At 39.2% G+C, this 121,896-nt stretch overlaps 3 protein-coding genes and 1 long non-coding RNA gene across 8 annotated transcripts; 1 reads left to right on the plus strand and 3 right to left on the minus strand.

Annotated features, from left to right (window-relative positions):
- Positions 1-745: 745 nt before the first annotated feature.
- On the minus strand, positions 746-21,496 carry LOC108893723 (protocadherin alpha-C2). 2 transcript variants are annotated; one of them, XM_018691993.2, is made up of 4 exons: positions 18,680-21,495; positions 15,977-16,035; positions 12,210-12,295; positions 746-5,207 (listed from the first exon to the last, which is right to left on the minus strand). In XM_018691993.2, exons 1-4 carry the CDS (start codon positions 21,218-21,220, stop codon positions 4,894-4,896), a joined length of 3,000 nt encoding a protein of 999 aa, XP_018547509.1. In that variant the 5' UTR covers positions 21,221-21,495; the 3' UTR covers positions 746-4,893. The 2 variants fall into 2 exon arrangements, with proteins under 2 accessions (XP_018547509.1, XP_050934428.1); XM_051078471.1 differs by lacking the exon at positions 15,977-16,035 and having other exon boundaries at positions 5,061-5,207; positions 18,680-21,496.
- A 7,376-nt stretch (positions 21,497-28,872) lies between these two features.
- Positions 28,873-37,069, minus strand: LOC108893928 (protocadherin alpha-C2). 4 transcript variants are annotated; one of them, XM_018692407.2, is made up of 3 exons: positions 34,472-37,069; positions 32,989-33,025; positions 28,873-32,007 (listed from the first exon to the last, which is right to left on the minus strand). In XM_018692407.2, exons 1-2 carry the CDS (start codon positions 36,905-36,907, stop codon positions 33,014-33,016), a joined length of 2,448 nt encoding a protein of 815 aa, XP_018547923.1. In that variant the 5' UTR covers positions 36,908-37,069; the 3' UTR covers positions 28,873-32,007; positions 32,989-33,013. The 4 variants fall into 4 exon arrangements, with proteins under 4 accessions (XP_018547923.1, XP_018547922.1, XP_018547921.1 ...); XM_018692406.2 differs by having other exon boundaries at positions 28,873-32,010; XM_018692405.2 differs by lacking the exon at positions 32,989-33,025.
- Positions 37,070-41,814: 4,745 nt separating this feature from the next.
- LOC108894062 (protocadherin-10) lies at positions 41,815-46,967 on the minus strand. Its single transcript, XM_018692626.2, has 4 exons — positions 44,319-46,967; positions 43,213-43,274; positions 43,015-43,127; positions 41,815-42,699 (listed from the first exon to the last, which is right to left on the minus strand). The coding sequence occupies exons 1-4, from the start codon at positions 46,848-46,850 to the stop codon at positions 42,428-42,430; spliced, it is 2,979 nt and encodes a 992-aa protein (XP_018548142.1). The 5' UTR covers positions 46,851-46,967; the 3' UTR covers positions 41,815-42,427.
- Positions 46,968-53,293: 6,326 nt separating this feature from the next.
- LOC108893255 (uncharacterized) lies at positions 53,294-119,359 on the plus strand. Its single transcript, XR_001962630.2, has 3 exons — positions 53,294-53,379; positions 53,601-53,742; positions 119,241-119,359. It is a non-coding gene; the product is annotated as an uncharacterized LOC108893255 (long non-coding RNA).
- Positions 119,360-121,896: the final 2,537 nt, after the last annotated feature.

Below are 121,896 nucleotides of genomic sequence, written 5' to 3' on the forward strand. Positions count from 1 at the left end.
TTGAATTCTTGCCAACTTTGAATGTGCTATGCTGTTGACGCTTCACCTGGAGCATGGTGGAGAGTTCCATGCACCAGAGGGCTTATAAGTCAGATTTTTGTTTTGCTCTTTGTTCCATTTACTTATTTTTTTTCTCAGTCATAGGGTCAGCTGCATGAATAGACAATCCACTTCCTAAACGTTTTACCACATGTTTTCCATCAAGTTAATCTCTCACGGTGTTTCCTTTGGCAGTGTTCACTCCTGCCAGTAAACAAAGGTGTTTATGACCTGGCGGCGCTGAACTTGAGTGGTCTGGGAGGCGATTGAGTAACACTGTTTTTCAAATTTCCCAGCAGTGCAAGAACAAAATGTTTGATTTCTGGGAACACTTGTAAGACTAATAATGTCTGACTGGAATGCATTTTTAATGCATGGAGAAGTCCTACAGTTCCTGTTACTGATTTCTTAAATAGTGGACTGTTTCCACACATTTCTGCAATATTTCTAAAATATTTAATGGAATCATACTACGATAACAATTGTTTTGACAATAAATACTACACTCTGTCATCCATTTATGTTTCATTAACAGTGGTAGTAAAATGGCCCTAGATAATGCCATAGAAAGCTGTTATACAAACACTGTCTTTGGTTAATTACACCTTATTCCTTCAAACTGAGAAAACCTTCCCAGGAAGTGGACAGGCCCTGAGGTTAACCCAATGCTCACAACTTTTTGAATGAAATCAACTCATTACACAGGTTAAGATATTTAAGAAAAACTTTATTTGTGACTTATAAACAAAACACATTACCAGATTGATTAAATCATAAGAATCACTATTATCACCTTTACAATGATAAGCAGGTGTACAAAAAAAGTTATTAACAGATCTGCACTGTCACAGTCGACTGGTATGTGTCACTCGCTGCCACACCCAGCGACTGAGGAACATTCACTATACACAAGCAGAGAATACATCAACTTTATTATTTTTTTAAACCATTTTATATATTTTAAAATTTTTTCCTTCTTTTTCTGCTTTTTTCTCTACTGGGCAAGGAATAGATATGGAGGGTGAGTAAATGACTTTTATTTCACAACAGTGTTTGTTTGATCATCATTTCAAAGCTTAACACAAGTTTTAAGAATCGTTTTTCTTATCTATGAAAATCATATGGGTAAAAACAGAAAAAAGGCATTTCTTAGCATAACACAATAGCATTATGTATATCTAGAAGATTAAATTCATTTTCAACAGGATAAAAAATGTGATTCTTTCAGGTTTTTCCACAAATTACTGTTCGCAATAGAGTATATGTTTGTATGTATTTATGTGTGTATGGGATGAGTGTGGGTCTTTCATTGTGTGTATTGTCTTTGAGAATGTGTATCAGAGGTATATGTATTCCAATACGCATTTCCCAGTGGAAAAACATATCTATGTATATATAGTATCTATATAGTATCTGTTTCCTTTGCTTATAACATGCAAACAGCCACTTGGTGATCTGACAGCACAGAAGTACACCTGAAGGACGGGACGGGGCTGGGGGGGGGGGCGACACATGTGCATGGGAGGGATTGAGCCTGATAGCAGCACCTATATACCCCTACTGTGACTGGTAATACGATGGGCTAAAAAAAGGAACACTGAGGTGAGATTTTATGACACTTCATCACGTTGATGCTGTTCCAGTATTCACTGCTTGCAGAAACCTTCCTCTACCATGCCAGATCTGGGTTTCATAACATCAGGGCCAAATGAAGTTGATCAGTTCACCCTGGGGTCACTGCAGCTTGTAGAAGTTTCTTCAATATGGCACTTCCCAGCAGTCTTGTTTCTGATGTTGATGTGCAGCAACTAGGCAACTGTATAATTTAAAGGTCTTGGGAGCTATGATTTTGGCTTGCTTTCTGGGTTCGCCTTTCATGTTGTTACCTCTCAATAGTGCACCATAAACAATGTTAAGAGTGTGTTTCTCCTCCATTAACTCATGAGATCCCCCCCCCCCAAAGTCAATCATCAACATCTTTCCACTGCTGCTGAACTGCACTGCACATATTTTTTTTTAAGTGGTTTTAATTGACCCAAGTTGCTCAGTTCGTACTAATGGCTGACACAGGAATAACTAGAATACCACTGTTTGTACAAAACAGGAATGACTTGCCCAATCTATGTTGGAGCTGCACACTACACTACAATGCCTGCTTTTTTCTGGCTTTTTCTGACTCCTCTTTTGCCCTCTTAATCTTGTCTTATTATGATCCACTACAACATATTTCTCACTTTTTGCTAACCTGTCAGATGTCCTCACAATGTGACGCATAGAACGGATGCAAGGGATGACAGAGCTGTCGACAATGAGCAATCAGAAGAGACACTCTGGCTGAAGCAGCCTAAGCTCAGCTGAAGTTGAACCTAACAAAAAATGTGTGTGTGTGTGTGTAGTGTATGTGTATGTGTATGTGCATGTGCATGTGTCTGTGTGTGTGTGTGTGTCTGTGCATGAATATGCAAATACACAAAAGTTGCTGCATTACAACAACTGTACAGTTCACTGAAGGAGAGTGACTTGGAAGATGTGGTCCAACCATGTTGATCTGGAGTAACAGGAGTAGAGGGGGGAAAACAGGCAGCGGGCAAGCAAATCCTACAAGCACTGAAGCAGTTGAGGCAGTGGTGCAGGGCTTGAAGAACAACTATTTAACATTCAAAGACAGAAGTAGAGGGATCAGGCTTGAACAGAAATGAAGCAACAAGCAACGTTCCTGTGTCCTAGCCATATAATACACTCCCATATTAAGGGTGGCATTGGCCTTCAGTCTTAGATTTGGAGATTCCAGAAAGAGAATGTTTGTGTATTCTTTAGGATAACTTTGTCATATATGTACTGTATGTGTGTAAGAGAGGAAGGAAATATTGTGTGTTTGCTTGTGTGTATGTATAAGAGGCAGAGAAAGTCATTGTTTTGTGTACAGTTATGTGTGTCAGACTGGGTGTGCTGATACACAGTGGGAATAAGACCCCCATTGACCTGTGCCTAATTCCAAGTGAGGATGCAAAGGTGTCAGGGGCCGGTTGCATCAGCTGCACGTAGGTTCCCTAGTTATATCCGAAGTAGCCACTAATCTCCAATTCACACACTGCTAAAATATAAGCTGCAGCATCACAAAAATCTGTTACAACATAACAGTAACAACTAAGTAGTTAAGCAAGCAATAAAGCAGGTGCAAATGATACAAAGTCACACAATTGCACTCACTAACAGTAAAGCAGGACATTTTTTTCTTTTTTCTGCACACAGTGTTTTTTTTCTTTAGTAATCCCATGCCATTTTGCAACTTAAAGGACTATAGCAGTGATTTTGAATGTTTCTGTCCATTTTCTACACATTACTGAGAACTATTTTCCTCTTCTCTTTTTACATTTTTCCATGTGTCAATCCCATTCAGTTTTACACAGTATAAAAATCAACATGCTGAGACTTGCTTGACATGTGTAATCCATTGTCTCTGTTTCACAAATATTGTGATTAGTGCAGGGCAGTTTTTAATTTAAGCTGCACTTGAGCTACATTATCATGTGATAAAAATGTAATTTTAACAACAATAAAACCAGATGCTGCTCTCACTTTGATGGATTTCTTATTGCACAATAGTTTACAGTCTCAGCTAAATTAATATTTATGCTATGGTAAAATAAATAAAGACACAATGGCTGCCTGGAAGGCTGGAGAAACACACTGAAATTCCCAAAACACAATGGTGTGCTTTGGAAAATGGTTAGAAGTGATGTTAGTTATGACATGATTTGTAGCAAATGGACTAAAACATGCAAAAACTATATTGTCCTTTAAGAGTCAAATATGGATTCTATTTACCAATCATAATTTTGATGCCAATCTAGTCAACTACAAATCAAAGAGATTCATGGCCATCAGCAAGGTAGTACTCTTACTGACTGGCTACTCAAATCTCTCATGTTATAACTAGCTATAGCCATAGAATTCCCCCCTTTGTACCCATTATACAGTTGAATTTAGTAACTTGCTAATTGCAAATGAACTAGCAGTTATGAAGCCACTACTTTATACCATAACCTGGGAACAAACTTGCGCATAGTTGGTGCAACCCAGTCCAGGTCCTCAGCCTCTGCGATGTGCTATGTTACACTGAAACAGAGCTCTTTATTCGAGTGTGGTCCTGTTTATCTCAGCCACCTCATTTGTGTAAAGGTGCTAATCTCATGGTACATATACTATATGTTGTCAGTTTTTCATTTTATATTATTTATTTATTTTTTATAAAAGACCACATTTTCTGAATTTCTACAAGGCCTCCATAATACTGAAGACAAAAGCCTCGGTTTCATTTTTTTTTTTTTTTAGTTTGGCTTCAACTTCACCTCCAACTAGGTGAGTCAAAAAGGAATGGGGCTGCATAAAGACAGAGATGCCAACATGGGCAGCCTGAGCTGACAATGGTCAGATACAAATAGTACACCTTTTCAGGTGTTTTTGTTCTTCGTCATACAAAGTGGTGGTGGGGGGTGGGGGCAGCAAATCACAGAAAGGCTAATCTAATCCAATAAATTACTTTCTGTTTTAATTTGGTCCAGCCTTTAGATGAAGTCTAGCTACTAAGAGCATTTGTTTGCCGTAAACCTTGGCCAAAGTTATGGGCCAAATGAGTCAAGAAAGAGAGGGAGACATTTGTTTTACCGAGTGTGCATGATGTGTGGAGCCAGGCCTGGTCTAATGAGGGTTTGGCCACTGTACAGTGTCTATGCAAATATGGTGCAAGGAAGCTCCCTCGGTTCTACAATATGCATTTAGCTTTTTTTCTCTGGCTCTGACATTAGGATGATAGTTTGTTGGTAGCTCTGTTTTCAAGTCACCCCTTCTCCTCTATTCTTCACCGCCCTCATCCTTTCCTTTCTCCTTCTTGTCCTTCTTGTCCTTCTTCTTCTTTTTCTTCTTCTTGGCCTCCTCCTTTTTGCCGAAGCTTATGAAGTCACCTTTGTCATCCACAGGGCCTGGGTCATGGCGGATAGAAATGATGGCTGGGGATCCAGGGATGATGAAGGCTTCAGGAGGAATCTCTCCAGGCTTCAGGGGCTGAGGAGGGCCATAGCCTTGTCCCGCACCATATCTGAAGTGCCAGCTGTTGCTGTTGACTCCAGCGCCTACTGGGGGTGAAAGCTCTCCACCACCTTCTCCATCTACACAGGTAAGAAGGAAAAAAATGAAAACACATCATGTCAAACCTGGCTAATCCTTAGATTACTTCAATTATCATTATAACCACATAGCTCCCTTAAAAGTTTGACATTTCAATTTTCTGTGGGATGGGGAAATCTCAAGTCTATAGTAAAATATGACCCTTGTCTAGCTTAGCTTAGCATGAAGATTGGTAGGTGGCTTGGAATGCGATTCAAGTTGGATTTCTACAGATGTGTCTCAGTTTGAATGATCTTGCTGCTCAAATTGAACTTGTCTTTGTATCACTCACAACACAACACACAACATCATCAAATCCAGAGTGATGGTGGCTGTTTAGTTACTGGCACCTGTATCGTTCCTACAGCAACCCATGCAGAATAGGTTGGTGATGTGTGGACACACAAATCCAATCTGATCACTTAAAAATAACCATGCAGACTGCCTGTCCGCAAGATCTGATCTGACACATATTTTTAGGTCTACATGTGCAAAACAGTTGAGAAAGAATAATAAAGAAACAACTACTCCACTTACAAGGGAATTATCATTATATATTTTTAAGATAAATAAATATGCTATCCCATAGAGCTATACATGGACTGTCAGTAGCAGATAAACTAAGTACAGACATCTACTTCAATTATCACTTTGATCACGGACAGAGCAGAAACTGAAAGTCTGTTCACTAATTCATCTGCACTATTTGTGTTGACAAGACATCAGCCTGATATCTGCAAACAGCTGTTAGCTAGTGTTAGCTAACCGGTGGGGACAGACTGAATAAAGTAGAATCCACACACTGTTCCCTTGACTTCCACGGCATCATAGTCAGTCCTGCGAAATTGCAGCAGGTTCGCACACTGTAACTATTCATGCTACAGTTTATGAGACTGTCAGGACCCAAGGTGGCTAATGTTACTTTTTGGCTTAAAATAACCTTTTTGTGCAGGTTAACTTGATTTCCCTAAAGCAGGCACTTTACACATGATGCAGGCCTAACTACAACAAGTAGCTACTGCATACCCATAATATTTAACATAGATATACATGTTTATTGATAAAAAGCACAAATCCAAAGATCGATCTCAAGACTTTAAGAATTGGTACTGGATCATTTGAAGAAAAATCGTGATTAATCAGATTTTTTTTTTCTCCAGCCCTTGCACATCCCCTTATAGCTTTGGCATCATTTTGCAATAGCTGCCCTATTTGTTCCTTCTGTAGACTATATTCTTTTGTCTTTCTTTCCTGTATGTCATGTCTATACATTTCAAGCTTTTCACATATTAACGCTGTTTGATCCTGTGTGTCATTTCATGCTGTTTTGGTTAGGATTACTCAGTAGAGAAAATGGCACGCGAAAAGCAAAAACTGCATTGTGATAACATGTGAAATGACTTCAAGAAATGGGCGTGTTATTCATATGCCATTTGGTGATACAAGACTGGACACATAATCAAAATCAAGCAACAACGAGCAGAAAAATAGTCTGACATTGGAGCAATAGCCACAGGGAGCGGATATTTTTGGGACAGCAATTCAGCCGAGACCACAGGAGGGAACACTGGAGGGGACTAACCTTTAAACTACGGGAATGCTTAACTTGGCAATGGGATTTGTATTTGTATTTGGATGTTGGCAGCAGTATAATCCTACTACCTCACAGGAAGCCAGAGACAGGGATTCAACCTTTAGTGCTCAAGCATGGATGTGACAGAGAAAGGAGCCTAGATAGCAAATCAGAGAAACAAACAGGATAAGATAGAGGATAGGATCTATATATAGAAAAAATATGATGTAAAGTGAAAATAAGACAGCTGTTAAGGTCAAAAGGTTAAAGAGGATGTTAGATGAGATGAAGAGTGAGAGAGAAACACACACACACACACAGAAAGAAAGCGAGCGAGAGAGGGAGAGAGAGAGAGAGAGATACTAAGAAAGATGGGGGTGGGCGGGTTTTGCAGACACGGTGCTCTCAGGCCCACACCAGTTCCCTCTGCACTGACCTACTTTCAGTCTGGATTTTATTTAGATCAAACACAGGCCCTTGCATGAAGATTCTGTTTGATTTTTCTTTATAGGCTATTTATGACATTGCTGGAGTGCTGAAATGGTTTCAACCACTGTCCCATAGGGAAGTACACTAATTTGAAAATACACACTCTCCATACACATAGTGTCCCACTGAGTCCCCACAGTGGGTTCATCGAGTATGAGAATACATTACATGTATGGGCTGTAATAAGAGTTGATGTAATGGACACTACCACACTTGTCAATAGATAGCCCTGCATTATTGCAGCCATACAGTATATTGACCACAACGAGCACTGGACACCTTTAAGCACTGTTATAAATTATTAAGCCGTGACTCACTACAAATTGATCATATACAGTATTAACTCATGTAAATATGACGCAGTAAAGGATTTATGTTTTCAATATAGCAGGAGAGGTACGATCCAATATTGTGGCATAGTAACATAGCAGCAACATACTACTGTGACAGGACCATGAGAACAAAGACACATAAATAATTTGTTTTGTACTTGCAAGAATAGAACTATTCATTTTTAACTTGCATTAAAAAATCAGCATATGAAGGACCAGGATAAGACTAAAATCAACATGCTAGAACTCAGGTCATTGCTTCTAAGGAAAATCCAAAGTTTGTCTCTTTTTTTTTTACATACATTCTTTGAAAAGAAAAAAAGACAGCCAATTGACAGCTAATTGACTTATGTAATTTTGCTTGCTCAGCGATTACTTGTATCAGATACTATTACCATATATTACCATTAGTGGAGTTAGTGGCATAATCTGAATCTGTAGTCTGTTTCTGAGGATTATGACATTTGATGGTATGGTCTGTCTGTATTTAATCTGGGTATTAAACTCAGGCAGAGGTTCCAGTATTTGAAATAAGTCCCTTTCAATTGCTATCAATGGTTAGGCAAGGGAGATTGCTTCTCATGTGGAGGAGGACAAACGCTTAAAATAAACTGAAGAGAGAGCCGGTGAGTTAAAGGAGATGTGCAGAACACTATGAAGCAGAATGTGGATGAGCTTATTGAGCCAGTAATGCATTGCATTGCACTGCTGTAAACAATGCACCTCCATTTTATATAACTGACATATCATTTCCTGTTACCTGATGCTGCTGGTGATCTGATGCTCAGTCACTCTGCCTGTTAGTTTATGGAATATTTTGTGTTAAATTTTTAAACGGTTGGATTCATTCTCTGTAACAAACAAATATTAACTTATTTTATAGATTTTATAGAAATTTGGCCAGTAATTACCCTGATTTGATCATTATAATAACATACCGTCTTAAACTATGGTTATTGGGTCATCTAATGGTGTTGGCCAAACCATTACAGGTGGGCTATGACCTGCTTAATTGAGCATTTGACAACTTATTGTGGTAGAGTAAACATAACCTAAGATATGGTTAAACATTCTATTTAAAATTGTTCCTTACATTAATATAAATTCTTTACCAAAGCTTTCTAAGAGAGTGGGAACTGTGTGTAAGATTACTGGACTGGTAGTAATGCTGTAAAATGCCCTATAATTATTGTGTTGCTGCAGTGAAGAGAATTGTAAACTATCACAGCAGTACATTTTTTGTCTTAAGTACACTTGAGCTGTCATATGGTTGTGTCTAATCAAGTGAATATTGTCTTGTTGTGTTGGGACATCCCAGGCTTTTCTGCCCTTTCTGTGACAAATCCAAACCCCTAATATTGTTAATTAGAATCCTGGCCCAGGTATTAGTCTGAGTGTGTATGTGTACATGCAAGTGAAAAATTAATTCATAACGAGCAGGTCATGTCACAGCTTGGAGGAGTTGGTACAACTACGACGAGCTTTGCTTCCTCTCTGACATGGAGGATTATTTGTAACTCTGCCATCACTTCACATTAGCCAGTATTTCACAGCAAATGCGTGTCTGAAACGGATTATGGTGTAACTGCTGGTAAGCAGGAAAGTATAGCTCCTTGTGAGGAGGTTGCCATGACACCTGATGTAGATATGTGGGTGTTTAAAGCCTCATTTCGTGTAACCTGGTGTCCTACATTTTAAAATAGGCTTCGTTATTTTCTGTCTAGTACAAGATACGGATCCATCTAAAATGAATCCCTCTGGTGGTTTGTAGCACATGCACACATCTGACAGTCGTGTAGTGCCTGTGCAAATGTATGCAGTGCATCACATGTATTCTGCATGAGAAACATCGACCTATAAACCAGTCTTTTTAACAGTATTTCCTCTAAATGACTGCGTGCCCTCTTTTTCTTCTTAATACCGGCCCTTGCCGAGTCCCCTTCCCTTTTCTGCTCCCTACTCCTTCCTTTTTTCCGTCTCTAAATCTTCCATTCAGAGATATGACCGGTTGCCATGGAAACTGCCTTCGCCCACTCCCTGCTGATGGAGGGTGCGGCTGCTGCAGCAATCTCTCAGTTAGACAGTGTTGCCAGGCAACAGGTCACATGGCGTTCCCTAGCAACAACACTACTGCAGGAACCTGCCAATCCTCTTAACCTTTCTCTTTCTCCATCCCCCCACACCTTGCTTTTTTCCCTCCATTCCCTTGCACATTTCCTCTGCTCTTCCCTTCCAAAATTGCTTTTAATGTTACTGGATCTCTCTCTCTCTTTTTTTTTTCATCATGGCACTCTTTTATTACTGATAACAGCCTCTCCCCCTCTGGCATTAGACAAATGTCTCCTCATCTGCACCATGGGTCACTTACATAAACACAGTTTTGAGGGTGCCGCATTTAGATGCATCACAGCAGATCAGACAACTTCATCATGATAACAATTCACTGCAGACATGAAAATGTGTCACAGAAAAGACCTCATGATGCATACTAAAGAGGATCAACCTGCATTTCAGTGCATGTCTATGCCTTAATACTCAACCACTCCTAACAAATTATTTCCTAATGCAACAATGCTCCCCTGATGCATCTTCAGTATGCTGTTCTCGAAGACAATATTTGAGTCTTAACATGACCAGAGAGGCAGATTTCCCCCCCAAAAAGCACATTTCTTTGCAGCAAACTGACACAGAAACTGGGAACTGGAACAGTGTGTTTCTTGAACAATCCCCCAGCTCTCTTTTCCACAGAGAGAAAAACATTCCCATATATATTTTCACTGAAAGACAGTAAGACATATTCTGTCACTGACTTGTCGAGTGATTGACTGTGATGCTACACTTCAAGTATCTATGTATGTTCTAATTCCTGCAGCTAGACAGAAAATCAATGAATGGTAGCTAGGCTAAGGAAAGGAGGGAATCACAATGTACCAACACAAAATCCTAGTTACTAAAGTCTTCCAATCAAACAATGCATGTAGTACTCCCAAATTTTCTTAGTCATTACCTTTGAGCCAGTGTTTCTGTGAATGATGATGCACAGGTCATCTTCAAGGCCAGCTCTATTTACACTTACGTTCTGCTGCTACACATTTTCAGTGTTGCCACCCACTCAGGACAACTCATTTCTTATTAAGAAACAGTTGCCTTTTTTTCTGTCTGTCTGTGGCTCTCCATGCTGCTAGCTGCTTTTATGGGAGGATGCAGTTGTTTATCTGTGGTTCTGCACAAGGGCCTGAGGCTTTTGGCATCTCAGCTCAGCTCTGTATGAATATCACACTGGAATTCAAGATCATGAAGATATTCAATTCTGTCAAATCCCCAGTTTTACCATATTGTTTGAACCAAAGTAAAAACAGAAATGAATTCAGTGTAATCACTGTCATCATTGTATTAGACGGGTGCCGCGTTTAAGCTAGGCTAACCAGCTGCCGGCTCTACCCACCCATTAATTATGTTTTTTAGCACAAACAACCAAGGTACCAGCTGCCCCCAATACCAGTACAGAGGACTGAACCCCAGGTGGGGGTGAGTGAGAATTTTACTCCAAACTTTATTCAGTACTATATTTGGAAGAATGCCTACTGTAAAGCAGCACTGCATTTAGCCCAATAGCAACGGTTTCTCAAATTTTTACTTAGAAATGTCATCCCGCCTTCATCATGTAACAGTAGACATTTTCAAACTGGAGGCACTTTTTCATAGTTCAAAGAACAATTGGAAGACCCTCCTCTTTTTGTTGTGTCTGTACTGTAAGCATCAGAAATGATCATAGTTTGAGGGACTTTTTAGCCCCTACCTCAGAGTAGGTAGTCTCTAGCACAAGAGGAACTGAGTGATACAAGTATACAGTGATTGCTCCAAACTTAAATGTATGCTGATTGGGCAAACATGAGCTAGTGCAGCACCAGTAACCGCCATTTTCAAAAAACCCATATAAAATGTTAGCTGTGTAAACAACCGCTTGTTTCAGTTTGTACAAAATGGAACAAGATGTAGACAGATGGACTAACAGTGAAGTCCAGAGTTTGAGTGTATATGCAGGAGGAGTAAATTCATTGCTATACCAACCGCTGGCCAGCTTACTTTAGGGTTTCTATTGGCGGTGCAAATGCGAACAGAAAAAAAATCCTTTAAGGTGTGTAGCTCTTGGGGGAGCTCTCCAGCAGGCAGTTCCTCTCAGGGCGTCCCCAGAACTGTTTGGTCCTAAAATGCCTAATGTTGCTGAGTACATGTATCCAGTGACCTTAATATTTGTCCTGTCGTGTTTTCTTTTTTTGTCATTTACTAAACTGCATCATGTACAAGAATATACAGTGTGATTGATATACTAATAAAAAGCAACAGAGATACAAGCTTTAACAAGCTTTTTAACAGCCAGCTTTTAGGGCATATTACATAAAGATATTTTAGTACACCTGATATTAAATATTAGTAAATATTCTATACTTTTGATATATTTTGAAAAACAAATTTTCTACTGTTTAAATGTTTGCAGGTGATCTTGACAAAATCAGTTACCTTTAATTTACATATTTTTAGTCACCATTGCCCCAAAGAATCAAAGAAGCTTTTTTGCCCTACATTCTGACTTCTACTCATCCACTCACCTGCAGCACTAGAAACAGTGGGCCAGTTCTGGACAAGCATCCCCTGGGCTCCCTGCATCACAGACGACTCCTCCATGTGGACCGAACTGAAAGAAAGGACACATTCAGCAAAGGCAGGAGATACATAAAAACAAATATTTACTTATTATTCAGTGACCTGACCTCTAGCTAATAATTATTCCTTCTTATGGAAGTTTGTTTTCCTTGATAGTCTAGGTATTTTTAAACCTCAACTGAAATGGTAATCTAATACAAAAAATTGCTTACAGTGTCAAATCTTCAAGCACTATTAAGTCACTGCCTCAAGCCTCAACAGCCTAGTTGCCAGGGGCGACCAGTTTTGCACTACTGTCACACTTGTTTCGTGTGGACACGTTGCCCCTGGCAGCTGATTCCCACTTGTCTTATTTAAAAAAAAAAAAAAAACATCCCAAACTGGAGCTGCTGAATTAACTTCAGCCATCATTCATTTTATTATTCACCCCTGTGCTTTGTCCTTCATACAACAAATATGAACCTTTGTTGTGATGCCGGAGCTGTGTTCTGTTAATGCAGTCTGCAGCTGCTTCACAGGGAAAGTTTTCAGTGACCAACTGATTTATGTCAATTTCTACAGTAAATTTGGACCTTTCATTCTTTTGGTAACTGGATTGGGTTTGAGTATTGCAGATTGGAAAAGGAAAAAGCATGTAATGCAGGTACGAAGTGAAGGTTCTGTTTCTGTGCCATAGTTACATATAGAAAAGTGGTCATTGTCGTACCCATGGCACTCACAGCATGGCACGGTACAGAACAGGTATCCACCCTAATGGTTAAAACCACATATGTAAAGACAATGCTCTGTTTTCTGAATTACCAAGTAAGGTTTTAACTCCAGTATTTATCTAAATGGCAATCAACATATATACAGTGCATATGTGTTATTATACCTCCTAAATGTTCATCTCATATTGGGATACATAAATATTTAATGTTGTTAATTGCATGCTGATCTTGCTGCATATATTTTATTATATGATAATCATGTATAAAAATGAGGACACAATGTTAAAAAGAATTCACACTACAGTCTAAACATAGATACTTGCCATGGAACCGAAGTGGAGTTCTTGTCTTGAAGTTTCAGATGTTTTTTTTTTGTTGTTTGTTTGTTTTTTTTTTTTTCCTTCTTTTCACCAATGTGAAAACCCAGAGGGTGTACTTTTCTGAGCTCTACTTTTTTCATTCAATACAGCTGGTGGGCAGACAGTACTCTGAGAGAAGGCAATGCAGAAACAGTTCCTGCTTTCACTGTTAATGTTCACTTTCACAATGTGATGACACTTACTTGCATGCTTGAATTGAAGAAGTTTATTTTCATTTCATATGAAAATGAAAATTGTCATTTATACATCCCTGGCAGTGCATAATATTCTTAGTAGTGTAATGAATAAACAAAGTGTTCTGCAGTAAGTATTTTGTAACTTCAATTTCTTGAAACTGTCTGTAAAAGTGACAGTGAGCAGTTAGCTTAGCTTAGCATAAAGAAACAGCTGGCCTGGCTCTGTCCCAAGATAACAAAATCATTAACTTCTTGGTGCCTTGTCATCTCGTGAGCAGACACACTTAACCCCCACCTAAAATCATAAACTTTATATTTTTACACTTTTTGTATAAAAAAGTGCAAAGGTCTGTATGTTGACAGGTTTTTTTTGGTTGTTGAAAAGGAGGAATAATTTGACACTAAATACAGTCAGTCCCTTTCTTAACTAGAGTTAGATGAGAGGACTGATACCACTCTTGTGTCTACTCACATAATGCGAGCTGGTTAGTTTAGCCAAGCATAAAGACTGGAATCAGAAACAGCTAGCCTGGTTGTGTCCAATGTGACACACAAAATCCAATTACCAGCACCTCTCAGACTGTTTGTTCAATCCATACAGTGCAAAAAAATGACAAGCTGTTGGTTATTGAGTAGTTAATGTCCATTTACTAAGGGTGTTATCTTGTTGCCTTGTTGTAAGGCTGTAATGGACATACAAAGCCAAGTACTTGCATGCAGTTTCCAACATAGGCTGTGATTTTTCCCCCCTCATACAATCATAATGAATATAGAGTTTACTGTATAGCAGGACCTACTGACTGGGGCATCTGCAATGCAGCACACCGAGTACCTATCTCAAACTGCAACTCACTTGTTATGTTGAATAGGGATTTGTCATGAATATAAAATGGCCATGTATATCCTGAGCAGTGTGAGTTTCAAGCTTTTACATAAGCAGAGGTGCAGTTCTAATGTGAGAGAATATGACACAGATAGGACTGGTGTTCTCTACAGTGACTGACTACACCAGGAATGTGGGTCAGTAATGTTGGTGCTACAAGATGCGTGTAGTGTGAGACATTACAGCGTGCGTGTGTTAGGGTTAAGTGTTAATGTGAGCCGTCTCTGTGTCTGTGTGTGTTACAGGCACTGCCATTTTAGAGATGGCAGCGGCAAATTGCAGTGATGATTTATGTTAAGCCATGTCATGTTACAGTGGCTTGATGACATGATGCACATTATGATACCCTACGCACCATAGAAATTAACACTAATATCCAATTAAATCAAACTTAGACGGAGCAGAAGACTGCACGACCGAGCAGTAAGCATTGTTAGCATGAAATTATGAAAATTCGGTACAAGGGATAGACGTGGAGGAAAAACTCATTAGTCCCTGACGTTCCAGCTGTCGTCCTATCAAATTAGCAAAACACTTCATTACAGATGAAAAAAAAAAAACTAACACAATTCTGTTCCAATTGTTGTTAAATCTTTTTTTTTCGTTTCAGTATTCTGTGATTTGTAGTTGGCTTTACTTACTCACATAATTAGGAACACTTATATTCTAAGCAAATGGAAAACACAGTTTTCTATATTTGAAATAATACCCCACATAAGCTTGCAACCCAAATTTCAAGAACCTGCTCATTATTATTGCTGGGAGTTGACAGTTTTAGGTGAAGTTCTACATCATGTGTAGAAACCATTTACACATGGTTCTAAAAGCTTAATTAAGTCTTTCAGTTTCAGTGCAATATTTAGTATATATGTTTTATGTATTTTTAGACCTATCTGTAAATGGGATTTTAAGATCTTATGAAGCCATAGCTGGAAAAACTGAGTGCATGCAAGTATGTCCTATGAATTAACAAGTATGACCAGAGTCTAAACTGTCTGACTTCACAATTTCTCCCCTAATCTCTAGACAAAAATATATAAATACACAGAACTGCACACAGGCAGTGCAGACACTGATGATGATGATGTGTGCGTCTGATAATCTGAGAAAGGTCATAGTCGGCTCATTTGTCCTTCATGCTTCATGCTGAAAGACTGGAACTGGGGGAAGTAACGCTGAGAATATAGATGGCCTATATAGTGTTACACTGCAGAGGAGGAGTGCTTTGCATCCACTGATGGGAGCTGCACATGGATTTTCCCAAAGGAGGAGGATGGGGTTGAGGTTCAAACAGATGCTTAGGGTTGACTAGCCCCGTTTTCTGATAATGACAGATACTTAGCTGCAGTGTTATGCTGCAATGTTTTTTTCCCCTTTCAGTAGAGGTCATTTTGAGGAGCAGGTAACAGTAGAAAGTCTAATTTATCACCATACATTGCAGAGCAAGATGAAGGGTCACTGTAGTGGTAGCACAGACACTAGACCATATGAGGAGAATGAATAGGTGTAACTTTTTCTAGATGATCAAAAGTTGCAAAAGAGTTAAAGATGGAAAGTGCTTACCTCTGCACCCCTGCCCTCAAAGATGCAGAATATCGCCAGTCAGCATTCGGAGCTTTTGGCTGAGCGAGCAAGAGGTAGAGAGAGAGAGAGGAGAGGGGAAAAAAAGAGTAGAGAGAGAAGAGAAAGATGGAGAGACAGAGAGAGAGAGAGAAGGAAGAGGGTGAGTTTAGTTTGATCTCATACAGCGCAGAGCCAGGCTGAGCCATGGTCTCATCAATTAATCATGATACACATCCCAGCTCTGGACGTGGTAGGAACACTGCAGTCGTGTCCCCCTTTGCAAGCACACTCACATACACACACACACATACGTATTGACATCCATGCAAGGACTTTAAAAAGGGCAGTGACTGAAAAGCCATATTGATGAGTTTTTGGACAGTCTCACTCTATGGCTCTATAAATGCGAGAGCTGGGAGAGTTATGCCCTTTCCCTGCCTGCTGGGGTGTTTGTACAGACTGATGTATATGTTTTTGTAACTGGAGTCAATCTGTGCGCTCCTGATGAACCTTGGCTGAGTGCTTGAAACTCCTAACCACTCTCTGGTAAATGTATGCCTTTAAAAACCAGTAAGCAAGAGCTATCATCGCTAGGACAACCACATCCTATACACACGGCCTATATTAGCCCACTGAATAGTTATAATTATATCCAAATATCTTTTATAAAATATTTTTCCATATATCTTGCCTTGGAGATTTATTGATTCTGATGGCTGTCTCTCACCAAAACCTTGCCATCATTACATTGAAACTACTCTATAGACACATTTTTTAAAGGAATATGTTCCCATTAAAAACCTTATAAACAGTTAGATATTTGTATGTTTCTAAGAGCACAGAAAGTATAGAATATTGGCTAAATTAAAATACACTATCTAGACAAAGATTTTTTTGGCTAAATATTTTACATGAATTTTAAATTACCCTATTTTAGTTTAATGACTTTTGACTGGACTGAACCCCCACTCATTTACCTTTGATAATGGCCAGACTGCTAATGATAATGCATTTAAGTTCAAAGAACCATATGAACCTAATGGAGGGAAAAGTTCATATTTTTAATGAGCCAATCTTTCATGGCCATTAATTATTCCTGACCCTTTCATAATTTTTTTCCCCCATGAGAACTGTGCACATGCACTACATGAAAAGACATTTTTATTACATTTGTATTAAAGCTAATGCTAAAATCTGTCAGCATCATGTGGGTTGCAGCCATAGATCTCAAGAACACCGAATAAGAAAAGCTGTGTTTCAGACACAAACCTGCTCAGGCAGTGGCAAATGTCCCAGATAAAGATGGCACATCATGTTCCTCAGTTCAATTCAGAGTGGAGTATTTTTTGCTGGTAGACCCAGCCTCTTTGAGTAAATCTAATTTGCAGGGCTGAGGAACACAGGCTGGAGGTTAATTTAATTTACACTGCTACACTTGTCTCAGTAAGAGATTTTCTCATTGTATTACTAATGTACCAGAGACTGGTACCTGATAATTAAGACGATGCATCCAAAGGCAAATTCCTAACCTTAGGGAGCCCTTGCTGCAATAATCTGGCAATAAAAACTATATTATTCCAATATTTGAACTGTCAATCTCTCCTTTCTCTCAGGCATAAAAGCAGAATATACCTTTGCTAGAGTGAAACCCAGACTCCTTAAAGGTAAAACTAACAGACATGAGGATTTCAATATCTAAGGACTGCACAAGTGATGCATGTATGGCTTGAAAAGCAGGTATCAGACTTTTCAATAGTAATCATGCCAACTACAGTCATATTATTTAATTTCTACCTCAATATTAACAGTATTTTAGGTATGACTATAGGTATTTTTTAATATACCTAAATCAGTTGTTGGTGTGTGTGAAACTAAATCATTAGTAGTATGGATATTGCCTAGCAGGTTTCACTCATCTAGAACTCACATGCGAAGTTAGGAAAACTGTATCACGCAAGTGTAATACTTTTAGATCAGGAGAAAACAATTAGGGTGAAATGACAAAATCTAAAACAATATCTAGTCTCCTCACAGTATCAGCACTAGTCATAGGTATGCATATCTCTCCCATAGTCAGAGGCACACAGGCAAACCAAGGGTGCCTGACTCAAGTCCTCTTCAACAACTAGTCTTGTGGTGGTCTTGATCAAGTCAATTAACCCCAGCTGCTCCAGCGCTCAGTTTTACTCACTCACTCACACTAACTCACACTCACACAAGGCAAACCCACATGCACAAAGAGCGAGCAAGCAGTGAAGACAGCATGACCTGTTCTTGGTGTAGATGTGATGACAACCTCAAACTGAAACACAAATCTCTGAATCATCAGAAATAACACAGGAACCTTGAAAGGCATCAGGACTGACACTAATGCAGTGTGAGCGCTGAGCTGAGCTGGGCCGAGTGACTGCACGGTGCAAGTGGGAACTGAACAAAGAGAATGAGCACTGCAAGGATTCAATTCATTGCCAGAGGGGATCAAACTTGACATGCAGGAATATCACCCTGCACACAAAAATGATGACAACAATGCATACTGTAGCAATAACCTTAATGAAAAGTCATGTTTGGTATGTAGTTAAAGGGTTTTATATTGTTTGCAACTAAATAAAATTTCATCAGAAAGTGACTAATATGTAAACACATTGATTCATGGGCTTCCAGATATGGCACAAAGATAAACATAAAAAATTAATGACACACCTCTGGGCAGATTTGCAGCGAGGCATCAGGCATACTGAGTCTGCGTACAAATCCACTTCCACTGGTGAAGAAGCGGTCAGCACCACTGCCCCAGGTGCCACTGATGGGACGTCCTGTGTTGTAGAACATGAAAGTGTCACTGCCAGAGGTGGCTGTCAGGCAGGTCTTGTAGCAGTAAGTCTTTGTTAGGGAGCCATTCCCACGCACTTCGATGTAATGAGGCTCCACTTTAAGGTCTCTGCGAAGCACCACATTGTTATTAGGTTGTGCCCCGGCTCCACCGCTGCCTCCCCCACCTGCACTTACACTGCTGCTCCCGCCATCTGGAGGGGGCTTCTGTGACACACAGCAAGGGGAGCAGGACCCAGGCTGGGTGCAGTAGGCGTGACAGCGGACAATGGCCAGCACCACCACAGTGACCAGGAAAACAAAGGTGGTGGCGCTCAGTGCCACAATCAAGTACAGTGTCACGTTGGAGAAGACCAGTGGGCTGTGAGGTCTCATGATCCTCTTGGGGTCAGGGACCACTTTGGGTGGCACTTCCATGACTGCCACGTTAATGGTGGCGGTGGAGGACAGGGCAGGCTGCCCATGGTCCTTCACTAGGACGGTTAGAGCAAAGGAAGTGGAGTTGTCCTCCAGGATCCTCCGAGTGGTTCTGATCTCACCGGTGTGTTCGTGCACCTTGAACAAGTCCAGGTCAGTGGCTGTCTCCAGCACGTACACCAACCAGGCATTTGGACCAGCATCTGCATCATATGCCACCACTTTGGTCACCAAGGCACCAGGCTCTGCATTCTTTTGTACTGTCTCCAAGGAGCGTGTGCCATTGCCGGGAGGGTTGACTATCAGCGGTGCATGGTCATTCTGATCCATTATGTAGATGTAGACAGTGGCGACGCGGCTTAGAGGAGGAATGCCCCCATCTTGGGCTTTGACCTGGAAGTGAAACTCTCTCAGTGACTCATAGTCAAAGGCTCGCAGGGCATAAGCCTCCCCTGTATCGGCCTTAACAGACACATACGAGGTGACAGGGATGCCATGGTTGTTGTCATTGAGCACTGTGTAGGTGATGCGTGCATTCTCTTTGATGTCTGCGTCTTGAGCTTTCACCGTACACAAAGAGGCCCCGGGGGCATTGTTCTCAGCCACATAGACTGTATATGAAGTCTGCTCAAATCGCGGTGGGTTGTCATTAACATCAGCCACATCCACCTGTATGGTCTTCTGGGAGGAGAGGGGAGGATTGCCTCCGTCTGTGGCACTCAAAGTGACATTGTAGGCATCGGTGGTCTCACGGTCCAGGAAGGCTGAGGTAACCAGAGTGTAGTAATTTCTGAATGACTTGATCTTGAAAGGAAGGCCTGCTGGGATCTCTAGGCTCACCTGCTTGTTCGCGCCAGAGTCTCGATCAGTAACGCTAATGAGGGCCACGACTGTGTCTGCGCGGGCGTCCTCCCTCACTGGGCTCGACAGGGATGACAGCACTATCTGAGGGACGTTGTCATTCACATCCACCACCTCCACCACTACCTTGCAGTGCGCTGCCACGGCCCCAGGTCCCTTGTCCATCGCCTGGATGTACATCTCATAGGAGTTGGTCTCTTCATAGTCAACATTGCTCCTCACTCTTATTTCTCCTGTATTAGTGTCCATGCTGAACATCTGCCTCACTCTCTCTGGAGTGTAGCTGCTGAAGGAGTAATAAACCTCTCCATTTGTGCCCTCATCCAGATCCGTTGCATTCAGTTTAATTACCAGGGTGTCTTTGGGTGAATTTTCCAACAGCTTCACCTTGTACACTGAGCTGTCGAACAAGGGAACATTGTCATTTGAGTCCAGGACCCGGACGTTGATTTTAGCAGTGCCCGTTTTCTCTGGTGTCCCACCATCCACAGCACTTATAATTAATTGGTGGTAAGGCGTCTGTTCACGATCAAGGGGCTTTTTGAGCACAAGCTCGATGTGCTTTGTATTTAGGGAGGGTTTGTTAGATACCAGCGCGAAATGGTCGTTTGTGCTGAGCTGATACATACGAACTGAATTGGACCCTATGTCTGGGTCCTGAGCGTTTTCAATCGGGTAACGAGACCCCGGTAAAGCAGATTCTGTGATTTCCAGTTGATACTCGTCTCTGGGGAACTGCGGCGCATTATCATTGGCATCCACGATCTCCACCTCGACATGGTGCACCTCAGTGGGGTTTTCGACCAGCACCTCCAGATTAATGAGGCAGGTGCTGGATAAATCGCACAGTGCTTCCCTGTCGATCCTTTCATTGACAAGTAATTTCCCATTTTTGGGGTTGACAATCACGTAGCGTTTACCGCTGTTGGAGGTTACCTTAATTTTTCGGGTGGCGAGCTTTCGAATATCCAGCCCCAAGTCATGCGCCAGATCACCGACCAGTGCCCCATTTTCTAGTTCTTCCGTAATAGAATATCGTAATTGTCCACACGAAAGGCCACAAAATAAGGAAAATATCACAAAATAAAAAGGCACATTATTCCCTAGCCAGTTGCATATCCCCGCCACAGCCATTGCAAGCTCATAGGATCCGCAGACGGATTAAACGCAGCCTTCCGCCTTTTTAGCTTGCAGTATCTTGCATCCCAGCACCTCATTAAGGTGGGCTAATTGGTCTCCCGGTAAACGAAACAGAAGCGGCTCATCCATTGTGTGTCCCGGCTGAGGTGAATCCTCTCCAGCGCACCCATATTTCCTTTGTCCGTGATGCGCTTTTTTGTCTCCAATGCGCGCTGCTGACGGGTGTGTTTCCCTGCCGCTGGAGCTGTGAGATCCGTCAAGGCTGTCGAAATTCGCCCCTAAGAAACCGGAAAAGAAAAACACACTTTTCAAAATAAAGCGATAAAAGTGCCACTTTTTCCCCTCAACTGTAAGTTTAGCTGTCGTATGCGTGGACTTAAACCGGAGGGGTCCGACTAGTTTATTATGTTATGTACTGAAACACATGGTTGTGAGTCATAGTTTGGCGGGGGTTTCATTAAATTTCGAATCACAACGTTTTAAATCAAGTATTAAATCGTTTCGTCCATAGGCTTTCTAGAATGAATAAACCCTTGTTTTTGATATACGATACTGCTCTTAATTTGCTTTAAATGGCCGTAAACAATGCTCTGTGTTAATGAAATGTGTTTTATTAATATTTTTAGAGCACGGTTTGCGAGCTCGATTACCGCGGGATTATTTTGAAAAACAGTAACCGGATATTATTTAATCCAATGTGGTTGACTTGATCTTGGAAGGACCGTATCCCACCCTAGCGCGCACTCAGACTCCAGCTCTCTCCTCTCCACTGTGGCGCAGCTCCCCTCCTCCCTCCCCACCCATTTCTCTCCTTTTATCCCTCCATTGCGACGTCGGTGTATGGTCTGGGGAGCTAATAAGCGACCGACACATTAAAGCATCCCCAGAATAAAGAAAGGCGACCCCACAAAAACGGCTATAGCCTTTAAGTGTGTGTGCAAGATTCAGTGACACAAGTCATTCATTTCATGAATCAGAATTTCTGTGCAGGACACGACTGAAAAAAATTATGGTTTGATTACTTAAATTGGGAATATAACCCGAAGATTTGGCTCATGCGTTTTAATTTACCGGATTTACTGTTGCTCATAAAGGCAAGGTCAGGGCTGATCTACAGAGTATTCCACATCACCACCCTCCCTCAAAAATGAAAGACATAAGGGGAAAAACGTGGTCACAAACACAGACACATGTTTGGGGACTCGCGTATGTTTGTCTTCCTTTGTCTGTGTTGGAGTCGTAAGGATGGTTCATTTGCCGGTAGCGATTCTGCGGCGCAGCTCACCGCATGGCGAGCGTTTGGGCAGCATTGAAAGCATCGCACTGACAATCACAACCTTCCCTCCACATGGATCACTGTCAGTGGTAGACTTCAGACTGTCAGGTCACATAATCGTATTTCAGATGCCTGTGGTGGACCCCATAAAGCAGAAGTCTCGTTTCCTCTCTCTAGAATATACCCCGAGGAGAAACATGATATAGGGTCCTATATGGACACGGAAATAAGACGGCTGATGGTGTGCTGAAGACATCCTAATATCAAATAAATAAACACTGTGGCTGTATTACACACTATAGCCTACAGGTCATGGAGTAGGCTATTTGCCTTTGTCATATAGAGTGAAAATCCCACAGACTGCAATTAAAAGGTTCATTCTTATGTTTCCATTCCTCAAGAAACATCCTATTTTCACTGACTCTGTAAAATGAACTTCTAGGAATTAGTCCACAAATCCTAGAGCTGGTAGCCTAAACTACTAAAACTAAACTTATGTTACTACATGTTCACCCTCTTGATTAACTGGAGGATCTCAATGATCCATACATGTGATTGTCTGTGTGTTACAAGATGATTGATAACATAGTTAAAGTCTAGTTAACCCTGCAGAGAGATAATAAGAACCACTCAATACAAAGCAGTTCTAAGGCATTGCAGTGTTAATGGCAGTTTGCAGTTCTCAAAGGTGTTGTCATCCACAGGATGTGAGTGCTCCCTAAATGGTTTGATGGACACAAAACTGATCTAAACCACATACCACTGCTCTCCACCTATCCAGCCTACAAGACAGCATTTCCCAGTGCTTTCTTTAAAATGTAACTTGATTGTCTTCCAGTGTGACTATGGTACCGCGTCTTGATAACTCATTGCTAAGGTGGATTCAGACTGAACAATTTGTGGTCAGACTGCCATTTTTTTTGCACTTTTAGCCTTTTGCTTTGATCTCACACAAACCTCTCTCTCAAACTGGAAAATAATGGAAGTTATAAAGAATGCACAGGAGCTGGAGGTCACGTATCAACAGAATATTAGTTATATACATTGCTTTGTGTTTGTGTATATGTGTATGAATTTTGTGTCAGAAAATCAGCCTTGATCTCAGGGCTGGTCTGTCATAACGTTAATTAAAATTCTCTGACAGGCCATATTTTTCAACTGTTGAGTATTTATTATAGGAATGTGTGGCAAAGGAAAGGAAATCACTTAAGCACCAGGGACAGTTCCTCAGGCTCGGGCTCACTTTGGACCTGGAAAAATCTGAGCACATCTGTATAATGACTGGCTATGTTGGCGATGTTGGGATCTTCAGATAAGCTAAGTTAAGCTCATAATAGAATTAAGATAGATGTAATGAAGATGTATAACTTATGTTAATAGTAATTAGATTTGTTATTTACAAAGCCAGACGTGATGGTCATTTGTATCACAATCTCTATTTACTGAAGATTAAAATGTAATCACTGGGTATGTTAATAAGAAAAAATGATATATTAGATTATGTATATATACATACACCATAAACAATATGATTAGAATACCCACTAGCAGGTGTAACAGCAGTCCTTACAGTATTTGTATTGATGTGAATGTATTTTCTATGTATGTTTACCACTTAAATAGGTACTGTTATGGAGACATATTGAAGGAGCAAGTGAGTCATAAAAAATGGGACTAAACAGGGATTGCTAGGTCAGTAACCACAGCTCTCTTGTGTAAAATTTGGGGTAGAGCCTAGAGATAACAGCAATCAGACAGTGAATGAATTAGCAGCCATGGCTACGTGTACCAAAAAGGAAACTGGAGGGATGTCACTGAATATGGAGCACACAGCTTTTAGCTGAGTAACAATGAATGTCTTGGTACAAGCAATATATTAATTGAAAATAAAGAGTCAGATCCAACATTTCATTGTGAAAGCGGAGCTACGTTATTTTAGGCTGAAGCTAAGATGTGGGAAATCTGTCCAAAGCAGACAAGCAAAGTCGGTCACAACAGCTGGCAGGGCAAGGCTGTCCTGATAGCCTTAAGCAGAATAGATCACTGGCTGAATGCTTCCAATGGAAGAGGGCCATAATGGCTCTTTTGAATAATCTATGCAGAGTCAGCTGGACCACTGTAAGATGTTGCCATAAGAACATAAGTTTTATCAAATGTTTTTTTTTTTAATTAATTAATACAACAATATCTATAATATAAATTACAACAAAAGTCAAAACAAGAGCAGGGAAATATAAGAAAATAAAGAGAAGCAGGTGGAATCTAGCCTGGATTTTTTACACTGAGAATTGCACTGAATTTTTCAAGCTGCCCATGGGATTTACACTGTATGTGTTTAGGCTAATCAAGCAGCATAGTTCTGCAAACTGTGTCTAGGTTTGCTGATTATTTATTATTCTGCTGTGTTGATGGGAACAGGAAACACTCATCTTATGCAATCAGGGCAAAATTGTAAGTTCATTGTACTTTAGTTTAAAAAAAAAAAAAAAAACAACTATGAACCTTGTAGTGTTGGAGTTTGACTTCTAAATTAACTGGAAACACACTCATCCACACACTGGCTGCACAACAGATTAGCAAAACATATGTGTTATATTCATGGAATTTGAATTGATAGAAAATGCATTTACATTCAAATATGCACTTCTGATTGTTCACCTGCCTGGTTATAGGAGCCATTTTGGATTTTTTTGCATAAGACTCAGAAAATATTGTTTCCATAGCAACAGCAATTTGATGAATGTTTCAGAGCCAGTTGTGATCAACACTCAAAATTAGATGTACTGTCCCCACACAAAACTATGCTGATTTACATGCCAATATAATGGGAAGTCTATGGAAGCAACGTTAGGCACACCAAAAAAGGAATATTATGACATTCCTTTGCAATTTACATTATTTATCCAAATATGCATTTTAATAAGAGCTGAATTACTGGGCAGCAGAATGGAGTTGTGGTTGTAGAGACAGCTGCAGTGTCCTTGAGCAAGTCTGTGTTTGTCTGATCATCTGAAAATTGAATGTGATGCAAATTGTCTAAAAGATTCAGGTTTACCTATAAGACCTTTGCAGTGTGAAAGAATATAATGATCCATCTTTGTGTAAGTTTTTAGACAGATGTGGTTGTTTTGCCAAAATATGCAGTGCAGTTCATGTGCTGGATTCCAGCTCATATGCAGTCAGTTAAAAAAAACAAAAAAACAAACAAACAAAAAAAAAAAACAATAACCAGCACAGAATGGCCACCAAAGTCTACTGCAGCAGTGGTCCCATGGCAAGGGCAGCCACACACATAAATAACCTGCCACAGGCGTCACTTAAGATGGAGCCTAAATCACACTGCACTCGACTCCATCACAGCACTCCATCAGCCTGGCCTCCAGATCAGCATAGACTGCTTTAGTTGCTGTTTCCCCTGTGATTGTGAAGCCTGTTCCTTATTAATGCCTACACTTATTTGCATAAATACTGCAATAATCAAGCTATAAATTCTCTCTAATCTACAGCAGCATTTATCTCATCAAAACAAACTCTTACTGATGTAATATACAGGCAACAAGACAGATAAAATCACAGACTTTACAGATGCAGTAATAGATTTATATTTCTGTCTAGTCCGCCGTGTGTCTCTAAATCAGAGTGTCAACCTGTTCGTATCTATTTCTGCTGCAATGCAATAACTGTTTTATCATCTCTCGAAGCGCAGTCACGAAACAAAACAAATGACACATCACTCCTCCCTCTGACCTCTGTTAGAGCAGCACATTACTGGACACTTCCTCTTCACTTTTATCCCTCCAACTGTCGTGCGAGTCAAAGCTCTAGGTGATAAGACTCATGACCCCATTGTGCATGGGCTCCAGCCAGGGTATCCTCCCTGCTGATCTGACTCACTCATACAAATGGGTCACCCACAGCCCATCTCACACTTTGACTGATATTGCTGCAACCTCTAATAGCAACACTGGATTATAAATAAAACAACATCCATAGGTAAAAGTGATGATTTATTGACTTACCATCGACCTCTACTGTTCTGAACTGATAAATTTCTCATTTCTGTTCTAGTCGTGTCATTGGCTTTGGTCATAATCTCTGTAAATTCATTTATGACTTAAATGACTTGTACATTTGCACACGGCTGCACTGATAAACTTGTCTAGCCGGTAAAGGTGTTCTGACGTGGCCTAATTATATCAGTGCTATAGAATCTATTTTTAATGATAATAACTGTGGTTTGCACTGATTATAACAGTAATCACCTCACCCACCTTTTATCACACAGGATGACACATCACTAACCCCCACATTCATATTTCAGGCCTACCAACACAGACAGAGGGCACCAGAGAACACCTCCTTCTTAACAGCAACTGCATGCCAAAGTATGAATTGACTGTTGCCATCTGCAGTCTTAAGCAGGGAACTGGTCTCCTAATACTGAGGACTACTATTTAGGACAAAAACATTACCTGCCTTTTATATAAAAAAAATGAGATCAGATGCTTGTCAGAAAGTATATGCACATGCACATACACATTTTGAGACAGATCTGAAATGGACTTCCTTGGATTTTATAGCAACCAAATGTAGACAACACTGAGCAAATCCATATAATCTGGTTAAAATATGCTTAAGCAGCTTGCGCCAATCTCTCAGAATATCCATTTTTAATATTCTAATCCAGTACTCAGCAGAGAAACACACTTACTGGATCAATACACTGCTGTCTACTAGTCTAACTCAATGCAAACAAAAGCAGGGACAAGTAATTTATGATGACGCTCAAAGACTATGAAATAAAAGCACTGCACAAAGAATCTGTGATGATGTATAATGGGGTGCTTAATTGCATATCTCATCAAGACCAGAAGTCATCATCTGAATAAGGTTGTGCTGCTACTTAACTGTGGAGAGGAGAAAGTTTTTCAGTGAGTGATGAGAGCACTGTGAAAGATTCCAAGGCTACAAGAGCTCTTATTGGCACCTAACAAAGATGCTGGTGGTCAAGAAACTCCTAACCTCCTCAGCCTATACTGTACTGTACATATATAGACAATTCTAACAATGTGCACAGTCAATTCATTGATTTTCTGGTCTGGCCTGTGTTTGTTCAGAGTCATGCTGGGACTAGATGCACTGTTGTCACCAGTTCATCGCAGGGCCAGTCAGTACACCTTACCTGCATGTTTTTGGACTGTAAGAGCAAACCTTAGCATGATAGCCATTTAACATCACTTCTTTCGTGCTATTTGAATCATTGAACAAATATGTCTGTGGCTTTTCACACCTGCCCCCACACACTACATTTACCTACAATACTGTACAGAGAAAGAAATGAAATACATAAATAAAAAAAATTACAGGGTGTCCTGCAGAGCAAATTGTTTAACTGTAAAATTTCCAATTTTACCTTCAAGCAAACAGTGTAATAAAGAAATTACACTATTGCACACCAGTGTCCATGTTTATCACAGCTGCGTTGCACAACACTTTCAGAACTATGAGCAACACCAGTTCTAAGCATGTGGCTTACCGGGGAGAAGAATTGATGGCCAAGTATTACAGCGATACTCAGCACACATGAATGTAGCCACAGGTGCACTGCTTATTTCCACTGACCTACTTCTGATTCTTTTAAAGCACAAGTAACCAGAGGACCTTAAGGCTTTTTACTATAGTATTACTAGTTTTGCAAAGTGCCTGAGTGGTAAAGTGAGTAGGGATCATTGCTGTACCACCTATCCAACATAACATATAACTGTATGGAATTTCATATTCCAAATGTGCCAGATTACCACTTCATTAGATTACTGTTTTATTCTATATGGTAATTTCAGTTAAGCTTGAAACTCAACTTGAAGTTTTATTGATATCCTGGAACTATAAGATGTACACTATCTATCCAAATACGCTGGATGTGAGCAAATGTGCTTGCATTTCTAATTAGTAATAATAAGTTAATCCATTTCAAAGGCAGACAGCAAAGGGAAACTTGCAGGCATCCACTATGATGGGAATTGCTTCCTGTCATACAAATTCATGGGGCCCTTACACATGAGTCTCCTGCAGGACTACAGACTGAAAGCCCTGTGTGGTCACAGTGAAGAGCAGACTATGCAATTTGGCTTTAGGCCTTTACTAATCCTGACAAAGCTATTATTTGTCTGCTTCTGCAATGTGAACTGCAGGCGCATCGCCTTTATTTAGTTTTCAATTTCCAAGAATTAGTACAGAGTGTTATACAGAGAAACTGGGTCAAAATGTGTGTATGTGTGTGAGAGAGAGGGAGAGAGATGCATGTGTGTCACATTCCAGAACCCACTTTTGATAACTTCAGTTTCATTTTTCATCACAGACACAACAGAAAGACAGATTAAAAAGCTTTATTCAAACTAGCATGATCAGGCAGAACATTTAAGCCAAATAGGCAACATCAAAATCTGACAATTAACTAGACTTGAAAATAAAGCAAGGCCATTCTCTCCCATACTATCTTTGATCCACTAAGTGGGATGGAGCTGGATTACGTTTGATGCAACTCTCAAAGCATACTGTACAATCTGACTGGCAAATCAGCAGAGGAAAAAAACTGAGCTATGTACACAAATTAGAAATAACACATTTTTACTTTACCAAGCACAAGCACCTCCTGTGCCATTCAATCACAGTGAATACAGAAGATATCAAAAAAGTCTACTGTATAAAAAACACAAAGTATAAAGCAGTTCCATTTACAATAAATGCATCTACTGGTTCTAAGTAGAACACCTGTTCTGAAACCAAAAGGCTGAGTCCCTATTCAACAACTCCTCAACAATTTAAGGTGGTATTTTCTCATGGGGATTACTGTAATTTGTAATACTGTATAAAATGCCATTATTTCATTCAACAACAGTCACCTATATCTTTTACAATGTGGAAGGCACGCAAGGAGCTCATCATATGTCTAATTTATTCTTTCTTTAAACACTGTTGGAATCAGCCAGTTCAGGCAATGACTGCACATAGAACATGTACTCCACAGCAAGAGATCCCTCATTAAGTGACATCTTTGGTCTGACAGACAGACAGCCAGCTGTGTTTGTGTCTGAGCAGCCTGGTGTGACAGTGAGAGAGGAAAAGAGAGGTTAGATTTCACCAACTCAGAATATGTTAACTTGATACATCCGAATACTGCGATCACATTTAGATTCAGTGCATATTTCAAAGTGCTGTCATCTGCTCAATACCTTTTATGCACTCCCTATGTGATCAGCAGTGTTTTTTTTTTTAACTTGCAGAGTCAGCACTAGAATACTGTAACTATATATAACACCATGTTCCCCCTCTCGCAATCCAATATCTTTTCTCTAACCAATTAGATTTAATAATTTAGCACCCTAATGAGTGCTCCTAATAAGCTCCTTGTTTTTAAGAAATCAAAGTCCTGGGCTTCACAGTAGTGCAACAGCGCTACCTTTGAGGTCAAGAAAAGTACTTTTGTTTCAGGTTAACTCATATGTACACTATCAAAACAACATCATATGCACTAAACTACAAATATGCAACACAAAATGCCTTTAAAGAAGCTCACAAAAGCAGCATTAAAAGTTAATACATAAAATATCTATAAAAACATGAATATTCATCAAACAACACCTTGCCGTATATTCCCTTGTACCATGGCAAAGCTAAATACATTTTAATATTCTTGCTCTTTTCAATAAACAGAGTATTTATCATTACAAAATATTTTTTTTTTATTTCCACTGTAATTGTATTTTTTTAAATTGATGAATATAATTTGCACTGAATAAATGCAGTTAAAGGAGCTATTTGTAAGTTTTCTCTGCCACCAAATATGTTTTTGAGGGGTGCTTCTGGTGGTGATGGTCACTTGCCAAGAGCTCCAGCCATTGTTGCGTTTACAGCACAAGAGGTTAGAATACACCCTCTGAGTAGTGCTAGTTCTTCAAGGCAGTCTGGACACTGCAGTGAAGCAACATCAGAAAGTGATGGGCTGGCCTAGCCAGGGCTAGCTGGTTAGCATGCTAACTTCAGTCGAAGAAAACACTGGCATTGCTTTCCACAGCTGGAGATAGTTCTTTTAGAGTAAAGAAATTAAATTTGATACTGAACCCCCACAATGTTTTCTTCTAGATTGGTGAGTTAACAGCTGTTACTGCTAACATTAGCTATGTTGCAATAGCAAAACTTACATATAGCACCTTTAATATTTGAATTACCAGTTTTATCAGCCTGGGAAAAGTCAGTTACAATTAAGTTGAGAAGATAATAGCTTATATTTGTGATAAGCAAAAACTTGTCACAAAGAGAGGTGACTTGTCATTTGACCCTGTTTTTGAAAAATATGGTTTATCTTGTTTAAATGTTTTACCTGGTGCCCATCCTGGCCCCACCACAGTTTGTGATGTCAGAGTGCCACTGAATAAAAATTTGACCTGAGGACACACCTCCCTCATGCACCCTCGCTCACTCAATCCAACAAGAACAGACAGCCTGATACAGTTAAGACATATGTTTTTTTCCCTTGGTGGGGGGGGGATCAATATTGCAGTGTTGTTGTGTCTCCCTAATACTGCCAGATAATTATGTATGTGCCCAGTCAGATACTTTACGACAGCACAGATGTGTATAAAGTATAAACTGCACACCTGATGTTGTGATGAAGGTGTCAAAAACCTACACAGTATCTACAATCGAATAAAGAGAGAAATGGTGTCTCCTATGTTTGTATATTTGCTTGTTTTTTTTCATTTTCCATTTTTCTTTTCTTTCATTCTCTTTTTGTCATTTTCACACATTCATCACTGTTGAGTACAACAAACATTGTAAAAAAAAATCAAAAATTCAGTCATTTTCATTTGAGAGTTACTAGTTGACAGTAGAAATGTTCTATTTTAAAAGAAGAAAAAAAAAGAAAAACACCTAGTGCAAAGCCAGAATCAATGACATAACCAGCTACAGTTCATTATTTATGGAAGAATATATTCACCCTGATTCATGTGTGTATTTATAATTAGACGTGTTTTGAATGTTTGCTTGAGAAATGTTGCATGATGGCAACTTAGTATATGGTGATCTACTGATGGTTTCTAGAACGACAGCACACAGCGTAAACCCTGGAGAGAAGGCAAATTTGTCCACTGAGGAGCTTCAAAGCATTAAGGAGGAGGGGATGATTTACTATATGAGGCCACTCTAGCAATGTCCAAGATATTCTGCCATAAATGATTTCAATTCTACGTCCAAGTATTTTTGAACATGTTGTAGAATCATGCAGATTCATGCTTAAAAGAGAAAAAAGGTAGAAAGCTGAGGTGATTAGTGGTTTGATGTTTGTTATGGGGGGATTGGAGGAGCTAGAGAGAGAGAAGAGTTGGAGCAGAGCGACTGAGGGAGGACAGTTGTTTTACATCTTCTTTGTGAGTCACAGGGAAGAATTTCAGGCAGAGACTCCCACGAAGAGATGATTATATCATGGCAGTTCTCTTCTGGGTTCCTGCTGAGAGACGGAGCATAAAATTAGCAACAGCGGAAATTCTACCTAAATATAAACTTATAGAAAGTCCCCACTCATGCAACAGTGGATCGTGACTGGTTACTGCCACCATCGTTGACATGTCATTGGGCTTCAGGGACATTTAAATACAAGGGTAAATCAACACCTTGTTCCTATATTGTGTGTATATTAGGTGAAGTTTTGCTGTTTTTTCAAATCAGTGTTTTTGAGTATTCACAGTTTTCAGCAAATCATCCATAGAAATCAGTCAGACTAACATTCAGAGCTAAAATAAAATATGACATAGCCATAGACTACTACTGGGAAGCAGAAGGTGTAAATAAAGCATGCACAAGCAGGCATCACAAAGTGCTATTTGGTATTTGGTGGGCCAATATTACAGCTAAAGAGGGGAAAAGGAATAGGCTCCATATTATTGTAGGGCATTGCCCACAGATTTGGTGTAGCTTGTGTGCAGGGATGTGGACTCAGTTGATGCATTCACCGCTCACAGGTACCTTACACACTGACAGCCTATTCAGGACAATTCACTCTTTAATCCCTTTTTTGTCTATTTGTGCCATCACTTTGCCCTGAATGTCTGCCAAGCTAGCCAGATGTGCACACCACAAATCTGACCAGCAGCCAGTTTTATTCTAATCTCAGCTCTCAGTATAAGCTGATAGGTTTTCTCACTTGAGAGACTGGCCAATTTAAATTTTAGTGCTCACAATAGTATTGCATTGGAGCAGTGTGTTGGATTTGTGAGGGACAGAACCTGACTGGAAATATCTGATTCTGCTCTGTTTTATCAGGAAAATGTGTTTACTAGGATTACACTAAAAATTTGCATTGGGAACTGTGACAAGTTTATCAAACCATTTTTTTAGCCAAACCAAACATGTATACCAAATAGAAAAATATAGAAAATGTCTACACAAGTATAGTGGCTCTACAGAATGTAGTTAGCAACCAGCATACCTCCAGTTGTAGAATGGACTTCCTTTCATTTTGAGTACTTAAGAACAGAAAAAAGAGACAAGTTCAGTGGTACGTGTGAAACTCAAACTCACTCTTGCAATAGAAACACATACACACGCCTCACTCTCTCCATATGCACCTGTGCATTTATGCATACTCATAATGTTTAATCTCTCAGAGCATCACTTGTTTCAGTTTAGTCTGCAGGTCCAGCTGTACAAAAAATAAACAAACAACATCTGGATCAGTATCAGCACTTCTACACTGATTACACTCTACTGTGTGCAGGAGCACTGCCAGTAATTATACAGACCCCCAGCACTATGCATCTCATTTAGCACAGCGATACGTCTTGTCCTTGAAGAGAACCCCTCCATGTCTGGGCTTCTTTGATGTACTCCCCCCACTCTTACCCCTACTAGTTATGCTCTGCTTGTGTGTTATGCATCTGCTATAAATGACCTACATACTACATAAGACATCGAACAGTGGCACATTTTCAGTTTGGGGTGGGTGGTATTTGTTTGGCCTAATTATGCATTGAAAGTGCTGATAGCTTGCTCTGGAAATACACAGATAATGAACATCAGCATGACTATGTTCTTGTCTTAGTTGTGACTAACTGACCAGATGTTTTTTTTCTGTTGCCTTTGAAAACAGGTGCATGACTGTCAATTATATATTTTAATTTATAAGTGTAGTATGTCAAGGAAATAATTTGACCCAATTCAGTATTTTTACTCACAAAAAAAACAAAAACAAAACAGTGAGCTTTCTGTACAGTTCAGTAGTTTACTCCAGTGGTTCCCAGCTGAGGAGTCAGGTGTTTTTTGTGTAAAATGTCAATCTAAAAAGTAAGTAGTGACTATAACTGTCAGATAAATACAGTGGAGTGAAATGTACAATATTTCCATCTGAAATGAAAAGTAGAAAGCTGCAAAAAATGAAAGGACTCAAGTGAAAGTACTTTAGTGCAGTATTTGACCAGGAACCAGTCATAACTGTACTTAGGTGCAGTACTTCAGTAGATGTACTTAGTTACTCTCCTCCGCTGTAAAATTAAAAGCGCACAGATATCTACCAAAGACATTCAACTTGAAGATAATCTCTTTACAAGTAACTGCCCAAAACTGATTAACAATGATTAAAAATGATTAATAAAATCTGTATAAAATAACCAGGAACATGATATTTATCTACCAACAGAATTGCCTTTCTAATGTTACATATACCTATTTCAAATGAATGTATAACGATAAGTGATTTATAACAAACTTGCATTCACAGAAAATACAACAAAATATATGTTGGGTTTCTTGGGGGGGTGGGGTTGGCACTGTGTGCTCAAAGTATAGCAAATCATTTTTCAGGTCCATGGCAATGGCAAAAGCTGTCATTTAAAATAATGTATCGTATATTCATCAGTCATGACTAATTACACTGAATCGCAACCAGACCTAGCTACCATTTCATTTATACATACCTCCAGTGTTGATGCTCTGGAGTCTGAGGTCTCACTTATCCCTGTGCTTCTGGGTATACTGGACACAAAATACCCAGCTCCTTTAGGGATTATGGGCTGTCTCACCACCACTTTGCCTTTCCTTGTCTCTGCGAGGAACAAACTGTACCAGTAGGCATCGCTGGAGATCAGGGTGGAATCTGCAATGGTGGAGCTTCTCTGGCTGATCACGCTGTTCCTGCTGACTACGCTGTTCCTGTTGGCTGGGGGGATCTTGATGGCCTTTGGCTTTGGTTTTTGACACTTCAGCACGATAATAACCAAGATGGTTATCAGTAGCAGAAATGACACAGCTCCTAAACCAATTACTAAGTACAAGTTTAGGTCTGTGAAGACGTCATAGTCTAGTGGCACCTCTGTAGTCTCTAAAAAGGGCATGACATGCTCTACTGTTGATATTTTGATGGTGACAGTGGCTGACAGAGCAGGTTCACCATTGTCTTTGGCAACAATCACGAGCCTTTGTTGTCTTGGGTCTCTGTAACTGAACATTCTTGTTGTCCGGATCTCTCCATTATACTGATCCAGGCTGAAGAGGGATGCGTCACTGATCTGGAGGAGTTGGTATGTGACCCTGGAGTTCTGCTCAGAATCTGCATCAATGGCAATCACTTTGGCGACCAAGTGCCCCTTATCTGTGGACCTCGGTATCACCTCCTCTACAACAGAGCCCTGCGCCCGCCAAGGTGACACTATGAGAGGAGTGTTGTCATTTTGGTCCAGAATGATGATGTGAACTGTCACATTGCTGCTCAGTGGGGGGACACCAGAGTCTCTAGCCTCGATGTGAAAAAGGAAATCCCTCTCTCTCTCATAGTCAAAGGTCTTCAGGGCATAAAGATCGCCGTTCTCAGGGTTGATGGAGAACAGCATTGACATAGACGTGTTAACAATCTCCTTCTCCATTATGAAATAAACCAAGTACTGGTTCTCATTGAGATCTGGGTCAAACGCACTCAGAGATGTCAATAACGCCCCTGGTACATTATTCTCCACAACATGGATTGTGTAGAAGGACTGAGGGAATGTGGGTGCATTGTCATTGATATCCAGAATCTCTAAAGTGATGGTCTCGTTTTCAGTTAAGGGTGGCGAGCCTTTGTCTGTCACCCTTAGCGTGATGTCATATTTGCTTATTATCTCTCTGTCTAGTGGCTTTGAAACCAGCAGCTCAAAGTAACCCTCTGAGGATCTGTTGAGCATGAATGGTAAGGTTTGTTGCTGATTCAAGGTGAGCTCCACTTCCCCATTGACTCCAGAGTCCCTGTCGCTGACGCTGACCACTGCGATCAGTGTCCCTACAGAGACATTCTCAGTCACTAAACTTTTCAGAGACTTGACGGTCACCTCAGGGTAGTTGTCGTTCAGATCTGTGACGAACACCGTCACTTTGCAGTGTCCTGACAGTGGGTTCGCCCCTCTGTCCTGAGCCTGTATGTGCATTTCAAAACTCTGACTCTCTTCGTAATCGATTACCCCTTTTACCTTGATCTCGCCTGAGTTTGGATCAAGTGAGAAGAGCTCTTGTGTCTTCTCTGAGGTGTACAGAGTATATGAGTATATTAACTGGGCGTTTGTGCCTTCATCCAAGTCTGATGCGTTTAAGGTCATGACCACTGTCCCTGCAGCCGAGTTCTCTGAAACGTTGACTGCAAACACCGGCTGACTGAACAGGGGGGCGTTGTCATTGATATCCAGAACGTTAATAATGATGCTGGCTGTGCCGGAGCGAGGAGGCACCCCTCCATCCACAGCGGTTAAAATCAAATTATGAACTGCATGCTCCTCTCGGTCCAAATTACCATTGAGGACTAAATCGACATATTTGGAACCATCGCTGCCAGTCTGTATATCGATGATAAAGTATTTGCTCTCACTGAGATAGTAGGTCTTGATTGAATTCGCCCCCACATCCGCATCCACGGCGTTTGTCAATGAAAATCTCTCACCGGGAGGGGTTGCCTCCGAAATGTCCAAGGGCATTGTCTTTCTGCGAAACACAGGAGCGTTGTCATTTATGTCCATGATTTCTAGCTCGATATTAAAAATGCGAATGGGGTTTTCAAGAATGACATCCATTTTCAGAAAACACGAGGTTGTTTTAGTCATGCATATGCTCTCCCTGTCTATCTTCTCGCGGATTATCAGCTCCCCTGTCTCTTTGTTGATGTCAAGGTAGTTTTTGCTGTGAATGACATCGAGCTTTGCTCTGCGCTGCACCAAACTGCGAACATCCAGACCCAAATCTGTGGCCAGATTGGCAACAAAGGAGCCCTCTTCCATCTCCTCCGGAATAGAGTAACGAGTGATGGAAAGCGCAAATCCCCATAGTGCAGTGAATGAAAAAACAGCTACGATCAATCGTGTCCGTAAAGGTGCCATGATAATCGCCATCATTATGGTATTTTTAAAGATAGAAAATGAATCAGATCCGCCCTTACGATCAGGTTGTCTTGATGATGGGGGGCGCCGGTGTCATTCTTGCTTCCACGAGTTGTAGCTGTAGCTGCAGTAGGCCATACACAGTACAGTACCGCTGGAGGAGCGGGGCTCTCACAGCAATGCTCCGCAGGGGCGTACGCAGCATCTGTGTAGCCCGAGTGCCCGGGTGGCCTCACTGAAATTAAGGGGTGCGCATATGGAAAGTCTGGCACGTGAATTTCCAAAATAGAAAAATAGATGTTTTGATCCATCACTTTGTGCAGTAACTTGCAACTATAAGACTACCATTATAGGTAGCAGATATGACATAAATCATTATTCATTCATTATCTGTACTGCTTATCCTTAGAGGTCATGGGGGTACTGGAGCCAATCCCAGCCAACATTCTGTGATAAACAGGGTACACCCTGGACAGGTCGCCAGTCCATAGCAACATATATAGACAAACAAGCATTCACACTCACATTCACGCTTATTTAGAGTCATCAATTAACCTAACCTGCATGTGTTTGGATTGTGGGTTCTCTCTGGGTAATCCGACACACAGACACAAAGAGAACATGCAAACTCCACACAGAAAAGCCTGGGCAAACTCGGGTTTGAACTCTGAACCTTTTTGGGGGGGTGGGGGGGGTGATATATTCATGTCTTTCTACTGCAAAAGACTCTTGTTATATGGCTGATAATGATATGACTTAGAATAATTAGCAAAATAATACCACTATGTATGTAATTTGGTATTTAAAATATGGTCTTTATCTACATGTATTAAGAAATTTACATACACCAAAAGTTCAATTTTCATTTTTCACCTCCATCTTGTAAGCTATTCCTCACTCACTCCTTAAATCTTATCAAAGAAAAAGACAGCCATGGAGTTTTAAGATGCACCTGAATGTATCCTCAGCAATAATAAGAAACTGTATTAATTTTTTGTGTTGCAGTGACCAAAACTAAAGAACCTACCATGGCCGTGCAGACTGTTGTGGCCTGTGCCATAACCTAAGCAGCCTTACTCCCTGTCATTAGCTGTGGCTGCTGAACAAATTTTAATATGCTTGGTTTGCCAAACTAAAGGGATTGTGAAGTAACATGAGGTGAGGACAATCCTCAACATTCCTATGCTTTAGCTCCATCTGGTGACAACTCAGGGAAGTACAGGAAGCCCTGGACTTCATTCACCATACTCAACACACACACACACACACACACACACACACAGAGAATATCAGTTGAAAATACATAAATAAACACAATATAAAAGTTATAAAATGTTGCACATTTTATTGAGTGAAATAAGTATTTTATCCCCAACAACGCACCCAGAATTCTGGATCCCACAGATTGGCTGGTGCCCATGTGGCACACAGCTGTGCACAATCAATCAATTACCAATACTCCTGATCTTAACTCATCATGCATATAAAGCACACCTGCTCTAGGAATCAGTTTCTTACATTCCAATCTCTATAGCACCATGGCCAAGACCAAAGAGCTGTCAGCAGTTGTAGACCTGCACAAGGCTGGAATGGGTTACAAAACCATCAGCAAAAGGCTTGGTGAGAAGGTGACAACTATTGGCACCATTATTCGAAAGTGGAAGACACACAAAATGACCATCAACTGCCCTCGGTCTGGAGCTCCACGGAAGATGAGTGAGGATGATGATGAGAAAAGTGAGGGAGCAGCCTAAAACTACACGTCAGGAGCTTGTTAATGATCTAAAGGCAATTGGGACGTCAGTCACCAAGAAAGCAGTTGGTAACACACTGCACCGTAATGGACTGAAATCTTGCAGTGCCCGCAAGGTCCCCCTGCTCAAGAAGGCACATGTACAGTTCCGCCCTAAGTTTGCCAGTGAACATCTAAATGACTCAGAGAAGGCTTGGGAGAAAGTGCTGCGATCAGATGAAACCAAAGTTAAGGTATTTTGCATCAACTCGACCCACTGTGTTTGAAGCAGGGGATCAAATAATTATGTGTGTTTATATATATATATATATATATATATATATATATATATATATATATATATATATATATATATATATATAAATTTTTGCTGTTTTTGAATGGCAAAGAAGTAATATCTAACCCTGCTAAGATGTCAACAGCTCAAGGAGTTGAAATTGCAATAGTCTAACCAAGTAAGTATTTAGGTATGACTATTGATCAGAACTTGCCATTCAGATCAAACATTGAAAACATTGTTTCCAAGCTGAAATTAGAACTAAGTCTCTTTTTTTGGATTAAATTCTGTATCTCCCTTCAGGCAAGAAAACACTTGATTTTGGCAATGTTTTTACATTTATTGAATTACCCAGAAGCCCTGTGATAGACTGGCGACCTGTCCAGGCAGTGCCATGCCTCTCGCCCAATGTCAGCTGGGACAGGTTCCAGCCCCCCCACGACCCTTAAGGATAAGCAGTATAGATAAGGAATAGATAGACGGTGCCCGGTACCTATTGAAGTTAGATACTGTGTACCATTATGCTTTATGTTTTATGGCTGGCTGTGGAAATCTTGCACACCACTTTATCCCATATGCTGCTGCTAAGTGGCCAACTCTGTATGGTTGATTTTTATATATAAATATCTATGTACATACTTGTGTAAAAACAATAATCAGTATGGCTGCTTTCACAATATTCTAACAATATTGGTCCTCCAATTTAGAACAGAATTTGCCTTTAAAGCCTTTAAATATACTACCCCTTCTTCCTGCCCAGAAGGACCTGAAACAGTCAGTGCTGATTACTGTGGGGGAATTTACATCAATTTTGAAGGATTAAGGAAATTACTCTTGGTCAATGTGACCCCTAAGCTTTCACTGAAATATTGAAAATATTTACCTGTTTATGCATCATAACTGTATCTTTGTTTCTTGGCCAGGTCACTCTTGAAAAAGAGAATTTAATCTAAATGAGACCTTTACCTGGTTAAATAAAGCATTATAATAAAATAGATCAAAAGTAATGAGATGCAGAATTACAATACAACAAATATTATGTAGGACTACTATAGGGATGCAAATGGAGAATTCCAACACTCATACAGTGTACACATACTATATGGGGGATGGTCAGTTTCCACAGAAGAGTTTATCTGTGAGGGAAATGCTCCCTCTAGTGGAAATAAAAGGGAAACTCTTCTGTTCGACTGGACTTGGGGAGGCTTTGAATTGTTGGGTGAAAAAAGAGAGAGATGAAGAGAAATAAAGCAACACAAATTGGACTCTGAACCGATTCTACATGGCACAGAAGCAGGACATATGCTGTGCGTCTCTGCTTATAGCACAAGGGACATATTATGTTGGCTAAGCTGTGCTATTTTTGGTACTGGTTGTGATACAGTCAAAGATAAATCTTGGCTTGATTATCTGTAATTATTGGCAGGATGAGACCTAGTGGGTATATCTGGATTTGTTTATTTAGTCCTGTCAGTCTCTAAATAGAAATAAATAACTTTATTTATTTTTGCTTAAATCCACCTAACTCCATCTTCAGAGAGTTCAAAATAAATCCCAAACTGGCTCATGGTGTAGTTCTTTTAACATGAAGTAGTTCACTGAGGCAGTCAGGCACAAGGCCAAGATTAACCCACTGGTCTGCAATAGCTCAGTTAGAGGCAATGGATCTTGGGGATAATCTCCACAGTAGTAGTTTAAAACCAAGGGTTTACTGACTAGAATTTCAAGAGAAAAGGTTAAATGACTCACTGAGCCATAAGTCATAACACGACAATAATAACAGCTTCTTCTCCACCATAAGCTTCATATACAAAGGCGCCCGTGTCATGGAGTGAGGATATGACTGGGCTCTTGCCTTCGACTTCTAGATTTAGAGAGGCTCAGATTGGGCAGTGAGATTGATAGGTGGCTTCCCCAAATATGACTCCATGCCTTACACCTCTGACCCCCATGGAGTCAGATCTAAGAGACAGCATCATAGCACAAGTACGGCTGTTCTGTCCAAAAAAAAAAAAAAAAGAAAGAAACAACTGCAATTGCAGAGTTACAGACAGATTTATTGATATTATAACTATTAATAGACTATATACAGAGTGATTAGTAGATTAACTATGTAGGTCATCCAATGATACAAATATGAAATGTGTATTACCAGTCATTGAAATATGGCTCTTTACACTGCAGATGTTGGTGATCAAACAATCTGATGGGCCAAGAAGTGTGTGCTGTGTTGCAGTAACATCACAGGGGCAACATCATTTCACCTGTGTAATTGCCCTTCTGAATGTCATCAAGTTTGATCTGATGTGTCAGTCCAAAGGGCTACTGCACAAGTAGTAGCAGTATAATCACACCTGTGATAGTATTCCCTATCAAGCTCCCCAAAGGAACCAAGATGCACAAATTGCATGGTTACACCCTTTATTTTAATGTTCTACCTCTCTATTTCCTTCATACACAGACTCCCGTCCCAAAGTCAGTTGGGATTGGCTCCAGCCCCTCCGTGACTCTTAAGGATAAAGATAAGCAGTATCCCTGCTATCCAAGCAAGCTATGGATGGATGGATGGATAAATAACCTAAATGCACCCATGCATGACTGGATGATAGAAGATTAACTGATAAGATAACTGCACCTGTAGCACAGCTTGATCATCCAACCAAGATCTGCTTGTGAGTAACAACACCCACAAAGATTTTGAGTGTTGATTCATTCATTCATTCATTATCTACATCGCTTATCTGTTAAGGGTTGCATGGTGACTGGGGCCTATTCCAGCTGACATTGGGCGAGAGGTGGGGTACACCCTGTACAGATTGCCAGTCCACTGCAGGGCCATTTTTGAGTGCTGATATTTTTTTAAAATGCGGCAGATCTGGATAGAAACATCTGTTTTGAAGGCTATAAAATGTAAAGTTTATTGCTAGCATAGTCAGTTGATTCACAGCTTTGACATACAGCAGTGCGTTCGGAATAGCTGTCCCAACACAACAAAAAGGTGTGTTGACATAAAAGTGACTGGTATATGGACAACCTTTGCGTAATAGACTTTAAACTGCAGAAATCATTAACCTTTTAAGAGTTGTTCACTCACCATAACCTTACTGAGAGCCAGTAGCCTCAGACGAACAGATCAAATCACGTTTACCTGAGTTTGCTGCTGCCTGGAAAGAAAAACCTTTTTCCAAGTGTTCCACTTCACTGCCTTCAAACTAGACCACTTTGCTCTATAGTCTTAAAAGGCTTGACTTCATGATGCCCATCTTTGCCACTTGGAGAACCCACTATAACTCAAAGTAGACCTATTTTATTTCAGTGTTTACAGAAATGAAAATACACTTGTTGCAGTGAGTGGTTTTAAATTCTGCAGTGAAAAGGAGAAATATAGTCTGTCAGCCTCCAAGAGCAAATATTCCAATGAAGAAGAAATTTATAGTTATTATTGTTATTAGAACTAGTTAATGGCATATGTATCATACACAGAATATGCAGCAGACTTGGTGTATTATTTAAACATAGCGTTGCTTATGAGACCATCATCTTTGTCAAAAGATTGTTCATAGTTTGAGATGAATCTCTTTTTCTTCCCAAACGTAGAAAAGGTGTTATACACATCCAGCTCTCCTCTGGGTGCCAGCTTCAGAGTGCTGTAGCCAGACGTGGTGCCTGGGATGTATACATTGTGCTGGTAGTCTGGTGGTTCAGAATGAGGCTGGGTGTATTTAGGGGTCCATGAGTAGTCAGGAACTGCTCCCTCTTGAAGAGACATCTTGCAGCCTGTAAAATGCGCATAAATTACAGTTTGTATCATAAGATTATTTCTGCAAAGACCTCTTATTTGCATACAGTATACTTGATCTGAATAAGGTGGTTTTAAAGGCATCTTCTTTATTTCAGCTTTTTCGCAAAAAAAGCAAAATAACTCTTGCAGGGGCTTAAGTAATCCTCATGTTGATGCATTAAAATCCCCCAAATTTTGGGGCCTGGTGGTTATCTGCTTAAGCACAGACACACACTGAGGATCCCCACCCCCCCACCCCCTCTTTCTTGTGAACAATAATAAACCCAAATTGCAGAGCTGCCACCACCTACCCTTCATATGGTTTCCCCAGGTCCAGTACTGTGGTGCAACAGAGCAGGAAAATCCGTCAGCATCATAGTTTTGTTGGCGTGAAAGAGTGCCCTCCATATTTGCCGAGCTATATCTAGAAAGATAAAGAGGCTCCATAAGTATATACATTTTTGCATGTGTGTGTGAATGCAAAGTAATTGTCCAAACTATGTCTTCACCTCTTGTATGCTGAATTGCGTTGGTTCTTGGTCCATGTCCAATCCTTGTTTGAATACCTAAGCTGCACAATTGAAACATAAAAAGCCCTTAGTGATCAGCCTAAGTAGAACAACTGCAATTTCATTCCTGTCTATATGAAGTCATGTGTATATATAATGGCAAGGTTAAAGGTATAAGATATGGGAGGCAATGTATAGCCAAAATCAGGTTGACTGAAATGCCTTTCTGTCAGTGGTTCCTATCAAAGGCCGACAGAGAATAAGTTCCATAGAGAGTCCAGATAAGTCCAACAAAGCAAAGGTTTAGTGAGAGCTGGGAAACCTGATGGGTAGCTTATGAATGCAGTTTTTACGAGACCGTTTTTTAAAAAAAGGACTGTCTACGTATTTTGTACACTGACAAATTACATAATAGGCTCACTAATGGAACATTATAACAGCTGAGGAGATACCACATCTCCTAAAAATTGCAAAATGACTCAGGAACTAATCTACTTATGGGACTAATGTGAGTTTTAACATTGATGGATAAATATACTGATGCTGTTGACTGGAGCACAAACACAGCTGTAGCAGAGTTAAGATCAAGAGACTGCTTCAAGTCTGTGAAGTCTTTTATCCCTGAAACACCCTTTATGCCTGCATCACACACCTTGACACACTGTAATAATCTGTCTAGAATGCAGGTATGCTGTCACAACATGTGGCTTGATTGAAGCTGTATTTTCCATTTGATTACTCATAGAAACTGCAAACCCATTCCTTTATCCTACAGAGGGCAAACCAGTGTTGAAGTAGTTGCATTATCATGTCTGTGATGTTCATCTGATTATTCCTCACTCACTGAATTATTATAACATTTTAACATTCCTTCTTACAAAATCCAAATTTATTAAAGAGTAAGATACAATAAATCGTAATTGTGCGACCCCTAGTGTGTAAATTTGTCCTGTAATGAGCCCTTCTGTCATTTCTAATTGAAGTGAGAGAGCAAGACGACTAGCCATAGACATTCGTGAGTGTAGTTTTGGGATAAGTGTTGTTATTAAAGTGGGTGGTGAGGTAAATAATGGGTCTGTTCTGGTGATATGTGTGTGATATTTCACCTCGTTTGGGGTTGACGCTCTGTTGTTGGTCAGCTCATTACGGTCCAGCGCGCTCCAGCCAGAGGTCAGGTAGTCTGTGCTCTTGGCGTTATTCTGTTTTACTGACATTACCGGGCTGCATGGCTTGAGGAACATGAAGTCGCTTTTGGATGATTCCGGCGTGAGGCACATTTTATAGCAATAGACCTGCGGGAGCGCGCCGTTGCTGTTTGTCTCTGCGCAACCGGACGCGCCCGTGGACATCCGAACATTTAGGTTGGACTTTTTAAAGACCTCTGTGGTGGTGGATGTCTCTGAGCGAGACCAGCAGCAGCAGCAGCACCCGCTGATGGAGGGGAGGTTGGACTCTCTGTTGGACGGTCTGCCCTTCAGTCTGCGCACTGCAACCAGGACGATGATAGCCACCAGAAATGTGAAGGAGATTGCGCCCAGAGACACGATTAAGTACAGGGTGAAGTTGGAGCTGTGATGTGGGCTTAGTGACAGGTCACCCAAATCGGGCTGCGAATCTGGCAGGCTGTCAACTACTGACAGGATGATGGAAACTGTGGCCGAGAGGGGCGGCTGACCATTGTCCTTCACCAGGATGACCAGTCTGTGCCTCGTGGGATCCTTCTCCATCAACTGGCGGATCGTCCTGATTTCGCCCGTGTACAGAGCAATGCTGAACAAGCTCGAGTCAGTTGCTTGGAGCATTTGGTAAAACAGACGCGAGTTTTGACCCGCATCTGCGTCCACCGCGCTGATTTTGGTGACAAGGTAACCGGGGTCAACCGATCTGGGCACCGCTTCGCTGGGCGCCGTGCCGTTTTGCGGAACCGGTGACACAATCACAGGTGCATTGTCGTTCTGATCCAGAATAAAGATGTTAACCGAGACGTTGTTGTTCAGAGGCGGGAAACCGGCGTCTTGAGCTTGAACCGTGATCTGAAAGTTTTTAAGTTGCTCGTGGTCGAAGGATCGCAGTGCGTAAATGTTCCCATTGTCTGAGTTAATGGACACGTATGTGGACACCGGCATTCCCTTAATGTCACCTTCCAGTATAGAATAGGAGAGGTATGCGTTTTGACCAGAATCTGGGTCCAGTGCGGTTACCGAGCAAATGGATGCTCCCGGTGCGTTATTCTCAGTCAGATACACAGTGTATGAGGGCTGTTTGAACTGAGGCGCGTTATCATTCACATCAGACACCTGGACTAAAATAGTTTTCCGGGTGAATAAAGGAGGAGAGCCCATATCTCGGGCGGTAAGGGTGATGTTATACTCTGCGACTGTCTCTCTGTCCAGAAAATCACAAGTTACTAATGTGTAGTAGTTCTTAAAGGAGGAGTGGAGTTGAAATGGAATCTGATGGGGGATCTCACAATCCACATTCCCGTTCTCACCCGAGTCCTTGTCCATCACACTGATGACTGCTATCACCGTTCCCGGGGGCGCGTCTTCCTGCACAGGTGTGGACACCGACGTCAAGATCACCTCTGGGAGATTGTCGTTTTTATCCAAAACGTTCACCAGTACTTTACAGTGAACTGCCACAGCGGAGGGCCCTTTGTCTTTAGCCTGAACATAGATTTCGTGCATCCTGGCTTTTTCATAATCTATCACTCCTTTGACTTTGATTTCTCCCGTGCGCGAGTCCACGCTGAAAAGCTGGCGCACTTTGATGGGAGCGTGGCCACTGAAAGAATAGGTGATATCAGCATTGGGACCTTCGTCTAAATCGGACGCGTTGAGTTTTATGACAACCGTGCCTTTAGGTGCATTTTCAGCCAGTCTCACTCTGTAAAACGACTGATCAAACACGGGTGCGTTATCATTTGCGTCCAAAACGGTGATATCAATTTGCGCAGTGCCAGATCTCTCCGGCGCGCCTCCATCCACCGCTGTCAGGACCATCTGATGCGCACTTTGCTGCTCTCTGTCCAGCGGGTTTTGAAGGACTAGCTCCGCAAATTTACTGCCATCGCTGCGCGTCTGTATGTCCAAAAGGAAATGCTCGTTTACACTCAGCAGATAGGTGCGGAGCGAGTTGGATCCGACGTCCAAGTCCTGTGCGCTCTCAAGCGGGAAACGAGATCCTGGCGCAGCGGACTCCGATATGTCCAGATTAAACTCGGTCCACGGGAAGCTAGGAGAGTTATCATTCACGTCCAGTATTTCCATTTCTACTCTGTAAAGCTCCAGAGGGTTTTCTATGACTACTTGCAAGTGGAAAGAACAGGACAAACTCTGCTCGCACAGTTCCTCACGATCAATTCTTTCATTGACGAATAAAACTCCATTTTCTAAATTTACCTCCACGTATTGCTTCTTGGCACCTGACACTATTCGGAATCTGCGCGCAGAGAGCTTGTCCAAATCCAAACCCAGGTCCTCTGCAATATTGCCAACAAAAGCTCCATGCTCCAGTTCCTCTGGGATTGAGTAGCGAATCTGTCCCCAGACTGCGTCCAAGAAACAAGTGAACAGCGCGAAAAGGCACACTACATGCCATTTCCCATACAGTGTTTTCCTTTCTCCTTGTGTGTCCATGTCTAGGCTGAAGCAATGCCGCAACTCACACCAAGGACTATGTCGCCTTGTGTACTCACATGGAATGATTAAAGCAGAACTGTGAAAAAATACAGTCTGGAAAAAAAAAAAAGTTGACTTTGGTGGGACTGCAACAGCGACTGTCTGCCTGAGAGAAAAGAGAGGAGAGAGAAAGGGATGTGCAAGGGCTACTAGCCTATCTCAGATTAGTGTGCGTTTTGTGTGTCTGTGTGTGCGCGTGTGTTTATTATTGGCCCTACTACTCCAATAGAGGGGAAACGACATCTGCTGGGATAATCTTTCCTGCCTACTAGCCCGATCAAATTCATGTCACAGTCTCTAGGCTTTGACCGCAGGTCAAACATCCGTGATTCAGTTTCTTATAAGCGTGTTTCATCACTTTGAATTTATACACTGTACTTCAGCATAATCGCATATGCACAAACCTTCCTGCAGCATATTCACTCTAAAAAAGTTAGTCTTTTAATTCTTAATCAAGCTGGTTTTATTTAAAACTGCGCTGCTGATTTGGAATGAAAGGATTAGAAACCTTTCAATAAAGTCATTGCCATAACTGGAACAGCGAGAGGAAATCAATGTGAAAATCAATTAATTTATGTTATTAGAGGAAATGAGAATTTCAGTTGAACCTTTATTGAATCAGAGAAGGAGAGTAAGCCTCAACAGAAATCAGCTTGAAGGACCTTACCTACTGAAATAGGAGTTATAGTAGAAGAATACAGGGACTACATTTGAGAATTCTCATGTAAAAATATTAAATTCTATGTATCTTTTGTAGAAGTAGTTACAAATAACCGTGTAGTCTCTAAATAATGACTCTGTGTACAGTATGGGTTTGAAGTCTGCAAGTTGTGAAGTAGTCCTGAGGAACCAGCTCATATTCCCAGACATGATTGCACTACCCTGGCAGGGATTGCTCCTGTTTAAAGCAGCCCTTTCAGCATATTTCAGTGCATTAATACTCAAATAGAGCAGTTGTATTTGTTTACCATCCACCTCAATGCATGCTCCACCCGTTTGATCTAAAAAACCCAGTTCCCTGGTTAAAAACCGAAAACACAATCTGTCTGCAGGAATGAAACTGCAGCAGATGGTGAGGTTTTCCACGGGCTCATGCTCTTTTTAATTAATGGAATGGAGATTAGAGGGCATTTTCCCTGGATCATTAGTGAACAGAGGAATTAAGACATTTTGTGAGGAATAATCCCAAGGCTATCCATGTGATGCACATGTGGTTTTCTCTCAGTGGTCATATTGACCTGCTTTTCACAGCCCTAAGTGCATGGCATCACTTACGCACTGCAGAAACTAAGTAGCTGGGATAAGGGGACACACACCCACCACATTTAGGGATCAAAAATACAAAAGAGATTATCTCTCTGTCACTCCCCCCTCGCTCTCTGTCACACACACACACACACACACACACACACACACACACACACACACACACACACTCTCTGTCTCTCTCTCCCTCCCTCTTTCTCTCACTCAAGGGCAAAAGTAGAATATCAATCCCTTTGTCTTTAACTACTTTCAGCTTTAAAACTGTAGGATTAGAGTAGGTTAGCCTATATTCCACAGCTTTTAACACTTAAGCGGTTTTAGTTGGAAACAGTGTTGTGCATTCCACTTAAATGGTAAAATGCCTGTCATGTAACATGGTCTGAGTGCAACTAATTACTCAAAATTTTATTCAACCTCCTGCAAAACATTGCAGATGTTCTGCACCACCTGGCATGAAGCGCCAAAAGCAAACTGAGATGACTGTTCACATGATTGACTGCTATTGTTATGAGGGAAATACTAACAACTATTCTCCAATTTGTCTTGCCACTTGCAGTAGTATACAAATACCTCTTGTAAGTTCCTGTTCTATCAGTGACAGAGATGTTACAGAAATGATGTCCTAATACAGACATGAAATAGTATGGGAACTGTTACACACAGTGTGAATTTTGGTTGTGAATAAGATGCAGGCCTGGTGTGAGAATAAAGTGCATTTTCACATGAAGTGTGGTCTGAGAAAAAGTGATGGTTTGAGTCCATCAAATGCACTCAGTAGAAATAGTAACATTACCAGGAGTGAGGAGTTTTGGCTCCAGTTTGTATATTATATCTGTAAACATAGATTTTCATTAATAAATTAAGCAATTCAATAGTCTGCAAAAATCCATTTGGATATTTCCTCATGCGCTCGGTTGATTGTGTTTGTTATTAAAGTCTCTGTTGCACCAAGAAAATGTTGTTCTGTTTTCCTTCGGAGTACAGAGAAATCACTGAATGAAAAAATGTCTCCAGAAATGGTCATAGAATCAGTATTTTGGCTTTAATCATCATATGAACATTATGGTCACAGTTATTACCACTGGACATAAAACTCAGGTTGCATCTATGCTCTCTATAAAGTAGCTTCACCATTTTATGTGTATCTACCCTTCCCCCTGCCTGCTGTAAATGTGGCAGCACATGGGTTTTCATGAGGTCATTGCCTGCATTATTAAACTACTAGGCCCAGTGTATTTGTTGGAAACTTGACATGAATGTCAGTGGAAAGAGGGACAGGTGAGCGCAGAGTTGTTATTGGAGTTGTCATATGGAAACCTCTGGAATCATCAGCACTAAATTTGTGTCTGGGCAAGCCACAGTCACAGGAAAGTGAAGAGCAGTGCAGGGGAACCTGTTCAAAAACATATTTTTCTCCACTTACTTATGGCATATAATATGATGTGAACTTTATATAGTTGCTATCAGCTGTTAACAGTCTTGTCATACGCGACATCCACAGAAGGGGGCCGGTGGTAACATATGGGAATGTCATGATTTATAGCATTTCAAATTTCTCCATTCCAATGTGACAGAATGCGTAATGTTGTCCTTACTAATATTGTCTCTGCTAAGGCTTCAAAAGTAAGCTACCACTTAAAGGCTTTAAAAATAATGGCACAAATGAAGAAAACTTACCTTCAGCAAAGCTTATATTTTGCAGGACTGCCAGAACAAAATCAATTTATTAACAAATGTTAACATTTACAGTTCAGGCTAAGGATTTTCTAAAATACTGGAAGAAATGTTATTAATAATTTGTTAACCTTCGCTTTTGCAGATGACTCAAAGTGACAAACCTGTGACCCTTAACTGACATTTTTATCATTAGTAACTGCAGAATTGATGGTTTATTAAAAAGTTACTCTTTATTAATGATTTACCAACATCTATAACTGCTGAGCTGATGGTTTATCATAAAGTGGGAATCTCATGATCCTCTATTAATGCCATACTAGCATTTATAACTGATGACTCATGGATTTCTCTGTGTCTAAGAAGCTACAATGTCAGCAGTTACATTGTTGTTAGTGTGAGTCATAAATAAAGGCTAATGGCCCTAATTCATAACAATTCGTCAATTTTGCAGTCACAAATGTTAATAATGTCAGTAATAAAGGGTCCCAGGTTTCTTACTTTCAGCCATCTGCAATTAAAATGTAATAAATAATTAATGAAGGGTCCTTTCAGTAATCCATCACATCTGCAGCTGTAAATGTTAATTAAGCTGTTAATAAATGGATTCTGGTCCAGATGTCCTGAGGCCCTTGTTCCAGAGGGTAAGTGGTCAAACAGTCCTGATTAATTAAAGAGATAGCTAAAAATACAAAGCAAGTGTCATGTTGGAGGATCTTCTATAACCTGACAATCCAAAAGTTTGTCCTAATTAATAATTCTAATTGATTATAACTGATCTTTAAAGCATTACTTAATGTTATATTGATTGTTAATAGAGGCATTAATCTCATCTTATAAACCCTTTATGAGGGATACTTACTTAAAAACTGTTATTAGTATTCACAAAGATGCACCAATAGGCTATGAATTGTGAATCTTTCTTTCTTCTTATTATTGTGTCAATCATGTATCATGAGAGATAATTGATAAGTATATGGCCTATAAAGTAGAAATATGTGCAGTTCAACTCTTTGATTTGATTATGCAGAAAGTTAATAGTGTTGAAATTTAATAAGTTACTAACTTTTGTGGTAGTTTTGTTTTAGGTAATTAGACATTGCAATCCAGCACTGTCTGAGAAAATGGTCCACAGCGATGACATCGTCATCACTGTCAAAATGGCGAACACTGAACTCCTACTTCATCTTGGGGAAGAGGTAGAAGGTGGAAGGTGTCAAATGAGGTGAACAGGATGGGCGTTGGACGAGTTTAAATCCACATTCGGCACATGACTGCACGAAAGCCGATACTGTGGACCATTCCCTCAGACAGTGCCGACTTGCAGTTTTCAATTATCTGAAACACCACAAAAATTATTTAAGTTTTCTGCATAATCACTTCTACCCAAAGCCACAAACTTATCAACTCAGGACATTCTGGTATATGGAGAGACTAAACAATTACCCCACCAACAATAACACGTCTCTGTGCTACAACATGCCAACACTACTCATCAACAGAAAGACTGCTCAGTCTGTGTAGCATGATCTTCTTTCCCAAGAGGACAGACTGGTGGACAGCCAATTTGAGAGGCTTCTCCTCTCTTGCTATGATCATTACTTTTGCAGGAAAGGAGAGGCAAACTTCAGACAGGAGTGGAGACTGCTCTTGGCTGACTTTGAAGTGCTGTGCTGACCTATCATAAAGGCTTGGCATTTATATTTTAGGACTAACAGCTATCATTTTTGAAGCTTTCCAAAATGTTATTTATGACATTTTTACTTTATCATTACAAAAATGTAACATGAAAGGTTTCAAGAAAATTACTTATAGGAAATAATATCATAGTACGGTCTATGATAAAAACAGGTTAAGTCAGATTCACGCTGTGTTCCAAATCCAATGAATGATGAACAAATTGATATTAAATCTATCTAGTTATGCCAGCTACATGGGCTGCAATTTGAAGACAGTCTATGTGGACACTAGTTATTGAAGTTCTTGGCAATAAATTTTCTGTCGATCAACAAACTGATTAATTTCAGCAAAAGATTTAGGTCTAAGAGGAACCCCTGGAAAACCCTGACAGGTGATTTGAATTATTTTGGCTGATTAGACAATTTATCAGGCTTGTGCTTGTGAAGGACACCAGTTTGTACAGGACAGCAAATTACATCTTTATCAATCTTTACTGGTCTTAACAAATGAAGTCCAATGATCTCAACCAGTTCCACCCACCTCCAACCTTAGCAAAGGACACATCAGACATAGATACTAAAAAACACCTGTGCTGGTGTGCACTGTGTTGGATCTTTAAATAGAAGTAGCAACAGACTTTTTCACAGTTGACATTTGACATGTTACAGAAGGAAAAACATGGGTGTGAGTAATAAAATTAACAGTGAATTCCATTTAGCTGCTTCACTTGCAGAGTCTTGGTATTATGCATGCTGGCTCACTGTCACACGTTCCATTAAAATTATTAGTAACTTGTACCCATACAAGAGTGAAGAAGTGCTGAAGTGAGACCCCTGTATTCACAAGTACTACTCAAACATATCAACTGTTGAAGGACTCATTATGCAGGAAAACATGAATATTCAAATGCTGTATTTATGACTTATCATTCCTGTTGTATTCATGTATCAGTGGCATTTTATTGTTGGAATTTGCAAATGAAAGTTTAATTTCTACCATTTCATGAACTCTTAGGAGTAGGTACTTTATTTTATTGCATTGTTATAGATTTTATCTACGTACTGTAAAGGGATTTTGTAGATTACCTCATCTTTTTAAGTTTATATATAAGTTTATATATAAGTTGCTATAATTTAATGAATGGTACAGCACCATACTCTATTCTATTCCTTCATTTGGATCAGGGACTGTACAATATTGTGCACCTTGCTTGTAGGGTTAGTGATGGTTAAAGCTGGCAGAGTGACATGTAAAAGTGGACAGAGTTACACAAACGGAAGTAGTCACCACACACTTGCCGTGCCCACGACCCGAAAGTCAGAATCAAGTTTATAGTTAACACCTAAGAGTGTCCAGCATTACAGTATATTTTGCATATAAAACCTTTATTAGAAAAATAAGCAGTGCACTGACTGCACACGAGCCCTCAAGGTCTTAAATCGACGCATTTTAAATGTGGCTGAAAACACCCGAGTAACATAAACTGACCAGTGCAGCTAGGTTAAAGTAAAGGCTCGGCTAATTATTACGACATCATTTGACACCACCATGCACGCGAAATGTAGCTTGCTAATATTGCAATGATCAGGTGTTTTCTATGTGACACAAAGTTTACACCAGCATTACTGAAACGAGCTGCAGCAGCACCCAGGTAAGATGGAGAAAATAAGGAAAACCAGCCAAGTTCAGAGACAGACAACGGTAGCGAAGCTAGCGTCTCGCTTGCCGGCTAATTTAAACCAGGTTAGGTTTTACCGGTTAATCACTCTCCTACATGTCCACAGGCAGACCCTGCAACTCTACCAAAAGGAACGTGGGTCATATTGGACTTGAAAAACCAGACTAAGTCTGTTTGCGACATCAGCCAGTAAGTTCCACACTACTTTAAAACGGGCGTCATTTAGGAGAATGTTATCAGGACACTTGATCCTGCATGTAGATAGTTCTCTTACTGTCATCTCCTTTCTGCTGGAGAAGCAGTAGTGGACCTACCCTTCATTGTAATTTATCCAAAACTGCTGTGACTGTGTTGGCACGTGTGACAGCTTTTTTCCCCCCATGCTTTTCCCTCATTTTCACTGAACACAGGCGAGTCTTGCTTCATGCATGGAAGGCCCATTTTGTGCCTCCAGAGAAACCTAACCCCCAGCTGTACTAATGAATGGAGGGATATTAAAGATATTATCCTGAGACCATCCACAGCATGCTATGGCCTTCAGTTATTTTAATGGTGAGTAAAGTATTTTCTCTCTTTTTTTTTGACCCAGTAGTGTGTTGGGTATGCAGAGGTTGTTTGTACTTGTTTATTCTGTTTTGGTCACAATGCATTTGATAGAAGAGCAGTCTGATAATTGCTCCCTGTTCAACAGCATCTAAGCTCACCTATATATCTTTTCTAAACTTTTAACTCTAACTCTATTTGTGGAAATACATTCAGTTGCCAATTAGATACATCTTGCTAAAACCATTGCAATCTAATATAATAACCATGAAAACAATATACTACAGCCTACTATGCGATACAGTACTGAGAGGTATTTAGTCTACTCCCATTTATATAAATGGATTGGGCAAAATTGTAGAAACACTTCTCAGTACAAGGCAACCGCACCGGGAACAACAGCTAATGGCCATAAAAATGAGTCAACATCTCTAATTTAAAAAAAACTGAACATTATAACATTGATGAAAATAGAATTCTTTTCAAGGCTGCTGTATTACTGTTACCTGGGTGCACATAATAAACTGGCAACTGAGTTAAAATCTGAGACCTGCCCATCACATTTGCTCTGGCTCAGACAGTGCAAACAGCACCCTTTACTGTGAGGAGAGAAAAATAGATTTGCCCCTTGGTGGTGAATTTTATATCCCTAGGTCCAGTATTTGAATATATGTCTATATTCTTTATGTTTGTGACTTTTAATTTACTTGCGTACTATACAGTAAATGTCTGTAATGTAGGCCATTTACACAAGGGTACACATCGGCTCTGCTTTTCTTGATTGCTCTATGTACCTTCCTGGTTCTCGTTATATACTGATTTGTTCTCAGCATTTAAATTTTACTTGCATCTCAATATTTTATTCACATTTTAATACAGCAGCCTGTTTTTTTCCATTGCTCGCTCCCTCAGTCTCTCCTCTCATCCTCTATCAACCCAAACCTATTATTATGTCAGCACTCTGCAGAGTGCACTCCTCTTATGTCAGACAATCAATATATGGCAATTATTAACCAAGCATGCCTAAGTAAAGTCTTTTTCTTCTTGGCTTAGTTTTGGTTCTGCAGAGTGTTATCATCCTTTTAGCAACATATTTCTCATGTCTCTGAAGTGTGACTTGCCACTCTGACTCTGGTTAGTTGGATTGATAACACACACAAACACATGCGCATTTATAAAAACTGGTACTGCACTAGCTTTCATGAACTACATATAAATGGAATCATGGTTACTTTCCAGCCATTGGTAATTGATTATAACAAAAGGAACTGTCTGGACTTTTAATTTAGGCATCCCACACATGGCATGTTTTTCTCACTAGATAACTAAGTACTGTATATGCGTGCCCCCTCCCCCATTATCCTGGTGAACAGTATGAAACACACAAAAAACCAACACCTTGTATTGTATTCAGTGTTGTCTTGAGCAAGCCCTTGGATACCCAATGTAAAATAATAAGCAAAACAATGTGTTTTTGACCCTTGCTTTTATTGATGATTCAGTTAGCACTGGTGATAAGAGGGGAAACATCTGTGGGTTTTGAAGAAAATTGCATTCTGTGAGATGCCCTGGCTGCGATAAAAATGCTATATTTCCATGCAACAGAACAACAAGCTGATAAACCCTATCCTGAAACATGACAAGAAGTTCAAGTTTGCAGACAAGCTTTACTGTAAAAATGCACAATTTGTTGTAAATATGCTGCATAATAAAGACATTCAACATTCACAAAATTAAACAAATGAGAAATAAAAAATGAAAACATACATTACAAGAACAATAGAATATTAAAATAACCACAATGTATGGACCAATATCAGTAAATATGAAAAAAAAAATCTACTGTGTGACATTAGACAGTGCATTATTAGGCTTTTATCATAATGATAACCAATTCAGTATTTGTGCTGTGTCTCTGGAAAAATATAGCAGAATGTATATCTCACTGCACAAATATTGCAGGGTATATATCTCTATGCATGGAACTAACTGGGACGATATTTATATAAGGTAACATGAAGCCTGTGTTGCAGTGGCACTGAAAACTGAGTGGGCAACCTGCCTTGACTGAATGAAAGTAACTCTTAAACACTGACTCCTCAACAATGTTGAGGAAGAAACTGGAATTTATTGTGGATCGGTCATATCTGGTTGATTGCCAATATGCTTAATAAGGTCAGTATCAGCCCCATTAGAGAGTCACTGCACCCCTGTTAATTTTTCCTTGTTCCTGTGTTTACGCTTCTAAGAATTACTGTCCAAACATTTTGCTGTTCTCTAAAATGTCACTCCTATTAGTAAGGTATACTGAATTTTCACTTACTGTTCTGTCAACTTGACTCTAATGGCTTTTGTTATGAGCATTGCATTTAATGGTGTGTTGATCTGGAATTATGTAATCTTTTCAAAATATAACATGCTAAAATGAATTGTTTGTTTAAGTGTTTTAGTAGCATTTACTGTAACATGTAGTCTCACTCCAGCTTCATTATTGCCCCTTGGAATTAGTGATTCATTTTCACTAGTAGATGACGATTATGATATACAATATATATCGTAGTGTGCATAATAAGATGTATGGGTTATATTATAGTACATGGCTTTCTAATAGCTGATAGTGTTTCACCCAAAACATCCTCTGTTGCCACCTTTGGATGTCCTCTTGACTTATTGTCCTGTATTCCATTGTGTTGGGAAATGTCTAACCATTTTTATTTATAAAGTCATGTCCGTGTGACAGGGTGGTCATTTCTATCAACTGTTTGGGGACCCATATGTCTTCCTACATGAGGTTGCACACTCTGTAGATGTTCTGTTCTAAAATTAAACTTGGGCAGGTAGTAGTGAACAGAATAAAGGCCCAATAGCACAGAGTCCGTCAGCAATCAGAGTTATATCAAATAGTTTCAGCATCAGTGCATTTTGATTTGATTTATGTAAACACGGTTTGCGTAAATCTTACACTTCAAGAATTAAGTGACCGCTGCCATTTTTGTAGTGCAAAAGGTCCTTGCCTAAGATATGCAACCCAAACTGCTCCTGTGGACTTTATTTTAGAGGCTTGGCAGCAGTAAAAAAGTACAAGCCTAGTCTGTCAACTTTCCCCAAATAAATAAGGTTTAGAAGTCTGTGCAGTGAAACATCATTATATACTGCTCAGTTGACCAGTAAGCCGCAAGTTGCAGCCTGAGCGGACCTCGTGAATGAGACCCCTGTGTCTGTCTTTAGCTCATGTGCCACTCACCATAAATGCTTGTTGCACCAGCATGGCTTTTCCCTCTGCCTGACACTCACTTGTACTCAGTCTACCCTCAATTGCTGTCACTTGTGTCCTAAAGGCTGTCATCTCCACTTTGTGCTCCATTGCCACCATGTCTTCTCCGCTGCTCTATTTTCCTCAGTTCAGTCAGGCTTGTGGCTGTTTGTCAGTAGAGGCTGATAGCCCAGTTATTTGGTTTAGCTTTCTGCCTCCCTGTTGCTCTGCCACTACATTTTGGCTCCAGTGAGACATTTCATTATCTATCAGTGCCTCAGCAAGACCACATTCCTTACAGTACCTCATGTTCATCATTTGCTCAATTGTGTCCTCCTATCTTGAAATATCTATACAGTATATGCAGACATGCATGCCTACAAGCATTGCTCAGTAAAATTTGCTTGTTTGTATGTTGTAAATAATTACAGTTCATTTTTTTATTTGAATAAAAGCCCCTCAATGTCCTCTGTAATTTGAAGTGATTTCTGTCAAGAATGCAAGGCAAAATCATACCTGTAGAGGTCAGCATCTGTCTAATCTTTTTTATAATGTAATATGGATATTATGTGGACAGATGTGCTTATGATTCAGCAATCCTGTTTTAGGTTGTTATTTAGAAGAAAAAAATGTTTTTTTGGCACAGAATAATGTTGTTATTGTTTCAGTCAGCAATTCAGTTAACATACTTAGTGGAATTAGAAACATTGATCACATAGCACTTTGTTAACATAGGCTATTTAAACAATAGTTGGACATATGAACAGCTTGAGGAAAATCTTAAAACCAAGTTGGAAATAGATTTTTTTTTCTTTCATATTTTTTGCAGCTGCATACCAAAGTAATTAATATTTATGCGTCAGTTCTTGTTAGTGTCCATGTCATTACCAGTTCCATTTTCCAACACAGTGATTCAAAAGGCTTCACAGTTATTAGCCAGAACTCGTCAAAACTAAAACTGCCCTCTGGCAGTTGGCATTTCTCAGTATAACATTTCCTGATTAGTCATTAAAATGTGTGTCATTTAGATATTTCAAAACACTTTTTAGTGTATATGTACAAGGTGTACCATTCTACTGTATATGATATACATCTCTTTCATTTTCTTCTGCCTCATCTAACAAGTTATAATTAGCTGAAATCCCTCAATGTCAAAACATGCCAAAATGGATTAATATCTAAATTTGTAAATGTTCAATGCCTCAGGTAAAGCCTGTAACATAGAAATTAATTACCACTCTTTGCTATTTAATTTGCAAATTAATTTGCACCAAAAAAGTGGCACATGTTCATGGCTGAATGCCAGCCTAGTGCATTTTTCAGATGGAGGCCTAGATGAACATTACATCGTCTAATCTACTCTGAGTAATGGGAACATCCCTTGTAGATACATACACAAATAGCCCATTTGACACACGTGTTTAATTGGAAAGGTCAGTGTGCTGCCTCTACTGCTGCACTGCCGGAGCAGTTTTGGCTTCAGTGTCATGTTCAAAGGGACGTCACAGTGGTGCCGTGTGATGTAGATGTAATATCAGTCACCCTTTAGTCCCAGCATAGTACACCTACAGGTTTCTGCTACCAGAAATCAAAACAGCAGCCTTTCATTCATCAGTCAGCAGCCGTACCTCTGGGCCAACCTGCTGCCCCAGGAGAGTTTGCGTTGCCAGTTGTCAGCAGGACTTTGGTTTTGAAGTGTTGGTGAATAAAATGATAAACTCCTCTACCACTGTGTGATAAAGTGCATATGTATTGCATGAACTTCCAGTGAAAGCTGACACAAGGATTTTATTGTTTATCTGCTGAACTAGAATATCGGTATTTACACTAGGCTCCTAGTTTAACAACAGTGTCTTATTTTTGGAAACTGAAACTTTAGTGGAGCGGTTGGCCATGCTCAAGAACAAGTCAGTATTTCTAGAGGGATAGAAAATCATCCCTATTCCTTCATCTGTCCATCCTAATTTAATGTCCAGGAATTCAATTAAGACATATTGACAATCTCCCCATCTACAATTGTACAATCTACAACTGTATTATAGTTTTGCTAATATAAAAGGGTTTGATAGTTACTTTTTCCCTCTCATCAGTAGGATTACAAATTGGTGTGGGGTTGAGGTACCTCTTTTGTTCACTAATTGTCTCAGTTACCAATGATAGGTTGACTACAGAGGACACGCCTCCCACTGACTTGAGTTAAGGCACAACTGTAAATCCCTGTTGAAGAGGACGCTGGATTAATAGCAACACCAGAAGGAAAAAAGCTATTAAGACAACCCCAGGATCACTGTGTTTTGTATGAAAACATCATAAAACAGTTGTGACAGCATCCACTTCTACATAATTTTTGCTGTAAAATAACATCCAGCTAAAATAAATAGAAATGAACACATTGGTACTTGATAGCTGCTGTTAGTGTAGGGTACTTGAGCTCATCTGACAGTGTTGTGGGAGTACGTCAGACAAAATAGGTTATGAACTGCTGGAGTAGATGATACAGAAACCTATAAGGTGACAAAAATATGTAAGAGAGACAGACTTTGGACTTGAGCCTTTAGATAAAAAGAAATAACTGGACTAAGTTAAACTGGATCCATAATCTCACTGAAACTGTAGGAGCTTTCTGGAAAGGTGACATACTGTAGATCAAAACATGGTAGTGCAACTACCCTGGGTGGATAAACAGAAAAGATCATTCAGCACGTTGGGTTTGTATGGAGGCAGTCAGTTGAGAGATGTAGTTCAGGTTGGAGGGCTAGCTGAGTAGGCGGACAGGTATTGGGAAGAGGCTGCAGAAGCGGCAGGCAGAGCTAGTGGAGATGGACTAATTCCACCTCCCACAAATCCTCCAACAGTTGATTGCCTGGGTGGGCAGTGTCGGAGGCAATCCTCCCTGCCCTCCTCTTTGCTCTGGCATTAGGCGACTGCTCAGTGGAGAGCAACTGGCAAGCAATGACCCTCTCAGCTGGATGACACACTGCAGGTTTTTCCCCTGGAGCAAGAAGAAATGGAGCTGTGGCAGACTGCAGAGGATATCAGGACAGTCTTGATTGTCAGTCTTTATCCCTGGATAGGATATGTTTATCTTCCTTATTTGTGATAGAGAAAAACATTTTTGGCACTCTATTTAAGAAACCTGCAAACTTTTTATTTGAGCAAACTGGAAATGTTGGTTAGTAATATATATTTAGGTTTTTCACTAAACACCTGCAGGATAATATTGCCGTGCAGATACAAAAGTCAGATGTTGTTTCTGCTCTTTGATGTGCTGATTGTAAATATGTTTTCAGCACACAATAGTGCTCATTAGTGTGTTTACATGCTAACTGATATTCAAAATATGACCCATCTTGTTCAGAAGTAAGTTTAGGTGAGTCTGTTTTTAATCTTTTATATGCTTGTGATTTCAAACTTGCTTTAAAGGCTAGAATATATTGGTTAATATCAGCATGTCCAAACTAGAGAGTTCATGTCGTCCCAGTTTATGAAAACCCAAGCATTTACTGCACATATGCCAATTTACAGGCAATATATGTGTCTGTGCAGACACTCACTGAGCCATCTGTTGTTATGTTTATGTATGTATAGGCATATAATAAATGGCTGTAAACATGGAGCAAGTTTGCACAAAAAAAACTTTTTCAGTATTTGGCAAACAAATGAGCTTCAGTGCTTTGACAGATGTTCAGAATCCAGGGTCTTCGATTTTTCATGAACTGACGTATAGAGGATTATCTACAGGCTCTTGATGAGATTATAATTCAACTTATTCGTAACAGTCCTCATTCCAAATTACTCATTCGTATTTGGGTTCGTTTTTAGCATTTCAAGCCTTAATACTTAATATCAGAGACGGATGAGTGCAACTCATAAATCTCATACATCAAGCGCACATCTAAATGCCACACTTCGAAAAACTGAGGCAATTTCTGGTTCCTTTTTTCATACACACACACACACACACGCATGCACGCACGCACGCACATACACACAATCCAGTCAAGGAGCAACCTGTATCAACAAGCAAAAAACAAATGGTAGTTATCAAGATGAAGCACGCTGATAATAGGTTCACCTTCTCTGTTGACCTAATGGGGGAAATCAAAAGTGGGGGTTGAAACAGATTGCTGAATCGATATAAAGCACTTATCCTGATTGGACACTACTACGGGGACAACAGTGTTAAAGCTGGTAAGGTGGTTAGCTCACTTTTATTCCGCGCCTTTCCGTTGTCTGCCTTTGGACAAGGAGTGTGATCCCTGTTAAAAAAATGCATTCATGCACACTCAAGTAAAATCCTTTGAAGAATGGAGAATGGATTGTTATGAGGATCTGAGGTATTAATCTTATAATACAACACACATCATACAGTAATGGACAACATGTGCTAACACAAAATTAGCGTTGATGCAGCTGTCAGGTATGATACAGTGCACACACCACTATCCCTCTGCTCTCTAAATGGAACATGGCCCCTAGCCTCAAACATGTTATCAGCTACAAGGGTCCATCTGCCAAATGCTGAGCATTTGACAGTTCATCAATAGTGATGCTATTAATAACTTGTTTCCAACATAACAGCCCAGGGACTGGGATAGATAAGAAAACATTAATCTCCTCAACAAGTCAAACTGTTGAGCAGCATAAAAAACACAATTGCAATTAACAGACGAGGTACTCGATCAACTGCCATTTCAGCAGCCATTCCACAATTATCACATAAAACAATGTGTACTTAATGAGGTAATGCCCGTGTATAGACTGTCATTAAAATAAATTATCTATATACTTGTAAGATAAATTAAAAAGTGAAATTTTCATTGAGTAATGACTCAAGCAATTATTAGTTACTTGCTGGATGTGTTTCAGTAGTGACACATCTGAACCTGAACTCCAACAACTGTTGTAATGGACTGGAGAACAGCAGCTTTTCACAATTTCTTGGTCAGGGTTATCAAGTACATATTGTTTGTTGAGCTAATTAATTTTTATAGCTGCTAGTCAGGAACATGTCCATGTCAGGTCCAGACCTTGCCAGTTTGAAAGACCAAACAGCTTGATGCATCCCAGAGCTCTTTACTTGATGTCCTCAAACAACAAGCTACACCCACTCAGTGAAGTTTTGGCAAGTGGAAGCTGCCCTTTTAACAGCTAATGTATGCACAAAGCGACACTGGGTGCTGTCCAATAAAATCAACGAGCATTTTAATGGATGCAGGTCAATTTGTCCAATAATGTTATTTAAGTCTCTTACAGTAATTCAAGGCTAATTAAACCAGGTAATTTAACTCACTCCCCTACTCCAGACACATTGAACCAGATATAAAACACATAGTATCACACAGGCAAGCATCACTTATAAATTAGTTGTGGACCAAAAAAAAAGATATATACTTCTAATTTAAAATCAGCATCAGTAAATGTGCTGACCTGACCATTTAGCACAAGGATTCAAGCTCCCTGCGCAACAATGAATTGTTCATGGGATTATTTAATGGTTGGAAAAGATGGCCTGTTTGGGATCTGGTTCATTACACTTGTTTGGGAGATAGCTGGGTTGGAACTGCAGAAGCTAAATTGCTGGCATTTGTAATGGTCATATTAATTCATTTCACTTTCAAGTGAACTTAATGTTAGATGCTCTGTTAAAGAGGACAGCGTGAACAGTTAATAGCCGTGCACATTAAAACCTTCCATGTGGGACCAGGCCATGGCAACGCTAAATCACACACCCATTCCTTCAACATTTAAGTGACCACAGCTCTCTTTAAGGATCAGATAACAGGGCAGTGTCATTTTGCTCAGTCAACAGTCAACACTATACATTAACCATAATAGGGGAAAAATCCTTAGGAGAACTATACTGCTTATGTGATTTTCTCTGTTGTTTATCAAAGATCTTGATGTGTTTTGTGTTGTTTATTCGGTCTAATTTGTCATTTATTGGTTTTTATAGCCCCACATTTACTAATGGTAAAAGCGCAGTGAGAATCTCTGCTACCTATGTGCTGATGACATGTCTCAGTAATACAAGCTACATTCATTCCTGCTCTTTTAATAGTGCCTCTCCATGCCAACCTATCTGATGACATCACTGAGTAATGCAATTCTCTCCCTTGTTTTGCCTGGGTGTAAGAATTAAATTCTCATGTGATGCAATTCATAGCAATGAGTTTTATACTATAAAGAAATAAAGTAATTACAAGAATACAAAAATTATGTCAGGTGTACACCAGTTTGTTGTATAAAACTAGATTTATATTCCCAAATCTGAGCCATTTGGTATTTTTTTATATTATATATCATTTTACCCTTACAGTGGTGAAGTTAATAAAATGCCTATTTTTGTTTAAGGTGTATTATAATATTACACGTACAACAATCTGTTTTTATAACTGCTATGTATTAAAAACTGTTAAAAAAAAATTACACATTCCCATATCAAAATATTGAGCCATTTTTAGTTGAGAATTTGAACAGTCACATCCTTTCATGTGCTTTTACCAAAAGTGTTTAGACCAAGTATTTTGAGTTCTGACTTTAATGGATAGTTTTGATGAAAAACAGTATCAAAAAGAATCTTACTGGTATTTTGTAAGAGGCAGGAAAGAGCACTGGCACTTGACAGACCTTAGGCTAAATCAAAATAGATTGGGGTTTTCATTTATCCAATCATGCACCACATAACTTGCTTAGCTATATTTTGGACCATTCACCCGCTGCCTTAACTTCCCTAGGCATTAAATCCACAGCTCTTTGCATTTTTCCATTTCAGTGTGTTTTGTTGGTGTCTGTGTTTATGTGTAGTGATGTATGCCGTTATACACTAATGGGTTACATTTGGGTCCCAGTCCTGAGGTGTAAAAGAAATATAAACTATCACCCTCTAGACACTGTGTGAAAATACAGACAATGCACTTTCCCCTGAATTTTTTTTATATCCCTTTTTCCATTTAGCTCACTACATGTATATGGCCCTTATGTGTGACTATATGTGTGCTACGCATTGTATAAGTTAAAGTAAGGGTTGGATTTTAACTGGCAATGACTGATAAATGCTGTGTGCCACAGAATGAAGAGGGGGGTTTCAGTCTTAAATTTGGCTTTGGCATTAAATGAGCCAGCTAAATGCACCTGACTTCCGTGATGAAATTGCACCAAAGAACCCATTTATAGTGACAGAAGGGTTGTGATTTATGTTTTTCCTCTGAGCCCTCAGGAAATGGACTGTAATGTCATCTATATACAGGTGAATCACCTTTTCTTTACTGTGATTGAGCATTCAGAAACTGTGCAACATACAATGTAAAATGCCAGTGCATTGAGAAGGAAGGCTACCTGATGTTGGATTTGTTACCCAGAGAGACAAAGTTGGGACAATTATGCAAGGACAATATTGTTGACAATCAGTAATTACAACATAGACTATGAAACTCTAAGGGAATGTTTGCCAGTGAGGCAATTTGGCCCCATGAAACAGGGAAATGAATGGTTTAATTAACAACGTTTTAAATTTACAACATGACAGGAATTTCGGAGACCATTTTCCCTTCAGAGTCTTTTATGCAGATGTTTAATGTGTTATTTTAGCTTGACAAAATATGTATGATGACAAGTGGGGCGAATGTGTTTTCCAGCCATATCATTCTAGATTAGATAGATGAGATTTACCACCCTCTTAGAGACCTCATTGGCTTTAACATAATTGTGCCTTCCTGCCTTATGGTATAACTGTATGCAAGTTGACAACCGTGACCACATTATATTAATGCATTTCCCATAAGAGTAAACTGGGTCATAGATTTATCCATAATCAAAATATACCTTGTAGAGGAGGTTTTCATAGGACACAAATGGCAAGGATGATTAGAGAATGAACAAACAGAGCCACATAGAAGAACAGTGTGGTCTAATAACTAATGAAATCACTAATGAAATTCCACTAAGCTGTGATTGTGATAATAGGATTTGATTTGAGGTTTCTATATTTTGCCCTAGCGCCACTCAGTTAATGCATAGTGCAGGTTATAAAGCTTATTGGGGTAATTAGCTGATATTGTCTTCCTGTCAATGTGTATAATGTGATGTTGAATAATACCTATACTTTTAATAAATAAAGGTCAAAGGAATGAATCATCTTGGTATTAATTATTGGAAAATAGCCATGTAAGTGATGAAAGGAAAGCCATTCATTGCACTTGAAAGCAGGATGGATGCAGTGATTGGATTGATTAATTTACTTCTTAAACTGTCAAAGCAGAGGACTCAGTGATCGGGAGAGCCATTTCAGATATTCAAAGGGGCGAATGTTCTTGTGAAACACCTATTAATCATGGACATTTTGGCCAAGCAGATGAATTGAGGTGTCGGTTTTCTATGCACGCTGCCACAGAATCATTAGCTACAACAATCGCTCAAGCCAGAACAGACATGGAGGCTAATCAGCAGCTGTAATGGACACACTTCATAATTGTCAGTCTTTTGCAGTATGGTAAGGAGACCTAAGCTGGCCAGACTGAGAGCATACTATGAAGTGCAGGCAGCTTTGATCACATGAGCTGAGAAAGTGATGTGCCTATATACTCATTATCTTACCTCAAGACTTGTGTCTAAAGAATACAGAGGATTTTCAACATTTAATACCACAGTATTTTCAAAGTACAAATGTCGTCCTATTCTTATAGTTACTGAAGCGAAGTGAGTTCCCCATAATTAAGGCAACTTTATAGGCACTGTTCCCAGGCGAGTGTATGTACGAGTACCTGTGTTAGATGTTTCATCTTTATTAGCCAGAGCATGGTAAGCCTAGCTCTCCATGCACTAATCCCCAGCTAAAGAAACAGCTTTCAAGGAATTAACATCAAAAGTAAAGCTTTGCGTGCCGGCGGGGGAGCTTTCAACAGAGCCTGCCTCAACTATCTCCTAAGTATTTTCAGAGCCTCGGGGATGAAGTGGAAGTTAAGTTTAACTTGCTCTGTGTTCTTCTTCAAGTCTTTGACCTTGTTCTCAGGTCTCTTAATAATCCCTGATATGTTTGAATCTGTACAGCATTTGGGGCATTTCCATGGGGCAATGCCAGAGGGTGGGGATTTTTCACTAGGGCCCATTGCCCAGTCTTCCCTTTAACCATAATTCCTGTGATCAGCAGGTTTGGGTACATGCAGTTATGGTTTAGGATCAGCACCTGACAGACATGAATTACCTACAGTATCACCTACTGTGCATAGCAAATCTCTGAATTTCCATGTATTTCAATATAGTGCATATTCATCAGTCATTTCATCAAGTGAAAGCTTCTACGCTGAGGTCCTAGTTATTTCATTGTGACTTGAAAACCTGCATTTAACCAAAGAAATGTTGAAAGAAAAACAGGTCATAAATGACATGAGCTTCTTCTTCTTCTTCTTTTATTTCTCTGTTTTCTTAATGATATTGCAACAGATATAAAGACAAATGTTGATTAACTAATTCCATGGCACTCTAATCCATCCATCTAGATAACATTCTGTTGCCATTTTGTTTCATCCATGCAGAAACAATTCTCTTCCTCCTCTTAATTGTTCCATCCTCTCAGATTTGCAGATGAATTGAACCAACAAGTGTATAGAGTATGATGGTGTTCATTTTAAAACTCTCTATATGTTTGAGACTGTAAAGCAACACATCATCACCTCCTAAAGCCCCTTTCAAGAGATGGCTCTTTGGCTAGTGATTATTGCTTTCACAATACTTGCTCTTGCTTATGTACCCATAATTCATTTACTCTTTCATAGACTTTGACAGCTTGGATTGAGCTAAGGGACAGTGATGTCTGATTCATTGTGTGTTTCCAAAGTACAGTTGGAGAAAACGACACTGGCAGGTTTGCTTTGTAGCTCAAAGCAATAACAAACAGTATATTTCCTATCTTGTGAGGTCCACAATGAATTCTCCATGGTACGATAAATCACTTGTCTGCCTGATGTTAACATTCCATCAGGCAATCATCAGGCGATTTACTTTCTCCTCTCTAAATCTGTTTATATGGCTTTCTTAAAAGAGGTGCTGTGGGATTTATTTTGTCACATGTTACACAAGCCGTAGGACTGTGAAACAGGCTGAACTGCAGGCCGCATCACAATGTCTCCATTATACACTTACAACAAGATGAGGTAGTTGGACTGAGACATTGCATTACGAATAAATACCTTTGGTAACACTTGAAAGTCCCAGACTATAAATTGGTCTTCCTGAGCAAGAACAAGAAAAATTTTCACTGGGGCAATATGGTGCGTAGCTTTACAGCCAATACAATAACTGCCGTACCACCTACAAATTATGCTGTACATTACCATAATATGTTGTGTGGGGAAATGTAATACCAGCAGAAGCTGGTTTCCTTAGGTGTGAACTCTCTATGTATAGGAATACCTGAGGATGCAGGAATTCACGCTTGTTCATTCTACCTAGCTAAGAGGGAATTTTCCACCAACTGAGTATTTATTGGAGCTGACACAATTTATATTACTGAATAATCAGTTCTTGTTAAGATGGCTTCAGAATTTAGAGACAGCCACATGTACACAGTTTTCATTTAATTATGCAATATTATTTAATGGAGAAGTTGGAAAATGACCTAATTTACTGTATTGACAGTCCAACTAGGCATTACATTGATTTCTATGTAGGGTTTGTTGATGATTTTATTTGGAAATATACAGAAACACTATTGGATGAATTTGTATGCTATGTGAATACAAGACTAGAAAATGTATTTAGAAAATGTATTTTTCAATATGGAAAAGTATGTAAACTGTAAAGTGGCTTCACAGATTAATTATTTATTCTCAAATGGCATGAATGAAGACCTGATTCTTAGACTTTTTTTTTTATCAAGTCCTTCACTATTTTTGAGAGTGTATGAAACCCTGCAGCTTGATGGTTGTACTTCAGATGTTTTTGACATGAGTCAGTACTAATTAGGGTCATCAGTACCACCTGCACTGGTCACATTGTGTAGGTAGAAATATCTGAGGTGTAATATGGTTTGTCCACACTGAAGAAGGTGTTTACGACACAATATCTGTCTTTATGCTCAGCTGTTAATAAACAGAAATAAAACAGAATTCTAGGACATCGAGTGTGAAAGTCTGATATCTGACCAATACTTGTAGTGCAGTTGCATTTAACATACCAGCCAGTGTATGTATTTGTTGCTATTGTTTTTTAGTGTCCCTAAACAACTGTGTATTGGAGGAAATTTTAAAGAGTTGCTTAAAAGAGTCACACACAAATGGTCCCATATACAAATATTCAAAGAAGATAAGATAATAAGAAAAGTCTTAACTAAACTCCCACATTCTTGTTTGGAAGAACAGTTGCCCTGAGGGTTTCTATTCAAAAGGTCTTCAGCTGGATGAGACATTTGAGTCTACCACTCTCTCACTCTCAACTTGTTTTGAATTACTTCAATAACCTGATCTTTTGGCTCTTTGGGGTTTTGAGATCAAATTACATATTTATATATTGTGCTTTGAATATGTGTTATGTGTGACCATCACACAGTAAAAACATGTAGATAGCTCCTTGCCAGTTTTATTGTCTTTTATTGTGGGAGTCAGTGTTAACAGTAGGCAGGGCACTTTGTGATTTGGCCGACTAGTAAGTTTGTTCTAACACCTCTATTTCATAACCTTGTGTTTCAAAGTGATAGATCAACACTGAACTGGATATCAAACATTCTTCACTGTATCATAAATTCTTCAAAGTCAAGGTAAAATAAAAGAAAGAAATAAACACCTTAGGTTATAACCAGTGTTTATTGAGTAGATTTGCGCAGAGGTCCAAAAAATGAAATGCAGAGGATCTGTATCTGTACTATAAGCTGAGTTGAGGTAGTGGTGAAAATCAAGTTGTTCTTCTGGACATGAAAAAGTGAAGCATGCATTGATAAATTGATTACTTGGGCAAGGCTCATGCTGGGTTTATTGTAGATGTATCTTTCTTCTGTTTGTACCATGGTGTGTGGTTGATGTGGGGCTACATCAAATCTTTTTTTCATTTTTGTCTAGTGCCTGCTCTTGTTGCTTTTGACCTTCCTTTGTGTGCAGTATTTTGTGTAGAGCCTCAATATCCATGATAACATGGGCTGTGTTTTAAAGTTAAGAAGGTGTAAAGCGTCTTTCAGACTTAATATGAAAATCTGTGTATTTGATCTTTATTCACTGATCTGTCCTTATGCCACCAACAGGAACCCTAACAATGGGTCTGCTTCTGAGATTGTTCAGGTCTCACAAAAATCACATTCTTTCCCTGTGAGCTATATATTGAGCAGAGCAGAGACAAATATGTTGCTGAGTTCAGTTTTGATAAGTTATAGTGCATTACAGAAGAGAGCGGAAAGACTGGCCTGTTAGTTTCATCAATATATTGTTTCTTACCCCACAAATAGCAGTCGCACCACCATTGTGAGATGTCTTCATTTTAAAGTTGTCATTATTTTGTAACCACTGCCTGGCTTTCAGATCCCCTGGGGGATACACTGGAGACAGCCGTTTCCCTCCCTTTCTGGAACTGTCTCTATCTCCTCAGGTTTCAGCTTTGCCACTGTGTTAAGAGGGTTATTATGTTACCACGCTTTCTAGTGTAAATGTGTATAGGTCAACCTTAGTTTGAATCGTTTCGTGGTAAATGGGCACAAAGAAAAAAGTTGTCATGCAATAACGACATACAGTTATGCACTGAAAAACATAAATCATTGGATGAATATAATTTAATCACGGCATAAATTTCCATTCAGTCACAAATGAAACTGATCTGTCTTGACTGTGTTATTTGAACACCAAATACATTTTAAATGTAATTGAAATTTGCTTTTGTTAGTTCAGTTAAATTCATTGTAATTTAATGAACATAAGTCAGACTGTTTAGTACAACAAAACCCAGCTTTGCTGTTTGAACTAGTAGAGGTTTTATTTGTTTTCTAATGTCTAACTGAATGCACTAATAAGATTTTTTTATAGCTTTACCAGTATCAGTCTTGTTGTTTCAATTAATGCTGCTTTTATTGCTAGTACTAATAAGCCTGTGTTTCCATTAAATGACCTGAGGTTCATTAACTTGCATAAAAAGTGCAAATAAAGCAAAACCGTTTTACACTTTATTTTTTTTTTTTTACATCTGGCAACAACAGATACTTGCCAAGATACCTGACATGCTTTTCAATGCATGAAATGAACTCTCAGGTAAACCCTAGTCTAGTCCAACACCCTGTAGCAGATTCTATATTAATGATGGTTATAATCTTTAGCAAAATTGGTTGAACAAAATAATGGAAACACCTCTCTAAACCAGTTTCAATGGTAACTGAACAGTGTAACTTTCATAAAAGGTTCAGGTGTGACTGCTCTGCTCATTTTAGTGAAAACATTCAGGAGGTGTAAGTGTGTTTGACTGCTCTGGCTGCAAACATCCATTGTGACAACACTGCAGTATGTTACTGAGTGAAAAGTGTAACTGCTTCATCCACACAAATGTGTAGGATATCTTAAATGAAATTAACAAATAGTACTTTGCAATTACAACTTTTCCTATCTTTTATATACAAATACTCAAGTATGTATGTATGATTTTAATCTGTCTTTTTCAAACTTGCTCACACTAGCAATTTATTTTTATGGAAATAAAAAGCTGCCTGTTCAGCTTGAGGAAAACCTTGTGCAGGTCTTCATGTGTGTGTTTGAGATCTGATGAATTAAATGTTGGTGAAAATAAGAGTCCAAAGGCCCCCTTCCAGTACTATGCTGCTTGCATAGGTAGTTAAAAATCCTACATTCACAAATTACCATTTTATGACAAAAAATGTGAAAATGAAGACTTAAAAGCATCCAATAAAAGGAAGAGATGTAAAGAAGTAATACAGAAGCACTCATATGTAAAGTGGTGAAAAGTGAAATCAAACTGCGTGGATATCCCAGTGAGAACTGTTATAATCACTAAAACATGTGACTAGAAGAGACACAAAAGAGCTACAGACTTTAGCTGCTGAGAGTAAATGTGCATCAGTTAACCACATCAAGAGGTTTACATAAAACTGGCCTATGGGAGGGGTACTACTGAGGCACCATTACCTAAGGAGAACCAAAAACTGGCTTGTAATTTCCCAAAGAGGAATTTGATGGACATTCAGCATGTTGGACATGGTTTTGATCATCAGAACTCAAATTTCAAAGAATTATATTCTGAAAACAATACTTCCATAAGGACATTACATCAGTCAGTGCAAAATATGGTGGCTGCATCATCATAATGTGGATACACTGTTTGTTCAGCAGGGCCATGACATGTTGCTTAAAGTAAAGAAGAATGAAACAAACTCACGGAAGCCATCACAAGAGAACTCCAGGGTTTCAGCAGGACTGTAATTCTGCAACTAAGTAATCATGTTCTGTCTCGACTGATCTACAGCCACTTTGTCACACCTTGTGTATTTCACAAGCAGCTCACTGTGTATTCTTTTACAAGTCTCTTGTGCTCTTCAGTTGGATAGGTGTACCAAGACTTGAATGCACGTTCGTCTCATATGGATGGTCTCATCTTGAGGAAAGAAAAATGGTGGCAGTTAGGAAATAAATTGTCAGCAGCCTTGTTAGCAAAAACTGCAAGTTTTCTTTTTTTTAATGTTTTTTAGTCTCAAACATAGTCTTGGTGTAGCAGGCAATACAGTAATACCCTCCGTCAAACACTTTCTCATTGTCAAATTGTCATTTGCATATGTGAGTGAAAGACTTGCACCATAGCATCCTATACTGAGAGAAAACTTCATTTTTAGTGAAAACTAGCCCACTGAGAAACAGTTAAAAGGCATCTAATAAGTCATTGTAGTTGCTCATCTTATTGAACACAATACACATTTGTTTAGATATACTTTATTTCCAAAATTACTTACCCTTGACATTGAGGCTGTGAAATGATTAGCTGAAAATGTTATTGCATGTGTCCCTTAAATTTGCATCCTTCAGAGGTTCCACTCCTGCTTCCAGCTAAGTTTCTGCATCCAGTGGACTTGGAACATGCGCAAAACCTAATTTTGAATCATCTCTCATTGGACCATACATGTTCACTTCATTCATCAGAATTTTCAATGAGGTCATGTCCTGTGAACATAAACCAGTTGCAATCAATTAATTAGATACTAATTCAACATTTCTTGTTTGCTACTTGTAGAAAAGAGATGTACTCTCACCATATCTGCATTTTTACGCTGTCTTTCAACTCCGTCTCTCTCGTCTTTTGTCATGTTTACATGCGATTTGCCTCTGTCTGTTGCATTATGAGAAGTTGCTCTGGAAGCAGATGGAAGTATATCCACACATTTACTAGCTGCAGTGCTCCTGAGAATGCTAAATGAGACAGAGTATGCATTTTGTCAGAAAAAACTTTAACACTGACAACCAGTTTAAGAGGAACACAAACCTGAGGTGTTGAAGACAAATGACTTTCAATCCAACCACCTCCCTGACCCCCACACCCTTACTTTTTACTGTGCTGTGTAAATGTTCCATTACGTCCTTTACTACCAAAATGTGCCATTAAATGTGAATTGCTAATGCAGCATAGTTGCAGATGAATAGAATAAAGAAGATTGGGTTGCTTTAATGTGACAAAATGATTGTGGCATACACTTTCATACACTATTTATCGTTAAATGAATTCATGTGGCTAAGAATAGCTTACATATATATACATTTTCACTTGTTTATACCTTTGACTTTGCCTCTATTCCATTGCTGTTTGTCAGTGTTTTTAAATTTTCAGTCACATCTTAGTATCATGCACCTATCTCATGTAACTACAGTTATCAGTGCTATGAACAACAGCCAGTCAAGAGAACAGCAAATTTCAATAGCTTCCCATGTGAATAAAATAATAATACTGAGAACATTTCTTGGTACTGTGGCACATTAAACTGTGTGGTCGCAGGTGTAAGATTGTCTGCAAAAATGGTCGGCGCATTTTCCCTTTTATCTCCCTCTTTCCCTCATATTACTCATAAAGAGGCCAATCTTAATACTTTATATGCAACCACCACAAACTGCTCTGTCTTTTGGCTTTTGCAAGCTTTTTATTTGTTGGTAAATTCTGGTAGAACACTGCATGTTGTTGTCACACTGGCTTGATAAAAGGCAATTAAAACACCAAAAGAGTGTCTACTAATGTGCTAGATTTATCTGTTACACTAAACTCTCCTGGGACCATTATTCTTAAGTCCTCATAAAAAAGGGGCAGTAATACTTTCACTTCCTAACTGATTAAGTTCATGTTTGATAAGGCTTTTATGAAGACAATTCTTTCGCACTGTTGGGTCTGGTGGTGTCATCGACAAGGTCACACACTAACATAGAGACTTAAAGTCTGATTCAGCAGTATATTTCACAATACACAGGCTACAGTAACAGCACTTTACAAGGTGATATGCAAATCTAGGTCTAGAAACCTGACCTAATAATTTGAGTTCTGAAAATTTGAAATTATCTCAAATTGATTGCTTCAATGATTGACTCTCCAGTTATGATAAAAATCTATGTACAGCATGTTACCATAAAATAAAACATTTTAAATTACTTTTGCACTCCTGATTTTGTTAAAAACCCCTTTATTTTTACAGAACTATTCATGATTCATAAATTTATGTCACTACATTAATAGAGATGTGTTTTTATGTCACGTACAGATATTAGAATTGTGCAATACTGTAGATTGGTGGATTCTGAACAGGTGGTCTCTATCATATCCTCTTCTGCTAGGGTGTTGTACTTTATTCACAATGGGCATGGCATTTCCCATGACAAAAGGCACTTCCTATCTGCCAGGATAACTGCAGAAGCTTCTCAGAAGAATGTCCTGAAGACTGCATATATAGAAGATAGTTTGATTTCAACCTGACCTTGTAGTATACCTGCCATAGTATTGTTTACCTTCTACAATAGAAAAAGTTTGTAGCCAAACTTGGCAGCACTGCTTGCAGTGTTTCTGACAACACTCCAGGAGCCCAAGTGAGGGGAAAAAGGACCATCTTGGATTTTACATAGGTTATATTGACTTTTGTGGTGATTAACCACCCTCCAAACAAGTGGTGTTTTTGTTACTTCACTGCCTGACTCAGCTTTTAACTAAACTGTGATTGGTTAGCTGTGTGGAGCAAACTTGTAATGGGGTAGCTAACCACACTTTGAGTTAGCAACATAATTTATATGAAACTACCAGGAAATGTACTCCTTAGCTAGCAGCAATAGTGGGATGAGATCTGGAGTTTGGTGAAAAAAATCTGCACTGTATTACTGATGACTGAAAAAAGAATCTGTAGGCGTGCATAATTCTCCTGTGATACTCAAAAATCAGAGGGGAGCTCTAGTCTCTACTTGTTAGACTCTATCAGACAAAATGGGTAATGACTGCTATGCTAGTAATAATGGCTAACAAATGATTACATTATAATAAAATAAAACCAACTGATTGTCTATGGATGCATCTACTCATTTGTTATTCTTATCTGCAGTCCAGAGCTGTTTTGGTGATTTTAAAGCATGCTTACACCAAAATGATTTATCCAGCAAAGTCCCTTGCTGAGTATACTCTTGGAACAAAGCCTGGTAATCCATAACAGATGCTCCACTGGAGCCGTATCCCATTCAGTACACGAGTCATTGGGCTTTATTAAACCCAATCTGGGCTGAACACCATGCTGTGTGATTGACAGGCATATTGCTGTGACCCTTTGGCCTTTGTTGTTGTCCAGAGGCACAGCAAGACCCTTTATTTATGCTGTGGTTTGTATTGACTATAATTGCAAGAGGCTAGTGGTAGATGGCGGCTGGGTTTGGGTTCAGCTCCTTTGATTATGGATTTTATGTTCAATAATCAACTGAGTTCTCACCAGTGGGCCCTTTCCCTCACTCTATTTTTGATCTCTATGTACAAGTCAGCTGACAGTAAATTTTGGTGCACTAGATACATTTCACTGAATTCAGCAAATGTTTGACATTTTTGTTTGATAAATGACTTAAATGATTAATAGATTTTCAAAATTGTTGGTGATGCATTTTCTATCCACAACTCATTAATGCATTCATCATTTGTGAAAAAATAATAATTGAACCAAATAAAGTATACTGTATTACTATTCTAATACATATCCATGGTCTTGTTGCATTGCATGAAAGGTGAGAGTGGGGTTGACAGTGGGAAGGGGTATACTGTGTCTGAATTTTGGTAGGAGGTTTCTAAGCCACTCTATAAATCCATGCAAATTATGCCATTACTCAATTTTCTAAACCAGTGATTTATTTTACAAAGTACAGAATGTGCCAAGACTCATCTTGGTGGAAATCAAGCACACACAATTAGAACTTAAATTATATCAGAACATCTTTCCCTGTTGCACAAGAGCAAAAGAACATCAGTCGAGTTGAAAATCATGTGTACTGCAGTTTTTCATACACGATTTCATCACACAACTAATTATTGAATTTTTTTTTGTACTCCTTTCCATTTTCCATTATAGTGCACTGCCTCTTCATTACCACTTCTACGAAGAGTGGGAGGCAAATGCATACAGTGATGAGCTTGTGTGACACGACTGCACTTGCAACAGTTTTCACCTCATGAGGTCATGCTACCAAAAAGCAGAGTTTACATGTAGCTTAAAGCGATGAAGAGCTAGTCAAGGCAGCAGTCAGCTTTACTGGATTTTTTTGGGGAAAAAAAAATATATTTTTAAAGAGGGCACTGCAGAATAAGTTGCTGTCTCAATATTCTCTTGGCTGGTTTGTACTTGTTTCAAGTACAAACCTGACACAGAATAAAGATTGTTTTTATGTACAAATTAAGTTGCACCCTTAAAGCTGAAGAATCATCCTCTGAAGCCTAGGAGGTGCTGCTGTAAGTAGTCTTCACATGATTGAGTCAAATTTTACTGGTTTCTCTCTAAAAGTATATAGTAGACTGAAACATATATATGGCAGGAATGCTTAAAACCAACAAGATAGCATAAAGCTCTTTCTCAGCCTGTGTAACATTGACTTCACTGTCAGTCAGTGATTTGGAAGCATAACTAATTGCCATCTTGCAGTAAGCCTGTGCAGTAAGTCGTTTTGATGAATCAACATGTGACTCCTAGTTCTTTCCTGGGGTTGATTATTATTGAGCTGGTCCAGGCTTTTTAATTATGAGGTTTTTTATTTTCTTTAATATGTTGTGCTGTCGATCCTACATGAACTTACCTTCCTCTATTTAAAAAGTGATGCAGTGGTGCATTTATGTAAGAGAGGCAAAATGCAAACTTTGATGGATAGTAAGTCATTCTCAGGATGGTTCTGAGCTCATGTCTATCTTTGGGTGGCCCTGTGTATTTATAATATAAATCCTGACTTTATACTATCTATGCCATATATGCCATAGCTGAGTGGTAATGCCCCAAATGTTCTAATGTCATGTCCAAAACGTTGACTCTAAGAGAGTTAATGCTCTTGTCTAGATCAAGTTTGAATTCTTGCCAAAGTTTCTTGTCATACTGTACTAGTTTGCCCTATAGTCATAAATTATTTTGAAATTATTATGGCATACTCACGGGGCACAACAAAGAAGGCAAATGCACACAAGATTTAACAAAACCTAGCTGAAATTTATTTTGTAGGCAATAATAATGATTGCAATGAGACTGCATTTGTAGTGCTGCACAATTAATCAAATGTTGATCGCAATCACAATTTTGGCTTCCCACCGTTATATCAACATGATTGTCGTCATGGTTACAATGCCTGCTCCACTCACTGAAAAGTCCACTGCATATCAAATCAAGTGCTTTCTCAACTAACAGCTAGCCACCACGGCTGCATGTGCACCCCACAGTGGCAGTTCAGAGTAGAGGAGTAACAACATAGAGCAGATGGACAAACGAAAATAAAATACCTGGAGCAGGAGGTAAAGAGCTAGTCCCTCGAAATGGTTCATCATCTATTTGGAGGTATTTCGGAGTAAGGGCAAGTGACGTGAAGCAAGATCATATGCAGAGAGTGCATGAGACTTGTGTCTTCACAGCAAGGAAACGGAAAGGAAACGTCCACTGAATCCCCAGTCCTTGTCCAGCATCAACTCTATCCATCCAGCTTCCAAAGACAGACTGAAATAATCAATGCAATCACATTGCATTTGGCCAGAGTTAAAGCAGTGCTCTGTAGTTTTAATTTTGTGTAAAATGTTTTAGTACAGTTTTATTGATATTTTGCTTCTAGGAGAGAAGAAAGATCAGTCTTAAATGAGCAGAACAATGTAGACGTGAAAGCAGTGCTCTGTTTATTTAATATGAAAGTGCAATAAAAGTATGTTGCTTTTAAAAATTAATGAAAAATAATTGTGATCTCAATATTGATCAGACATATTGTGATTATCAGTGTGTCCATAGTCATGCAGCCCTACTGCCATGTTTCAAGGTAATGTCCACCAGGGAAATCTAGTGAAAACATCCTCTAATTCATGTATGATTTTCACCTAAAGTGTTTAAAATATTCACATTAGGACCAAATGTTGACCAAAAAGTTGAATCAGAAGTCAAAGAGTACAGTTAGTTAATTTCTCTGTATCTTCCTCTGAGTGTTTTCACTCAGAGTATGGAGCTTTTACTTTATGATGACATATCTCATTTACCACATGTTCTACTGCTTGTCCTTGGCTGGACATTTTCACCACTCTCCATTTGCCATATTTCCACAGTAATCGCTCTCTGTGCTTTTATTTGTCCATCACCTTGTCAACACAGTGAAAGCAGCACATAGGTAGAAGCTTCAACCTTCTGTCAGTATCTACACATTACTCAGGCACAGTACCACTGTGTAGGTCACACACAGTTTGGTAGTGTAGAGGCCAACACACAATCACTATAGTTACACGTGAAACGGGATAGACTTGAAACATAAAAATGCACTTTAGGTGGTGGCTATATGAGCTGGCCATTATGCAGCTGGTGCAGACGGCTCTGTTGACTAGAATAAAATGATCTTTGTTACAACAGACACTCAAACACCCCCAGTGTAGACAAACCTTTACAGTGCTGCTCTCTAAGTCAAGTCAAGTCAAGTCAATTTTTATTTATATAGCACCAAATCACAACAGACGTTATCTCGAGGCATTGTACATAGCAGAGCAGGTCTAGATTGTACTCTTTATATCATAATATTTACAGAGAGAGAGACCCACCATGAGCAAGCAGTGGCAAGGAAAAACTTCCTTTTAAGAGGAAGAAACTTCAAGCAGAACCAGACTCAGCATAGACTTACTGATTGCATGTAGGTTCTCTTCATGCGGGTTGCTGACATTGCCAGTTGTTGTTTTTAGTTGCATCTGCCCAGTGTAAGAGAATCAAATACTTTTGGCTGAGTGAATCCAAAAATACAATAGCATTAAAAGCATAGTCTTATACAGGCACTCATCAGCTTTCTTATGAATTTTGTAACCATCAAATATGATGGTTAGCCTTCAGCATATAACATGCCTCCTATCAATCGAACTGTGTTTACAGTACCTCTTTCTGTTTATGTATAGCTACCTTCTCTCCTTTTATCCAGACCTAAAGAAAAGATAACTACAAATCTCATCCTTGGTCTTGTTCTTATAAGGCTGTGAAAACATCAGGTCAGCATGTAGTCTCAATTTGCAACATGCCTCTGACAGATTAGTAGAGTCCCTGTTCATGTGAAGCAAAGAAAACCCTGGCAGTGTCCCTCATAGTCTCCAGAAGTCCCTTTTGATCTGACAGATCACCACAACAGTGGTTTATCTGCCACAGTGATAGGGTTAACAGCAATATGTTATCCAAGCAGAGGCTCACCAGATTGCTTTGTAATGGAATTTAACCGGCCATTGCAGCACTACCAGGAGGACTCAGTCTCTGACATGGTGTCAGCAACATTTTAAAATATTACCAACGCAGTATTTATTACAGGGCTGTTGTATCGGATTGCAGTATAATGTAAAGGGATTTTTATTACCATAGTCACTCAGAACACTGTAAGTGACTTACTCCCATTCAGTGCTGAGCCATTTAGATTTGTTTGTCACTGATCACTGAAACTGCAGGGGTGCTATTTTACATAAGTCTCACATAGTATACCTTTTTAAATGGACAGTTACAGCTTGGTTACTTGAGCTGTCTCATTGTGTCTATGGTCAAGAGAAATCATGCTTAGTAACCATGGCCACCAAGAGAGAAAATTTAGAGTGAGCTGCCACTCTACATTACCCATGTTATGACTCAGCGGATGTCGTGGAGAAGACAATGATTTCTCATGGAGAATGCTGAGAACACACAGCCGAAATAAGCGGGAGAGAGTATCTGAGTCATCCCTCTCCGCATACGGTGGGATAAAGCGGGCCCGAAGAACGGTGATTTATTGAGCGTGTGGAGGGGCCTGACAGGCACTGCTCTCATTAGACAGACAGAGTTTTAATTAGTGGGAGCACAGCAGTGATGCAGGTGTTTACATTTTGTGAGGAAAACTATGCCAAGAGCACAGGGGCTCACACAGCTCTCTCAGAGATGGAACAGCATGAGTGAGATGCTCTCGCGACCTCAGAGGGCTTTTACTGAGCATACCAAAAAAACACAGGCTACACTTTACTCAAGGAAAACATTTCTGACAACAAAGACGGCTAATTTTGTTAGTGATGGCAAATGATCAACAAAATATAAATTTTGCTCTTATATGTGTAAGGAAATAAAATATCCGTCCATTGTAGAGTGTAGGGGTGCAACGATTCTGAAACTGAAACCATGATATAAACCTTGATCTCGTATTTCTTCACAGGGAGATGTAACTGATATAACCCAGTGTATTCACATATTATCTTTACATGTTTACATGCACAACATTTTCTGTTTTTTACCCTTTTTCCAAAAAAGACCGTACTTCTACTAAGCTGTTAACATGGCTAATGAAAATGAATATTCCACTAATTATCCTGTTTACATGCAGCTGTGCATGCTGTGATAAAGTCTGATTTCTCTGATGGGTTTGATAAGGGTTGATGCCCTAACAGATTGTTTATTATGTCAAGATTTGGAAAAGTGGAATGGCTGGAGCTGCTTGTGCCATTCTGTTTCTTAGTGTCAAAAGGTCAATGTTGCAGTATTTGTGCATATCTGAAAACCTGTTGATATCCAAGTCTTTCAACGAGTACTCCTAAAACCTGAATAATATCTGCAAATCCCAAGTTTAAAAATTCTAAATTCTGAATATCCAAACAGACCTATATCAAATTCTGGATGTTGTCATTTTTGGAATAGCAGTGGAATATTAGTGAGCTTGTACACGTACAGAGTCTATTAGCAGGTGAACCATATGCTTGTTGCATTTTTACCATTGAACACAGACCTTTGGCCCTCCCATTTCCATGAACTATGTCATAATCAAATTTAAATGCACTCCATGTCATTCTCACTTATACTGTGAGTTGCAGTACAGTGTAGATGTGAGTATGTGTACTCTGTTTAAGCTGCTCTGAGCTATAAAGCAAACCTCCACTACAAAGGCTCAGAACAAGTTGTAGACTCCCAGATGTGTAGTGTGTACAGCACAGCCAAAGGAGATTAAGATTATATCTTCTTTAGTTTGTTTTTATGACTCTGCTTTTATTTGTAAGCACTGACAATTTCTCAGAAACCACTTCACCCAAATGTTTTGTTACTTTGAAAAAACAAATTATGAGATTCTAATTTGTTTTTTCTAATTTGTCAGTATCTTTCAAAGCAGAGCAAGAAATCAGCTGTGGGTTAACTTTCCTAACTGATTATCATGTAAAACACATTTTACTTCTCGTGTTCTGCACTGTTAATGGTCCACTATTAAACTTGACTCTTTGCAGAAACATTTCAGATTTTCAGATTCCGATTTTAAATCACACTCGGAGAAACATACCTGCGCCTGCCACTTCTCTAACACACTGAGAATAAGAGGAGACAAAAATGTTTTACTGAGAGTCTTGCTGTTGAGGAAGGAGTTTTGTCTGTGAGCAGTGGTTGACAGTGGAAGCAGGACAAAAAAATCTGCACTTACATGGATGTGTCTAAGTTCAAAACTGCAAATGTTCTACTGAAGTAATTTATACCAAAGGCTCTGTAATGTAAATGAATCTTGCATAAGATGGTGGGAGGAATATGTCTGCTAGCTTTCTCTCTGTCATTATATCTCTGTTCATTAGGCCATGCCTCATTGGATAATGGCACTCTGAAGCTGTATAGCGACTGACACGTTTGATGTTAAGATTAATGACTGACTGGGTGCTGGGAACTGAATTATATTGATCTCTGCTCAGATGCGATACCTCGTATCCATGGCAGCAGACCTAAATGCTGTGAAGTTGCGTATCAATCTAAGAGGTCAGAAACTACAATTGCCATCAGCAGTCACTATCCAATCCCACACAGATCTTGAAAAATATCAAGACCCAGTCCTCTTTCCTACATGGTTAAAGAAGATATTTATTGAAGTTAACAGCTTTCGTTTTTTCTGCTCAGTGTCAAATATCAAAGGATCTGCCTGTCAAACACTGGCTTTTTGTGTAGAGAGTATAGTGACTGAGAACTGTTGTAGCATTTTGAGTGTTTGTGTGTGTTTGAATGAATCTGGATGTTTGGTTGGGCTGAAAAAGTAAAGAAAAATAGGATCACAAAAACAGTGAATGAATGCGTATCATTTATCACAGTATATCTGGCAACAATGAAGCTTCAAATAACTGGATATGAATGTAAGAGATATAAATCTCCATCAATCAATGACAAAAAATAAAAGGAACTGAATATAATAAGACATACTGTTATGAGCGAAGAAAGCAGGTCAGGACAATGTCTGCTCACTGTTACTGAGCCTTTTGTGGTCAGCACTAGCTGCATTACGCAGTGCTGGAACTAAGAGCACTTCCTAATGGGCATTAGGGCTTAATAATGACTACGTTATTACTTAGTTACTGTATTATTCATAACTTCCTCATTACACAAGCAATTCTTAACAGTGAGGATCACATTTCTGTTCACGTGTGTGCTTAATTGTGAGTATGCTGACGGTAGGGAAGTGTGGGAGACAGCTGCTGGAACAACTGTTTACCCTAAATTGTATATTTCCTATGTGTGATAGCTATAGTCCATGAGAATAGGAAATGTGGGATGTTACACAGGAGTTTTAGGAGCTCAGAGACACTCTCTGCTGTGCAGAGAAGAAAGCGAGTACATCTGCATGCATGCCCAAAGGTTGTACTTGCATTTTAAAGGAAGCATTCACATTCATAACCTAAGAGTCTGTGACATTATTCTTATAGGTACCACACACTAGTTTAACACATTGCTGTTTTGACATGAAGGCTTGTCATGATGAGGCTTTAAGTGTATGTCTCCATTTGTCAGATTAACAAGTGTATGAAAAGGCTCGATTTGTACTAACAGTGTGTCTTATACCACCTACTGTATTTCCGCAGGAAAATAACAAGAAATGTACAATTATTCAGTGCAAAAGCAGTGATGATACCATCTCCTAGCTCCCTGTTTAGAGTGGTGCGTGTGTGTGTGTGTTTGAGTGCCTAAGAAGAGAATTATCTTGTTCAGCTGGATGTCTGCAGTACCCAATTAGAGTTGTGACAAATAGGTAGGAAATCAGAAGGCATTACATGGGTTAGAATCAACCTGCATTCATGAAACTTCCACTGTACGTGTATTTCACATTTATTATCCACCTCCATCCAAGAGGACAAGTGTATGAGAAGAGAAGATAGTAAAGTAAAGAATATGCAGTTTTCTTACAAAAACCTATTTTTAAGTGGTTTATTTCAGTCTGGTTGATTGGTATACTGATTGCCTCTACTGTACTTCATCTATGTGCTTCTTTGCACCAGCTACCATTTTTGAAGTTGATTACAATCATGTCTGTATGCCTGTTCTCTGTTTTCTGGAAGGCAACCTTGTAGCACAATCCCAGTCATTTTCTTACAAAGTGCAAGCACACAGACAAGGCTCCACTGATGCTGTTAAAATACACCATCGATGATTGTGATCCCCTTATTTCTTCATATAGTCAGTAGCTATGGATGTTTTGTTTGTGAGTATTTTAACAGGGAGTGAGAATTCCATGGAGGCTTCAGGAGTGGACTTTAATTTCTCAGCCTTTGTGTTTTGTTGGGCACAGTTTTGTACAAGATAAAATCTTACAGTGTTGTTGACTTGACAAGCCACAAATTTTAGTTTTACAGTGTCAAGAAAATATTTTGTATTGCACTGTGGCTTATGTGCTACCTAAAAAGAATTTATTAACAATACAGGGTTGGATTACCTCAGAGTGAAAATAAAGAAGAGACCTTCACCTTAGTTTGTTGTACAAAATATTTATGAAATGTAAGATGCTGTGAATTCATTAAGAACAGACCAACACAACTTTATTTCTGCCGAGCAAAGAGAAATGCAACAGCATGCACACACAGTCATACATTCACCCTTCAGGGACAAATATGTGGAGCTACCAGAATCTAACACAAAATTCCCTAAACACCTACTAAGCATCCAGTGGGCATAAACACACAGCTAACACATCTCACAATGATGTGCTCATTTGCAAATCCCACATGTGATTAAATAGGAAAAAAACAAGAAGTAGTACCCTAAAATAAATCAGCACTACCTTCATCTTGATAGAGGGGAGTGTCTTTGTCTAATTCTGATTTTTACTAGCAGGGCATTGCACTAGCTGAACCCTGTTATCCACCAGTCTGGGCCCATGCACTTCTGCCTTTCTGCATTGCCACAGAATGTGTTTATTTATGTGTTTGCACAGTAATCTGGGTTTGTGAGATTTAATATTATAGAAGGCGCACCTGGTGCAAGCATACCTGATTTATACCAAGTCCAGCTCCCACCCAAAACCAGTTCCACTGACACCCGACAGTGTGCCTCAAAGAGATATTTGTCTATGTATGAATGAACCAGATGTCTCTCTGTTGGAGTTGTTATAGACTAGATAGATAGTACAGTGTGACTTTGTTAAGTTGCTTAAGTATACAGTGAAGTGCATTGGAAGGTATAGGTAATATCGATCCAGTTTATGACTGCTTTCAATATTCCTGGTATAATTGTGCTGCCATTGTGTACTAATATAATCACTCACTTACTAAGTTCAGACTCTCTTAACAAATGTAGATGCACACCCAGCACTGAAAACACACTCTGATTCACCCAGTGCAAAATATTGCTTGGTATTGTATTTCTTTTAGCAAATCTCAATACACACATGAATATATCAGTCACAGAATGATACATCATTTCAATGCAACTTTTGTATTACTATATGGTTAAAGATGGAATTGCATGTCATAGCCTTGTCCTTTTATAACAGTGTACGATTATCTGTCTTTTGGACTGAATTATGTCAGATAATACATTTCTTTCCTCAGAATACATTAATGCAATACATGTGAATCCCTCATCCTACTGCATTGTGTGGCTGTATGTGCTTCAAAGGTGCTACATAGTTTACAGTTTAACCTTGAGGTTGCAGCTTAAGCTGAGGTTATTGTTGTACAAAGTAGTATATTCACAGTGTGATGTGACAAAGTTAACACTGAATAGACAAAGGTGTGTGACAAAAATTAACATGCTAAATCCATTTTCTAGTCATCACATCATATAATAAAGGTTCTGATGTTCACAGTTTAGGCAGGTAAGAATTCAAAGTTGTGTAAGCATTGCCAGAGCTGTAAAAAAAAAAAACAGTATAACTAAAAACATAGCGGTAAAAAAAAAAGAAGGTATTTAGGTATGAGACAGTTAGACGGTACTCAGGGGAGCAGGAGATTGCGGGGGTTTACGAGTGAGTTTTAGGAAGTGTGACATCTCATGGGAACAAACTGTTGAGGTGATGTGTGACCTCAGTCCCAGAGGAAAGTCTCTGGTACAGATAGTATCTAGGGTGGACAGGAATGGTGACAGCTCTTCCTGACCCTTTTCTCACTGTGGCATCATTCCTTCCTGTTCGTTGATCGAGGGCAGCAGAAAGGGAGCGTTCTGCTCCACAGTCGAGGCGACACATTGGTGCTACAGCGCTTGGCGTCACAGAAGCCCGAGCTATAAGCCTGTAATTACTGTGCTACAAAAATGAACCAGGGCTTCTTTTCAGATGCTTTGCTTTGTCACTTGTCACACTGAGAACATCCTCTATTGACTTTCTCAAATAAGTCTAATATTCTAAACACCAGACACAGATTTGTGTGATCCCACCATTTAAATTTATTCCATGGATAATATTTATTGTCATTTGAACACTGGTTTATTCTCAACCTTCGTAAAATTGCTAAGTCTTCACTCTCCCCTGTTGATGCTGCATTTCCACTTGCTATTAATTCCGCTCCTTAACCCCTCGCTCTTAGATCAGAGAGCCATGTTGAATCAAAATCCCATTTTGCCTCTCTGCTCTGTTCCTAATCTTTCTAATCTGATACGGTTTTGTTTTTGTCCTTATTTTAGCAAGTCGTACCATTTACCTGAACACATGCAATCTTTCCTCCACATCCATTCCTCTCTCCCTTCGTCTGTCCCTCTGAGCCAAATGACTTCTGTGGCTCCAAAATCTCACACTTCTCTCAAATCACTGCCAACCATCCCTCCCTATTGGCAGCTGGACAAATTTTGGGTCATTAGATCCCATTGGAGCATTTTAGCCATGTCCTGCACCCCTAACCTCCCCACCCCACCCCTCCCAGTGGTGTCATATACTCAAACCTTGCCTGCTGCAAAGTTGTCCAAAGCACAGCACCTATACCAACACACATTGACAGGCCTTATCAATTCTTTAATATACTAGTAATGAATGTGATTTTGACAGTTTTTAGAGCTGTATTTTTTTATGTTTACACTTCCCTTGCAGTTTTTTCTTCTTCTACCTCAGACCTGTTCTGCCTTCCTCTTTCCCAGTTTTTGATATTCATGGTCCAGATAATTGCACCAAAAAAACCCTGGATGACATCATATGCTACATCATTATTTTGTGGTAGCCTCATCAAATCCTTCTACTGTTCGGCTTCTCCTGTGCATCCCTTGGCAGGTGTAGCCATAGCACGCAATGCCTTTACGTGCTATTTGTGTTTTGTAGATGTACATTTAATATGTTACAAATATCAGTCAGACTAGAATGCAAATTAAGCTTTTGCCTGATTGGTCCAATTTTTTAAACTTTCTCTTACTGCCTAGTTTATAGCTAAAGTGGTGTCAGTATTGATGCAATGGTGAGATACAGGAGTATACAGTTTCATACATGATGTGATAACCTTTTTCCTCTCTCTGATTATTGTGAAGCTCACATTTGCAAAATATGTACGTGAGCAGACCTACAGGATGCAGTAAAGTACAGTGTATGTGTGAGACGAAGAAAAAAGAGGGACAGGGAGCAAGCGAGAGACGAACTGCGCCCATTTTATTTAAAATATTTTCAGTACATGTGAGCCTATTCCAAAACGTTTTCCCCCCTACAGTGAGACTCCTTCTCATTGCCTGCCTCCATCCACCTTTCTCCTCTTGTGCAAAGCTTCGCTGTGGGCTGACTGTATCAGTATCTGCACCAAACTGGCAATCAGTAGCTGCTTGTTGACACCTCAGTTAGTGCATGCCAGGGGGATTCCAGTTGCTAGGGGATGTGTAGAGCATGGCACTTTGAGCTTATCTTTTTGCATACTAACCACCGTACCAGCCAATGAATATTCATTTCCAGATTTTGAGCTGAAAACTGGATTGCCTGTGTTTTCCATTCTTACTGATAGCTGAATAGATATTTTGATAAAAATAGATAGCCTTTCAGTGTACAGTATATTTGAGCCATTTATATATTGAAAGACCCAGGTGGCGAGTTTACCCCCTCATTTCCTTACCTAAGCTTTTTAATTGTTTAGATGAGCCAACCATTCTGTGCCATCATGTACAAAAAGGGAGAGTAAGTGGTTGGAAAGATACCAATTAATCACTAGAATGAATAGTAAATTTTTTTCACATTTCTCCTTTTTTCTCAAAAAGGGGGGATAAAAAGTTCCTATAAATATTATTCACAGTGGTAAATTTATAATATATATATTTATTGTAATCACTCCCATAGATGTTTGCTATAGATTTATAACTTTTTCATTTTCATTTTCATTTTCATATGATCTCAAATGGCAAATGTTATTTATGCAGTCAATAATGTTGAGGGGCTCACATTTCAGTACTACCTAAACTCATGCCTTCCCCAGATCAAGAAAAACATCCAGGAATAAATGATTAAAGCCAACTCACAATATCCTTATAGCAGAAAATATTATTTAATAATTTTCTGGGAAGTTTTGAATGACAAGGACATTGTGTTTTCTGCTTTTATTGAGCAGGTGACTGGAAAATAAAAGCAGATCTCATTAAAATGACAGTACAGCAAGTACAGATCCAGATAATTCAGTGCTCACAACATAACAGTATATTCAGCAGTATAATGCAACTTTTGGAGGTTAAAGTGAGTGAGAAAGTCTTGGTAAGAGAAACAGTGCAGTGAAGCCTCAGACCTGGGTCCTGATCTTCCTAAGTGGATAACTGAGTTATCCATGATGATTTGACTGGATTCTGTGGTTCTTCAGAGCTGGTTTAAAATGTTACAGAAGGTGTTGCATTGATGAACTCATTTTCTGATGGCTTGCTTTCTCATTTATGCTATATGTGATTTTACAGGATAGCATGGCTGTTATTTAGATATCATTATGATCTGTTTATGTAATTATGAAAATTTAAGTACCTGTACCTGATGAAATACAAAAATGTTAGATGTAGACAAAAAAAGAACAGATCAGATTTCGAGACACTGTGAGGAAAGAGACTAAACCAAATCTGATTGTTAAAAGAGTAGAGCCAAAAAATCAGTCTTTTAATTTGACTTTAAAATGGGAATTTGCCATTTGAATGATACATTTTATAAATGAACAACTGCAGAACTCACATTTTTCTAAACTGTTTATTGAAGCAGCTTTTTCAGAGAAGTTTCATTTTCATCGCAGGCTTATGATTACTGCCTAAAAGCTTGGTCCATGTTCTTTAGGGAGAACCTCACCCTTCATGCACCAATGGTTCCCAACACACCAATCTTGGCAACTGCATTCACACAATCTGCACTGAGCCAATCAAATGAATGCTGATGCTCTACTAATTTTGCCTTTATTTAAAGTGCAGGTACACTTCATCCAGGATTAACAAATCAATCCCCAAATTAACCTGATAACAGCAAGTTAGATTAGTTAACACACATTTGAAGAACAGAGCCCTGTTGTATTCCTAGCAAGTTATAAAATGAACAGGTATCTTGCAGCATCAAACACAGAGGCAGCCTTAGCCCTCTTCTAAAGCACAACTGACAGCTGCACTTAACTCTTCTGCTGTATACTGTGGAGGCAATGGACAGTAGTTCTACACTAACTTTACTTTTTAGCTTCTCCTTTAAAATTATTACTTGTCTTATACACTCCTGTGACACTGAGGTGTGAATCACACGCAGCCAGGTATCTTCCAACCATCCAGTAGAAATGTTAAAACTTGTTGTGCAGGAGCCCTAATGCTAACCCTAACCCTTGCCAGACTGTTGGTCTAGACCCCCTTTTCCCTTGGTCTAGATTCCCATATTGTGAATCCTCTTCAGATGAAGAAATATTTCTGAGAAGTGTTGTACATTGCACTGTGGAATGTTCAGGAGGACCTGTAAACTGCATATTTCAGTGAGGTTTCATTAGTTTTTATTCATTTAATTAGATATTCGAGTACTCTGTACTTTTATTATAGCTGGTAATGCTCTCTGTTTAGTGAAGCTTAATGTAAAATGAGTAATTGTGTTAAAATAAGAAAAAAAAAAATTAATAACACACACAAAAAACACATTTAATGGAATAATTATTGTTTTGCACACTCCAGCTGTGGTACTACACACCAGTACTGTACTGTTAAATTGGGGACCCACTGATTTGAAACACAGACTTTCTGTTTCAGAGTTTTTGTAGATATAAGAGCTCTATTCCAGTGATAATAATATATATATAATAATGTCTTGGTAACTCCTGAAAACCAGCTAATAATATGGAGCTAGTAGGTATCAAAGAATTAATAACAGTGACAGACATATTATGTTACTAATATGAAGGCTGAACATTTCTAATAACATGGCCTCAGTAGTGTAATCTGCTCACAGTAATCAAATTTATGAGTGATATTTGTCAATACACATTATCAGTAATTACCAGAAAATGAAACTGAAATGTCTCCTCCTTTAACATGAAACCATACTTTCTTTCTTTCTTCCTTTCTTTCCTCCTTTCTTTCTTTCTTTCTTTCTTTGGAAAATGGAGGATCATTTCAGTGTATTAACAATGTGTCAGGGTTGGTAAAGGCAACAGTATCTGTTTCCTCTCAATAACATGTTTATATTACTTTAAAGTAAATACCAAAAGCTCTTGCTGAATTTACAGCACTTGACCATACCGTACTGTTGTTGTCCTGTCTGGTGAAGACGGTGAAGAACTTGACAGCATGGCAGTTACTGTCAGCATGTTTTGATGTATTTTAGAATGAGAAAACATGGATGGAAGACATCTACAAATATTGTGCTAGAGTGCTGTGAGTTGTACTAAACTTTCTGATTGATTGGCTGTTTTGATTATTACCTCCGTTGTGGAGGTTATGTTTTCACTTGCGTGTCTGGTTTGTTTGTTTGTCTGTCAGCAGGATTACACAAAAAGAATTGAACCGATTTGCACCGAGCTTAAGGGATGGTTGGAGCATGGAAGAAGGAAGAACCCATTAATTTTTTTTTTGTGGCTCTCATTAAAAAAAACGAATTCAGGATTTTTAAAAATCTTTTTCCATAACAATGGGAGATAAACCATAAGACGTAGACAGTCGTGTGTAGGACTGTTTGGCCTTGGTGAAGGTATCCACTCAACTGAGTGCCATACTAGTTTCAAGTTATAGTTGTTTCTAACAATAGTTTGGAATCCTGAATATCTGAAACCTTTTCTCCTACATTTTCCTGCAAGCTGTTGTATTTTTGATCTTATTAGTTGTTCTGAAGGATGATAGAGAGCCAGTGAATCACAGAGAGGCTCCTGTAGACTGTGGTTTGGCTTCTGGGCAGGAAAACATTGGTAACTTTGCAACTTAACACTTCTCCATTTGAAACAAAAAGTGGCAACAGGGCCCATGCTGCGTAGCACGTAGCAAATATGGGAGAGAGCAAAGCAACAGCTGCAAACACTGACAGAATCATGGAAAGGTCACACTTCAGTCCCTTCCTCTAGCAGTCACTTTTTCTTCTTCAGTGACCAGAAAAAAGCATGCACCTGAAATAAAAGTTACTAGTCTTAAATTACTGTACATCCAGTATTATCTACAGATGGAACAGCAGTTCAGGAGGTGGTAAGGGGTCAACACCTAGCTCATTGACCTTTCAGCAGAGTGGATATTTGACGACAGAGGGGGGCTCAATTGAGGGTCTCTGGCTGCTGGTCTGTCTTTCTAATGACTGAACCCTTGCCTGGTTGTCTGGTTGATGGCTGCACTTAAGGCATTTGTAATAAGATGAACAAGTGGGAATCACTAGCTCAAGCTTGACTTCAGTGGCGCTTACTTTAACAGTGCTCACTTTTAGGGTGTCAGTGCTTCTACACCCAAGACCTGTCTGCACCGAACAAGGTTAGAGCATGTGTGAGGTATGGCTTCCAGTCAAATCTATTATATAATGACAAGTAACAGCTGCAAATCTACAAGTTGATTTTAATAGTAGTCTAAAATGGCTCGTTCAGTGACTGTTTTCACCACAGAAATTACCTGTATATTCACATACAATATATACCCGGGGTGTTTTCATATAGAGGAAAAACTAGCATTTTTGTTTGCATAAAATGATAAATAACATCGGCAATAGTGGAAACACTGTGATTGCAGGTTCCAGTCCTCTGTTTTGGAATATGCTGATGGGGTTAACCTTTATATTATGGAGATTAGGTTGAAGAAATTCTACAGTGAAACAACACAAAACCTCTTGGATCTCACTGTGCCGCACTTGAGACAACCCGCAGAATAACTCTCCTTCGTCTGTCAAGGGCAGCATCTCCCTGATAAACATAATCTGTTTATTGCCTAATGTAACACATTTTAACTGAATAACTGAACTGTCTTCTGGGAGGGAACTGCAGAGGGCATACCGTTTATTTATAATTCATTTTAAAAAAGAATTAAATTCATTGCCAAAACCCATGTTAGGATATAGAGTGGGTCATTTTGAGTTCCACTGGCAGCCTGAAATTGAAAATCCAAGAATGACTGCGGTCAATTGTAACATTGTAACATTGCTCTAATGAATAGCTTTTGGCATGAATTTTGTCACTATACTCACAGTGGCTTCTGCCAAAATGTTTCTTTGAACTGTTTCTTTTTTCTTTCACAAGCAATTTTCAGGTGATGGATAGTAACAGGATGTTACTGGTATAACACACCATTTGAATTTTCTGTCACCAAGAAACTGAATGCCTGGCCTCATTACCTGATGCTGCAAAGTTAAATGACTGCAGCACATTCCACTGAGGGAATATACACAGTTGTAATATTGTCTCTCTACAAATGAGGTAGTATTAGTATAATGTCTTTAGAATTGCAGAGTAATTCTGATAATAAAGCTTTAAAATGAAAATGTGCCTCCTCCTCTATCCATCTATAAGCTTCTTTTTTGACTTAAAGGTGTAGTTCAACATTTTGGAAAATATGCTTTCAGGCAGAGAGATGGGTGAAAAGATTAATTCCACTCGTATATCTGTTGAATATAACACACTTGTAATCATACTGTACTGACAATTACTATGGCATTTGCAGTTAGATTAATAGAACTTCATAGTAACGTTATAAGGTGTGGCTCTTTTACAGGGTCAAAATGGTTATGAGGATAGATAACTTAACCCTGTATTCATTTGAAGGCTGGTCAAGGGTTTCCTGGTGCATCTGATCAGTGAAATGGTGATTTATTTTTAGCCATGTTAGCAGCATGGCTCTTTGTATGGCAGTGCCAGTATGTCAGCCACTTTTATTCAGACTGAAATATCCCAACAGCTACTGGATGGATTGCACTGAAATTTTGTACAGACATTCATGGTCTCAGGAGTATGAATCCTAATGGCTTTTCCTCTAGTGCCGTGATAAAGTTAAAATATCAGTTTGTGCAGTACTTTGATACAAAAGAAATGACATTCACGTGAGCCTCGGCTGTGCTAATTAGCAAACACTGGCATACGAACACACATTTCTATATGCCAGCATATTAGTATTGTTATTGAGAGCATGTTAGCTCAAAGCACTGTGCCCAAATACAGTGTCATTGAGCTTCTAGCATGGCTGTTATCTTCTCTCCCCCAAGCATTAGCATATTGGATTTTTCAGAATTGTTCTATTTTCCATTTGCAATAAATGCTGCAACTTTGAATAAAAGAAACTGTTTTGAATGAATGGATCATAAACCCTTTATAAGTATAATACTGGGTCTAAAACAGATCCAGTTGTGGAGACTGTCTAAATTTTGTGATAGATTTTTTAGAAAGCAATGAAAGCCCCAGCTCCTAATATTTTTGTTTGCACTTTCAGGGAACAGCTTTTTAAAAATTATTTATATATTATTTATTTATTTATTTTTCTTTAGAAAATGGCATCTGTTGAGTAAAACACAATTCATGTTATTTCTAAAAGACATGATTTATGTTGAATAATTATAGGCAAATATAGAAAATGTAAAAAAAGAAAATCAACTAGAGAAGCGATGAAGGCTGAGGAGGGAACTGCAGTAGTTTTGTGTCAGTATGCAAAGGTAAGCAGAACTACATTTTTCGTTTGCCAGTGACATACTGCTATTGTGTTGTACTAATGCTTAACCCTGTTCCTATCACTTACACTGTAAACAACATTTACAGCGCAGCTAACATTCAGCATCTCAGATCAGTGGAGAATAGCAGAGAAATGTGCAAGAGATCTAAACCTGTTTTCCCCAACAATTCATGGGTAGGATGATTGTGAAGCAAGGCTGTTTCTTTTAGTTTGTGCCATTTCTATCTCTCACTGGATAACTTTTGTTGGGTCTGAATATTAATAGATAAGATGCACTTCTTTCTGCCCACAATGAGAATTTTATGCCAGTGCCTGTCTCTAACTTAGGGAGTTGATATTGGCAGTCCCACATGGTTTCAAACAGGGCTGGTGGCAGAAGGCTCAAGACAGAATTAAGGCTGGAGCTTCCTATAGGAACATTTACCTATTGTTTACTTTACTGTTAGCAGCTATGTTAGCCACATATAACAAGCAAGCAGTACAACACTACTGACCATATAATGTTGCAAATACATAGCATTAGCTCAAAGCAAAGTATTAAGTAGTATGTGGTAACTGCTCTCTTGTTCCTGTTGAAAGTGACTGCTCAATAAGTGGTTTATTTATAAAGTTATATCTTAGACTGTTGCGTCAAGTGCTTACCTGCACTGAATCTTGGGAGGTAGCAATAGAGAAGTGAATGAGTGTCTGTTTGCTAGAGCCTGCCAAAGAATAATAGGAGTTTTGTCAGAGAAGTCACCACTGTTGGCTCACAATTGCAGTCTTTATTGTCATGAAGCCTTCTGTTATTAAGACCTAGTATTCATATAATGTTCTTTCTGACTACAACAGAGGGTCAGAAAACTGAAATGGTCTTTGAGCTAAAGGTCGGAAGCTCATTTCACAAGTCCAGGTTGCCAGGTCAGAGGAAACTGATGTACCTGGAGTTGCTGTGGTGTTGGAACATATTTGAGGGTAACAGCAGACACTTATGCATTACAAATATTTTACTGTTACCTCTTTGCCACATAGTGATAGGATCAGGCACGTTTGCTTCTCTGATTGTTGTGTGGCTTCATTTGGATTTTAACATCAACCATTTTTTGTATCTGATCAGAAAAAAAGCACCTGGTATGCAAAGATTGTCAAAGTTCTACTGACCAAACTCAGTCTTAATTTTCTCTGATACTTTAAGATGCTCAAATGCTGAAATATAATAATATTAATAACATTAAATGAGTTATCTTTGAGCAAGAAATGGTCACTAGCGAGGTAACTATTTGACACAATGTTTGAGTCTCTTTAAACAGAGTTCTTTTGTAGGTAATTTGAGATCAGTTCGTCGCAATGATTATAACCCTCTGTTTAAAATTACATGGGAGATACTGTAGATTTCATGTCATTTAAAACCTTAAAAATGACAGCTTTTTGCTGCCGTCTCTGTGACCAGCAGCTGCTCAAATATGCTCTTACCTTGGAGCTAAGAGGTGTGGAGTTCAAAAGGAATGCAGCATATGAGTTCCATCCTTTTCACTATAGCCTTGTGGTCAGTTCTTTCTGTAGATGAACTGTGTAACATTCAGCCAGCAGTATTGTTTTGGTCCAGCAGGGTACCAGACTGTGCTGCCCAGGGGAACAGTCTTTATCATTCCAAGTACTGAGGGCTGGTTGGCCAGTGTTGGTGCCCCTAGCTCAAAGACAATGGAAAGATGAGAAGTTTACTCATCAAGTGTGTCTGTTGTGTATGTATTGTTTATTTGAGGCAAAAACAACAAAAGCTAGCATGCACACATATAAGCCACAGTACTTCTTTATTGACTTTGACTTAGGGCTGTTGCCGAGGCAGGATTTTCAAAGTTGACTCAGTTGGTGCTTCAACTCTGGGGGTGGGGTGTTTTCATCTAATGTATATTAATTGATCATGTGCTTGTTGCTCGTTGGTTCATGCTTGTTGTTATCTACATTATCACAGACGTGTTTTCCTCATTATACTTTATCTCCAAATAGGAAAAGTATATTACTCACTCCCCTGCACTTGTAGTGCCAGCTCAGCTGCCCTACTTTGACCACTGTCCAACTGAGCGCATAGAAAATCTGTGATGGTTAGGAATAGCTGCCTCTGTGTGTGAATGTTGATGGATATTGCACCATGTTTTGGCTGTAAGTGTTACTATTATTGCATAAAGGTAAAGAAAAATATGTGCACATGCAAATTAATGTATGAAAGAAGAAAATAAACATCCCACCTACCATGCAAGAGTCCTTGCCAAACACCAGGTGTCCATAAAGCCTACAGCCTACACTCCTGCCACATAGTGGTTGTTATATCAAGACATATAATACGTGAGCACAGCAACTGTGTCTCATTGTGTTTGTGCCAGAGAACTCTGGTGAAAGCCATTTCAGTGGCTTTGTGGCAGGTCAAATACTAGTCTTTCTCTTGTGTTGGCTTATGAATTTCCCCTATAACTGAAACAAAAAAATGACATCAAATATAATTTTGTTAATGGCATTACACCATTAACGTTCTGGCATTTTACGTAATTGAATTGTCACGTCATTAAATTAGTATTTAATTTTTAATGAAATATTCTTCTCAGAGTGAATTAATAAAGTCCTATCAACAAGTTAGACTGTAGCAAATCAGTGGTCATTTTATCTCAAAGTTCAGGTACACTATTTAATAAATTGGCCAGAGACATAGGCAAAACAACTGACCTAATCGTGCATAGCCTTGCCTCAGGCTACTTAAAATTCAATTAACATCTCTTGTTTATTGGGACTTTAAATATGGATGGTTTTAAAGGCAAGTCCAATTTCTTTGAGACCTCTCCAGGAGTTTATTGTGGTCTTGATTTAATTAGAATGTGTACTTTGCCCAAGCTCAAGACTTTTTATTTTGTCTTCTGTCAGGGCAGGCCTGTGCTGGAGATCAAAGTGTGTGTTTCCTCTGGGCCTGGATTTTTGATAACACTGTGTCTGATATATATATATAACCCCGTTGCATTTGTTTTCTTTTGACATCACTGGTAAAACTCTCTCGGAGTGATTCCTTCTTTTATTTTCATAGGCCAGATGTGAGTTATTTTTTGTCCTTCTTTAGTTCATATGACATGAGAGGGCTTTATTTTATATCAATATTTTTCATTGTATTGACATTTAATAATTTACTGCTAATATCAGTGTCTTGAGACGACTGTAGAGCAGAGAAATGACTGGCCTTTCTATATTATGACAGGTATCTAAGGCTAATTTGTTACCCGTCATATATTTTATTGAAAGGATGCTCATGGGAACCCCTTATCAGATGGATGCTTTCCAACAGCTTTGTGTGGACTAAAAGGCTTGGAAAAGTCAACCATTTACCTCTGGCCAGAGGTTTGGGATGGTTCTTTGTTTGTGAGAGCTCAAAGGCTTAGAAAGGCCAAATGCTTATCATAGACCAAAAGACCTTTAAGGCTTTAAGGCCACCTGCTCACAAAATAAAATCTGTTTTGTGACTCTGCTGCTGGTGATTAATGCTGCTGTGAGCTGACAAGAAAGACATCCACTCAGTCTTTTTCTGGGGGCATCATGTTACCTGCCCTTTGTACATTTTAAGCTATGATTTTAAGCTTTTTATTGAGCTCATACTTATGATAGAACAGTTAGAATTGTAATTCACTGCTTGTTTTTCTTCAATGAAAGCCACTGTGGTTACACTAAAGGCTTGCTCACATTTGTTACATTTTCTTTTGATGTATTAAATTTGTATTTTCCTTAAATTGTTATATTGTTATTACATCGCAAGATTTCCTCTGGTGCTAGAATGAAGCAAAGGCTTTTATGAATGATCTGACATGAGCTCATTACATCTCCATAAAGACCCATTGCATACCTGAATCCCCTCCTTGATTTCAAGGTTGCTTGCTGGCATGTGTGGTATTTTTCCTTGATCAAAGAGATATCCAGACTGCCCTCCAACCTGGTTGTCATGGGAACAGGTGTCACATGACCCAAAGTGAGACAAACTTTGGATGAGAGAGGATTGGCTCTCTGGAGGGCGTCAGTCCCCCTCTCAATTCATCTGACATGGTTACCTAGGAAACAAGGCTGTGAGACAGGAAGCTGAGAAGAGATGTAAGCTCTTGTTTGTTTGGATAACAGCAAAGAATCTGCCTGGACTCCAGGCATCTGGGGGATATGCTATTAGCTTGAAACATACAGTGAAATAACTATCTGTCTGTATCTATCAGTCTGTCTATTGGCCTGTCAGTCTTTCTACTAATCTATTGATCTGTCTGTGAGTCTATGACCCTATCTGTATCTGTCTTTTCATCAGGAGAGAGAACAAAAACAAATCCTAGGATCATGACAGTGAACAGGAACCAGTGTTTCGGTATTTCCCTTGAGATCAAAGACCACTAAATAATAATTAAACATCAAACAGCAAGCTTAATGGGTTAATAAGGGAGGATGTTGGATGCTCCCAGCAGCCCCACATGACTGATGCTTGCATTTGATTCTGACAGTCTCTCGATAACAGTGTCAACTCATATACTGATGGGGGCGGTAATCAGTTTGCCTTGGGATGTTTTACAGGTCCCACTGGCTGCCAGTCATCTGAAACTCCAGTCACTGTTGGGGCCCATGTGTTATTTATTTCATGCTGGTGTGGCGTTGGTGCTCGTGGGTGAGATTATGAGTAATCACTGAGAATGGTTTTGCACGATAGGAGTCCTTATTTTGTTTTTTTATTTATTTATTTGCTGTGCTCTTCATATGAGTCTTGTTTAGATGAAATGGCTTTTACATCAGCTCTGCATGCCAATCAGAAACCCTCTTATTCACTTTGATACAGTGTGGAACTTAGGTTCCTTTTTCCCATGTAGCCTTGCTTATATTCTTTATTAGGCAACAGGGCAATTACCAGCCAACTATACATTCTACCATTTATTTTGTTGTAGGATCAGGTCAGCAATAAACTTAAGAGCACTTTTCCCACCTTATCCTTTTATCCTCCTTTCATCAAGAAACATGAAGCCTGCTCCATAGTGAGCCATCAAAAGAAAGATCCAATATTGTATCATACCAATGTGCTGCTGTGTGTGCAAGCACAAGTTCAATAATCAGTGACCCAGTTATTTTAATTGCTTACCCACAAACACAAGGAAGAAAAAAAAAAAGATAAATAGCACAGTGTTGTTCTTGCACCAGCATCTTATGCCATAAATAAGGAGGGTCTCCCCATTAACTAGCATGTGATCAAGGCACAAAATCATGAAAGAGAATATATAAACAGCCTAATATCCAGAACTATGTTCTGTGTAAAAACAAAAGGGCAATTCAAACACTTTCTGACCTAATAATAGAAAAAAGAAAGCTATCCAGGATTTTCAGGTACTCTGTAATAAATATAGATGTCATTTGCTGCTGTTTTTACAAACCGCATGCTTCATTGCAGTTTCATAATCGTTATGTTTTATTGAAATTCAGTCACTGCACAACATTTAAATTAAATGGCAGTAAATTATGGCTGGAGAGGCAGATTTGCAAGCATTGTCACTGTAACAAAACTGTGGCACACTCTGCTCTAGCAGCTACATGTACTGTATCACTCCAGTTTGTAGCCTGTCTTGCTTTTACCCCCCCAAAATAAGGTGGCAACATAAACAGGTTGGCACAGAAATTTCTGATGCAGCAAAAGCAGTGAGCAGTAGTGCCTACCACCAGCTAATCATGTGCTTGTGTTGCCTCCTGTACCACAGCTAACAATCAGCTCACTCAATTTAGTCTTTGGACAGAGGCATTACAATAGGGCTTTACTAGCTCTACCCCATTTCTTCAATCAGTCAGCAGGCAATTTTAGATTTGACCCGGGGCCTTCGTCATCTCGCTGTACTGTATTTTGCTTTCAGTCAGTTTGGTAGTCACCAGACCTTAAGATGACTGCTTTATTATCTGAGAGTAATGCATAAGTAATATTGGATTATTCATTTTTCATTGAAAAGGTCTGCAAAACAACACGTCCCTATCCTTATGTTATAATAAAATGTTAAAGAATCATGTTTAAATGTTGATTTAGTCCATTAGAGAAAATAGCCTGAGCATGAAAAAGAATTTGTTTGTAGCACAAGGCACTTGTGATAAGCAATTCTCTTTTTGTAAGAAAGTCCTACTTCTGTTTTAGTTTTGAAAAACTTACTAGGCAGCATGAACAACAGTTTGCCAAATGTTACCATTAAATATTAAATGTTTTCTTGTATATTTTTGCAGAGTAGGGTTTTGTGTTTCTTCTGCACTGAATAATGGGAATTCGCATATTTAGGTATAATGTGGACAACAAACAGATTTGTTTTTAAATGACCAAAAATGCTGCATGCTCATGTCAACAGGAGAAAGAACATGGCTGCAATCACAACAAGACCCTAGACAGCACCAGCACTGCAAATAGACTAAACACAGAAGCCAGTATACATGTTGGAAAACTATATAACCTGGAGGTTAAGATGATTATTTGTTGTTTGTGCAATGAAACTGTGATAATCATGCTGGATTTTAGCCTAACCAGTCTGTTGTCTATCAGTCTATAGTACAACAGGTTTTGCATTTGTGTGCTCTTTAGCGTTGTGTCGTGTGGAACTGGAGAATAAATCAAATTCATTTTATAATTTTGTCATTATGGATTTCTTTTTCTAATTTACAGCTCAAACTGCCAATTTCAGTTAATTGTCACAATGCCATGTGATCAAACTGAGAACATTACTCAAACAACACCAGAAGTTCAGCTCCCAATCTGTAGTCATAGTCTTGTCATTCTGTAATAAGTGACAAACATTAAGAGAGAGCCAACAAATAGAAGGAAATCTAACTTAGTATTAGTTGAATCTGACAATTGAGTATAATACAGATTATAGGTTGTACTGTGGTATCACTGCACAGTCACATCATGGTTGCTGATTTACAAAAGTATTCAGATCCTTACTCAGTACTTTGTAGAAGCCCCTTTGGCTACAGTTAGAGAATCTTCTTGGGTAAGTTTCTACAAGATTTGCACTCCTGGATTTGTTGAGTTTATCCCATTCTTCCTGGCAGATCCTCTCAAGCTCCAGCAGATTGGATGAGGAGTGTATGCTAACTGCCATCTTCAGGTCCCTCCACAGATGTTCTGTAGGGTTTAAGTCTGGACTTTGGCTGGGCCACTCAAGGACAGTCAGAGACTTGCCCTGAAGCCACTCAAGCATTGTGTTGTCTGTTTGCTCTGGGTCATTGTCATGCAGAAAGGTGAACCGCCGCCCCAGTCTCACGTCACATGCACTCCGGAGAAGGTTTCTTCAAATACCTCTCTATATTTAGCTGCATTCATTCTTCTCTCAATTCTGACCAGTGTCCCCTGTCAGTACTGCTGAGAGGCTGCCCCAAGAGCATGATGGTGCCACTACCACACTTTATGGTAGGGATGGTATTAGTCAGGTGATGAGCATTGCCTGGTGTTCACCAGACATAGTGGTTGGAGTTTTACCCAGAGGGTGCAATTTTTGTCTCATCAGACCAGAGAACCTTTTTCCTCATGCTGTCAAAGTCTTTTAAATGCTGTTTTGCAAACTGTAAGCAGGCTGTCATATGGCTTTTACACAAAGTGGCTTCTGTCTAGCCACTCTTATCGTAAAAGGCCTGATTGATGGAGTGCTGCTGAGATGGGTGACCCTCCGCAGAGGTCTTCTGAAGCTCTAGTTAGAGTGGGGTTAGATTGACCATTGGATTCTTGGTCACCTCCCTGACCAAAGCCCTTCTTGACAGGTTACTCAGTTTGACCAGAAGGCAAACTCTAGGAAGAGTGCTGGTGGTTCCAAAATTCTTCTATTTTACGATTACTGAGGCCACTGTGCTCCTGGGAATACTCAGAGCTTTAGACATGGTTTTATACCCTTACCCTGATCTATACCTCATCACAAAAATTTATTGTGGAGCTTTACAGAGAGTTCTTTGACTTGCTGGGTTTTTGTCCTGACCGACAGTGTGAGAGATTTCAGTTCTTGATTTTTTTAAACTGTTAAAATCCATCTGCTTATTGTAAAGAGTTCAGGAAGTGATCTTATAATAAGCAGTCTGTGTAAATAGGGTATTTATGCAAGATCATTTAGTAACCATGGTAACGTATGTACATCGGCATGAGTGCAGGATTGTCTCTGATCAATCAGACAGTGAAAAGCATGTATAATAGTGGTGTTTTGTGCTTGTGTTCAACATTGTGTGCTTTGGCACTTCCTCATTAAAAAGTGGATGACATAGTAATCCCTCCAGAAATATTTAGGTACGACAGGTACTCCTGTTTTTGATCTTTTTGATCCTATTTTTAACTGTTTGTATTTGTTCATATCATGTAGCCAAGTTGGAATCCCAATAATAAGCTTTTAGTGATATGTGAGAACACACATTAAATATACTGTAAATGAAAAAAAAAAGTAAAGTGCAGCATGATGTGCTGTCAGTCACAAGAATTTGATTACCAGGCGTGAATCCATAGAGAGCTGACGATGCAGGATGACACTTTCAAAAACTGTCCAGAAAATAACTTGACCTCTTGGTCTGTTTACCTTAATGCTTACTGCTCCAGGTTTGTTTGTAAACAGCCAATTTGTTGACAAACTGGACCAGAACTAAAAGGCAGCTAAGATGGTGAACACAGTAAACATTGTACCTGCTTGACATCAGCAGGTTTGTATTGTTATTGTGTGCCTGTTAGCATGCAGACAGTAGCATTCAGATCAAAGCACCACGGCACAGCCTCTGGCATGGCTGTAAAGTCTCAGTCTTGTTGCAGTGTGACAGCCTACAATACCTGTAGTTATTCATTAATGGTTATGCAAAGAACTGGCAGGCAAGGTTCAGTGAGATAATAGAGACTCTCATGCTTATCTCACATGCCTTAAGCAGTCAGTAAGTGTGAGGATCTCAACTGCTTGAAAAGCAACAACTGATCTCTGAGCTGGACCTATCTTCCCACACAGTGTGGGTTGGAGAAATGAGATGACGAGACGTAATACTTAATGTCCCTGCACATGCTGAGCATTCCACTAACCAAAATGTTACATGTTCACTTGCTTTTATGACTAATGTCTATTGACTGAGTCTATTGATTTGTGCATAGTATGAGTTTATGAGCCAAAGCTAACAGGGGATTCAAAGTTGTCTCATTTCTACTGAAAGTAGTAATTTAATCTAAATCCTCAAACATTAAATGCTTTGAGTTAAGATTGTAGCCTGTTAAGCTAATTAAACTAGTCCTATGCCCATGTGTCTGTATATGTGTATGTATTTTAATACAAAGTAATACAATATTACATATAATATTAAAATAAACTGCATAGTAATAACCCAATGGGACTTAGAGACCTGTGGTGAAGACCGCAGCAGTCAGCAATTTTGCTTGCAACTCAGACAATTGGAATCGGTAAGCTGACTAAACAATGAAGGGAAAGGTACATAAACACAAAGTAAATGAATTTTAAAGGAGATAAGTAATGATTCTCTTGTTTGTCCTTTCTCATTTGTTTGTATTTTTTGGTCTTTAACTAGACAGTTTGGTCCAGGTTTTTTTGTGCGTATGTTCCAGTGGAAGAACTAAAAGTGCAAAGATAACAGAAATCTGCCATTCCAGACTTTATCAGACATAATTGACATTTGCAACCTTTATCATGCTCCCTCCAGGCCCTGTGTGAATGAGTCGGCATCTGGATAGTGGCCTGTGACATTTAGACAACAGTTAGAGCAATTTCAGGAGCCATTAAAGCACTGGTAGTTGCTATAAATCCTTTTCTTTTTATTTGGACAGATTTCCAAGAATAATGTTGGTGTGTGGAATATAAAGCAACTAATTCAAAATGACAAAAAAAATAAATAAAAAATCAGTGAATAATTCATATTCAAACGCAAGTAATTACCATGCCAGATAAATCAGTAATTGTAACCATTAAAATCTTGTATCATGAATCCCATTGCTTTTTAAAATGCTGATCACGTGACCAAGATTGTTGATTATCAAAGGTGGCCTGTTGGGACGATTTGGCAGACAGCTGCTTGTTGGTGTAAAGATTTGACGCGCAGTTGCACTGCCAGCTGCAGAGACTGTTTACTGTAATAAAATTTTTTTCACTGAAACTAACTCCAGAGAATGAAAATAATCAAACATTATGTCACCTACATGCTTAGTTGAGTTACAAGCTTGTAATGAAATAAATAAAAAATTTTTTGCATTGGCTTCTATTACTACACTTTTAAGCTATTTATACAGTGGCTATATTTACTGGTGTGCTAACATGGATTTGATGGAGCTATATAATCAATTTCACCAGTGCATGACATAATAATAATACTATCATCAAGTACATGGTAATTATAGCTGTAGGCTCTTCATTGATCTCTGGGCAAAAAGGGCGATCCCCTTTCAGCTGCAGAATAATAGCTAAACCTTTAACCTGCACTTGAATCAATAAACCTGCAGGATTCCCCCTTCATTGTGAATGAGCAGTGTACCACCATTGAATACCCATTATGCATAGTAGTGATGAAATTCTGTCATTGTCTTCCTTCCTCGGAAACTTGGTGCATTGGATAAAAAGCTACAGTGTTTGATTTGTGATGAGCTGATTGTTCTTAATATTAATTACGTTCAGAAAACCAAGAAAATCGGGGTATGGATGAATAATTCATGTTTGTTTTTGAACCAGCCTTGTGAAACTGGCATTCACTAAATAATGTATGACTGTGTGTCTTTGATAATAGGGTTTGCATTAGAAGTAATATGCTTTCCTTCATTCCACAGGGCAGATTCTTGCCTGGGCTAGTTATTGTGCAAAAATTGATTTTCCTAAAACCCTGTGTGCCAAAAGACATTAGTCAGCTTTGTCTGGGAGCCAATGCTGTTCATAAGGAACGGCCCCACGTGTTGCCACTGGAAGGTGCGGGACACTTTTTAATCTCATATATGCAGCCCTGGTAAATCTGATTACTCTCATAATGAAGAGAAATTGCTGAACAAAGAGATCAATAAGATTTAAAGTATACAACCATCCGCAATGATGAGAAATCTACATTTTGAATTTGAATTAGGACCTCTGTTGAATGGGGTTTATAACATCCAAATGAGATTTCCTGGTACTAAGTGGCAAGAACATGAACCTTTAACAATTAGTATTTAAGATATCCCCCCGCTCATTGGAGCTTGAAGGCAAAGTGTGATGCACATATAATTCACTAAAGCGTGTGTAATTTAAGCGAGAGCTGAAAGAATTGCTTTAATGAGTGTTCAAACAAAGCAGGGAATTAATATGATGTGCACGCATCCAAACTTGTAGTCTCAATGGAAAATAAAACTGTCCTCTGGTAGAGGGAATAATTGTGTGAATAGACTGAGGTTAATATACAAGCATTGCTACTAACCAGCACTGGTGCAATGAAGTGGAAATATCTTTTATTACAGGTAAAATGAATGAATGAAATTCATCAAACCTGTTTGAAATCACATCCTCTTTCTCATAGGTGAATGTTTTTTTTTCCCTATTGTGACATTCAGCAAAAGTATTTTAAATACTTTAGAGTGAACAGAGACTCAGTGAAATGGTTGGATTTCAATTTGACATTTGTAGGTTTCATGATATTTTTAGATGCTCTGATACAAACAACAACATGACAAAGCATTGATCATTGTATTTGTCACAGACAGGGAGAGGGGGTAGAGAAGAGACTGACAGAAACAGATTTCTGTCAAAACTTGGCTTCATAATATGTCACGCTCAAATTCACAATTACAAACGCACTGACATAGAACTGGTTCATTTTCCCCATTTATTATTTCAAAGCTGAGATTAATCACATGGAGGGAAATAATGACTAAACCTAATCACAGACTTCGGCTTCTTGCTCAGCAATAATTACAGTCAGACTGGCTGCCCAGCTATATGATTTATGACAGAACATGATGGATATTAATGGATTTTGTAATTGGTGCATATGTTTATGAAAATGGCTGTCTGGCTCTGACAATATGAAAAGATGTCAGGTAAAGCAAGACTTGTTGTGAGATTGGCCAACTGTGGACAGCAAATGGACTGTGGTTGCACTTCCAAAAGATCAAGTTAAACCGATCCAGTAAACACATGTCCTTGCAATGTAAACAAAGCAGTGTAGGATTATATTGTAGTTGGTGCAGTGGGCTCGCTGAGTGACAAGTTGGCTGCACTGCAAACAACACTGAGCATCAACAGTTAGGTGCAGAACAGCACTGAAGTTGTATGAATGCTCCATTCTGGCAGACTCAGTACATTTAAACTCTCAGTTGTATTTCTGGGCAGACTTCTAAAAGAAACAAAAAAAAATTCTACTGGCTTAATTGTACATTAGAGAAAACTGATTTATGTCCATGTTCTAATTTCTGTCCATCTTGTTCTGTCCTTTTTACTTTGCTTTCTCAAAGCTTAAGATATTATTCTGAGATTTCCTTCAGGCACAGTAAGGCAGCATAATGCTAGGCATCTCAATGCACAATATGCAGTTTATACCAAAGATTGACTGACAGAATCCCACTCAAGTGCTGGGATAACCACACAGTATGTGATAGAGGCAGCTCCACAATGAATCTTGTGCCTCATTGCACCTCTATTTGACTCTTGCCTTAAAATGAACAACAAATCTTATCTTGGAAAAAGGAAGTACATTAAGAATGAAATGCATCAGAAATCAGAAATGTGTTTGAGTAATTCGGCTGTTTCCTTCAATTACTTTTCAAAGTAAAGTATTAATTCTAATGGACATTCAACAGGTGGAGCAGCGACTCCTGATGACAGCCTTTGCTTCTTTAAATGGCACATAGTCCAGTTATTTACAGGTTTTCCAGGACTGTGGGACAGTCTTTGTAATCAAATCCACTGCCTTTTAATAGGCACACTATACACTGAAATTTAGTAATGTAGGTCTAGCTTCAAACCAGTGAGAATGATCTACACACACATAACACTAACGTTACTGTGACTTTAATGTCACAGTGTGAGCACGATAGATAGTTAATAAGTGACAGGGGGTGAGAGGGTTTGAGTGATTTTTGTGAGGTGTACAATTACAGTATGGGCAGAGGAGACAGTGACAGACAAAGTTAGACTGAGAAGGACGTAGTGAGATAGAAAGGGGTTGAATCAGATGGGAGGTAAAGGTAGGTAGGTGGAGGAGCAGTGGCACACTGGCAAAATGAGTTCCAGAATGGTGTAAAAGGTGCTGGATTTGTAACTCCATAACCAGTATTCTGAGGTGTCACCCAGCAAGGGACACTGGCAGGATAAAGGGCAAGGACTTATCAAATAGACAATACTTTGGAAGTTTGGAAGTCTCTGCTATGGTTATACCCCCAATATTCTTGTATATTTAACATAATACCAAAAAGAGACTTCTGCTGCTTCTGCAGACACCATTGAAATAAGTGTTTTGTCAAAGTCGTCTGCAGACAAAAAGTTTCATTACAGCCATTTTGTTGGGCCTGGAGAAAACCCACAGGGCAATAGCAAACCATTATCATTGGCCTGGAATGGGAGCTGACATTCACAAGGTATCTTCAAAGTAATGAGGTGTAATACTTCACATTCAATAATAAGCCACTAGTGTAGCCTAGGGGAATGTAATATGTATTTTGCAAATGTCAGAAGACTGTCACATTATTACGTAATAAAGAGAATAATTATCTGCAGTTGATCTCAGCTGTTTTATTCTGATAATTGCTGATATGTTTAAATGCCTACAGTGTACTCGGTGTTTACCAATTACTGTATATTAAGATGGATTACGTGTCTCCACTTCCTCCCACTGTACAAAAATGAAGCCAAAACATCCCAGATACACACATGGCTGAGTGCTGCTAATTTTTTTTTTGTTTACCAATCTAGTGGCGATTGTTCTCTGTTAATGTTTTTACCATAACTTTGGATAAAGAGTTTGCATTAATGATATCACCCAGTAAAAGCAAAAGACAGGAAGAAAAAGGCATTGTGTCAGATTTATTTTAGGTAAGAGAACCTCTTCAATTCATAGAAAGACCTGATGGGTAAACTGATTCAGAAAGACAATGGCAACCGGTACCTGATTCAGATGACTGATTGACCAAATGAAAAGAGGCCAAAACTAAAACAAAACTAAACAGCAAATATGAGGTGACCACCTTCAGTATATATGCTTCTTTAAAAAAGGTGATTGCAGCCTAAAAACTGCAAACAGACCAGGGCTTAGACTTTCATAACAAGGCAGAGTAAAATTAGTATTGTCAATTTAAAGTATGTAACTGTTGCTGTGCCGGCTTTAAAGGTCAGCCACTGCCTGTGTGGGCGGTAGCCTACTGAACAGAGTCTATGTTTCCTCTACCTTTCCAAAACAAATGTCCATATGGAACAATTGAATAGCACAAATCAAAGGTATTATTTTTATTTGCCTGAAATTCATCCCAGTTAGAATAAATGATTATATGGACTGCGTAAACTTTGTATATACTGATCAGCCACAAAATTAAAACCACATGCCTGGTATTGTCTAGGTCCCCCTCGTGCTGCCACAGTTTTGACCCACTGGGGAATGGACACAGGACCTCTGGGGAGTGTCCTGTGGTGTCTGGCACTGGAACATTGGCAGTGGATCTTTTGGGTCGGGTGGGTTGCGGGATGGGGCCTCCATGGATGTGGGTTGTTCTGGTGTATCCCACAGACGCCCAATTGTATTGGGATTTGGGGAGTTTGGAGGCTGGGTCATTGCTTTGGGCTTGAGCCATCTCTGAGCAGTTTTTGTTGTGTGGTGGGTGTATTGTTGTGCTGGGGGAGGCAGCTGCCATCAGGGAGTTCTGTTGCCATGATGGGAGGCGTGTGTTCTTGGTCTGCAGCAACATTTGGAGGGTGGTACATGTCAAAGTAACATCCAGTTAAATGTCTGCCAGGGTTTCCCAACAGAACATTGCACTGTAATGAGATGATAAGTGCTGTTCACTTATCCCCCCAGTGGTTTTAATATTGTGGCTGATTGTTGTGTATACATCCATTTTATTCTGCCTTCTTATTTTTGTGCTTAAATTGTGTATTTAAATATCGCTCAGCAAACAAACTGGTGGCTGATGACCTAGCACATTGGGGGAAAATGTCAACAGTCCATAATGTTTATCCTGTAAAGACCAAAAAAAAGATCTGACAACAAAATATAATTAACACTACCAGGTGTTTGTGAGGGTGGCCAGGTATCTGCTGATGGCACAAGCTGCTGCAGAGAGCAAAAATATGTTACTGAACAAAAGAAGCAGTACTCAGTGAGGTGAAGGACAGTACCAAAAAAGGCCAGCAAAAAGTGTGTGGGAGGGAAGAAAAAAGTTGAGAGGATAATTATAATATTTGAGCATAGAAGTTAATTCCTGCGAACAGTACATAATATAACAAAATAATCTAAACCCAAACGTCCACTTACTACCTTTAGAGGTATTTAAACCACCAAAAATACATCCCCAGCCACAGTACACAATATTTCTCACCACCTTTTTTTTTTAAAAGGTCATGAAATTTTATAAAGAACATTTCATCACAGAAGATAGAGCAAAGCCCAGCTGTAAGTAGAGGGTAATTAAAATTAGAGAGCCAGATGTTTGCTGCTGCTATTTACTAAACATATCCCTTTGGCAGTTAAAGTTCCCTGCCAACATGAGGGATTTTTACTCCCCATGAAGTCAAATTCAGACATCAGTTCATGACATTTGGCTCATAAATATGGATGCAGGAGTTTAGGATATGAAGGGTGAAGGCCTGCGTCACATTGCTGACAGAGCTAGCCAACGGCAGCACTCATGGTAAAGTTGGTGACAACAAATGCGCAAAAAGTGATGAAATGCTGTATAAATTCAGTTTTCAACACACTGGGAATGTTGCCGGTTAATGTAGAAATAATTTGATGCAACTAACCACTTTGCTCTTTGTATACATGTTGACTGAAATGAGCCAATATCACACCATCAGAATTCATGTCTAAACGTTACATCTCAAAATGTAGATTAACACTCAACAAATATCACGCACACATGCAAATGGCCTCATTCTGCCGCTTAAATTATTCTATGACATAGATGTGCTAGATGTGAATGGCATTAATTAACACAGAAATCTTAAAGGCACAAGCCAAAATAAAAGCTAATACACCAAAATGTATTAGATCTTCTTTCAAGAATAAAAAAAATCTTCCAGACTGGCAACAGCATAGTGTTGTGTACTGACTCTCTTGCAATGATCAAAACCTTTGCATCTGACTTACCTGTACCTCTCATCACCATTTCACCCAGCTCGCTGAAAAGGCTCAGAAACAACCCTCAGCTTATATTTGAGATCCAGATTGCACTATGCCCTCAGCACTTTACATCCAGACCTGGAGTCCTTTGTCCACCCACAGTGCTCTGGCTAAGGTGATTTCCAAGTGGTTATTATTATTTTAGCCCAAGCCTATTTTACATAGTCAGTAATGGAAGATACTCGCTCATGCCCAGACCAGCCCTAATTCACTACCATTTCACTGCAACTCTATAAATTCACACTAACAACTGTAATGTACATACACTTGCATTTCATCACCACAACCAGGAAGCATCCTTCACCATGGACACTGTTCTTATACATGTACATACTTCCCACCTGCCTTAAATGCATATAGGTATAAGACAAATCAAATGTACAGTATTTAGCCAGTAGGAACAAGGTTCATTTTCTTTTAATATACTGGACACAATGTGATTTATACTTCTCCACATTAATGATCAAAAAGAGGCGAAGCAGGTAGGGTGAGGATGTAGGGTCCGGAATAAGATTAATCCTCTCCGTCCCTCATTCTTTGCTGGAGGCAGAGGTGGTAGTGCTTTTCCTTTGCTTGTGGTGCGTGGCGTGGTGAGTCACTCCACTCTTCAGCAGTGTGTTATAACCTGCTATGGTCTTGTTTTCCTGTCTTGTTTACTGTTCACCTACTGGGGGTTCGGGAAATCTCCTATCCCAGTTTTCAGACAACCCCTTCAGGCTAACTGATGCACTGTGAGGAGTGTGTCATCTGTCAGGATTTAGGGAGCAAAAAATGTGTCCTTTTTTTTCCCCAGTATCTCTCAGCTGCCCGCTATGCTTTTGTGTAAGTGTGTGGGCACCCCAGCTGGGACCTTATTCTCAGACCCCATATGCTTACCCCTTTATACTCCATATTCAGTATACACCATGATATTTGGTCGACCCAAGTCAAACCAATCTTACTGACCTGATAAGTCGAAGATGAGTTTAAAGGAATAGTTCAGTTTGTTTGTCATTTGCATGTACTCAGCTCCAAAACATTATTGCATGTTCATAAAACAGATATAGATGAGATTTAAATATAATTTGCATATAAATATGCATTGTGAACAGTGTCTCACTCCACCTTAAGTCCAAGCCGAATTGCAATCTCTGGCAACTACTCCAACACTGTGGATACACAGTCAGCAACAACAGAAAAAGTTCTTAATCGTAAGGACTTAAGTAGCAACCCAATAACCTAAAACTATGTATTTTAATTAAAATGGTCCATTAGTCCTATAATAACTTGAATATACCACAGAGGTCAGAATTGTCCTATTTTTTCCATACAGCCAGTTTAAGTGATTGCAGCATTTGTGTATTGACTCAGTTTTTTAACTGAGCATGCTTCACCCATGCTGTAAAGTTCAGCAACAACACATTCCAGTCCTCCGAATTAGAAATTTCACTTAATGAGCGCCATTTAAAATGTAACTGAGCAAGCCAGATGATACACCCATGGTTCCTCGCTCAAAGCTACGAAGAAAAATCTTTGCATGTGTTGATCTTAAAAGGCTGACCTACTTCCACAACTAGCAGACAGGACAGTTTTCTGAAGTTGAGATGCTAAAACTGGATTCTGGCAGAGTCCACTGACAAACAAAAAAATCTTTGCGAGTCTTCCAATGTTTGCTTCAAAATAACTTCAAGCATGTCGCATCAAGTCCACATTACCCTCAGACAGTAATATTTCCAAGTTCAGTGTCAGAGGAGTCAATTTAGTTTTCAAGCAGGATGATTTTTACTGTGTATTGTGTCTCTGTGGTATCACTCAGCCCCCAAAACCCCAGTGCTAGGATGCTGTGAAACTACAGGTTGACAAAATATCCATCTAATAGTCTCAATAAAAAACTTGTTTGAAGGAGTACTCAGAGGCAGGCTCATGTCATAGGATAAATCAGATCACTGCTTTAGTATGATTTGGAAAAAAACTACAAGATAACAGCGTTTGAATTCACTTTAAATCATTGTGCCCTAATTCAAAGTGAGGGGAAGTACAGATACTCTACAAAAATGGAGTGTAGCGATGGGAGTCAACCGTGAACAGTAGTGAATTGACTGCATGTATATAGTGCTTTTCTAGTCCACTCAACGTGCTGTATACTACAAGACCAGTCACACACAGCATCTCTATACATAGCACTCATTCATAAGTGATGGCACAGGGTCAGTTGCGGTTTCAGTACCTTGCCCATTTTGACGCGCAGACTGGAGGTGCTGGGATTGGATCCACTGACCTTCTGTTTAAAGGACGACTCACTCTACTCCCACAGTACACTGAACTGAACTTTAAAAAAAACTGAACTGAACTGACACATGGCTGACCATTCTTACCCGTATTTAACATCCAGTCTACACATATATAGTATTTGTCCTGGTGGTTGACTTCTTTGTCACTGCTTCCATTTCTAAATAAATGTATTGTGAGAACACAAGCAAATTGTGAAGAACATTTCCTTACTAATTTTTAAAATCTGACCCCATTCTGTGCTAAAACCATTCTTGGCAGGTTACCACCAACAGAGGGGATTACAGTTGTTTTTGCTGATGTTTACTATATTTATGGGCTTGACTTGGACATGGATAATTAAACAGATTTTTCATTGTTTGCCCAGACACAGTCAAGGTTAAAGTTCCTTGCGTGTGGAAAAACCTGTTTTCTCACTATGCTAGGACCGAATCCAGCTAAGGCTTTCCCACCTGTCTACCCTATTCCCTTGCTATTTTATTTCCATGCCTCAAAAAAGAACAAAACCATTTTAAATTGTGAGTGTGCCAAACTGTGATAGGACCCACAAAGTGATGCTGCTTGTGCCAAATTTGTCATGTTTATCTATTATGTCAGACACACTCTCTGGCACCTGGTGTTGCCCTTTACCATATTTGAGTGTTAATACCACACTAGTGGAAGCTAATGGTGCCCAAAATATAGCAGACCTCCACACTCTGCAGCTAAGCATTTAATTAAAGGTCCAGTTAGTGTATGTAATATTGCACTCTCATTTCTCCTCAACGCTCTCCTTTTTATTGTCTGTTTCCTCCAGTGAGGGGGGCTGGCCAGTGATGCCAGGCCAGGGTTGTTTCCGCAGTAATGAGCTGTCAAGGATATAAAGAAGGCTGTTCTTTTTTTCCTTGCATATCTCTTCCTTCCAAATAGGGACTGCAGACGAGAGAGCTAGTCTGGCAGCAGCATCTGTGGAGAGCATGCCCTGGGGATTCTAGTGTCACAGATGCAGTTTAAGAACCACGTGAATGGAGAGGCTATCCCAGACTGCAGGCTGTGGGACTGGCATGATTAGACCTTTTAGATGTTGTCTGTTGAATGATAACAGGGTTCTGAGGTGCTCAGAAAGACTGGTCTAAAGGACTGATTTAATTTGCCAGCCCCTAATGACGAAAATAATTTCTCCAATCAGCCTCTCCTCTTTTGGGTTTGCTGATATGTTTCCCTTTGATTGTGTAAGTACTAATTGTGTCTTTCATCATGCATTTCAGCTCGCCTCAGAGCTGCACACTTGGTCACCAATAACATGCACAGTTATTAAGGATAGTTGGAGATGAAATTCAATTATTTTAGTTATTCCTCTCTGTCACACTGTACCAGTGTCACACACACGTGTGCTGCTTTCCATGATTCCATCATACTAATTCTTAGCTACACACTGTAGCTGATGTGAAAATCTAACCGAAATCATAATTACGATCTGAATAATTTTGATTATTTGCATTATATCTGTAAAATGGGCTCAGAACTGGTGGTGAATGATGTAACATTGACATCAAATTCAGACTCATGATTTGCTTTAATTGGTTGCATGACCACCTACTGTCATTTTAGCATGAACAACATTCTTGAGACTGAGATAAGACTCAAACCCATAAGGAGCTACTGTCCTCCCACTAGTATAGATGGCTTATGCATGTGCAACTGGTTCCAGATAACTAGGTTAAAATGACTGAGTTTCAAAAGTTGAATAAACTGGATGAGGAAGTAAGTCACTGTGACAGAAAGCTTCACTTGCATGAATCATGACTATATAGTTATGATTAATGAACTGAGACTATATAGGCATGCGAGTGAAGTGACTCAGTGAACAGAGATGAAGCAAATATCATACTGGCAAATCACATGCTATTGATAGAATACTTCACAGCCACAGCGTACGGTATATGAATTTGTTAACAATTGCTCTTGACTTTCATCACTCTCAATTCCTGATTCAGTCTTAAAGTTTTCAACAGTTTCCAATCGTTACTGCTCTGAATATTGACTTGTACTCTTTCCTGGGTGCTGCTTTCACTGTGTGACTGACAGGTCATTAATTAGCTGGTTCGAGTTTGTGCGATTTGTTGAGCTCTGTCCAGTGCTGAGCAACTCAATGAGCATTACAAGAGAAGGTGGTCCATTCGACTGAATTTTTCACTACGAAAAATAGGAAGGAGAAATATCGAGTGCAGGATGCGGGAGCTCCATTGATGGGGTTTCTTTGGAGCTGCTTTGAGAATCGGCAGTGATACTGTATTTGTTGCATATAATGCAGTATTTTAGTGCTGTACCTGTAGCTTTAGGCAGCTTGTATAATGTATAACAGATTGTTGCCATCTTTAAGTTAACCAGTCACTGCAGGCATTCACTGCCTCAAGTACAAGCATACATACACACACACACACACACACACACACAGTGAAATAGAGATTTTATGTTGCCATTTATAGGGTGGTTGTGCTGAATCTAATTGCTACATGTAATGCATAAGCCAGTAATTTGTCATGTTTATTTGTGCTTGGTCAGTAATAACTGCAAACAAACTTTCCATTTGGTTACATTTTAAGTTGTCGTGTCTAAGATGCTCTTTAGGACAAGTAGTTCAGTTTTTTTTTTTTTTTTTTTAAGTATAGTTTATACTCTGTAACTCTTAACACAGAATGCTGTAGTTCACATCTTGCTGTAACAACCTTTGCCATGTGCATTTGTTTTGTAAAATATTGGAGTGTTTTTCAATTCTAATATAGCCTGTGTGGTTTCATTTGCACCTAAGAAATGCCCCTATTATCCTGGTATCTGGACATCTTTGAGAAAAACATGGATATTATAGTGTTTATATGAAGACATAATATCATCACATTAACCTGCCGTACTATCAAGAGTTCAAACTAAAAATGAGATAACACTACATCAAATAAAACAAACAGAGAAAACCCAAAAATGTGAAAATACATTCAGAATATGGGAACTTTTGACACCGTGATGATCAGTACAGGTAGAAAATACTGAAAGTGCTCCTGCTGCTCATCTTACAATGTCAGGCTGTGGCTGAAATCAAATTAATTTTCCACCCGGGATTGCCATATCACTAGCCAGACAAGAATGATGTATTGCACTTGATATTCATTTTCCATCATCTTTGGCAATCTTTGCACTTTTTGGCAGGCTAATAGAGGTCTTTTAAGAGCAGGGACATCATCCATTTAAAATTCAAGATAACCACTTGTGTTACATAAAGACAATCTATGTGACTGCAGGGACGTTCCCTTTTAGAAGCACCTGTCTTTTCGTGTTTACAAACCAGTGTTAAATGGAAATCTGCTAAAAATAATGATTCACATTTCTAATGAGGTGCATCAAAAATAGAAATAATAATAATAACTCTAATACTGTGTTTGACGCTATGACTGTGACTAAAAGTAATTAACAGCTTAGGGGTTATTTCAAGTAACAAAATCAGTATTAGTCTGGGTTTATCATGATCTGACAAATCTGAGCTTCTGATGCAAGAAGCCAAGAATATTTAGCCAAAAATTATTTATTTCCACCGAACTTAACAAATCACTCCATCAGCCATTGCACTTGGGAATGTGTAACTCATATTGTTGATGAAAGATACTTAGATTTTGTTTTATGAAAAATGTGGTAAATTTTAAGTCACTTCATGATTTTGTTATAATTAAGCTGGGAATCTGAAAGTCTGTTGATATGCCAACGGCAGGATGAGTGGGATGGTGATGACAATGTACACAATCACATCATGATGTGGTGAGAAATATTCATGTTAGTGTATGAGCAGTCAGTCAGTTCTGCATCAGAATCAATCCATGAGAAAGGCTTTTCCCCTCACATACAATAAATGCATAGGACATAAAGCACCACATTTTTCACACTCAATAGGAATACAATTGAAAGGTGGAGAACTCCTCTCTTAAATTAACACTAAATTGGTGAATACTGTATCCAAAAGTCATTTTATTCCTTTTCAGATAATGCATGCCTCTGAGGTACTGCGAGCAGAGGTGATGTCAGGACAAAATAAACAGATGGTTATATCCTAACGGATATAACCTCAAGAGAGGCAGTGACAGACATATCCCCACCAGTCAGAGCACACTGCCTTACACTGTGCAAATAAACACAACGCATGCCCTGATATGATACTCCCATGGGGAGGATATGTTAAGACATGTTCATACAAGAGTTAGGCTCTGTAATGCTGCATGCTTCAGTATTTGTTGGATGCCGTGTAAATTGGAGAAAAACAAAAGGAGAGGATTAGTTTGCAGTTGATGTGTGTATATATTTATGTATATTCAATAAATAGAAAGATTTTTTTTCTCCTTTTTTTTATTTCAGTCTATTTCATAGATTGCATAATTGTCAGGGAGAGGAGATGAGTCTGTTGTCTTTCAGCAGTAATCACATTTTAATTGTCTATAGTCATTTCCGTCAGTCAAATGAGGCTGAAAAATACATCAGGTACAAACCATAGTTTAATGTGAGCTATATCTGCATAATTTACATTCTTCCCTAAAACATGAACCCTCATTATTATTTGGACAGTGCATACAGTTTTTTAACAACTAAAACCTCTGTTGCTGCATAGCTGTTAAAGCCATTGTTGTCAAAAACTGACATTGCTTCAGATGAGGGATAGTTAATTTCTCTAAAAGCGTGTTCCCTTGATTCCCCTCTCTTAACTTTCCCCCACATTCCTCCTCACATCTTCAGTGGACGTGACTAAGATGCAAGGAAAAGACACAAGTGAGGGAAACGATTATGGGAAATGGGATGTACCCATAATCATCTTGACTGGCTCACTGCCCTTAAAGCTTGATTCCCTAACCATGTATGGACACACAAACAAGCAATGTGTGATCTTGGTGCAAATCAAGTGTGTCGTGTTTGTTCGAAGTGAGAGTTTGAGGGGTGTATCCTCATTCTTTGTGAGCCAATCAGACACCAGACTGCAGTTGTGTTTGGCAACTGGCAAGTGTGAATATGTGACATACAAGTGTGAAGCAGGACATTTTTAGAAAATGACATGCACATTCAGTTGGCTTTCCCTTAGAAAAAAAGACGGTAACAAAAAGACATTCAGCAGGTGGTAGATGATGCCTCTGTGTACTCTACCTGGTCCTGCTTGCTGAGGGAATCTTCTGCAAATTTGGAGATTTTTATATAACAGAGTGTCTCTTTGTCCCCCTCACCTGCTTTCCAAAACCTCAGATGTGTTGTGTAAGCATGTCCTACTTCCTCTGTTATTGTGCTTGTTCAAATCTTATTTTGGAACCTGAATTACCTGGAACGTGAATTACGACAATCACCAGTCAAATACAGTTTTCAGACTATCTGGGTTATAGATGACAAAATGCATTCAGCATGCCCGAATTTTGACTTGGTATGTCAGTGTTTGGTAGTTTGATATTCCTTTTTAAATCAGTGTCTGTAAATGAAACAGTCTTTCACATGTGTCAGGTTTCATCATTTAGGCAGGATTATGGTAAATGGATGCATTGTATAGGATATGCAACAGATGTATAGGTTTGGTAACTAAGACAAGGAGGTACAGATGAAATGACAACCTTATATTATGTTAAAGGACTACATAGGGAAGTGAAGCCAGTTACTGAGCCATCTTCAATTCCTCATGCTACAGGGGCTAATACTGTGGAAGTAGGTCTATGTGGAAATGGAAAGTGGCTTGAGGTTGAATGGATCATACAAGACATCTCTCAGCGGCTGTATATGAAAGTTTGCTTTATGGCCGGAAACCACAGAGAGGACAAACAAATTCTGCTTATCTGATCTGATTGTTTGCTGTCGTGTGTATGGATTGTTCCACAGCACTGCCACCAATTACTTAGAGGCTCGTTAGCCGGCACCACAGCTGTTACACTCCCCTCCCCTCCAGACATAGTGGGATGCTTATAGCTTCAACAGAAATGCAGGCTATTATCTGCTGTTATGTTATCAGACATTCACTGGTATGCTCGTAGGGCTAAGACCCTGAAGCATATCTGTGCCGTTAGCTGAATACTTAGTTTAACTTTAAGTGATAAGGAAATTGTTTTATGTGTAGTTGTATTTATTTATTTATTTATTTTTGTTTATGTGTGTGTGTGTGTATGTTCTAGTTGGCTGACTGTATTCCAGGTGATGGCCCAGTTATTGCTTCAGTGTGAAGCAAACACAAATGCTCAAAAAGCTAAAATATCTAGTTGCATTAGTCAACTTCAGCATTATTTAACAACAGGGAAGTACATTATTAGCTCCTATAAAACTTCTCATTTTTCTTACACACAAAAGCATCACCTCTCAAAATCTGATACTGATGACATCAAACAGTTAAACATCTGGGAGGTGTAAATATAGGCCTTTGTGACGTTACATGTAAAGTGCTGCCTAAAATTATACATCAAAAAACTCTTTGTCATTAGGAGACATTTATGCCAACATATATAATGGAATTTGGGATTACTGTATTTACTAAACACTTCACTGATTTATTTACAGTGCCTTATTTGTGATGCCGTTTAGTTTGTTAAAAGACAGAAAACTAAACAGGTCCATTTTTTAGTTTGAAAAACAACAACAACACAAAAACCCAAACGACCAAAAACATTACATTGCAGTAATGTTGGCTAACAGAGAAAAGGGCAGTGGTGACTGTAGCCTCTTTCTTGAAATAGGTCAAGTTCATCCACCTACTCACTATATCTTCCTAGTCTTGTAATTCTGTGTAATATGAAAGAGTTGCTGTACTCACACAACACAGACACAAACAAACATAAAACTATGGCGCTCTAAGAAGCTTTTGGCCACTTTGAGCTGGCCAAAAGGGTTGGTTATTCAGCCCACTTTCAGTATTCAGACTACTTTAAAAGGCATTGTTTACAACATGTTTACAGCATTGCAATTTAAAATGTGTATATAATGCATGACCACTTTTTGACAAGACCTGCTGTATCCCTTTTTGCAGTAGCTGGTATCATTAAAAGACTTGCAGATAAATGAGATGTTAGGTGGCAGGAGTGCTGTAATGTTTTTGAAACACTATGCTTTCTCCCCCCTTATTACTGGAAAAGCACTGATTTTACCGTGTAATGCACATCTACTTTTTACATTGTTTAGCTACACCAAGACTTTTATGTGATAAACTGATTAAGTGTATGCTGGGAATCCACTGCCTCTGGTGTTTCTTTTAACTAAGAATCACTACAATAAATAGCCACATTACCATCTCCTGTGTGGATTAAATGCATTTGTTGTCTCATCAGCAGTGACAGTCAACTAAGAAATGGCACATGCCTGTCACTCAATCAGGCTTCATTTACAGTCAGCAAACTTAACACTTTTAATTACAGTGAGATACCTCAAGTAAGAAAATATTGTTAGCATTTTGATTTGAATTCAATAAGGGAACTGCTGCTAAATTGAAGAAAACAGACACCACCTGAGCTGTTCAATAGATGCTATTAACTGAACATGCCTCCTGATTTCAGTTCTATTCAACTCAGAATACAAGAGTAAAATGGGCACACATTGACATGCTCCAAAACTAATGAGACAAAATTTATTACAAAGTATTAAAGTACTGATTAGTTGAGCTGCCAATCAAGAGCTCATGTTTGTTTCCCTTTTGATTTTATGTGTATATATGGATGTCAGATTAATGACATGTATATGGAATTACCATTTCCTTTCTAATAATCTAAATTTCTGTTCCAGACTCCACTGTTCAGTCCAACAGATGGCATCAACACACTGCAACAAGAGGGCTCAGGTAAGTGTTGACTGGCTGCACAAACACTAAATACTTGAGCTTAAACCTGCAATGATTTTTTTTGGCCACCTGGGGGCAGTGCAACAAGCTGAAAACACAACATTGAGATATTAAGACTTTGTAAAGTTAATGGTGAATGTTTTCCATCCAGCAGACATCGAACAACATTAGCATTCATTTGAAGTCTTGTTTCTGGACACTGGGAAAGTGGAAGTTCAATATTCTCTCTCCTCCTAAATGTCTGGTTTTTGGCCTCCGAAAAATATATGGCTCTTAGCTGCTAGATGTCTACCAATGAGCCTTTAAATCTGTCCCTTGGCTGTTTGATGCTGGGAAGGTTATGTACAATGGTTTCATCATGACACGCGTTTGTTACTAAAAGCAATGCCTTTTTTTTATTATACAGTCATTTCATTCAGTGTTCTATCCTGAATCTTGATCTGGAGGAGAAGCATTGTTGCACTGACCTCTGTGAGTTGAAAGATTAAAATCGCCTGTGCCTCTAACCGCACCCATCATCACTAATTTTTATTCCTTCATGACACCTCTGTGGAAATAGTGTGACACTGTTTGTGATTTTACAGGTGTTTAACCAATGTTGATGTGCGCATTTGAAAACCAAACGGTTAGAGCTAAATTTTACCACACAGCAGTTTCCTTCTCTCTATCAATACCACACAAAGTGGAAAATCATAAGGTCAGCTTGGTCTGCTAGACTCAGTATTACATTACAAAGATCACTGCCCAAAGTTATTTTCACTAATACATTCTGTATACAGTAACATAACCACTGATTACCATGCTGAAGCATAAAGTAGAACTATGTTATTTTTTCCAGAATGGAAGCATGGGCTACATTCCTCTGAAAGAAGAAAACTTTCCGAATCAGAAGAACTGACAGCATTGGTAGTTGAATGAGTTCAGCAAAACTGGTTTTCGTGTTATCATTGACTTTGACTGTGGATGCCCACTGCAGCCTCAGAAATCATAGGGTCAGCATAGGCTCATCAAAACTGGAAACTTGAGGATTGAGCATCTGCATGAGAAATCCCGATTTCTCATGCAGATGCTATTTTTTTCATTTCACATGATAGGGTCTGAATTTGATGTCAACATGTGCCAGCCCACCTTGTGTCAACAGTCCAGGCTGCTGCTGGTGGTGTAATGGTGTGGGAAATCTTTTCTTGGCCCCCAATTATTGTTTTAATGCCACAGCCTATCTGAATACTGTTGCTTACCATTTGCAACCCTTTAAGGCCACAGTTCATCCAACTTCTCAAACTGGTGAACTCCAGTGGCCTCCCCAGTCAGACCAGAATCTCAAAGTGATGTTTCCAACATTTTCCAACAGCAACAACAACAATTGAAGCTGATTTAAGTGCAGTGGGAGGTCCTGCCCAGTATTAGTAATGTATTCCTAATAAAGTTCTCAGTGAGTGTAAGCAGACAACGGGATCAGTCAGTTTTGGAATGTGTTTCGAAAAGACATGGGAGTCTTTATTTCTGCTCTGTAACTAAAATTCATTCATCATTCATCTCAAGCAACACATCCAGCACCTGTCAATTACGGGTGCTGATTAGTGACAGAACTATCAAGCATGTACATAACACGTTTTAATTGACATCAGCCTGCACGTCAAGACTTGTAAGCACTGATTAAATTTTGACAGAAAGTGTGGACACATCCTGAGTGTGATCTATGTGCTATGTAATCTGTATGTTTGAGAATTTGCAACTTATATTATACACTTATATTATAACTTATACAAGTTGTAGCATTTCTTTTCCAGCCATCTTCAAAGCTGCACATTGCACAGCGCAGATTTTGCAGTTTAACGCCCCCCATCCTCCTCCCACCACACACACACATACACACACACTTTGTGTGTCACCCTATTACATCCCATGTTTTACAGTAAGAAATGTCAAACTCATTCCCCTTGTTAGGCAAACTTCACCTACAGTAGCACTGGCTGTAAACTTCTAATACGGGATGAGTGATTGCTTAACAGCCAGTGCAACAGTTACACTGTTATTGCTTACATTCACTGTGTTAATTTTAGGGTGCAAGATTATAAAGTTGGAAATAAAGAAGAGATGTAAAGAGTTGAGAAGATGGGCATAGGAAGCACAGGATTAGGAGCATAGTAATGAACACAAAGAGAGCTGGAGGACAGAAATAAATGAGAGGAACAGAGAAACACAAAAGGAAAGGAGAGGCCAGAGGAGAGAATTACATGCGAAAAAGGCACAGAGGAAAGATGTGAGGTGAAGAATACAACAGGAGAAAACAAAAGAGAAGAGAGGAGGAATTTAAAAAAGATAAAGACGCAGAGTATTACAATAACAGGAGGGTGGGAGAGAAGTGGAGACAAACAATCGAAGTGTCTAAAGAGGTGTGAATAACAAAAGGTAAAAATTCGAGAAGACACAAGACAAACAAGTGAAAGGATGTTTGAGAAAATTTCAAGGGGACTGAGAAAATTGAACAGTGAGAGGAGAAGGCCGAGCTAAAGTTAAAAACCTGTAAATAGCATAATAATAGTGAGTCAACAACAAATGTAATTCTAAATGAGCACAAGAGCACATATAATCACTTGT

The sequence above is a fragment of the Lates calcarifer genome, linkage group LG20 (assembly GCF_001640805.2).
Source record: "Lates calcarifer isolate ASB-BC8 linkage group LG20, TLL_Latcal_v3, whole genome shotgun sequence".
Taxonomy (NCBI): domain Eukaryota; kingdom Metazoa; phylum Chordata; class Actinopteri; family Centropomidae; genus Lates; species Lates calcarifer.

Excerpts from the sequence above, each read along its gene's own strand:
- LOC108894062 (XM_018692626.2), bottom strand. The coding sequence starts at position 46,850 with ATGGACACACAAGGAGAAAGGAAAACACTGTATGGGAAATGGCATGTA. Across the intron at positions 43,128-43,212 it reads CGCAATTCAGCATACAAGAG|ATATAGCTCGGCAAATATGG; the intron begins GTGAAGACATAG and ends TTATCTTTCTAG. Across the intron at positions 42,700-43,014 it reads CTGGGGAAACCATATGAAGG|GCTGCAAGATGTCTCTTCAA; the intron begins GTAGGTGGTGGC and ends CGCATTTTACAG.
- LOC108893928 (XM_018692404.2), bottom strand. The coding sequence starts at position 36,907 with ATGATGGCGATTATCATGGCACCTTTACGGACACGATTGATCGTAGCT. Across the intron at positions 32,011-34,471 it reads CCAGAGCATCAACACTGGAG|CAGGAACCCAGAAGAGAACT; the intron begins GTATGTATAAAT and ends TCCGTCTCTCAG.
- LOC108893723 (XM_018691993.2), bottom strand. The coding sequence starts at position 21,220 with ATGGCTGTGGCGGGGATATGCAACTGGCTAGGGAATAATGTGCCTTTT. Across the intron at positions 16,036-18,679 it reads CGCTGCAAATCTGCCCAGAG|CCAAAAGCTCCGAATGCTGA; the intron begins GTGTGTCATTAA and ends TTGCTCGCTCAG. Across the intron at positions 5,208-12,209 it reads CACTGTTTCTAGTGCTGCAG|ATGGAGAAGGTGGTGGAGAG; the intron begins GTGAGTGGATGA and ends TTACCTGTGTAG.